The sequence below is a fragment of the Pelobates fuscus genome, chromosome 6 (assembly GCF_036172605.1).
Source record: "Pelobates fuscus isolate aPelFus1 chromosome 6, aPelFus1.pri, whole genome shotgun sequence".
Lineage (NCBI taxonomy): Eukaryota > Metazoa > Chordata > Amphibia > Anura > Pelobatidae > Pelobates > Pelobates fuscus.
Window position 1 is genome coordinate 266,119,948 of NC_086322.1, and position 144,179 is coordinate 266,264,126.

At 42.0% G+C, this 144,179-nt stretch overlaps 2 protein-coding genes across 6 annotated transcripts; one reads left to right on the forward strand and one right to left on the reverse strand.

Moving 5' to 3' along the window:
* Positions 1-3,040: 3,040 nt before the first annotated feature.
* ERBB2 (erb-b2 receptor tyrosine kinase 2) lies at positions 3,041-95,456 on the reverse strand. The gene is made up of 28 exons (XM_063459083.1): positions 95,239-95,456; positions 53,950-54,101; positions 38,690-38,876; positions 33,618-33,752; positions 32,599-32,685; positions 32,334-32,449; positions 31,473-31,614; positions 30,642-30,758; positions 30,290-30,416; positions 25,125-25,198; positions 24,407-24,497; positions 23,475-23,674; positions 23,054-23,186; positions 22,858-22,948; positions 22,598-22,755; positions 21,713-21,760; positions 21,459-21,597; positions 21,232-21,354; positions 20,364-20,462; positions 19,108-19,293; positions 18,393-18,548; positions 17,681-17,756; positions 17,436-17,582; positions 17,080-17,177; positions 16,750-16,926; positions 7,055-7,328; positions 4,172-5,867; positions 3,041-4,121 (listed from the first exon to the last, which is right to left on the reverse strand). The coding sequence occupies exons 1-27, from the start codon at positions 95,303-95,305 to the stop codon at positions 5,500-5,502; spliced, it is 3,768 nt and encodes a 1,255-aa protein (XP_063315153.1). The 5' UTR covers positions 95,306-95,456; the 3' UTR covers positions 3,041-4,121; positions 4,172-5,499.
* Positions 95,457-124,569: 29,113 nt separating this feature from the next.
* PGAP3 (post-GPI attachment to proteins phospholipase 3) lies at positions 124,570-142,317 on the forward strand. Of its 5 annotated transcripts, none has more exons than XM_063425455.1 (8): positions 124,570-124,784; positions 127,650-127,747; positions 129,597-129,749; positions 129,833-129,895; positions 130,001-130,062; positions 130,310-130,446; positions 136,432-136,555; positions 136,814-136,898. In XM_063425455.1, exons 1-7 carry the CDS (start codon positions 124,619-124,621, stop codon positions 136,533-136,535), a joined length of 783 nt encoding a protein of 260 aa, XP_063281525.1. In that variant the 5' UTR covers positions 124,570-124,618; the 3' UTR covers positions 136,536-136,555; positions 136,814-136,898. The 5 variants fall into 5 exon arrangements, 3 of the variants coding, with proteins under 3 accessions (XP_063281525.1, XP_063281526.1, XP_063281524.1); XM_063425454.1 differs by lacking the exon at positions 136,432-136,555 and adding an exon at positions 141,576-142,317 and having other exon boundaries at positions 124,571-124,784; positions 136,814-137,018; XR_010083972.1 differs by lacking the exon at positions 136,432-136,555 and having other exon boundaries at positions 130,245-130,446; positions 136,814-136,899.
* The last annotated feature ends 1,862 nt before the right edge of the window (positions 142,318-144,179 follow it).

The window sequence follows — 144,179 nt, forward strand, 5'->3', positions numbered from 1 at the left end:
GCTCTCTTCTGTTTCCGAAGGTTCTCTCTCCAGCTATTGTGAGCCTGGTATGCCGTGTGGAGCATTGTGGCAGTAACGCATGGCAATGCTTTTAAGGACCAGGGCTCATTAGAGTTGGTAAGAGGACCTGCCGGAAATGGGAGTGGCACCCAGTCAACCTATTATTCAGCCTCAATACATACCTGCTTCACCAGCTGATTCCTCAGTAACAACTCAAAATGGCTTCCAACTGTCACACTGAGACCTAGACATTCCAGGTGGCTTGTCCTGCTGTTCTTAAAGGTGCAATCATCTCAACACCCCTCTCCTATCCACAAATAAATGAACAAGTAAATAACTAAAATTACAATTATGAAATACTTTATATAAGAATATAATTTTTAACATAAATCACTAATCTTGGGCACGGTTCAGATTCACATGGGCTTCTGCAGGGTGGCCATCTTTGCCTTGAGGGTTGTAGAGAATTTGGCCAATGAAATGTTGTCTCTGGAGGAGTTACCAAGAGTTGTAGATCACCAGTAAGACTTTGTTGCTGAACAGGAGCATTCTGATTATTTTTAGGCACACTAGTCCTCCTCAGGACACCCAGGTGGACACCACACTCAATGTCAGATAACATTTGTTTGTATAGTGGAGATCTATATCCCACCTCGCTGTATGACAGAAAACTGTTCCGCTTGTAGTTGAACTTTGAACAATCTCTTGCTAAGGCCTTGTATTATGATGACTGGAATCCATTTATCCTGCCAATGGTAGCCTCTAATCCATACTCTATCATGAATATCAAACTCTGGAACATTAGAAATCCTCAACTCCTGAGTAGAATGTTCTTGCCAAACTTGATCAAGAAGATTTCTCAGGCGTCTTCCAATCATTACCATAACAGGTGACAGGCCAACTGTGGAATGCAGTGTGTTCCAATAGTTAAATAAGAAAATTAGAAAGTTTTTTCTGATTACATTTTGTTATGTATGAGACCACTAAATGACTTTTCAAAGTTTGTACAAATTGTTCAGCCTGTCCATTAGAGGCTGGAAAATATTAAATGGTCATACAGTGCTGGATATTATTTGAAGCCAGGAAAGTCTCAAAGTTCAGTGATACGAACTGTGGATCATTGACTAAGACAAATGTTTTATGCAGTCCAAATCTTGCAAACAAACTGCAAAGTACGACAATGGTTTGTTCTGCTGTAGTACTTGAAATTAGAACCCTTTCTGGCCACTTAGAATAAACATTCACAGTTACTAAATACATTCTTCCATCCACTAGTCCTGCAAAATCAATATGGGTTCTTGTCCAAGGTTCAGTCGGCCATGGCCATGTCTTGGAGGAATCCTGGTAGTCTGTGCACATGTACTGCCAGCAGCTACATAAGAGGAGTTATCTGTATCCTATTTAGGCCACCTCATATATTATTGTGCTCTTTGCTTAATTTTTACTACACCCTGATGTGCACTGTGCTAATGTTTGCTGCAAAATTACTTGTGAACCCCAGAAAAGAGAGTATGAGTCTTGAAAAATCTAATTTACCCATGTAAAATATGGTTGAAGGCCACCAACCATCAAAACAAAATACTTAATGTCCTGTAACCTAGAATCCGAGCATGTATAAGTAGCAATCACCTTGAAAGTTTAGGTTCAAGGGCTGAGGAGGAGTTTCTATTATTTGAGAAGATGGTGACAAATCTAGAAAATATATCCACATTAGTGTGATCACTGTGGTTTCTATATTTCATTAAGTAGTTGTATGCTGTAAGCTGGAGTGCATAACAAAGAGGTGTTAGAGATACCTTTCTGAGGGTGTAAAAAGGACAATAGTGGTTTATGATCCTTAGTCAGAATAAAAGTTCTGCCTGAATATAAATGTGGAATTTCTTCATGGACCAAATTATTTCTTGACCTCCCCGAACAATCTGGGAACACATTTTCTCAGCTAGAGTTAGATATCTGGATGCAAAAGACACAGGACATTCAGAACCATCAAGCATATTGTGTGAGAGTACTGTGCCCAAACCATATACCAAGGCATCACAGGCTAGTACCAAAGGCTTCTTATGGTCACAGTGGACAAGAAGCCTCGATTTCAGATGACATTGCTTGGAGCATTCAAATGCCTTTGCACACCACTCAATCCAGGCCTACTGGTTTACACTATACAAAATATGGTTTATTGGATATAGTAAATGAGTCAAATGCAGTAAGAATCTATGATAATTGAGCAAACCCAAATAAGAACATAGCTGGGATACATTGACATGATTCGGAGCATGAACTTGCGATGTCACGTTTTCCTCAGGCGCATGGAGACCAGTCCTGTCCTCTATTTGTGGACAATACTCCAAACTATCACGTAAGAACTCACACTTTGGTATGTTTACTTTCAGTCCCAGTTCCTGTAGGCTTTGTAAAACAGATCCAACATTCGCTTTATGAGCAGCAGCATTTTCACCAGTGATAAGATGTCATCTAACAGGCAATAGGTGTGTGGATTACCTGCCAGGATCTCATGGATTATCCATTGCCACACGGCAGGAACTAAAGCCATTTCAAACTCCATCCGTGTATCCCAGAAAAAGCCTTTGTGAGCGTTGATGGTTAATTTGTGCCTGAAGCCTGCATGTACCTCCAACTGTAAATATGCTTGATGTGTATACTTTTTGACCACCCACAAGGGAAATAAAAAGGTTTGTCTATCCGTGGTAAAGGTTATTGATCATCAACTAATTTGGAAATAATTGCCCCTGGGAAATCTTCACAAATGCAAATTTGCATAAATGGTGGTTTTAGAACTATAGTGTCAAGAATACACGTTTGTGTTCCTGACACTGTAGTGCCTCTTTAACTCCCTAACCATTCAAGCTCTATGCTATGTGAATTCTGTGTATACACACATATATATATATATATATATATATATATATTTATTTTTTATATTTGTATTCAGTTCCCAAAGATTGGAGTAAACGATAAATAGAAGAAAATGTGTAATTCACTTAATAATTTGAACCTGACAAGAAATCCCATGCTACGTATAAAATTATACATATATCTTAAAGGTTTTTAATGACGTTAAAAGTAAAGTAAAAACAATTCGATCATTTCAAAGCCACCCAATGTGATATTTGGATTAGAAAGTGCAGTCACAATAAAAAATAAAGTTTTCCGGGCAAGAAAAAAAATATATAAAAACACACAAAATATTCTAAGTACAAAACCAAAAATATACATATGTCATAAAAAAAGGAAACTTACAATGCAAACTGTCAGAGCCACAGAAAGCACGGTGCCGATTTAACTATTTTTTTTAGCCGTATGTGCACTTTAATCTCATTTGTTTGTTCATTTAGATGGTTTGATGTAACTGTTTATTGCAGAGAAACAGATACCAAACCAGTGTGAAATCCCAGATACGGGATACAGGAAAATGTCCTGATTGTATTCAGTATGTGCCTTTGGCGGAAAAAAAATTTCATTGCATTTGCATTTAACAAAGGTTATGGCTGTACAGTTGTAGCAGGGGCAGGCTTTGTAGTGGTTCAACCAATAATAAAAGGCAACAGAGAAAACTTTTTTGATCAAGTGTGAAATTGACAGAGGGTTTCCTCAACACAAAGCGGGGATTTATCAAGGCAAACCGGTGCTACTCTGGGTGCAAAGTGCTAAATGTTTAGACACATTCTGTTGGTTTCTGTGGCAACTGCTCATTATGTAGCACTTTGCCCCAATTATCATCTGTTTATTATCATCCCTTTCTCCCCATAGTCTATGTGAGTGGTGGCAAACCAGCCCTCACGGCCGAGAAACAGTTCCGGTTTTGCCAGTATTTCCTTTGAAATAAAAATAGGAAGTACACAAGTACTGGACAGTTTCTGGGCCATAAGGACTGGATTGGGAACCAATAGTCCATATACTACAGGCAGTGTCTTACATTTTACCTATTTTAGGAATTAAATAGGGGTTTATATTGTAGTGAGCATATCCTGGGGGAAATGGTTGTGAAACCCTTGTGTCTTTGTTTGTTCAATACATTTTCTGTTTTTGAAAAAATTGAAGTAGCATTCTACTGACTGAACAATGATAAAAGTCGGTTCTCTGTTTCTGTTGAAGTCCTCTGACTGTGGTGGAGGCTGATACCTAGAGTTTAATGGAATAGTCCTTACTCAACTTGTGGTACTGGGAAAAAGGCTGTTGCCAGTACTTTGAATATGATGTTGAATTGTGATGATACCGTTTTTACATGGTTAAAGATGACCACCCAGCTATGTATTATATTATTATTATATTACCACTCCTTTTATCCCAACCAGTAAGTGATAAACCTAGAACAGGGGTAGGAAACCTTCGGCACTCCAGATGTTGTGGACTACATCTCCCATAAGGCTCTTACAGCCATGATGCTGGCAAAGCATAAGGCAAGATATAGACCACTACGTATGGAGTGCCAAAGGTTGCCCATATCTGACCTAGAATAGTGACAGATGTAGCCAAGGAACTCCTTTCTAGGGCCATGTCTTGGTTGTTCTCAATAATCTTCTGAAGAATCAGTGTGATATTGTAAAGACACACATGAGTGTATACACTTTTAAAACTGAAAACTAAATGGCAGAATGTAGAAAAAATAGCTTCCTTGGAAAAAAAAATCTCCAACTCACTAACCAGTGATTTGCCAAATAATTACACATTTAAGGCTAACATAACTATGGTTAGAACATAGTCCACTGGGTGAATTATTCCAGTTTGTCTATTTTGCAATTTCATAATTATTTACCAGCAATGTACGGATTAGAGAATAATCCTGCCTCTAGCTCAGGTGTAGGCAATCTTCAGCAATCCAGATGTTTTGCACTACATCTCCCCTGATGCTGTGCCAGCATTACGGCTGCAAAAGCATTGCATTATGGGAAATGTAGTACATCTGGAGTGCCAAAGGTTGCCTACCCCTGCTCTAGCTGATGATGCACTGCAATGTCCCACCAGCAGGGTACATGTAAAAAGCGATCTACAGTTTTACTTTTAGTTTTTCGTTGCCTAACTAGTGTGATGCTGTTTTCAGGTTCATGAGATAAGTCATTGCCGAAACTACAATTGCAGACAGAATACCCACATCGCACAGTTTGGCCTCAAAATATGAGGCCAGATTGAGGATTTAAGTAAATAGTCATTATGAGATTGTACGATCCACATGAGTTTTGACCATCATGTTTAATCCAATAGTGGTGCTATGTAATAACAGGAGATTATTACATGAGGCTTTAATTCATGATGACCACAAAATGCTGAGTCTAATTACACAACACCCAACCTTAGTTGGGTAGTCTTTGTACCAGTCCAAGTATTAACAATAAGAACCATTTAGTCTCAACCAGGAAGTTAACTAGCAGCCATGCTTGTAGAGACCACAACAGGTGGAAAATCTGTATTGCCTTCCTTCATGAATTAATCTGAACAGCTGCCAATATCTTCTTTTTAGCCTGCATACTGTCGTTACCCCCTTTAAGCAGTAACATCCCGAGGCCTGCTAGTTGCCTCCTCTAGCCCCAAGTATTCTGGATTCTCCGCAGTTGGAGTAGTAAACCCATTGGGTCCATTTGGAATCTGTCCTTCATCCCTTGCTGTGTTGAGTTCATGATTCCAGTAATAAGGGTTGTCAAAAGCTTGAGGGTAACAGTCTGGTAGGTGAAGCCCAGGAGGGGGTAGGTAATCAGGATTGTCCAGAGCCGACAATGCTACAGGGCTCCTTGGTTCTCTGATCAAACCGTTTCTGTAAAGCTGACCTTTCTGTCGTTCCAAGGTGGACACCGACGTTCTAGGGGTCTTGATTGGTGAGCGGCTTCTCTCTGCATCTCTTTGGTTCACATATTCTAAAAAAAAAAAAAAATTTCAATCAGTAAGATTTTCTATCATTTGTATAGGAGATATTCCAAGGATTGCCAAGCCCCATTAAATTTGTGTACATTTGGCCAAAATACTAAGTTCGTAACTGGATTTTCTAAATGGCATAGACATAACATGTAAAAATATAATCCCAAATAGTCTTCCATTAAGGTTTGTTTTATAATACTTAATGTGGAAAACATTTATAATGTGGGTTAAAATAAAGCGTACACAGTAACTTTTGGTGTAGAGAAGAATAAGATGATCTAATTCTAATTTACCACTAAAGATATAAGAGATATAAGAGATAACATTTTCTGGTGTCTATAGCCTGTAGATGTGTGCTTTTTGTACAGTAAACACTGCCTTTTCAGAGAACATAAATTAAAGTGAGTTTTCTACCTATTTAAGGGGGGTGGGGGAGCTAAACAGTATTTTTAACACTATAGGTTAAAAAACACACTGTTGTATTTTTGACCGTATATTGTCCCTTTACGCTGTGAGTCAATCCATGTCCATAGCATTTTTATTCAGAACCTTGATTGTGGAAGAATAACACCAAGGTGGATGGTAACCTGCCTGGCTAGAGTCATTGGGTTCTCATTTATTTTTGATTCACAAGGAATCAAAGTAAGAACAAGCACAGGTCCCTTGCTATAGCATTTGCCATGATCATAGTGACCAGCCCTGCGTTCGTGCTTCAAAATGGACAATCACATAATTGGTATCATCTCATGACTGCTACGTATGAGAAACACACAAGGACAGTGTGGCAGTAGATTCTTAAATAGGAAATCCTTAATGAGGAGTAAAAAACAACAAAAAAACTCACATTCATTATTAAGCATTCTATAATCTATGCAATATAAAATGTTATTTTTTTTGTGTGTCTAGTTTTATATATTTTAGGCAGGCAGATTTTCATGTATGGATTTCCTGTTTAAATTGTAATGCACGTCCAGCTATCGACTGCTGGTGAAGCATTATTGGAGATGAAATTTAGCAGCTGGCGTTCTGTCTACAGATCACCTTGATCTATATATTTTGTGGCAAACACACTTTTTTTTTTTTTTTACAGATGTAGAAATTAACATAATTAACAATAGGACAGATCCACACATTCTAGCTAGAGAGGCGACATTTGCGCATAAATCACAATGTTGTACGTCTTTACCTGGTGCTTGTATGAAGGGTCCGGGAGACATACAGCCACCTGTCTCCAGTCCTCCTCCATCTACCTCATCCTCTTCTATGTTTGTGGGGTCCTCGCTATATCGTTGTAGAAGGCTGTTCTCTCTCGGGAGGGCAGGCTCAAAAACATAATCCCCCTCACTCAGCGCATCGGTGATGCTACCCCCTGATCCTTGTGACAAGGTGCGGGCCGACATGGGTCCTGTGTTGGCTGCGTCTTCTAGCAATGCCTGGTTTATCTGTGTCTCAGCGGTACTCTATGGAAAATAAAAAAGGAGAATACAGGAAATGGTCATCTTTACCCCGGAGGATGCTAGGTCGGCACTAGCAAAGATAGCAATGGAATGATTGTTTAGTTAAAAATTTGAAAATAAGTACAATAAAAACTTTAATGAAAACGTAAGTCGCTATATTTAATATTACCATGAACATGGGTGCATGCAAAAAAAGGGTATTGGAGCCCCTTAAAGACAAGCTTATTTCCATCATTGGGAAATCTAGCCAAACTGAGTTGAGATTCAGGATCTCTCGAGTATTTTGAGATTAATACCTTTCTATTTTTGCAACATTCTATTATCAATTTTTTTTTTCTCTATTCTGCCGGACACTGTAACACCAGGACTCCTTGGATCTTATACCACTTGTGTACACAACCTCAGCAGGACCGAAAGAGTGATTGATAGAGATCCGTGGGCTGCTTTTGTGAATTGTATTTTTTTTTTTAAATGCCCCTCTGTACTAGTGCCAGGGTGAAGACACTACATCATTGAGTACCATTCTTTCAGGGGGGGGAGTTTGCCTATTGATGTTAAAGGGACACTATAGTCACCTGAACAACTTTAGCTTAATGAAGCAGTTTTGGTGTATAGAACATGTCCCTGCAGCCTCATTGCTCAATCCTCTGCCATTTAGGAGTAAAATCCCTTTGTTTATAAACCCTAGTCACACCTCTCTGCATGTGACTTGCACAGCCTTCCATAAACACTTCCTGTAAAGAGAGCCCTATTTAGGCTTTCTTTATTGCAAGTTCTGTTTAATTAAGATTTTCTTATCCCCTGCTATGTTAATAGCTTGCTAGTCCCTGCAAGAGCCTCCTGTATGTGATTAAAGTTCAAATTAGAGATTGAGATACAATTATTTAAGGTAAATTACATCTGTTTGAAAGTGAGACCAGTTGTTTTTTTTATGCAGGCTCTGTCAATCATAGCCAGGGGAGGTGTGGCTAGGGCTGCATTAACAGAAACAAAGTGATTTAACTCCTAAATGACAGTGAATTGAGCAGTGAAATTGCAGGGGAATGATCTATACACTAAAACTGCTTTATTTAGCTAAAGTAATTTAGGTGACTATAGTGTTCCTTTAAACGCTGTACAATAAATACTGCACTATAAAGGTTCTGTATTGTGCTTTATTCCAGATTTTCCAATTGTGTTTTTTTTTTATATTGGAGTGAGAAGGATATTCCACTACAAAATAAGCTGCATAGACCCTGCAGAACAAAGAATTTAACATTTTTTTTTTTTGTGAATTAAATTTTATTCAGATTTTCAAGAATAAATTTGCAAATAACAATAAAGGTAAACGTCTCAAGTGTGGTTCAGTGAAACACGCAGGTTTCCAACAACTGACAGATACAGGTAATAAGGCACATTGTTAGCGATTCTGAGGTGTCGGTAAAGTAATGCAGAGAAACGCGCAGGTTTCCAGGTCGGAACATGTGTAGTCGAGCATTTAATGGCATACCTGTGGTCTGCTGTATCCTGGTCCGGCTGCGCGGCCCGCAAGTCCACCCGGGAAGGGGGGGGGGGGGGGAGGGGGGGAGAGGGGGGGGGGGGATAAAAAATGGGGGGGGGGGGATCCCTCAGCGTTTAAGAAAGCGTCCTCCCTTCCCTTTAGGTTTATGTGGTCCTTCGTCTCCGTCAGGGTCAGAATTGTCGAGTTAACGTCTGTCAGTGGTAGCTTTATGTATGACGTGCGCTGTCTTGTCGGTCCTTCCTTGTCACCCCTACCTATCGTCTCGGGTCATGTCCCTTCTGATGTCTACTCAGTCTGTGATAAGCGTCTGGAAGTCAGGTTTCGTCGTGGTCAGTATCCAGTGTGTCCAGGTCGTCATATACGACTGTTCCCTCCCCTCTGCGTGTGAGGTGAGTTCCTCTAGTGCCCTTAGCTCTTCCATGCGCTTAAACCAGGTCGACACAGGTGGTGGGGTCTTCTGTTTCCAGTATAAGGGAATGAGACTCTTGGCTGTATTTAAGATCCTGATCGTTAGGGATTTTTTGTAAGCTGAGCTACGGGTGGAGGTGTGGTGCAGGAGAAAGGCTGCTGGGTCTAAGTGGGGGGGAGTATCAGAAAATTTGGTGATGATCGTGTGGATCGCTGCCCAGTAGGGTCGTATCAGGGGGCACGTCCACCAGATATGGAAGAGAGTGCCTAGGGCTTTCTCACATCTCCAACAGTTGTTGGTGGCGGTTGGGTCGTAGGAATGGGTGGCCAGTGGCGTGCGGTACCAGCGAGACAGTACCTTATAGGCCGTTTCTTGTATGCCGCTTGATGTTGAACAGTGAAGGGACAGGGTACAGACCTTTTCCCATTGGGCTGGCGAGAGTGTAATTCCCAGGTCGGTTTCCCATTTACTCATGAAGCTCGGTGGAGGAAGTCTCTTTGCGTCCATGAGGAGGCTGTAGAGTGTGGACAGTCCCCTGGCCAGTGGGTTTGGGTCATGGCAGAGCCTTTCAAAGTCTGTGAGCGGCCTGTGGGCATGGATGTCTTTGGTGACTATTGTTAGGTAAGCGGATAGTTGTTTGTATCTAAACTGCAGCATGAACGTTGGTCTCCCCTCGGGCAGCAGGGACTCAAGAGTCCGTATCGTGCCATTGGTGGTGGCGTGGCAGAGTCTGGGTAGTGAGTTTCCTAACAGTTGTTGGAACGGGCCTGCGTCTAGTCCAGGTGGGAAGGCGTCATTATGTGTCAGGGGTAAGAGTGGTGAAATGGGCGTGGTGAAGGAGGAGGGTGTCCCCACTTTGTGCCAGACCATTAAGGTTGCTCTAATTAGCGGGTGTGGGTTAGCCAGCTGTCTGCCCTGGTGGTGATCTAGCCACGGTAGGAGCCCTATTGGTCTGGATATTTGGTCTGACTCTATTTCCTTCCATAGCTTGTGGACCTCCGATTTGGACCATTCCATCACCCTCTGGAGATGGGTTGCCTTGTAATAAACCTGGAAGTCTGGGAGGGCCAGGCCGCCCTTCCGTTTTGGTAATGTGAGAGTGTCGTGTTTGACCCTTGCCTGCAGGTTGTGCCATGTGAATCTGAGTGCCATGGAGCGCAGTGTTGAGAAGTACGCCTCAGGTATGTGAATTGGCAGTGTCTGGAACAAGTAGAGCAGCCTGGGCAGGATGTTCATTTTCAACACTCCAATGCGTCCAAACCAGGAAAGGCGAACTTTAGTCCATTCCTCCAGGTCTCTACGTATTGTGGTTAGGAGGGGTTGGAAATTAGTGGTGTATATTTGTGACAGGTCTCTTGGTATGGAGGTGCCTAAGTATCTTATAGTAGTGTCAGACCATTGGAATGGGAGCGTGTGCTTCAGGGCTGCAACTCTATTGGGTGGGATCGAGACATTCAGAACCGAAGATTTGGCGAGGTTAACTTTGAAATTCGATAATTGGCCGTAGAGCTGGAACTCTGCCATAATTGCTGGCATTGATGTTTCAGGCTGAGTGACATAAAACAGCAGATCATCTGCAAAGGCAGCCACTACGTGTCTCGTCCGCCCTATCTGTATCCCTTTTATGGCTTGGTTGTCCCGGACAGAGTTAAGAAAGGGCTCTAGTGCCAGTACAAACAGCAGTGGGGACAAGGGGCATCCCTGTCTTGTGCCGTTCCGGATGGGGAACGGGTTCGTGAACAGTCCGTTCACGCATACCCTTGCTGTGGGTTTGGAGTATAGTGCTCGTATCCAGCTCATCATGTGCGGGCCCAGACCTATCTCTTCCAATACCGCCAGCATGTAGCCCCAATCTATGCGGTCGAAGGCCTTCTCCGCGTCTGTGGAGAGCAAGAGGAGGCCCTCCCGACTGTCTTGTGCCTTGTGGATGAGATCTAGTGTCCTGATGGTGTTGTCTCTTGCTTCTCTCTGGGGCGTGAACCCTGCCTGGTCTCTATGTATGAGATCAGGGAGGTAGGTTTGTAGTCTGCGGGCTAGTATTTTTGTGAAGAGTTTAAGGTCACAATTTAGTAGGGAGATAGGTCTGTAGCTCGCACAGAGTTCCGGGTTCTTACCTTCCTTTGGGATTAGGGAGATGTTGGCCTCTAGAGTCTGTGTGGGTAGGCTGGCTCCGTCACGTAAGGTGTTAAGGGCAGTCAAGAGATGTGGGGATAACACGTCAGCAAATTTTTTATAGTATCTAGTGGGGAGACCGTCAGGGCCCGGGCATTTGCCCAATTTCGACTCTTTTATGGCCCAGGCTAACTCGCGAGGCGTGATCGGTTCGTCAAGGGCATTCGTAGCTTCCCTGGGAAGTCGGTTATGTATGCGTGTGCGTAGGTATTGTCTGGTTTCTGGTAAGGCGTCACCTTGGCGTGGTGGCTCCCTGTCGGGGTGTATGGCATAAAGCTCCGCATAATATTCCCGTATTGCCGCCGCCATGTCTCCCGGGAGATGTTTCAGTCGCCCTTCTTTATCACGAATTTTAGGTATGTAGGATTCTGCTCTCTTTTTAGCGATCATACGGGCCAGCAAGGTCCCGCATTTGTTGGCGTGTGTGTGAAAGAAGGCTTTGGTGCGCAGGTGCGCCCTTTGGTGGTAGGCATTCATGATGGATGCCAGTTCCCTGCGTAGTGTCAGTAGCTTGGCACCATCGCTCTGGAGCCGTGTAAGTTTGTGCCTGGCTTCCACCACCTGTATCTCCGTGATTATGGTCGCCAGTCTGGCAGCCTTTGCTTTTTTCAGGGCTGCGCTTTTGGCTATGAAGTAGCCTCGTATCACGCATTTGTGGGCCTCCCACACACAGAGGGGTGTCACATCTGGGGTAACATTGTCAGTGAAGTATTGAGTAAGTGTGGTTCGGGATTCCGTGGCTACTGTTAGGTCGTTAAGTAGGGCTTCGTTCAGTCGCCAGTTGCGGCACGTCGGCTTATAGAGGGGAGACGTTAGCGTCATGGTGAGTGGTGCGTGGTCGGACCATGTCGCTGTCCCAATCGTCACAGACTTAACATCAGTCAGGTAGTAGTGTTGTAGGAAAAAGTAGTCAAGTCTGGAGTACGTCTTGTTTGGATTGGAGTAGAAGGTGAAGTCTCTGTCATCAGGGTGTGTCGCTCTCCAACAGTCGGTCAGGCGTTGGTCCCTAAGGGTTTTGTTGATAGTGGTCAACACATGTCTGGGTATCGTCGAGGTGCCCGTAGAGGTGTCTAGGCTCGGTTGTAGGGCCACATTCAGGTCTCCTCCCATGATCAGACAACCCTCCGTGAAGGCCATGATGGCTTTCAGTGATTTAGTCAGAAAACGGTGTTGCGCAGTGTTAGGAGCATACAGGTTGGCTAGCGTGTACGTACGGTCAGCTATCGTTCCCTTAACACATATATACCTTCCCCAGTCATCTTTCATGGTTGCTGTGGGTGTGAAATGTAGGGATTTATGAAGGAGGATGGCCGTGCCTTTGGATTTTCCTAAGGGGTTGTTGCTGAGATAGCATTGGGCGAACCGTTTGTCAGTTATTCTAGGTGTCAGACCCTCCTTGAAATGTGTCTCCTGTATGAATACTATGTGGGCTCTTTGGCTGTGAAAGTGGCGGAGCGCCTGTGATCGTTTCTCAGGTTGGTTAAGGCCCTTGGCATTAATAGAGACAATGTTGATGTCTGCTCTGGTTACCGGTTTCGGGTTCTGCATGACGGAGTACCTATGGGCTATTCTGGGAGGGGTAGTGCGGGCAGATAAATGGTGGGCCTACGGTGTGCAGTACCACTCAGGTGGTGGGTGGGTTCAGGGGGGGAGCGTGTCAGAGGTACAGGGAAAGGGTGTTACCTGGACGGGTGGTCCTTGATGAGGCCCCTTCCCGAGTCCCCACGCGGACACCGCAGCCGGACTTTGAGCGCCTAGGATTAGATACAGAGACGACACAAAAAAGAAAAGAAAAATAAAATGAACACTATGTAAACAATAAGTAAACAATGAACAATAAAACAACACTATACAAAATAATGGCTCGGGTGTAGGCCGAGGTGGAGTCGTCCCGTCCGTACTAGCGGTTCGGTCGAGTCCCCTTGCCTTTCTACCTGACACCCCGACCAGGTGGGAACGTGGCCTACTGGTTACTGAATGCCTCTCGGATATACCCGGTCTCTCTCCGGGGTCCCGGTTCAGAGAGGGGAGAGGAAAGGATAAAAAAGGAGAAAAACAACGAGGTGTTTCCCCGTGGGGTCACCTACAGCGGTGACAACAAAAAGAAAGAAAAACTCCCACGTGGAAGGCCCCTCTGGCTACCCCCTAACCGCCCCGCCCAAAAAATACTCTAGCCCCTAGGTTGTCTGTGATCTTGTGAGTGGGGTATCGTAAAGATTATGCATGTCGTGTGGACCAGGCTTCTAGCCTTGTGAGTCGTGTGTGCGAGCATCATGGCGTGTCTAGTTGGATAGCGTGTCGTGTTGTGGCCCTGAGCTCTGGCGTCAGGCGTGTGTGTGGTGGTTGTGTTTCCCTCCTGCCTATCCTTCCCCATGGTGTATACCCATCCACTTCAATAGAGGGGGAGGATGGGCCCTCCGACAAAGACCCTATATCACCATTATTAGTAGTCACAAAATGTGCCGGTGGCACCGAGTCTCCCCGTCTCTGCGGCTCGTGGTTGGTGGTGTGGCAATGTCAGTCCCTCTATGGCAACGCAGCCGGTTAAGAGAATGTTCCCTTTCTGAGTGGCGGTCGAGGCACAGCGTGAGCCGCAGAGTTATCAAATCCCCCGTTTCAGCCCCCCACCCAAAAGTGAAACAAGAGAGGGAGATCGGCAGTTCAGTGTGGTTTGTGAGATACCTTATGGGAGGCTCCCCAGCGGGTTGTTGTTCGTAGGCAGGTACCTCAAACTGTGGGTCTCAAAGTCTCTTAGGAGCCGTAGAACTCAGCGGGTGTTGCCGACTGGCCGCGCCGTCTCCTGTCTAGATCTAGTTCTTCTTTGTGGCAGTGGGTCGTCTCGTGTCGGCCTCGGTGGGCCTACATAGAAGTCTAACGGGTCCGGCCAAGGCATGTTGAAAGGTGGTAGCTGGAGCTCAATGGTGAGATCTTGCAGGTCCTGTTGGTTGCGTACCGGCATGGGACCATTAGGGGTGTGAGCAATTAGGCCGGTCGGGAAAGTCCATCGGTATCTCACCTTCTGAGCCGTCAGGGCTCGAGTGAGGGGTTTCAGGGCCCTGCGGTAGCCCAATGTGGCCGGGCAGAGATCGGGAAATATCTGGATCGGGTGGTCTTCGTGGGTAATGGATCCCGCATTACGGGCCGCCTGTAGTATGTCTTCCTTGAGGGAGAAGATAGTTAAGCAGCATATAACATCTCTTGGCGGCGCTCCTTCAGGGCCTCTGGGTCTTAATGCCCTGTGTGCACGGACAAAGTCAATCAGGGTGTCCTTAGGACGGCCTAGAAGGTCGTTGAACAGGGAGGTAAGTGTGTCTGTGAGCCGGGTTGAGGGTTCTTCGCCTTCAGGTAGGCCTCGGATCCGCAGGTTGTTTCTGCGGCCCCTGTTGTCGAGGTCTTCTACATGGCGCGCCATGGCTTGTAAGTGGGCAGTGTGGCCGAGAAGCGTGGACTCTGTGGTTGTGTGGGCCACAGTGAGGTTGTCTTGTTCCTCTTCCAGCCGCGCCATGCGGTCCGCCATACCCTGCATGTCCGCTCTCATCAGTTGGAGGTCGGCCCGGATCGAGGCATGGAGGGCCGATGTGGCTTGGGTCAGATCCGCTCTGGTAGGCAGTGCTCTCAGCAGGGCCATCCAATCTGCCGGCGGGTGTTCAGTGGGTTCTCCGCTCGCGTCGCCGACCTGGGAGTTCGGGCTCATGGATGAGGCCTCCGAGTACAGGAAGGCCTCAGCGGAGGCCTGGGAAGATGGGTCCGGCTGTGTGGTCATGTATTGCCTGACCGATGCCTGGATTGCAGGTGGGCGGGTGGCCGCTGGTTTGGGGGTACCCCCAGCCTTAGTGTGTTTCCCCATATTTGCGTTTGGGGCAGCTTTCTAGCGATTTGCAGGGCGAGTACGGAGGAGCTCAGAGATTAGGCAGCCATTCCGCTCCGCTGCTAGGCCACGCCCCCAAGAATTTAACATTTTAAGTTATCTGGTGAAGAAGGAATGTTAGCATGGCGTACATTCAGCTGATTAGCGGTGGACGTTTAGTGCACGTATCCTTTTGTATAGAAAAGCATAATGTTTTCATGATGAGATTATTGTAATATGGGGGGGGGGAAATATTTGAAAATGAAATTACACTGTTTGGCAGTTTATTGCAATTCGAGGGGATCTGTTTACTATAGGACAAGTGGTGGAGACTTTAGAACCAAAATGCTAAGTTAAAATAGCACAACTCATTTCATAATGAATATGCTCTATAATATTTTTGAATTTTCCATTGTGCTTATTATATTCAAACCGCAATCGGCAAAGAGTAATCGATCATTTTATTAAAATGCAGTGATTTGGTGTACACCACAATGTATACGGCAATCTAACACCAAAGATCTTCCAAATCTAACTCAGGTCCATCTGGGGCCTTTTTTAAAATACAATGTGCAAGATAAGTGACCTGCATTTTCTTCTAATAAAATGGTTTTAATTTACATTGAAACTGAATGACTTTCCATTAATGATGATGTTAGTTAAACAACAAATCAAAATGTAATGAAATAGTTTGTGAACAGTAATGTTTTAACTTAGGTTGGGAACCTGCATAACTGTTGTCCAGGAAAGTGTGCAAGGTCAAACATTTAAATGTCTCTTTCTTCCAATTTGTCATGTAAATATGAACCTTAAACTATTTTACACTTGGAGTCAATATTTAGCATCTCCAAAGTGGTTCTGTGTACACACCTTGCAGAACTAAAAACCCGAAATGTGGTCTTCCTCTTATTTGTTAGAGTCTTTCCTTATTAATCTGTGACAGATTAATAAGGACAGTGGTGACAGTATAGCCATATATATATATATATATATATATATATTAACAAGGCTAAACATTTGCATTCGTCACTAGCCATTGGTGAGTGAAAGTTTAATTTTGGTGAGTAGAAATGATGAGTAACTTTTGAGACCTGACTAGCAATCTAAGACTTGACATTTTAAAGTGTGTGTGTGTGTGTGTATCTGGGTGTTAGTGTGTGTACGTATCTAGGTGTATGCATGTGTGTATCAGTGTGTTTCTATGTGTTAATGTGTATGAATATCTTTGTAAGTATGTATGTGCATACATACCAGCAATCAACATGCAAACACAAACACTACATACCAACATACCCCTGAATTCCAACTCCAAAATATTATGTGTGTGTGTGTGTGTGTATCTACCGGTATATTTTCTCAAATTGTGATGAAACATTAGCCAAACCTAGATATTTGTACCGGGTAATAAAAAGGTAGGTGGTTAAATGTTTACTTTGATAATACATTTCTAAATAATTCTGTGATCAAGTAAAAGCTGGTAAAGTTGCTTTCATACCCTTGTGGATGATATACGGCTCCGGGTTCCTGCTGTTGTCTCCCCAGATCCAAAAAATCCTTGGTGGGGTACCAGATATTCCTCTGCATCCACCAGGTCATCCATACCAACTTCTTGCAAGAGAGCACTGTAAAACTGACTGGTCATTGGGCTTGCTTGAGCCATAAGTTCCTCGTCCTACAGAAGACAAGAAATTCAAATGTTAAAATGAGAGACTGCATGCATAATGAAGATTATCAGATAGTAACTAAGAGAAAAATAACATGTATAATATATTTATTGTTTATCATCCGGGTTCTTTATTTTTTTGTCCAATGCTTGTTTTCATACCTCTATGACCACAAAACGTGACGGATCACGAGCCATGCGGGAGAATTCACTGACCAACTCATGAAACTTGGGTCGGCACTCTGAATCAATCATCCAGCCTAAGAAAGGAAAAGTAATTAAATAAAACTGTGATTAATAATTGTGAGTGATGATGAGGTGCAGAGAATAATTTACGTATGGTTAAAGTTAGGGATGCTGAAAATCAGATTAATAAGGAAAGACTCTAACAGTGACAGGGAGAGGAAATTATGACTTACCCCACCCCACCAAAAAAAGATATAGATCTACAAAATGTAAAAACTTAAAAAATATATTTTCCCCAAAATCTCTTTCAACGTTATCTTCAGCCTACTTACATTTCACCATAATCATATAGACATCTATAGTACAGACTGGTGGCTGCGGGAGCCTTTCCCCTTTTTCAAGAAGGTCTGGAATGTCTCGGGCTGGGATGCCATCATAAGGTTTTGCGCCAAAGGTCATGAGCTCCCAAACTGTTACACCTGGTGGTTTAACAGCAGAGTTGGAAAAGTGTTCTAATAGAGTGAGAATTATTTTGAAAAGGTTTAAAAACCGCTTGATATTGCATGTATCTACTTACCATAGCTCCATACATCGCTCTGATGAGTGAACCTTCGATGGAGAATAGACTCTAAAGCCATCCATTTAATTGGAACCTGTCAGTGAGAACTGGGTTAGGCAGCTGGAACATAGAATTGCAAACTAGACTTCTGTTTCCCAAAATACTCATTCCAGATATCTATGCCATCATTTTCAAAAGATTCCTCAAAATGTATCTATTAACTAGTAATCATTACTAACTTATTACCACTCTCTAGTAAAAAAGTATTTTAGCATCACCTTCGGGTATTGGTTTTCTATAGCGTGCGTGAAGGACAGGTTTAACATCTACTTTTATTTGAATTTCCTTTTATAAAACTAAGGTACAACGATCAACAAAGATTACCATTATCTCGTAGGTAATGTCCCAACTGCAGTAATAGCCCAATAAATAGCCAATGGCCCTCAACCTCCATCAGCCTTATGCCTTGCATACCACATAATGCCATCCCCTTCAAGATATACATGGAAAAAAGGCAGAAATGTGTAACTTTAAGAACATAATCTTACATTTTGGGATTGACATGGGTCGTCCAGGCTTGGGTTATAATGGTAGATAAAATGACTATGTAGGATTGGATAAATGACGTGTGATTACCTCTCCTACATAATAAATATCGCTGGTATCTGTACATAAGCAATGATTTTGGGTGCATAGTGTTAGCCAAACGCAAAGTATGGAGTTCTCTTACTTTCCCCCCATCCGCATGGTATTCAGTTTCATCCACATCCAGCAACCGAGCAAGGCCAAAATCCGTGATCTTCACATGGGTTGGGTTCTTCACCAACACATTTCGCGCTGCCAGATCTCTGTGCACTAGTCGTACCTCTTCTAGGTATTTCATCCCCTGGGAAAAAACAAAGATTGACATAATTACTACAATACAATCAAGACCCTTTTTAACACAATGTTATGCTACAAGCCATAGTGCCGATTGCTCAGCAACCTGTTACACAAGGGCATTCTTATGCAGGCTAAGCCAACAAATCATTAGTCATTCTCTTATACAATCTGGTTCTTGGAGCACATCCCATCTGTAGATATCTACACACTTATACACAGTCCTTTCACATCTGCAATTGTCTCCATTCACCTCAATCATCTCTCACCGGTCTTGTCATATTTAGCCTCACATTACATTCAAGTTTTAGCATCAGAGCCATTACTGATTACTTTTCCTAACACGCACTGTCACCCACACACCAAACAAACTGCTACTGTCAGCCTGATCGTACACACTGTAAAGTACACTAAACATGCAAGGTCTATGCTATCAGCTCATTCTATACTCACTCTTAAAAGTTACTCATGGGTTTCAGTATATTCTAAATGTTCTATTTTGAAAGCATTTTAATTCTCGCACATTAAGCTTGTTTCGTTTGATATAGTGAAAGTCAGTACGGTACCTTGGCTATCTGCACACACCAGTTGAGCAGGTCTCTGGAAGCAATGCGGTCCTTGTTCTCGCGCACGTAATCCAGTAAGCATCCATATGGCATAAGCTGAGTGACCAGTTGAACAGTGGACGTTAGACAGATTCCCAAGAGACGGCAAACGTAAGGGCTGCCTACTCCTGCCATCACATACGCTTCCTACAGTAGAGACCAAGAAAAGAGCACTGAGTATCAGGAATTCAGGAAGTTTGAATAACGGAGGCATTAGTAAAAGCTCCACCGGGTTACATTGTAATCTTAGGTTGTAGAAAAGTTCAAGTCCTCAGTTTCACAGATCTGTTCATGCTGGCAATCAAAAAGAAGTCTAGCACCCTGACCTGTCATTTAAGTCATTGAATAATATATAAAATGAAATGAAGGGGGTCCAGGCACTCCTTGGTTCAATACAGGCACTTTATTGGAACCACAGCAACGTTTCGACCATAAGCTTGACAAAGACCTGATGGTCAAAGTGCTCCAAGTTCCTGGACCCACCTTCATTTCATTTTATTGATTTTGGGAATCTGGTGTTTGGTTCCGGTTCAGTAAACACCCTGGCTTTGAATGATGGGAGTGAGTGCAGTTCCTTACATTTTCAAAGGATTGAATAATATATGACACCTTCATTTTTTACTTTTTCCCATACTCCGTACGTTGATTTAAAAACTGAGAAGGTTGCAGCTATCAATCAAGCAGCCAGGAGGGTGCTCTTCCAGGTTGTTTTGTGCTGGGGCACAAATCAAGAGACTGTTTCTCGTAGAAAAGCACTAGATTTCCCTAAAAAAATTGATTTTCCCTAAAATAATCAGACTTGATAAACTCCCAGTGGGCATAGTGGAGCTGAAGTCAGGGATTGTCTCACCACTGAATATAATATAAGTTAACTCTTTATTTACAGTTTTATTTGGGGGAGGGGGAGAAGAGTAGTAATGTATTTATTTGTAGCACTGCATGTACTTATTTATAACACTGGTGTGCTCTCTTAATTCAGATTGGCACACATTAACCCCTTAAGGACACATGACGTGTGTGACATGTCATGATTCCCTTTTATTCCAGAAGTTTGGTCCTTAAGGGGTTAAACAACTTCATTTTAAACATAGATCAAATTTAAAGGTTGATCAATGACTCTGGGATTTTTAAATACACCTACTATTCTGCACAGATATCCTCCAAACCTGCACCCCATGTAACTAATACTGTGGCTACCAGTCCAAGTAGGGTCTTACATCCAGAATTTCCTTGTTGGCTTTTGGTGATGTGTTCTCTCGCAAAACTTTGATGGCGACTGAGATTTTAATGTTCTCCCCATCTGGGATCCAGATACCCTGAAAGTCATAAAGATAACAATATATTTACACGATGCTACAAAAAACTGTGTGTAAGCCTGATGACCTGAGTAGCTTTTAGGCTAAATCAGTTACCTGGAAAAGCCCATAATGATTCATATTGAACTGTAAGGATTCAACCTGTTTTGTCCTAGTTGAAAAGCAAGACTACATTGACACAAATTGTTTCTTCCCCACATCTTTAGTGGAGATTAGACAATGGTCACGACCATGTACCTTCTACTTGGAAAACAGAAGTAACTCAACATAGAATAAAAAATATAGATATATATTTAAAATGGTCTTGTATTTTGCTAGAATGTGTTTGATGAGACATGGACTCAATCAGACATGGACCTCCTGCTCACCATGCCTAGGGTTATCAACTGCACCTCACTGATGAGGCCTAATTAAGGTTAAACAGTCGTCTGTGCTTGCTATATTTCTTGTGCAGAGGGAATTTTAAATCTAGACTGACATTTGGAGTAGGATTAGTCTGAAGTGTTAATGGTGTTGGTTCTCTCTGCATATGTAAGCTAAAACCTGTTTAAAGGAGCAATCCAAGCACCATAACCTCTACAGCCTTCTCTAGAGGACATGGTGCCAGGGCACTCAGCGCAATTGGTCAAACTATTTTAGTACTGATTGACACTTACCTGGAACCGGAAAGTATCTGCTTCTATTTGCAATTAGCACCTGATTGTAAACCTGATCCTGCAAACATCTCCCCCAACTGTATCAAATGACCAGGTACCCTACTTTTTCTTACCTTGTACACTGTGCCAAATGCTCCTGATCCCAAGACCTTCATCTTCTTAAGTTCTGTCTCCTTGAGTATCCTCATCTGTGCCTGGTTGGGAAGTGCCCCGCTAGGGGTAAGTGGTTCAACCAACTGGAAAAAGAGCGGAAATTATGCTGAAAGCAGTTCCCAATATGCTATTCACCTTTCTGCTACCTATATCTTACATAACCTCATCCCTAAATATCTATATTCACCTCATTCTCCTGCAGTAGGCGCCGCATAGTGTGCTTCTTCTTCAGCTGTTTCCGACGTTTGACCACCATTACAATCACTATTGACATGGTAATAACGAGGAAAATGCTGCCCACGATTGCCACAATCATATAGGTATGACTACAGAGAGAGAGAGAGAGAGATGTGTTGTATAGCGTAAATATGGGCAACTAGTAAACTTCAACCTCAGAACCATCAATACCGCAATAAAAAAAATCCTCGCGGAGACACTTACCTGTTGTTTATATTTATGGGGCACCCTTTGTCATCCATTTGAGAGCACCTGCAGCAAAGGAAAAAAGTTATATTAAAGCTGCAGGTTGAGTAGACTACCATTAAATTGCTCAATAAGCTACTTAAAGAATATCCTTTACCAAATGCCTCGAAATAAAATACAGTCGTAGACTGAAGAGGAGATATCACTTTAAACTCCACCTAATAATACATAAGCAACACAGAAGTGCTTTTTTTATTTTGTTTTGTTATCTTTGCTGCATTATTCACCCCAGTAAACACCGCAATGGCATTTACTACATTAAAGTAAAATTACTTTAAACTAAAGAAAATGTCCCTTCTCTAGAATTGACAGCTCCTCCGTAAAGCAGCCTTTGTATTCCTGACTCCAAAATGGCAATGAGATCAGCAAGCTGTTACCTGACATATTAACTATCATATTCGTTAATAGTCTGTAACACAAATCACGTCCTGAATTAAAAGTTTAAGCCGCATTATTACATCGGAGGCATTTGCTTTTGAGTCACTAAAACAGGTAGTTTTGAAGAAGGGGGTGCGTTGATTTGAGTTCAAAGCACCCCTTTTTCGTATTTACCTGTTTTAGTTTGTTAAGTTAGGAAACACTAAAAAGTGTTCATTAGGTAAAACCTATGTCCACGTGTGCTTTCATCACACGGATAGAAACTCCATGTTGTAGTGGACATATGATCTGTATATGAACTGAAGATATCACCCTATTATCAAATCTGATCTACAGAGAAAATAATCTGTGTCTTCTAACTATAATTAAAAATCCGGTATACCAATTAAATAATGTACCTTTTACCATCATTAACTGCAGTACAAAGGAAAGATAGCATACGTGGTGCCAAGAAGGAACACTTACGAGTGGGAACAGTTAACAGGACACAACTGGCAGTCCTTATTCTTGTCTGGGTACTTCCAGATGGGTACAAATGAATCTCCCTTCACCCCATTTGGGCATTGATCCACACAGGTCTCACCGTCCTTGTAATTAGCACATTCTGTACACTGGTCTGCGTTCTGTAACCAAATAATTGCAAGAGTAAATATTAGCGCATAATCTGTAACAGTTTGATTTTTGGTAACCCTCCAAAAACTTTACAATTGTCAAGCTCTACCTACCGGGCCACTGCATGTTTCATTTCCGTTTAATGGGAGGCACTGGGGGTGACAGGATACACAACGATTCCCATTAATGTGTTCCCTTTGCTCCCTGTCGATACAAAACAGCAGTAACATAAATAAAAGGTCTGGGTAAAGGAGACAATGATGACATGTCTCCTATTCCGGGCTACAAACGAAAAGAGCACCGACTTACCCTTCCAGGACATTGCAAGATTCCACACAGTCATCTCCACGAAGATATCTTGTGCAGTTGACACACTGAGAGGGCTCAGGACCCCAGCACTGTCCATCGGCACAAAGATGGTAGCAGACTAACCCATCTTTGACTGTAGGGTATAGGAGAACAAAGTTAGATGCTGCCCAAGTGGACTACATCAAACTCACGTCAAAGCCAAGACCCTCACATATGTCTAAGATAGGCAACTGCTCAATATATGAAGATATAGGATGAATAGTTAAAACCGATGGACAAGCTTGTTAAGAAACGGCAGTTGTTTCTATCATAGCGGTTATATATTTCAACCAAACAGAACAAATAAACATAGTGGTTGAGAAGCCATCCATAATAGGTAGCATTTTATAAAAAATAATATTGTCAGGTGTTTATCCTTTACCGCAGAGGTCCTGTGGTTTGTTGGACATCTCCAGAAGAGCCTGACGTTGGTTCCTGAAGATGTTAGACCACGGGATACTGTCCAAGAAGCAGAGGTTGGAGTTCCCCTCGATAAGGACAAGACCACTGCTAATTTCCACCAGGGAGTGTAAGCCAAAAGATGAGATAGAAAGGTTGCGGAGAGCCAGGGAATATGCTCCACTATAAGATATAAAGGAAGCTACAGTCAATGCAAGGTTAATCTTCTAATAATCTTACATTTTATCTGCAATCACTATGAGTTTGGTAGCTAATTTCTAAACTTCACTGAAACCACTGTAAATCGTGGATTCCTTTGTAGAATCTGAAGCCTCATATCCTCTAATCTTTCATGGTGCCAACATAACTTGCTGTGAATTTTTTTTATTTTTTTAAAGGGGCACAACAAGTGGGGTTTACTTTTTTTTTAATGTAATGAACAATAAGGCTCTCAGGCAACTGTAGTTTAGTTGTAGCTTTCTACACCTCTCTCAGGACAGTACAAGCACATTTTTTGCCTGTGTTATATTTAATTGAGATGTGGATAGTTTTTAAAGTTTTTGCAAATTACTGCTACAGCTGTCCCAGAACACAAGTTGCATTCAATAACTTATCTAATAGGGCTACTCACTAAAATGAGAAGTCAAAGTCAATTCAAAATTAAGTTTAAATTTAAGGCCAAAACAGCCAGATTGGAACAGTTCTCCAAGTTCAGTATTCTTCAAATTTGCCGACTTTCACCTGAAATTTTAAATTCACTTTGCATACTCACTTTAGTGCTGTTCTAGTTTGTGGTGTGTCCCTTTAAAGTTAAATCTTCTTTGATATAACCTAATCGTATTTCTTCTTAAACTTAAAATAATATCCCAGATCCACCTATAAATGAAAGTTGAACGGGAGCAGAAATGTACTCACTTTTGAAGCACGCGTCCCCGAATCACACGCAGCTTCTCAAAGACGCCGAGGCTGCTTAATTCTTCCAGCCAGGACTCAATGTATATATATCCTAAAACACAAAAGAAGAGTCTTTTTTTTCTGCAGATACCAAACGTATGAAATTTTAACACAGAAACAATTCTCTGTACCTACTTAAAAAAATATATATATATATTCTAATGTATGGTAAAAACCAAAGAAAAACGTTATTTGCGCACTATCCTAAATCCCTATGTATATTTAATTAACTGGAGGTTTTTTAGTATCACTCCAATGGCCATTTAAGTGTAAGCTCACCTGCCAAGTCAAGGCAAAACCTCATAGGTGAGTCCTACATTGACAATTCCTCTTGCAGTCTTCAGCTTCAGTTAAAAAAAAATCTCTAACGAGACAGAGAGGGGTATTTTTCTAAACCCCTACACACTTATTAACCGTTAATAGTGGGTGGCAGCATTTTAACATAGCTGTGTAACACAAAAGTAAATACAAGCATACAAAATTAAGCCCTGGAAGTTTGAGCGCAGAGCTTACGTTTGTATACTAATGTATAGTATTAACTGCCAACACCCTGCTACAATGTGAAAAATGTAGGTAGAATTGTTGTCATAGTTATAACTTATAAATTGTTAATCGATGCGGAATATGTTAGCAATATATAAATGATGCTAATAATAATAACATGCCAAAAGAATAGTACCTGTTATTTCTTCTAGAGTCTTGAAGACTTGTAGATTCTCAAGGGTTAATGCCGAAATCCCGGAAGCTGGATCCCTGCAATAATACTAAATGCTTAATAGAGGAAAACATACGAGTCATAAAGAGCACAATGAAATGGTATGAAAATAGACAATGGTAGACAGAGTTTCGAATCTAAACAGAGGAATGCTGTGTCCACAGGAGGTGTGTAAGTGTGCATCTGCACTGTAATCAGAAACCTCTCTGAGCTGAGAGTAACGAGAGTTGTGTTCCAACAGTGATATCACCATTGTTTCATAAATAGAAACGAGCAGTAAGCATAGTGAGAGAATTTTTAATTTTAAAGGAAAAAAAATGTCACTTCACGTGATTTTTAAGATTTATGCTTTTGACCTATATTTAGCAAATATGTTTTTGTGATGTCTAAAAATTTTAATTGAATGTAGAAATCCACATGGCTGGATTTACCATTATGCTAGAACTGAGTGTCCCTACTTTGGCTCCCTGTCAATCATTATCAATGCGTTTCTTTTCTGCAATAGACCATAGTTAGTGGAACATGTGAAACCTGAAACAATGTTTCTGTACTCCTCCTCATTTGCATTGTGTGCCCTGGCTATGCCTGGGCTGGATTGGATGTGATGTTATTTGCTACATTTTTAATATACATAAAAAAAGAGAGTAAGGACGACATGAAAGAGGTTAACACAAATTATAGGCGATTTTCAATTTTTTATTCAATCCTGTCAGTTTCAGAAAAGTTGCAATTCTTGTTTAGTTTTAAATAAGGCCATTTGGGGGGGTATTTGGCATGTCAGAACCTGACTGGTTTTAAGGACTGTTCACCATATTCCAAAGTTGTAGAGAATTAGAATTCAAATGCCAACTTCAAAGCTTAAAGGGACACTATAGTCCCCAAAACAACTTTAGCTTAATGAAGCAGTTTTGGTGTATAGAACATGTCCCTGCAGCCTCACTGCTCAATCCTCTGCCATTTAGGAATTAAATCACTTTGTTTATGCACCCTAGTCACACATCCCTGCATGTCACTTGCACAGCCTTCCATAAACACTTCCTGTAAAGAGTGATCTAATGTTTATACTTCCTTTATTGCAAATTCTGTTTAATTAAAAGAATTGTATCTCCTGCACGGTTAATAACTTGCTAGACCTTGCAGGAGCATCCTGTGTGTGATTAAAGTTCAATTTACAGAGCAGAAGATAAAAACTTTAAAAGTAAGTTACATCTGATTAAAAATGAAACCATATTACCCCCCCCCCCCCCCCCCCTCCGCTTCCTTCAGGAAGCACAACAAACACTAATGAAATTTATATGGGACAAGAACAAACCACGGGTGGAAAAAAGTACATTATATCTGCCGCGGGAGATAGGAGGGATGGGTGTACCTAACCTAGATAGCTACTACCGTGCAGCCATCCTGGGCTCACTTTTAGCAGCATGCCACCGAACCCAGCCAACCCCATGGGAAGAGATAGAGACATACCATGCAAATAACATCCCCATAAACATATTGGCATGGCTCCCAAAATCCCACAGACCACCGACGGGCGTGATGCTTCCAGTCACAGCACTAACACTACACTTTTGGGACATGCCGCAAAATTGGTTGGATAGGTAAAACATCACGAGCCACGCCCCTAAAAACACTACAATACATAATCCCCAACTTCAACCACACAATGTGGCATCGATATGGTATCACACATCTACACCACCTCCTACAAGATCAGGAACTTAGAAGTTTCAGGGACCTACAAGGCTCCTACCACCTCAACTCCCTTTCTAAATGTGCCTCACACATGGAGCTCTCTCGTAAAATCCTATACAGGTGGTATTTAGTACCTACTCGCATTAAAGCGGCGCACCCCCAAACATACGACATATGCTGGAGATGCCAGCAGCATAAAGGCACGATGCTCCATATCTGGTGGACCTGTCCCATCCTAGCCCCATTCTGGGACGCAGTTTCCACCATAATTCAAGAGAGCATAAAGACAATATTACCCAGAACACCCGAAACATACCTCCTCCAACTATTTTCAAAAGGAATGAGGTGGAAGCAAAAATACCTAACATATCAGATACTCATGGCGGCCCTTACGGTAAATAGTAGACACTGGAAATCACCTCTACCAATGCCAATCACTGAATTTACACAAATATTAGAAACTACAAGACTATATGAAAAAGCTGCCAGGCGAACCCCCCTTCCAAAGAAGGACTGGCAAGAGGCATGTGACGATTGGCGCCAATACATGGAGCGCAGTAATCCCCCCCAAAAATGAACGGAGTTGGAGATGGCTAAAGCATATATCTGCTAAACGACAGCTGTGTTCCTCATGAGCCAATGTACAAACATGTAGAAAAATGGTACCGAATAAGGTCAATGTAAGTCACTTCACGCCTGGGAGTGACACTTACTTCCCCGTTCCCCCCCCCCCCTGTTACCCCACCAACCGTTCCCCCCTTCTCCCAGTGGTATCCTGGATAAGGAATATCTAAGTCACCAATGCCGTACCTGAAGCAGGCATGACCTAATTTGTTAAACTAAGTACACTCATGTAGCATAATACTCCAGATGGAAACTGTGTATTCAATCTGTATACTGCATAACGCACCTGTATTGCTAACAATGAGGCACCAACGGGGTGTGCCCATACCACTGTACTAAGTATGTGTACGCTTGCCACTGTTTTCTATGTTTTGTCCTTTTCCCCCACCCCTTCTTCTTTCTGTATCCCCCAAAAGATCAATAAAAATTGTCAAAGTAAAAAAAAAAAAAAAAAAAAAAATTAAACCATTTGTATTCATGCAGGCTGTGAGAATCACAGCCAGGGGTGGTGTGGCTAAGGCTGCATAAACAGAAACAAAAGTGATTTAACTCCTAAACGGAAGTGAATTGAGCAGTGAGACTTCAGATGCATAATCAATACTCCAAAACTGCTTCGTTAAGCTAAAGTTGCTTTGGTGAATAAAGTGTCCCTTTAAATAGCTGATTTATCCAACTCGATTACAAACACTACTTGGCTATTTTATCATCAGTTTTTTTCATTCAGATTTCAATTCCCTACAATTTGTTTGTGAATAATGAATGCTGTTTGTGGATGTTCATTGATAATACCTTATTTGTTATTTCATAATATTTTCTATGTAAATTAATTTAGATTGTTACATGCATGGCGAAATGAATGAATGATACTGCACCTCTTTGTCATGTAGCAGAAGCTCTCTCCCATTTCAGATTGATGCTCCTATTACCTTAACTTTTACGATATCAGCCCACTCCCTCATCATCTCACACATGCCGTGAAAATTTTAACGAGAAAGGCTTCTGTACAGATGATGGGATTTCAGACTCAGCCCAGACCAGGGCAGTCTGAACACTGTAATCTGACTGTTATGTGGTTGAGTGCCATGTTTTGATTGGCTACCTTGATGTAGTTATGTGCATAGTGTAGAAGAGATGTTCAAGCTACACGATTTGCATTTAATATATATTTGCATACCGCAGCCAACGCAGAACAAATGCTCTGGGTTTCTTAATTGTCTATTGCCTCGTTTCCACTGAGCGGAACGCTTCGGGTCGGTTCAGTACGCTATTTTGAGTGTTTCCATTATGAAAGTGGCCCATACATCCGAACCGCACCATTCCTGGTCCCCCTTCAGGTGAAGGGCCATTTGGAAATGGTACGGTAAGGGTGGAGCTACTAGCGTCACACTATACAATCCATTGATTGGCGGACAGGAAAACGTCAATGCTCACGACAAATGACACGCTAGGCATTTGATCTAAACCCCGCATTGCCCCTGGCGGTCCGACTTGCAGTGGAAACGCTCACCTGAATAGGCTGGACCATTCTAACCCTTCCAAACTGTGCCGACCCGAACCGTTCCGCTCAGTGGAAACCAGGCATATGTTCCCCTGACCACACACTGTTTGATGAAAAGACCTAACAATGAAGAATCGCTGTGGTGGTCCCTGGTACTCAAGGGTTTGACAAGATGTGTTTGTTCTCTTTTGCATTGAATTTGTTCAATTTAAATTATTGATACGGTTTTTATGGCTGGGAAATAACATTTTGGAGGGGTAGATAGGTAATGTTTAAATATAAGTATAAATAAGTATAATGTAGTGTAAAGTATAAACAATGTTTAAAGTTTGACTCCAACCACCATGACCACTTTTGCATTTTTAATGTGGCCATGGTAGTAGGAGTCTGGATGTCCAGTGTTTCTGCTTGAAACACTACATATAAAGAGTTATTGGCATTTGTGTTCAGTTCTGGGCTGCCTAATGTCAATTCTGTGCATAAAATACATATTTTGTCAGTGCGCACTGCACGCTGCCGACAAACGTAACTGCTTCTCCCTTTCAGGCAGAGCGCTAACACTGAGGAAAGCCCTCCCATTTCTATATCCCCAATCTGTATGCTCAAATTAAATAAAGATTTGTTTCAACCCAGGTACACCGGCTACAAAATATTATACTGTTACATGCAGTATATATAATATTTTTGTAGCTGGCGAGTCCAGAGTAAGGCAAATCTTTATTCAATTTGTTTTTGTTATTACACAGGGATTCGTCCCTGAAGCGTACCGATTACCTCAACAACCAATGTAACCAGGGCCAGATGGTGGCGGTCTTGTTGGAAATGAGGTTCGGGACACAAGCTACCCATGCCCTCGGTTTGATCACATCTCTAAATAGCACTGATGATGAGCTTTGGTGGGGTGAGTACTTTGCTTTATGGTTTGTGTGTATATAGATGTCCGTTTTTACTTTGTGGTTGTCCTGATGAAAGTTTATGATTTTAAACTGAAACGTTGATCTTAATAACATAAAAGTTTGAGTTGAGAAGCCCCAGGAGTGCTTTTGGAATCCTTTTGTGGAATCTGCTAGTTACCAGCACCGGCCACTGGAAATAATTGACTCCCATGAGTGCAAGTCTTTTGGAATTTGAATATATATGTGAAATTAATATTCATTGATATTGTCCATGTATCATTACATAAAGTAAACATGGCAAGATGGGTCCACATAAAAAAGTAACACCCCCTAACGTTTGAAGTATTAAGTAATAAACAGAACTGTTAATGGAATAATTTTAGGATGTAAGAATCTATAGGGGAGGGAGGACATCTCACCCATGGAAGGATTCCGGAAGGAAAACCAGGTTCCCAAAGATCTTGGTGCATCCTTGAAAGTGATGGATGTTTTGAGAAGTGACAGCCTGGGCAGTTTTCAAAAAGTCCATGCCTAGTCCATAGCACACTGTTGGAGACAGACAGTTAGTAAAACCCCTTCATCACTTCAGAGTGCACACCATCACTTCAGAACCTATATAACATCACACATACATAGAAGAGCAGATAGGAACACCATATCAGAAGATAAAACTGGTTCATCGTGTCCTCATTGTCCAATACCAACAAAACATTCTAAGTTTTAATACCCCTATGCAATTTACCCTATCATAGTCCAAAGACTAGCTTTTACCTTTATTGCACGGTTTGTTGCACTTTTCACATTTTTGTACATTTCCCACCATCACCTCCTGGCTATCTTGAGGGCACACAAGTGTGCAGGAACCAACCTCCGTAGCAAGATAGTTATCTGGTTAGAAGAATACAAAGATTAAGAGCGTTTATGCATTAACCACATGCCATCACAAAATGCGTAGGCACAGACATTTACAAACAAATCAGAATGCTGACATTTAATAAAAGATACTCGAAAAATAACTGCAGACCAGAAAATAAAAAGTATAATTTCTGTTTGTGCATATGTTTTCTCATATTTCAGTTCAATCTGCACATAGGAAAAACTAGAGCATAAGTCTTTTTTGATCTCTGATATCTCTTCTAATTACCAGAGATGATTTGATGGTTCTTGTGTGGTTGGTGTTAACACCACACAAGTCACCCATCACAAATCTTGTACTAGTTTAGGATCAAAATATCACTTGCATGTTGTGTTACAAATACCAAGTGGTAGTGCATTAAGGCACCTAATCCCTTCTTGTTCCCAAGGAGAGTTTGTGCCACCATGGATATGGACATCAACATATCCCACGAGACCAGTTGGGTCTTCTATGTCTCCCCACCACCAGAGAGTAAACACAGAAGGAGGAGATGAATTTAACACAATGTGTAGATGACATCTGTAGTGGACTTTTTTTTTTCATTTACTGTCTTGTCGACAAGAGTGCAATTATATGTGATAGGTCAAAATTCTGTAAAAAGACTTTCTTTCACGTAATTGCCAAAAGCGTCCATGGAAACTTACAGTAAAACAGTGTTTATGTGTGGAAAGTGTAAAATATCTTACATGGACATGTGGTGACACAGCTTGTCCCAAAAATATAACGCCCATCCTTGTTGGGGACAGCTTCGAAGGTCTCTGAATTGTATGAAATGAGAGAAGGACAGTGCAATTCACACACTCCCGTATGGTTAACGTTACGGCAGGCCTGTGAGAACAAAATGACTCAATGAAACAAACAATGGGATCTATACACAAAAATTGCTTTATTAAGCTAAATATGTTTTGGTGACTATAGTGTCCCTTTTACAAAGGAAAGTTACATAGATATGAACATCGTTACAGTTTTAATTTTCATCTTACTTCTTTCATAGATAAAATAAATGACTCTGTAAGTCTAAACTCATTGCAATAACAGAAGATGACTATGGGACATTAAGTTCTTCCCATAAGTGGACTCAATGGCCAACAGAAAATAATTACAAAATATCATGTTATTAAAAAAAGTTTGCTTTAAGTAAGTGTCTCTTGAACATATCATCCAAAGGTCCATAAGTCTTATTACTCTCTTAATCTTCCAAAACACCTTGTCCAACTATAATTTTCAAAACTTCTTGTTGGACTCTCCCAGCAATTAGAATTTCCAACCCAGCTTTTTATGGAGATGTATCCAAATTCCCTTTAAGCCACACATAAGTAAATTTATTTCCTAACTCCCACTGGAACGTATCAATCAGAGCTCTTGCTACCGTTTATCTTCATCAAATATCAAACTGTTTGTAACTTTATGGTATTGTACAAAGCTGAACAGCTTGCCATGGCTTTATAAATAAAAACAGCCTGAAATTTGTAAAGGGACAGACAAGAGTCATTCGGATCAGTGGCGCAGGTCAGATGGGGTAAAAGTCCACATCCACATGTTCTCACCAGACAGTCGGAGTTCTTAGGTCCAGTACAACCGGCTGCACATTGCTCGTGACAGCAATGGGTAGAGTGTTCTCCTTTGCACCTCTGGCATCCGCTGTCACATATAGTGCTGGTTACTGACAAAAAATAGAGATTAAACATTGGGATCACTTTTTAGAGATAGAACTTTTTTTCAAAATAGAAGATAATTAATCGTGCCTTTTCTCATCCCCACCGTACTCCACCTCAACCCATGGTCTCAAAAAAATATAACACAGATACTCACAGATCTGACAGTATTCCGGTCCCTCTCCCCAACAGGCCTCCGCATTCCCGGTTGATAATGAAGCACAAGCAGGAGAACAAGCAGGACCTTTTATGACACAAAAGACAGTAGCAGTCACCAGTCTATAGTTTTATTTTTATTTTATTTTTTTCTGCAGTGTTCACATAAAAAAATAAAATGGATCTGAACAAAATAAAACAAACTATTTCACACCATATGTGTTTGTAATATTTTTGTACCAAAAACAAAGATAAACACAGGGATATGATTGTGAGAGATAGCGCCACAGTGAACAATGTCTATACAAATATGCCCATAAGGTAGATCCACAGCTGTTGCAGAACTACAGGTCCCATGATGCTTTAGGGCTGGCAAAGCATTGTGGTAGTTCTGCTATATGTGCTTTTGAACAAATCGTACATACATAGTTTCTTGGCTCATCTGCCCCCTCTATCTGAACATAGGTTTTGTATAATCAATCACATGCCAAATTGTCCCGAAAATTGTCTATGTTGGTGTGTAGCTACGTAACCATATAATTGTGACAATGTTCTATTAAACTTGTCTAATCTTTCCTTGAGGCAAATAATAAACGTGCTGATGGCTGGCTATAGGCCTGTTTCAACAAACAGGTTCTGTACAAATGAAATTCATTGGACATCTCAGTGCAACCAGATTTATGGTTTCAAGTTTATTTACAACAACCTATGGAATGTGCGTTAGAAAGAAATGTCACATATGACAATTTATGTCTTTAGCGGAACTACTGGCAAAGTTCTCCAATTAAATCTCTCTCAAGGTATTTACTAAAATGAGAATTCAAAGTGAATTTCAAATTAAAGTTAAAATACCCAAACGACAAACATTCTGAAAACATCAGATATGATTCCAGCTTGGGTACTTTGGCTTTCAATTTAAAATTCACTTTAAATTCTCACTTAAGTAAATAACTTTGTCTGTCACCTCTATGTGAGGAGACCCAAATCTCACAGAACTAACTCCAGAAATGGCTTTCTTACATTGACGGCCCCCTGGTGTCAGGAAGATGTCTCCACGCATGGCGTTATTGAGGCTCAAGATGTCGTTCCATTTGATTGACTGTTGGAAGCACAGTTGGCTATTATTCGCGATCTTGACTCCTCCTTTCAGAATTTCTGCAGAGAAAAATTATATTACAAAAAAAAAAATACAATATTACAAAACGTCATAAATCGCACTCAGGACAAACTGTCGCCAGACACGGCAGGACCTTCACTCAAGGGAACCGTGAATCGCGGACAGACACTAAACTGTAGAAAAGCACAGCCAATAACGGCATTTATAAGAAGGTCATCGGTATCAATGATTTGCCGTAAGTCATTATTAGTTAGAATTGTTTCTCACTAAGTCAGAGTTATATCAATAAAGATAGTGGACCACAGATTCTTAAAAGCATATAGATGGTGGACCACACATACCGTACTTAAAGTATTTGTGATCTGCTATCTTTATTGAAAAATTCAGTTTTCTACATGTAGGATTACATATTAAAATTGCGTTGTCCCACTATGCTTTCCATGTTTGAGCGTGTCGATGTTTTTCCTATGAATTTCATTTTGCAACTAGGTTTGTGCTACACATGTTGTACATTGCATGTTGATTCACATATTGGTTTAACACCGCTGGATATGTTTGCCTTCTTATGTAATTATGTAAATTTAATAAAGTCACATAACTGCTTTGTAGTCATATAGCTCTGTAAGTATTTCTGTTTACAGTGACACTATAGGCACCCAGATCACTTCATCTCATGGAAATGGTTTGGCTGCACTGTCCCTGTTCCCTTAAAGGGAAACTATAGGCACCCAGACCACTTCAGCTCATTGAAGCACTTAGTCTGTCTACAGTGGCTGTCTACTAGACTAACCGATTTTTGGTCCAGTAACGGACGCTGGACGTCCTTAAAATCTGCATGAGGACATCTAGTGTCAGCTATTACCCCATAGGAAAGCACTGATTCACTGCTCTCCTATGGGGAGGACTAACGCACGGAGCACTCTCTGCACATGTGCATCAGCACCACCTCGTGGAGTGACGTCGGAGGAGGAGGAGCTGTGAACTAGCACCGAGGGAAACCGGTGGTGGGATCAGGTAAGTAAAGGGTTTTTAACTGCCAGTGGGGGGTGCAAGGGAGGTGGGATGGCCAAAGGAGCTATAGTTCCAGGAATGCAGCTTAGGCACTATAGTATCCCTTTAACCGTGCAATGTAAAACATTGCAGTTTCAGAGAATGCTTACCGTGCAGGGTAAAGACTGCCTCTAGTGGCTGTCTACTAGACAACTACTAGAGAATATATGAATAGAAACTCAAAAGTTTCTATTCCTATATTCTCTGTTAATTTTAGCCTGTTGTATGCTTTTTATTTATCTTATTTGGTTTTTAGTGGCACTACCTTGAGGGAGCCCTATTTTTAGGTGTGCTTCCTATGGGGAAGGCCTAATGCACGGAGCACTCTCTGCACATGTGCATTAGGTTCCCCCATCGGCTGACATAAGATGAGAAGAAGTACGAATCAGCGCCAAGGTACGTAAGTGTTTAAAGGGTTATTTAACCCTTTACATTGCCGGAGGGACTGTGTGGGCAGTGGGATACTATAGTATTAGGAATACAGCTTTTCCATTAAATGTAGGCATTTTGTAAAACATAATGACACAATTACATCACATGACCTCATATCTGAAATGCCACATTACTTGTAGTTGATGGCATTCTAATAAATTCCTTGCATGATATCAGATGTGTTTTTCTGTTGTTTTTTTTTTTACAGTTTACTACTGAACTTAACCCAGTGCCAAGTCTAAAAACAGAACAGCTAAGTAAGGCTGGCCAGAAATGGCTTCACGGAGGGACATATGACACATCTCTGCGTGGTATCTCTGCTTTATCCCAAAACTGAAACAGAATTCACAAACTTGTCTTGGGAGGATGTCTATATTGCAGGTCACGTTTCACGTAATTTCTGCAAAATGGTGGCCTAAAGGGTTTGTTTAATATATATCGACAAATATTAAAGGGACATTATAGTAACCCAGACCACTTCATCTTAATAAAGTTGTCTGGGGTACTGTAATGGTAATGGGTGAAGTGTTTTTTTTAACATTGCAGTTTTTCAGAAACCAATGTTTACATTGCCTGGCTAAATCCACCTCAGCATTTGATTGGAGTAGCACGGCATTTGGCCTTGCATGTGCGCATCCAATCATAGAGAAGCAATGGATTTGGAGGAAGATCGCAAAGATGTTACTAGGCATGTTGACATCTAAGAAAGCCGAGCGGGAGGCTGCAGCAGAGGAGTCCCGACGATGGCAACGATGTGTCTTTATTTTAGTTAGTTTTAACATAGAAACATAGAATGTGACGGCAGATAAGAACCATTCGGCCCATCTAGTCTACCCAACTAAAAAATTTTTTTTCAAATACTTTCATTAGTCCCTGGCCTTATCTTATAGTTAGGATAGCCTTATGCCTATCCCACGCATGCTTAAACTCCTTTACTGAGTTAACATCTACCACTTCAGCTGGAAGGCAGTTCCATGCATCCACTACCCTCTCAGTAAAGTAATACTTCCTGATATTATTTTTAAACCTTTGTCCCTCTAATTTAAGACTATGTCCTCTTGTTGTGGTAGTTTTTCTTCTTTTAAATATAGTCTCCTCCTTTACTGTGTTGATTCCCTTTATGTATTTAAGTGTTTCTATCATATCCCCCCTGTCTCGTCTTTCCTCCAAGCTATACATGTTAAGATCCTTTAACCTTTCCTGGTAAGTTTAATCCTGCAATCCATGAACCAGTTTAGTAGCCCTTCTCTGAAGCACAAAGGTTGGAGGTGGACAGAAGTGAACCTATAGTCCCAGAATAAAAAAAAATATTTTTGGAACTATGGGATCCCTTTAAAACTATTTTTCTCCATAAATAGAAAGTATAAAAGTAATGCCCTGGTAATGAAATTAGCCAACTGACTGTTTATCTCTCATAACAGTAATCAATAAAAGGTTATGCGTTCCATTTAAAGCTATGCCTCCCTCCTTATTATCTGGCTCCAGTGAACCTAGAAATAAAATATATATATATATTCATCCATATTTAACATCTGCTAAAATCTGATTCCACAATATAAAGCTCGCACCAGACAAAGTAAGTACATCTGTTATAAGCAATGTGACGTGACATTAAATTCCTTTATGTCAGCTGTTTTATACATAGAAATCTGACCTCACGCACACACTGTGGCCTTTAAAAACCATGTAATGTATGCCCGCAACTTCATATAAAACACGTATATGTTAATCTTCCAGCTCATGATATCCCAAATAGCACATACAACTATAAACCTCTCAATTAATGTACACATACCAACATACGTATACATACCAGCTAAGAAGTATACACTCATTCCTACCATCTAACACATTTACACACTCACCTCCCAACAAATGTATACATACTCTGACGTAACAACTAATATATACTGATGGACTTGCCAACTTCTTTAAACAAATATACACAATAAAACATACATTTGTGGTCAGTTAATTAGTGACTGTGAAATACCATATGGTTGGTTAAAGTCGGTGAGGTGTGCCGGAACCGATGTAGGGTGTAGGCCTGTAATTTTTGTAATTTTTTATTAAAAAATAATCTGGTACAGGAGGGGAATGTAGCTCCAAATCTGGCAAATGCTCCATGGAGCCAAATTCACGTCAAAAAGTGTAGGTCTTTTTAATATTGTTGGATAAGCTTTCCAAATGATTTAATATTTTTGGGATCATTTATTTTATTTCTTTTATTTTATATTATGAAAAATATTAAAATGTTGTAATATTTACATATTTTTCGATATATTGATATTTTTATGATATATTTTGTTGGGATTTTTTTTTTCTAATTTCATCCAAAAATATTAAATAATTTTGAAAATGAATCGAACAATATTAATTCAAGGCCTTATTTAGAAAATACTTTTGCACTGACGCTGAGAGCTTGGCACTATTTCTTGCAGTTTCAAAGTGCACATTATGCTAATTATGAGTCATTAGTTAAAGGAACACTTTAGTGTTAAAAATACAAAGAAGTCCATGTAGGACACTTCTCCTCCAGCGAAGTCAGACGATGGGGAGACCTAACATGCAGCAAGTGCCGCATGAGCAGTAGACCTTTCCCGCAAGAAATAATTGAATCCCATTTTTGTTATGGATTTTGCTTGAGATCAAGCTGTCTGGGTGCCTATAGTGTCCCATTAAGTATTCCTTTAAGAGTAACATATTGAAAACCAAATTTAAGTTTTATTAATTACATTGCTGCTGCCACAAACGATTGGCTATTTTTGATGGATCTCCGTAATGAAGGGGGGGCGGATATGATTTATAAAGAGAGCAGCAACTGGATTGGAGCAATAAAAAAAATCCCTTAATTATGGCAAGTCATTCACAGACAAATCCCTTTATTCTAATCTATAGCTTAATGGAGTGGTTTTGGTATATAGATCAGGCCAATGCAGTCTCACTGTTCAATTCTCTGTCATTTAGGAGTGAAATCACTTTGTTTATGCAGCCCTAGTCACACCTCTCTGTATGTGACTTGCACAGCCTTTGGAAAGACTTCCTGTAAAGAGAGATTTAATCTTTAAACTTTCTTTATTCACATTCTGTTTAATTTAGAATTTCGTATCTCTGTTAGTAGCCTCCTAGACCCTGCAGGAGCCTCCTGTGTGTGATTAAAGTTTATTTTACAGAGCAGGAGATAAAAAAACATCCAAAGCACGCTAACATCTGATTCAAAATGAAACCATTTTTTTTCATGCAAGCTGTGTCAGTCACAGCCAATGGAGGTGTGGCTAGGGCTCCATAAACAGAAACAAAAGATATTTAACTCCTAAATGCCAGAGAATTGAGCAGTGAACCTGCAGGGGCATAATCTATACACACGAACTTGTTAATCAAGCGAAAGTTGTTTTGATGCCTATAGTGTTCCTTTAAGAATGTCTAATGGTTTCCCCATCAGAGTGCCATTGCACACCATGCCCTCTCCCAGACAAACAAACAATATTCTCACCCGTCAGACTCCTGAAACGCAGTTCTTGTAATCCAGATTTCCCTTCATCGTCCGAGTTATAAATTACAACAAGTGAATAAAGGTCTTCATATAGCTGCGTGCCTCGAATAATACGCAGGTTTTCCAAAGGCAAGTAATTCAGCAAATTATAAGCTATTAAAACATAGCCTTGTACTTCTTTAATATCCTAATGAGAAAAAGAAATAAAGAAAACATTTTGAAAAGTGGATCTTTAAATACGGATCTGTAATAATTTACTAGTAAACAATATATGTGCATCTAAATATTCTGTCAATAAATAGCACCTCCAATATTCAATCACTAAACACCTTTACAATGATATTTATCATAACATATTGGACCTCAATCCTCAATATTGCTTGTTGCATTCTGTTTAATGTTGATATTGGTTTTGCGTGTATACTCCATTTTCTTAAAGGGATTCTCTAGTGTCCTGAATCCAGCGCCGATGTCCCTCACCTCTGGGTCAGGCTCTGCCCACGCTCCTCCCCTGCCGACTGGGGAGACCTAATGCGTGCAGACATTAGACCTCCCAGTAAAAAAAGCATTATTGGGGATAAGGGAAACGCTGGATGTCCAGCGTAGTTTAGATGACCAAAAGTCGTCTAAGAACCCGGATATCCCTCTGGTAGACAGCCACTAGAGGAGGACTTAACGCTGCAAGATAATTATTGCAGTTCATAAAAACTGCAATAATTACACTTGCAGGGTTAAGGGTGATGGGAGTTGGCAATGGGCAGAAGTGGTCTTGGTGCCTACGGTGTCCCTTTAAGTATATTATAGCTTCACCCTTAATCCTTGGTTCCTTTTCCATCTTCTCTGCAGTTTTCCAAAGTAACACGTCTTTCCAAGCGTGACTCCCCTCAATACCACAGATGGAGAGACCGTAGGGTAATATGTCAGAGAATGTTGTTTCAGACCTTGTAGTGTGTCGAGGTACAAAACTCAAAGAAGTATCCTTGATTAGTATGATATGGGTTAATGTGGAACCACTTTTATATCATTTGTTTAAAGGATTACTCCAAGCATCATAGCCACTATACCACATTGTAGTGGTAATGAAAGGAGAACCCTGGGCCGGTTTCTGGCAATTTGGCAAACCAGGTTCCAATGCTCTCCGGTGGTGTGGTGATCCGCTTCCAGCTTTTTTCACTCTAGTTCCGGGGCGAATGATGATACTCCAATAACTCTGCCAGGGGTGGAGTTACGAGAGGTGTTAAACACCATGTGTGCAGAGTTTTATGAACAGACTCCAGGCACCATGACCACGTCAAATCACTGGGGGTCATAATGCTGAGAGAACTGTCAATGCATTGGCTCCCAAAAAGATACGCAATCAGGGGTCTATTTACTTTTCCTCAGTATGTGAAGGATGGTGAACTGTTAAAGTGGGCCTTTACCATTTGCTCAATGTCATGGGACCCATTGTGTGGCACACTCCTCTAAATCAAGGCACTTATATAGACTTCCTAAACAATTACACTCCACGTGCAATTTGTCTGTACACCTGTACAATCAATAACATCTGTATACTGTAACATGTCATCTGTATACTTGTAACATTTTACCAATACATAATTTCTGTATCCGTTTGACGCAAAACATTTTTGTACACCTGTAGCATTCTATGAATAATTAATATTTTTACACCTGCTACAATCAAAGCACATGTACACCTGTACTCTTCTTCACTTCACTCTGTTTCACAGAGCCGCTTATACTCGATATACATCTCTCCTCGTCATTATGGGGAGGGACACTCTTAACCCCTTCAGGACGGAGTCAATAGTGCACGTTCTGATCAAAACAAAACGTAAACAAAAACTGGAATTTGCGCTATATGTCTGTTCAACCGTAATTCACCGCTGTCACGTTAAGTGCACCCACACTTATTATATATCATTTTGTTCAGGAGAAACAGGGCTTTAATTCATCATTAACTATTCATATATGGAACATAATTAATTATGAATAATTTTTTTTAAAAAATGTGAGAAAATAAGATTTATTTTTTTTTAATTTGTATTTCCGTCTGACATTTTAGCTGTTAATGTCATAATACTGCTAGGTTTTACTGCATACAAATGCACATATTTGTAATCAGCGATGTGTCACGAGTACAACAGTACCCCCCATTAACAGGTTTTATGGTGTTTTGGAAAGTTACAGGGTCAAATATAGAACATTCCATTTTCAAATTGAAATTTGCCAGATTAGTAATGTTGCCTTTGAGACGGTGTGGTAGCCCAGGAATGAGAATTACCCCCATAATGGCACACCATTTGAAAAAGTAGACAACCCAAGGTATTGAAAGTGGGGTATGTTTAGTCTTTTTTAGTAGCCACTTAGTCACAAACACTGGCCAAAGTTAGCGTTCATATTTGTTTTTGTGTGAAAAAAGCAAAAAAACTAATATTTGGCCAGTGTTTGTGACTAAGTGGCTACTAAGAAAGACTGGACATACCCCACTTGCAATACCTTGGGTTGTATACTTTTGCAAATGGTATGCCATCATGGGGGTAATTCTCATTCCTGGGCTACCATACGCTCTCAAAGGCAAAATAACCAATCTGGCAAATTTCAATGTCACAAAAATGAAATGCAAGCCTTATATGTGACTCTCTAACTTTCCAAAACACCATAAAACCTGTACATGGGGGGTACTGTTATTCTCGGGAGACTTCACTAAACACAAATATTAGTGTTTTAAAACAGTAAAACATATTACAACAATAATATAGTCCATAAAAGCTGTTCGTTTGTAAAAAAATGCAAAAACGTCACTTTTACTTAAAATATCATCGTTGTAATACAATTTACCAGTTTGAAACACTAATATTTGAGTTTAGCGAAGTCTCCCGAGTGAAACAGTACCCCCTATGTACAGGTTTTATGGTGTCTAGGAGAGTTACAGGGTCAAATATAGTGCTTGCAAATTAAATTCTCTGCACTTTCTCCCTGTGTTGTCAGGCATGTCAATCAAATTTGAATTAATCAAATCACATAATTATGTTAAAAGATTACTTAAATATAAGTTTAATATAAATATATGTTTAATAGAAGATTACTTAAATATATATGTATTTATTTATATATATATATATTTGCGGTTATTTGCATTTTATATATAGATATATATATATATATATATATATATATATATATATATAATGTCATTCTAAGTGTATTTTATTACCAATATATATATATATTAATAACAAAATACAGTTAGAATGAAATTACATATGAATATATACTTTATATAAAATTTTGTTTCAATATTTTATTTATTTATTATTGTAATTATACGTAATATATGTGTATATATCTATATTATATTATATATATGTAACGTCATTCTAAGTGTATTTTAATACTAATATATGCACTTATATTAATAATAAAATACACTTTGTATGACGTTACTTATATATAATATGTACATAAATATATTTATTTTATTTTTTAACATGTCTAACTCTTTTTGTTTTACTTACCCACCAGCAGGGGGACTTCTTTTGCCGTGGGAGGGCTGCCTGGGCTGTGAGGCAGTCCTCCCGAAGTGGAGCGCCGGTAAGGTAAGTATACCGTGCGCTCCAGGGCTCAAAGCCGTTACGGCGTTCTATGCCGCCGCAACAGCTTTAAAGCCCACTTAAAGCGGGACGGGTTAAGTCAAAAAGAAATATCCCAACTGGCAACTGCAGACCACACTTGCGTACGTGTGGGATGACGTAGTAGGTTTGCACTACCAAATGAATGGAAGAGTGAGAGTGACTCACAATATTAATCTTCCATGCGTTAGCATATTTCTTTGCTAGTTCTACCGCCCCACGCAGTGTTAGCGGTTCACCCCTGGTGCCCTTAGAGGTTTTGATATAGGAGTAGTAGCTCACGTACCAGAGCCGCAGTTATTCCCACAAGGGATATTCACTCCCATGGTTGGAATTGGTGTAACTTATAAACATTGTTTACTAATATGATACTGTTATTCTATGACTGAACGATACTGTAATGTTCGAGACCTGCGTGTCTCTTTATATTGATCTCTGATTCCTCTCTACATATTCTGAAAAATCAATAAACCGATTTTTTAAAAAAAATACGTACACCTGTACTACATTAAATAATATCACTACCTTGCAACATTCTACGAATAAATACTATCTCTACACCTGTTACAATCAAAACACATCTGTACACCTGTAATAGTCTAAAAAAAAAAAAATATAAAAAAAATATAACACCTGTTCAATCAACAAAAAAACATTGTTACCACTTTAACATTCTATCAATACATATTTTCGGTACACGGTAGCATTCCTTTTACAATCTGTAATTAAATCTATCAATAAATGATTGCGCACCTGTAGCGTTCTATTAATAAATAATAACTGTACACCTGAGTCATTGTTACAATAAATACCTGTGCTCCTGTAGCATTTTACGAAAAAATAATATCTGCACCCAATTAGGTAAATGAATAATAATTGTGCACCTGTATCATTGTGACAATAAATAAATGATGTTCTCCTGTAGTATTCTATGAATGAATAGTATCCTCGCCCTGGTACAATCGATGACTAATAATTGTACACCTGAATTATTCCTGGCTAACGCAAGGGTTGTTGGCACAGAATGCCATTTCTCTTCTGCCTCCCTGTGTGCTGATGACGTGTGTGTTACCACGTGGCACAGTCTGCAGTTGGCAAGAGATCTCCATCACGTTGCTCTACTATAGACTACATACTGTCATATAAAAATACATATACTGTATATGAGTCGCAGATGAGAGGAATTACTTAATCCAAGCACCTCTTGCAGATTGGCAGCTTAGGAAGCCTCTGTAGTGGTAAAAAATAATTCTGGGTCACTGGGATTACCAGTGTGGGCTTTGTGTAGGGGTCTTTATTATAAAGCAGAGGGCCTTCTTCCTGGTAAGGAGATTCTCAACTCTATAGTTGTATCTATAGAAAAGTGATGTCATCATCAGCAGATTCCGAAGAAGAACTTGTGAAATATGGTTATTTAAGGAAAGCAAACTCCATAAAGTTCCTCGCAGTAAGATCAACTTAGCAATTCTGGCGGAACTCCCATTTTAATGTAACCGTTTGTCTTAGGATTCTTTGGAATTCAATTTAAATTTCAAAGTTAAGACCAAACTAGTCAAGCTGGAAAAACGTGGACTATTTTTCGAGTTCAGCTTCTTTGGCTTAAAAGTAGTAAGTTTGGTAAGTTTTTATGTTCTTCAAATTCATCCTCCTTTACTTCAAATTTTGGAATCTTCGCCACAACATATCCTCATTCCCAGTGGCGTACATACAAGGGTCGCAGCTGTGACCGGGCCAGTCACTCCAGGGGGCTAAGCCGCCCTGCGGACCCCTGCGATCAGGTGCCATGTGTTGCGGCCCGGCTCATGCGGTGTAACCCCCGGGGGGGATCACGGATCAGTTTTCGCACAGGGGCCCCATGGATTGTGTGTACGCCACTGCTCCTTCTTAAGTTTTCTATTTACTGGCAGTGACATAATGTTGCTGCCGTCTCCTTCCCCGGGGATCTAATTCCCGCACATGGTCAATGGAGTCTAGCTGAAAAGAAATGCACGGTGATATCGCGAGACTACGGATGAAGGACTGGTGGAAATTAAAATGTAAAAAAAAACACAAGCAATGGAGGTAGGAGGGAGGGATTGCTCGGAGGAAGTAAGGAGGTAGGGAGGGAAACTTTCCAAACATCTGTCATAAGCGGTCACATAAGTAACATTAGACTGCGGCCTGGCTGCCTAAGTCGTGTGTGCCAGGGGTGCCAATTTATGTATTTTTATTGACTAAAAAAAAGATTGCTTATAAAATATAATAACAATAATGTCCTAGGTACACAACACAAGTATGTACTTTGTACAAACTAAGAATACAATTTTGAAAAAATAATTTCCAGGAGAGGTTAATCATTTAAGAATAATAAAAAAAAAAAAAAAAAACATTAACATAACTTCCCCACAACAAACGTTTCACAAACGGACTCTGAAAAACATGAGAGATATGCTCAAAAAATGTGCCCTTCCAGATAATGATTAGACAACCAAGTGGCTGTGCCATTATTGCTAAAGTACCTGTTATATCTGCATTGGTTTTCATCCGATTTGTCAAAACATATTATCCCATTATCCAAACACTAAAATGTTCTGTTTCAAATGGTGGCTAATTGTACGTATCAAGTGGATCTCACTTTGCCAATCTGATGAACTCGAAAATGTCAGTATATACCTCTAGCACTACAATTATAACAATCTAGGCAATAAACACTAAATGTGCATCTGCGCATTCAGCCAATACTATTCATCACAAACTTGGCATTTAGTGAATAGATATAGATGCATTAATCATAATTCTTCTGTTGTATTTGTACACCCTATACAATCTGTCTAAAGAGAATGAGTATGTGCACCTGTAACACGTGGTAGGGGAAGAAATGACACCTGTTACTAGAACGCCTTCAGGGCTTTGTTTTTTCACGAAAGTGAGAATTATTTGGAATTTAACATGAATTTAAAATTTAAGACCAAAATAGCTGAACTATTAGGGCGTTAAATTTGTAATTCGTGTTAAATTCTCCTTGAATTGATTTTGAATTTCCAAAACTTCTCACTTTAGTAAATAAACCCAAATATATTGACTTATCCTCGTCTGATTTACGAACATTAATTACTATATCAGCAAAGATCGCTATATGCATCTGCATAGAGACTGTAAATGGCATTCCTAATGTCAAACTACATGGCTGCACACAAGGACATTATTTTTACATTCTGGCGGCATCCCCAAAACTGCTATCAAGGTATTCAACCATTTTTATTTATCTAATTTTGTAAAACTACTGAATGAGACAAAATGTTATTTCTGCTGTTTGCCAGATAATTTACACCATATAAGATCTAAAATGCTTCATTCCCAGATGGCTCTGTTAAGAATGAACAAACACAAGATAAATTAACATTCTTTATATTTACATAATTAGATTTTTATGTACCATCTAATTGCAAGCTATACAAAAAATTGCTATATTGTCTAACATTCAGTGTTTGTCAAACATTTGTTGTTATTCACAAAATTCGGACTACAAAATTCAGATATTGTTAATGGAATTGTCCATATTGTGTAAACCAGACCAGAAGCTGGCCTGAATTAAGTCCAGATTTCAGCTGTAGCAAATGCAGCAGGACTGCTGAAACCCGAAACAAAGAACTTAAGTCTGGGGCCGGAGGCTTCAAGAATTGTCAGGGGGCAAATAGTACTTCAAAGTGTCATTCGCTTGCAAAAGGAAAGTGAATAATAATTTGCGAATGTGCATCTTACTGGATGCATTTAGCTTATCTTCGGCCGCCATGCGGTCATTGATAAATCTCCAATTCCTGTGCTTTATATTATTTAGAATGCAGTATTACTGATTTTCTGAATGCTTCTGAACGAATGTCACAGAATGGGTCGGACCGAACGAACCCTGACCACATTTGGCTTTAGTAAAACTCTGAATTGCCAATGCGGTCGGAAATAACCATGATTGTATCTGCATTGATACACCGGTAATGCCCTACCTTTGAAAATAACCTACAATGTATTACGTGAATCATTCTGTTCACCTGAAACAATCAATGACTAATAACTGTACAGTGGAATTCTGGAATCCTTCCTGGCTAACACAAGGGTTCTTGGCACAGCATGCCATTTTCTCTTCTCCCTCCCCGCAGATGACGTGTGTTACTGTGTGGCACAGTCTGCAGTTATTAAGAACGTTCAATCACGGTGTTCTATTACAGAATGAATACTCTCACATAAATATACATATATGAGTAGCAGCTGGCAAAACTGGCCTCAACCCAGAATCCCTTGCAGCTTGACAGACTAAGCCTACATGTTGATAAAATATTAAAATAGAATAAAGGAGTTCAGGTCACTGGGATGCACATAGTGTGTTTCATGTAGTGGCATTTATAAAAGGCAAATATTCAGAATCACACAACTGTAACTGTATTAATACAACATAATATTATTTCTGATCACCACAGCTGTAATATTTTACTTGTTTCCATATATCTGCAGTATTTTACCAGTATCAGTATGCCTTTCAGGGCCAGCCTTAGGAGTGTGCGAGCTGTGCGGCCGCACAGGGCGCTATGGCAGCAGGAGACGCCAACATAGCTCACGCATGGACGGAATTAAAATGTGTGCACCTGCTACCCAGGTGGAGGATTTCATTTTTCTCCACCCGGTACTATCCTAAAAACACATGGTAATGTGGGTGGGGCTTAGCAGGTGACAGGGAGAGGCTAAACAGCAGCAGGAGTAGGGCTAAATAGCAGCAGGGGCAGAGCTAAGTGCGCCCTTGAGCCGCTGCTGCATAGGAAAGGGGAAGTGGAAGGAGTCACTGCTTCCCCAACAACTCCAGGAGCTGCAAACGCCTCCTCTCCCCCCTTACAGCTCATTATGGAGAGAGGTAACTTTCCATTTCTGTGACTGTCTCCTCTGCGTGTAACTGCCTGCCTGTGTTTGTGACTGTAACTGTGTGTGTGTGTGTCTGACTGTCTGCCTGTGTGTGTGACTGCAACTGTGTGTGTGTGGCTGCCTGTCTGTGTGTGTGTGTGACTGCCTATCTGTTTGTGCGACTGCCTGTCTGTGTGTGTGTGTGTGTGTGTGTGTGTGTGACTGTCTGCATGTATGAATGTAACTGACTGACTGTAACTGTGTGTGTGACTGTAAATGTGTGTGTTGCTGTGTGTATGCCTGTGCCCTATACAAACACTAAACCCCTATTCACACACACAATATACATGAATGAAGGGGAGGGGGCACTGTCAAGATTTTTCACACAGGGTCGCCTAAAGACCTAAGGCCCTGATGCCTGTAATAATCTATCAGAATAAAATAATCTGCAATACTATCTCTGTAACAAAATTTGCAAACAGTCTCCAATTCATCTTCTTTTTGCTGTACTATTCTACCTGTAGTAATTTGCCTGTATATGTACATCTGTAGTATTCTAGGTATGCAAATAAATCTGAAATATAATATCTGTAACATAAATATACCGGCAATAGTTTACCAGCATCAATATATATTGAATTGTGTATATGGACCTCTATAGTGATGTCCCGAACTGTTCGTCGGCGACTAGTTCCTGGCGAACATCGCTTGTTCGCGTTCGCCACGGATGGCGAACACATGCGCTGTTCGGTCCGCCCCCTATTCGTCATCATTGAGTAAACTTTAACCCTGCCTGTACCTCACAGTCAGCAGACACATTCCAGCCAATCAGCAGCAGACCCTCCCTCCCAGACCCTCCCACCTCCTGGACAGCATCCATTTTACATTCATTGTGAAGCTGCATTTTTAGTGAGAGTAGGGACAGTGTAGCTGCTGCTGATTTGATAGGGAAATTGATAGCTAGGCTAGTGTATTCAGTGTCCACTACAGTCCTGAAGGACTCATCTGATCCCTGCTGTAAGGACAGCACCCCAAAAAGCCCTTCTTAGGGCTAGAACATCAGTCTGCTTTTTCTTTTTTTTTGTGTGTGTAATGTAATTGCAGTTGCCTGCCTGCCAGCCTGTGTGTCAGGCTCACAGCATATACTGTGCCCATTTGCCCAGTGCCACCACTCACTCACTGGTGTCACAATAGCTTGCATGTAAAAAAAAAAAAACTTTTTTGACTGTCATATAATAGCAGTCAGTTTCCTTCACTAGTGTGCGTTTCAGGGCCTGCCCAGTGCCACCACTCACTCACTGGTGTCACAATAGCTTGCATTTAACAAAAAAAAAAAACTTTTTGGACTGTAATATAATAGCAGTCAGTTTCCTTCACGAGTGTGCGTTTCAGGGTCTGCCAGGGCACAGTGTCACACCAGTGCAACTCATATCTGGTGTAACAGTAGTGTACATTTAAAAAAAAAAAAAATGTTTTGACTGTAATAGATTGAATAGCAGTTAGTTGTCTGCCAGCGTGTGTGTCAGGCTCACAGCGTATACTGTGCCCACTTGCCCAGTGCCACCACTCATATCTGGTGTCACAATAGCTTGCATTTAACAAAAAAAATAAACTTTTTGGACTGTAATATAATAGCAGTATGTTTCCTTCACGAGTGTGCGTTTCAGGGCCTGCCAGGGCACAGTGTCACACCAGTGCCACTCATATCTGTTGTCACAGTAGCTTGCACGCATAGTACCACTAATCGAAAAAAAAATGACAGGCAGAGGCAGGCCACGCCGCAGGGGCCGGCGTGGTCGTGGTGCTGTGATTCCCTTTGGCCCTAGAATAATGCCCAGTGTTCAGAGGCCACGTACCCTGAACTTGAAACGTTCTGAGGACATAGTTGACTGGCTAACACAGGACACCCAATCTTCTACAGCTTCCGCTCGGAACCTCGACGCACCATCCTCCTCCAGCTTAGCTTCGGGCACCTCTCAAGTTACCACTCGCCCGCCTGCCGCCACCACCAACACTAGCACCACAGCCGCTTCACTTGCTATGTCAGAGGAGTTATTTACACATCAGTTGGAAGAAATGAGTGATGTGCAACCATTATTGCCAGAGGATGTAGATAACAGGGATATGTCAGGCAGCATTACACACATACGGTGTGATGATGATGATGTTGTACAAACTGCTGCTTCCTTTGCTGAGTTGTTATATACAAGTGAAGCGGTTGATGATGACGATGCGTCCGTGGATGTCACGTGGGTGCCCACTAGAAGAGAAGAAGAACAGGGGGAAAGTTCAGATGGGGAGACAGAGAGGAGGAGGAGGAATCGAGTTGGAAGCAGGGGGAGGTCGTCGCAAGGAGCTAGTGGCACAGTCAGACAGCATGCATCGGCACCCGGGGTCAGCCAGACAGCACGCCAATCAACGCATGCTGTTGCCACCACCAGGATGCCGTCATTGCAGAGCTCAGCAGTGTGGCATTTTTTTTGTGTGTCTGCCTCTGACAACAGCGATGCCATTTGCAACCTGTGCTAAAAGAAACTGAGTCATGGGAAGTCCAACACCCACCTAGGTACAACTGCTTTGACCGCACATCACAAACGCCTATGGGATCAACACATGAGTACAAGCAGCACACAAACTCAAAGCCGCCATCCTCCTCCTGGTCCAGCATCTTCAGCCACGTTAACCACTGCTGTCCTCCTTGCCCCCTCTCAACCACCCGCCCCTCTGTCTCTCGCCTTGACCAGTTCCTGCTCATCTGCCCACAGTCAGGTGTCTGTCAAGGACATGTTTGAGCGAAAGAAGGCAATGTCACAAAGTCACCCCCTTGCCCAGCGTCTGACAGCTGGCTTGACTGAACTCTTAGCCCGACAGCTTTTACCATACAAGCTGGTGGAGTCTGAGGCGTTCAAAAAATTTGTAGCTATTGGGACACCGCAGTGGAAGGTACCCGGCCGAAATTTCTTTGCACAAAAGGCAATCCCCAACCTGTACTCGATTGTGCAAAAGGAAGTAATGGCATGTCTGGCACACAGTGTTGGGGCAAAGGTCCATCTGACCACTGATACCTGGTCTGCAAAGTCCTGCAAATACCTGCATGGTCAGGGCAGGTATATCACCTACACTGCGCATTGGGTAAACCTGCTGACGGCTGCCAAGCATGGAATGCGTGGCTCTGCAGAGGAGTTGGTGACACCGCCACGACTTGCAGGCAGGCCTGCTGCCACCTCCTCTACTCCTCCAACTCCATCCTATTCCATAACCTCCTCGGCTGAGTCCTCTTCTGCTGCTGCGTCTTGCTTCACATCAACGGCACCCCCCCAGCTCCCCAGGTACTGTTCCACATCCGGGATACGGCAGTGTCACGCCGTCTTGGGGTTGACTTGCCTGAAAGCATCACCGGACCAGAGTCTCACCGGACCAGCACTCCTGTCCGCCCTGAACGCACAGGTGGATCAGTGGCTGACTCCGCACCAACTGGAGATCGGCAAAGTGGTTTGTGACAACGGAAGAAATTTGTTGGCCGCATTGCATTTTGGCAAGTTGACACCTGTGCCGTGCATGGCACATGTGTGTAATATGATCGTACAACGCTTTGTGCATAAGTACACAGGCTTACAGGACGTCCTTAAGCAGGCCAGGAAGGTGTGTGGCCATTTCAGGCATTCCTACACGGCCATGGCGTACTTTTCCGATATCTAGCGGCGAAACAACATGCCAGTGAGGCGCTTGATTTGCGACAGCCCGACATGTTGGAATTCAACACTCCTAATGTTCGACCGCCTGCTCCAACAAGAAAAAGCCGTTAACGAGTATTTGTATGACCGGGGTGCTAGGACAGCCTCTGCGGAGCTGGGAATTTTTTTGCCACATTACTGGACGCTCATGCACAATGCCTGTAGGCTCATGCGTCCTTGTGAGGAGGTGACAAACCTAGTCAGTGGCACCGAAGGCACCATCAGCGACATCATACCATTTGTTTTCTTCCTGGAGCGTGCCCTGCGAAGAGTGCTGGATCAGGCCGTAGATGAGCGTGAAGAGGAAGAGTTGTGATCACCATCACCACCAGAAACAGCCTTATCAGCATCGCTTGCTGGACCTGCGGCAACGCTGGAAGAGGATTCTGAGGAAGAGGAGTCAGAGGAGGAATGTGGCTTTGAGGAGGAAGACCAACCACAACAGGCATCCCAGGGTGCTCGTTGTCACCTATCTGGTACCCGTGGTGCTGTACGTGGCTAGGGGGAAGAACATACCTTCAGAGAGATCACTGAGGACGAGGAACAGGACATGAGTAGCTCGGCATCCAACCTTGTGCAAATGGGGTCTTTCATTCTGTCGTGCCTGTTGAGGGACCCTCGTATAAAAAGGCTGAAGGAGAACGACCTGTACTGGGTGTCCACGCTACTAGACCCCCGGTATAAGCAGAAAGTGCCTGAAATGTTACCAAATTACGGCAAGTCGGAAAGGATGCAGCAGTTCCAAAATCAATTAAAAAGTATGCTTTACACAGCGTATAAGGGTCATGTGACAGCACAACGGGAATCTAACAGGGGAAGAGGTGAAAGTAATCCTCCTCCTCCCACGACCACGCCGGCAAGGACAGGACGCTTTACAGACGTGTTGTTGATGGAGGACATGCGGATCCTACGCATCGCCACAGCCCTTCGGGGTCCACCCTCAGAGAACGACTCGACCGACAGGTAGCAGACTACCTCGCCATAACTGCAGATATCGACACTCTGAGGAGCGATGAACCCTTTGACTACTGGGTGTGCAGGCTTGACCTGTGGCGTGAGCTATCCTAATTTGCGATAGAACTTCTGGCCTGCCCCGCTTCAAGTGTCCTGTCAGAAAGGACCTTCAGTGCAGCAGGAGGTATTGTCACTGAGAAGAGAAGTCGCCTAGGTCAAAAAAGTCTAGATTACCTCACCTTTATTAAGATGAATGAGGGATGATCCCGAAGGGACTGACAGTGGGCGATACATTCGACTAAAAAAGGCCTGATGAGGGGGACTACTTAACACACCACTCCTATCTGGTGGCACATTAGATTGCACGCGCAGTGCCCCAAATTTGAAGTAGGAGGACCGACCAAGCATCTTTTTCCATCTCCCGCTTCCTAAAATCGATGCCTTATATACACGTCCCCTGATAGGGGACGTAACAGGGATTAAACTGCTAGGAATAGTACTACTTAACACACCACTCCTATCTGGTGGCACATTAGATTGCACGCGCACTGCCCCAAATTTGAAGTAGGAGGACCGACCAAGCATCTTTTTCCATCTCCCGCTTCTTGGGTGGAGGAAGAGAGACCTTCAATGACATCAGTGAGGACAAGGAACGGGACATGGCTAGCTTGGTATCCAAACTTGTGCAAATAGGGAGTTTGCGGTTGTGCAAATTGACTGTTTGCGGTTGTTTGCGGGAAGTTTGGTCTGTCACTGTGAAGCGGGCATAACCCTTACACTACCTGATCGACACAACATCATACCTGATGTTTTAAAGCAAGTTATTCCAAACAATTTAGGAATGTTAGGTGATTTATGCCCTTTATGGATTAAAACCAGACTCTGCATCAACTATCTAATTTTCCATGGGAGTTTTGCCATGGATCCCCCTCCGGCATGCCACAGTCCAGGTGTTAGTCCTCTTGAAACAACTTTTCCATCACTATTGTGGCCAGAAAGAGTCCCTGTGGGTTTTAAAATTCGCCTGCCCATTGAAGTCTATGGCGGTTCGCCCGTTCGCGAACATTTGCGGAAGTTCGCGAACCGAAAATGTTATGTTCGTGACATCACTAGACCTCTAATGTTCTAGCTGTGTCATCAGATACCTAGAACTCTACTTGTATAAATACACAAGTAATGGTCTAGCTGTATCAACAGATACCTAGAACTCTACTTGTATAAATACACAAGTTATGGTCTAGCTGTATCAACAGATACCTAGGATTCTACCTGTATCAGCAGACGTGCAGCATTCTACTTGTATAGATACACATGTAACAGTCTGTTTTAAACAGGAACTCTATGCACCATAACTAGTTTACACTCACAGCCAATGATGCTCCCTGGGGGAAAGGCATGAGAGAACTCCTTGCACCATAACCACTACACAAGTGGTTATGAAGCATAGAGGGCTCCTTTAACAGCCATGCAGCATTATACTTGTATAAATACACTTGTAATATTCTACAATACCTGCGTTAACAAATATACCAGGGCTCTATTTTTTTTTAAAAAAACAGCTGTAATACACAGTCTGTATCAATCTACGTATCTTTCTTGTATGAAAATTATATTATTATAATATATATTTTAAAATATAAAATATATATATTATAAAATGTATTTTTATTTAAAATATAAATATATATATTTTTATATGAAATTTCCATTTCTTGCATTAATGAATTTTAAATATTCTACCTAAACAAATAAACCTATATAATTATATACCTGTATAACTAGACGTGCATTATTCTGCTTGTATAACTACACGTATATATTTTAAACTACACTGATTGGCTTGCATAACTGTACGTGTATAAAAATTCTGTAATTCTTTACATCAGAACATATACACTATTCCACTTTTATCTGTAAAACTGCAATAGTCTACCTGTATAAATACACTTGTATTGATCTATCTGCATCAAATAAGCTGAAACAGTTAAACTACATAATTATGTCTGTTATGTCTACTTATACAAGTATGCCTACATTATAATGTTATAAATATAATATATGTTAATCTACTCACCTTTAAAAAGGAGACATCATCGTCATTTTTCAAGTAGGTGATTTCTAAGTTCCCATGTATAACCTGGCAGTCGTTATAGAGGGTCCGTATTGTATCATAATGTATTTTCTGGCTGGAAGGACGAAACAATTTCATATCCGTCCCTGTGCACACTGTAAAAAAGAAAAATAAAGTTACTACACTAACAGAAATATATTTCCCCAATTTTCAAACTGGCAAAGAGGGATGCTTTTACATAGAAGGTAGGACTATTTTGGGACATGTTTTTAGCATTGGCGAATTTAATATCCAATGTCGAAAAGGATCACTGGAAAATAAATTAATTGCAGTGCTGCGTATTAAAAAAAAATAATCTAGAATGCACGTTACTGTCAGGGTTCTATGCTAACCCCACCACTCTAGGGAATTCCAATCTCAAATGCCAAATTAAAAAGGTTACTCCATGCATCATAACCAGTGTAGCCCGCTGAAGTGGTTATGGTGCCAGGAGTAGCCTGGCCTGGTTTCCTGGTAATGGGTCAACATTTAGTAATGGTTTGGGTCCATTATCTGGGTCCCTGCTGGGCTATTACACCTGCGGCAGACGAGGGGTTAAACTTGGTATGTGTAATGTTTCACTGTGAAACGCTGTATATACAGAGTGAGGCACCATGACCACTTCAAATCACTAATAGTGGGTGCTTAGAGTAACCATTTAAGGCAAATATAGCTGATTTAGAGAAATTCTCCAACTAAGCCATAGTCATACCTTGGATTTGCTAGTGTCAATTTGGAAATTTGGATTTGAATTCACAATTTCTTCGTGCGTTTAGTGAATAATTCTTGTGTGTGTGTGTTTTATCGTTATGATATTTTTATTTATTTGTTGTTAATATTATTGTATTATTCATTTTATGTGAATACATAACAGAGCTGCGCAGCAATAACATTCACAAAGTGCATCATGGCTATAGGGAAGTATTTGTGGAGAGTGCCAGTGTGTGATTGTAGGGTGTATTTGTGTCCAGTACTCGCGTGTGAATGAAGGAGTGCATTGGCACTGAATGTCATTGTGTATCCAGCTATCAAACCTTATATTAAAGGGACACTATAGGCACCCAGATCACTTCATCTCAATGAAGTGGTTTAGTTGCAGTGTACCTGTCCCCCTTAGCCCTGCTATGTAAATCATTGCTGTTTTAGAGAAATTGCAATGCTTACACTGCAGGGTTAAGTCTACCTGTCGTGGCTGTCTAATGCTGGACGTGCTCACGCTTTGCGAACACGTTAGTGTTAGGATTACATCTTCAATTCCTTAAACTAAACTGTTCCTTTAACTTCTGCTTCTCATCCATTGGAAGCTATGTATGAAAATGTATCTACCGTAAGAAGTTGAAATATAAACCAAAAAGGAGTTATTCGTGGACGAATGTTTTCGGTAAGTGCGACATTAGTACCAGGTACTTTAAGAATTTTGGGCACCCACGTTTTCACCTTTGTTTATGTAACTGACTAAGGGGGCAACAAGCTTTTGCTGCTGTATTAATGCATTTTGGATAACACATTATACATGTTTTTTTTTTCCTTTATTCTTTGTGCGTAGAGTTATATTGCTTGAGTATAATTGTTATAAATTGTTATAAATAAGAGTTTTTTTTCTTGTGAATGTTGCAGGTGTGTGTATTGTATTTGCATATACCCATTATTTCCTACTAGTTCACATCTCTGTATGTATGTGTGACTGTGCATGCATGTGTCTATGTGTATCATTGCGTGTCTATGGATGAATGTATGTGACTGTGTGTGTAGAGTGGCTAGTGGAATATTATATATGTGTGAGGTTGGTAAGGTAAAATAAGTATGGGCAGGATAGTTATTGCCTTGTCTGACCTAACTAGTCACAAGGTTGCTCATAGTGCCCCTTTAAATACTAGCGTTATGTCCCGATACAGCAAGTTCAGAGAATTGAAGTTATAGTCAAATCAAAAGATGGTCCTAATCCCTAGTAGGTTGTGAATACATTAAATAATAATAAAGCATGAATTTAATTATGCCAAACTGTCTCACATAAAATATAATTTTATGGTTAATGCAAATATTAAAACAACTTTTTAAACTGCAAACTTTGCAGATACTTTGCATTTTTTGTTTGCGTTATTGATATATATATATATATATATTTTTTGAGATCCTTTATTTTTGCAATGGCAGATCGCATGGTAAATTAACATTGTTAGGCTTCTGCAAAAGCCATATCATAGTACATATTGTACAGCGCTACGGAATGTGATGGCGCTATATAAATAATAAAATAATAATAATATGTCGACAATGTAATACAGAAAGGAAACGAAAATCGAGGGTTATTTTGTTAAGGCTTTTCTTCACGTTGTGGTGATCGACATGGTCGCAATCCGCCTGAGTTTCGTTTTTTTTTATAGTTAACGAAGAATAATAACAGAAAACAAATAACCTTAGAAAGTAATGTATTTAACATACTATGTAGGAGCGGGGCTGTCTTTGTAGCAGTGTTATTCAATGACTTTGGTAGTGTATTGTTGTCATAGGATGTGATATGCACGTCAGATGTGATCAGCATCCATTTGCATTGAGTAGGTAGAGAACCGTGTATAACAATGAAAGTAGAAACCATATAATCAGCGTTACATGTCATACGGAATGTCATGAGAATTTAACTACTTTACTACATTTGCCCTAGATATGCATTTCTAATAGTAGTATGGCCTTTATATCCACTTACTGATATTTTTCAACAGCGTACTCATTATAATAAGGACTTAGACACTGAATCTTATTATCAACGTCTTTACAGATAAATGTATCCTCTGTATAAACTACCGGTATGCGCTGGCCTTTTTAGAAGGGGTTAAACAAATCCCAGCTGCTCTATGATGTAGTCTCTCGCTCGTGTCTAACACACTCTCAGGAAGTAATGACTTTCCCCGGAAATGACCCGTTAGACATCTGTTTGACTCTGTTTGTCCCCAACTACTTCCAAATGACTTCCTGTATTACTGCCAAGTCACCAATGAAATGTTTCCCCAGAGGCCCATTAATAAATTTAAAAAAAAACTGTAGATTTGGTTTTAAGCAAAATTCTTAATGATGGAAAAACAATACTGGTTACTGCAGGCCTAATGTTTGAGAACATGAGATAAGTTGACTTCATAGCACTACAACTCCTGTAATTGTTCTCAGCCAGCCTATAGTGGTAGTATAAATCCACAGGAGGCAAAATGTCAGAAGCTATCTGGATACAAAAATGCCTGCCAACTTTGACATGTATAAAGCTGGGACTACACAGCTCCATTTAGAGAGTCAAAGGTGGGGCTCCCTCCAATGCCCACACTTTGATGGGGCCACTATTAAACTTGAATCTCTCTTTTTTTCAAATCAATTTGCAGGCAAATGTGTACACCATTTACTGCAGCTGGCAGACCATCAGGCTTCCCCCAAGTCAAAAGGTAGAAAACAGATGTAGACCTGTAAAATAGATAGGGAAGGGGCGGGTAGGTAACTGGCAGGTCCAGTAAATATTTGCTGCCCAGTGCCCGGCTAGTGCCGAAAATGGCCAGCGAACTGTGTAGACCTGCGGTGCCCAAAAGGTAGATCCTCAGATGTTTTAAAAGTATAATTTCCATGATGCTTTGTCATGCTAAAGACATGCAAAGCATTATGGGAATTGTAGTTCTACATCTGGAGATCTACCTTTTGGTAGCACCTGGTGTAGAGTATTGCCAGTGTCACAATTTCCATCATTGTAGAGGTACATGCGTGTGAATAGCGTCAGGATGATAGAGAGCATTTTAGGCCAGAAACCCAGGCTGCCTTTATGCATGAGTACTAGCAGCGATTTCACTGGCAGAAATGCCCTGGAATAGCCATGCACATCTTGAAGGACATTTACATGAAGGTCAAAGTGCATCTTGCCTGGCACAATTCTACTCATCAATTACACCCATCCTTGTATACCTTCGTTAGCTGTTGTTCTGTAAGCATCCCTTCAAATGATGGTCCAACAATGAACAATGGGGAAATTCCTCAAAAAAAGCCCCTTAAAAGGATACTGTATGTACCATAATCACTACATCTTATTATAGTGGTTATAGTGCAAGTAGGCTTTGGGTACAGTCCATCGGGTTTTTGTCAAAAGTAGCTGTAGTAATTGGGATGTAGTGGTTATGATGCCCCTCTAATGACACACTGAAGAAGTTTCAGGGCATTTCTGCCCACGAATGGCATTTTCGCAGTAATTTATGTAGGCATACCAAGATAACTGACTGGTCTTATCAGTGATATAATCTGTATTGCAGGCTCACCCACTCTCTGGCCATGAGTCACCCACAGCCTGTTTTTACATCATTATATCAGCACAAGTGTACAATAGTCCATCCAGGGTCCTGAAGACATAAATTATTAATAAGTGTTTATGTTGGGGTCCTGTTCAGTAGTTAGTAGCAAGGACTACAGATCATTCACAGGGATTTAGAGAAGATATTTCTATAATATCCATTTTCTGAACGGTCAAATTCTTGCTTTGGAATCTGGTGATATTCCATGTCAGGTGTGCTTTTCAATAATTGTATCTTTAGCTATAGAGTAAGTGGCTCCTTTATCAGAGAAGAGAGAGGAGAAAGCATTGGTAAGGCCAAAGCGCATGGGCTATTGAGACGCTATTATATATTATAAATAATCTCAGCCAAGGAACGGAGCAGAACTAGCCACGACGAGACCAGCGTGGTGCTGGAAAAAAGGTGAGTTTAAACACCTTTTTAATGGGGGTAAAAATCCTAAATAGCGGTATTAGAACTATAGTGTCAGGAATACGTTTGTAATCCTGAAAATATAGTGTCCTTTTAAAGTTAAAATTCACTTTGAATTCTTACTATGGTACATAAACCTGTGTGCGCAAGAAAAGACATTTACACTGTTGTGCAAATTCATACAAGGCCCAATTAAACCCGATTCAATTTCTACAGCTGAAACAGTTTTTTGGTTTGTTTTTTTTCACTGTGTTTAAAGAATGTCTTGACTGCATATTTCTTGGTGTCCTGAAATGTGATATTATAATATTTGTTTAGATTTAATCTCGTTAATGGTTAATAAACCATAGTCACATATTAAATGTCAAACGTATTTCTGCGTAAGAGAGGTACATTTAAGCAAATCAGGCAATGAAATGTTATGCGAGACATATTTGGCATGTGAAATATGTTTAAAGAGAATTACTTCCTCCTGTACGGAACATTGGCGACTGCATTGTACATGTGTACACGTTACAATAGGCACTGCAATGTAACTGTGAAAAACGGTGTAAAGAAGGCTGTCTGTAAGACTGGTTCAACTGGAAATGAACAAATATGGGAACTAACAAAAGAATATTCTTTCTTTAAGCTACTGATAACCAGGTGCCCTTAGGCTAGGACCGGGCACAGCTAGAGGGCAACACTTATTTGACTTAGGGACAGGCTTAAATTATTCATGAATACCTATACTATCCTCCAGGTATACTGCATTTTTTAATTTAGTGCAAGAATTCACCCCATCTTTGTGTGTACTAAGTGTATATAGGGATCCCATGGACTGTCAGGAAGGGGAAGCATGACTGCTGCCCTACAGTAAGGGTTAGGATAGAAAGAGATACAATGTTTCAGAGATGGGATGGTATAAGAAGGGGTGTAGAGGGGAGGGCACTCACCATTCGCAGAAGAAAGGCTGGAACAGGTTCCCCGCCCCCCCCCCCCCCCCCCTCCCTGCCTACCCTATGGTTATGAATGTTTGTGTTTTTCTGTGGTGTTTGTTTTTTGATCTCTTTTTGTCACAGCTAAGGTTGAGTTCCTGGCCAGCGCAAGTAATTCACGAGACAAGGCTTTGGGAAGTCGCAGCCTGCTAGGGCTGATGGCGGAAGGCAGGCTGTACGGACTCTGGAAATATACAGTTTTATCTGTCTGTTGGGTAGTCATCCCAACAGCCGACAGGTGGTGATAGTGCTGGCTGTGTTTAAAGTTAAATCAAATAAAGCTGTGGCCATTGCCCTTATCCAATACTCAGGCTTAATGTCTTTATTGGGGGAAACGGGAATGTAATCTAGTCAGCAGTCCTTCTGTGTCATCAGCATGTATATTAGTCATGCCTCTACTGTCTGTGTTTTGTTTTACATTACTCAGTAGTGTATTGTGTATGTAGCATATATGTAATATATTTGTAGCATGTATATGTGTTACTGTGTCTGTTTTGATTATCTTTGCCAAAGAACTCTGTGTATATTGTGTTTTTGTGTTACTACACAACACATACATTTTGTTACTGGGCCAGTAGCGTGTGTGTGTGTGTGTGTGTGTGTATATATATCCTGTTACTGAGACAGTATTAGTCGGTGTGCACTGTGTTACAATGACAGTAGTGTGTACATCAGGAGTGCCCAAAAGGTAGATCCCCAGATGTTTTAAAACTACAGCTCCCATGATGCTTTGTCATTCCAAAAGCATTCTAAAGGCATGCAAAGGTGTATGGAAGTTGTGTTCCAGCAATGGGTATGTACTGTGTTACCGTGACAGTAGTGTGTATATCATGTGTGCAAGTAGTGGGTATGTACTGTGTTACCGTGACAGTAGTGTGTATATCATGTGTGCAAGCAGTGGGTATGTACTGTGTTACCGTGACAGTAGTGTGTATATCATGTGTGCAAACAATGGGTATGTACTGTGTTACCGTGACAGTAGAGTGTATATCATGTGTGCAAACAGTGGGTATGTACTGTGTTACCGTGACAGTAGAGTGTATATCATGTGTGCAAGCAGTGGGTATGTACTGTGTTACAGTGACAGTAGAGTGTATATCATGTGTGCAAACAGTGGGTATGTACTGTGTTACCGTGACAGTTGTAGAGTGTATATCATGTGTGCCAGCAATGGATACGTACTGTGTTACCGTGACAGTAGAGTGTATATCATGTGTGCCAGCAATGGATACGTACTGTGTTACCGTGACAGTAGTGTGTATATCATGTGTGCAAGCAGTGGGTATGTACTGTGTTACCGTGACAGTAGTGTGTATATCATGTGTGCAAGCAGTGGGTATGTACTGTGTTACCGTGACAGTAGAGTGTATATCATGTGTGCAAGCAGTGGGTATGTACTGTGTTACAGTGACAGTAGTGTGTATATCATGTGTGCAAGCAGTGGTTATGTACTGTGTTACAGTGACAGTAGTGTGTATATCATGTGTGCAAGTAGTGGGTATGTACTGTGTTACAGTGACAGTAGTGTGTATATCATGTGTGCAAGCAGTGGGTATGTACTGTGTTACAGTGACAGTAGTGTGTATATCATGTTACTGTACCAGTAATTTGTGTGAATAATTTGTGTTTATATGATAGGAATAAGTGACTTTACTGTACCAGCAGCGTGCCTTATGTCAAACAGAAATTGTATCACTGTGTGTATAATGTGCAGACAGCCTGCAGTGTATGTATATTTTATTATCATTCCAGTTAGTATGTATATATCGTGTTACTGTGCCAATAGTGGCTGTGTTTACCGTGCCTCTGTGCCTGCTATTGTGTATACATTGTATTATTGTGTGTGAGTGTATGTGTGTATTATGTTCTCGTCACTGAATTCACTTTGCCTCGGGCTCATATTTAACCAAACTGCTTTTTCCACTTTCATCTGAGGAAGCAGAACATTCATCATTCACCCTGACTCACCCTCTACTGTGTGCGTCCTAATCTGCTAACCTTTCTCACCCTCTGTACTCAGTAGGAATTATTCACTAAACTGGGAGCTGTGCAGTATTGACAAGGGAATTGCAAATTTAAGGCCACAATAGACAAATCAGAAAAACTGCCGATTTAGAGAATATTTCCAGCCCGACTACTTTGGCCAAAAATTTGCAAATCTTTGTAATTTTTTTTTTCAGAATTCCCAATATGGAAAATTACCCTGTAAAACAGACTCTGAAACAGCATGAATTAAATTAAACTAATGAAAATTATTTTAAAGATACAGGCTAAAGGAAGCCGACAAATATATATGTATCAGCCATTCACATCACAATTTAAAGATACAATATATTTTTAGGATAGAGAATGATAGTTGGTCTTCTGACCTCCAATTTACTATCTCCCACCGTGTTCTACAACCCTAAATCTTCCAACCCCCTCATATGCTCTCTGGGGGTTTAAATCCCTAAAGGGACTAAGGGGATTTTAATGATGGAGGGGGGGGGGGAGAGGGGCTTAATGCAGCTGCTCCAGGCAGACATTTTCTGCATGTCTATAGATGGGTATCCTGGAAACGGTCTACAGGACTCAGGCCTACACACAGAGGCTGAAAAGCCAAAACCAGGCTTGGATGCAATCTGCAGACCTTGCCGATACACTTCATCTGGCTTTTGTGTTCCAGACATAAGTTTGAAAGAGGCCTTGGGGAGGAAGTAAGAACAGGGGAAATCAGTATGTGGATTGCAGCCTTCTCTGAAAGGAACTCTATTAGCAGCATTTGTTTAATCATATTTACGTTTACACAGAGCCTCAAGTAATGTAGCTTAATATCCATTAGAGAGCATACTCATAAGCACATTAAGAGGAGACTTTTGCGGCTGTATAATAAATATATATGTTTTACATATCACCCAAGTGTTCCTGATTTGGAGGGACAGTCCCTATTTTGGGGTCAAATCCCCCTGCTCCTCTTCTCTTTTCTAGAAGCTCCATACTGCTGTTGTGTCTGAGTGTGTAACAGAGGTCCACATGCAAACATGTATTCTTAACACTATAGTGTTGGAGTAAAATGGAATAAAAAATATATTTAAATGTACATTTTCTCCATCACCGTACATGTCTCACCATGGCTAATCCGGCCTTCATGGCTGAGATCAATCTTGACGATCTCAGCCAATCCAATGCTTTCCCATAGGAAGCATTGGGAGGCTATTGTGCATGCGTGGCAAAACGTTTAGCATCTCCATGCAGAGCGTGGGGATGCTGAATGCAGCAGTAAGATAGGCAGCATCTCTAGTGGCCGTCTGAGCAACTGCCACTAGAGGTGTTACTAGGCAGCAATTTAAACACTGCCGTTTCTCTGAAAAGGCAGTGTTTACACTGAAATGCCTGCAGGGATATGCTGTAGACACCAGAGCCACTGCATTAAGCTGTAGTGGTTCTGGTGACTATAGTGTTCCTTTAAACTACAATAATTGTGTTGAGGAAATCAGTCTGTGTAAATAAGATATACTGTTTGTTTGTTTTAGTTACATACATTTTTATTAGTAAGTCACCTAAATTATCTGAGAACAGCCCTGCTCCTGGCCACACTCCCACTCACACCCCTAAAATTAAAATGTCCCTCTTTGACTATTTGAAAAGTTGGGAGAAATGTTATTATAATACATTTGTTCTTGTGAGCAAGTATGCATAGTGCATCAAATATTTATATGCTTTATTAAAATTGTACCTATCTGGTGTTACTTTGCCGTGCAGCAAAACCATAGGTTTTACAAATCCAAGCAGGCAGTACCTGGGTATAGTGCCATTTTCTCAGCCCTAAATTTGTGCAAATCCAAGGTTTTGGGGCCTGGCAGTAGTTAGCCTACATGTCACATTATTAAATTCTCTTCAGTGGTTCATGACTTGAATTTCTAAATGAAGCATCTAATAAAATTCTTCACATTTAAAGGGACATGACTGCTGACCCTCTCCCTTTTTATCTTCCGTTACCCTTCCCCCCAATAAAACACAGACAACCAAATTGTGGGTAAGGGCAACGGCCACAGCTTTTATTATTAAGCCAGCATAATTTAAACCAACTGTCAGCTGCTGGGTTTTCCCAGCAGACAGCTAACACAACAAATCTTCCAGAGCCTCTTCAGCCTGAAGTCCGTCCTCAACCAGACCAGGCTGCGACTCCCCAAGCCCGTCCGGGCACTGCTCTCAGTTCCACTTGCTGGCGAAGGACAAACCGCAGCTGTGACAAAAGAAACAGAAAAGAAAACACACCAAACCCAACACATATAACCATAACATATCCCGTGTTCACACCAACCCAGGGAGGGTGGGCGGGAAACAGCACTGCTAGGTTCCCTCAGCGTGCTCTCCAGTGGTCTGGTAAGTATTTCCCAGTGACCCCGGTCCAAGTTCATCCCAAACATTGTATCAATTTTTGTCACCATGGCAACCTCTCCGGGCAGCAGTCATGCTCCCCCTCCTTATCCACTCCGGGGGTTGGCCTTGACTGCTGACCCTCTCCCTTTTTATCTTCCGTTACCCTTCCCCCCAATAAAACACAGACAACCAAATTGTGGGTAAGGGCAACGGCCACAGCTTTTATTATTAAGCCAGCATAATTTAAACCAACTGTCAGCTGCTGGGTTTTCCCAGCAGACAGCTAACACAACAAATCTTCCAGAGCCTCTTCAGCCTGAAGTCCGTCCTCAACCAGACCAGGCTGCGACTCCCCAAGCCCGTCCGGGCACTGCTCTCAGTTCCACTTGCTGGCGAAGGACAAACCGCCACCGCAGCCTCTCCCCTATCCCTGGAGAGGACTGCGTCCCCCCGAAGCCAGCGCCTGTTCAATGGCTGACTGTAACCCCAAATTAAATATATCCAGCCCAATTTCGTTTAGGTGGACCCCATCAGCCCTCATTATGTTTGCGTTGTTCCCTTCCAGCTCCACATGACGTGCCACAAAGCCACCCAGCCTACGCACAAAACGTGAAATCGTCATGTTGAAACGACGCCTGCCGCGCTCCACCGCCCTGGCGTGTGGCAGCGCCCCCCAAGCCGGTCGAGGAATAACTTCGGACCACACCAGTGTGACCTCGCTGAAAAGCGCCATACAGCGGGCCAAGTCGTGCTTGCACGCGTAAATTAAATCCACAGCTCGGCACCGTCCCAAGTCATTCCCCCCGGCATGAAGTACCAGAACCACTGACCCGGTCACGAAGCGCCGGAGCGCGACGCACTCCGGATACACTTGGTGCCACTCCAAACCCCGTATCCCCCGCCATCGAACCCTAACCTGCTCATGCGGGAGCCCTAGATTCCGGCCGTATGGTCTGTGCTCAGCGCGCCTAGCCGCCCAATAAATAAAGGAGTGACCGATGATCCAAACATACCGGGGGGAACCTGTGAAGAAAACAACACATCATAACTACCAACAGACTATAACAGATGAGGACGTATATACAGTTGAAACCTGCGAGAATCCCATCGACCCATGCGCTGAATTGCAGCATCGGACAACCCTACCTGTCGCGCCTGAGTTGCTGCACCAATCCGGAAGGAGTGGGGAGAATATCCCTTATCCTCTATGCCCAAAGCCCGCAAACTAGTCTTAAAAACACTGGAGAACTGAGACCGGGTTAAGACTGACCCATCTGCGTGAAGCAAAAAGGACTCTGCAGCCTCCGGCCGTAAGCGCGCGTATTGACCTACCAGCGCCACAGGACACCACCTACCCCCAGTAGCACCAATGCTAACCGACCTCCCCCGACCTAACTGATCTGTTTTGGACTTCCGAATGAAAACCTCCACTCCACTCTGCCCTATGCGAACGTCCCCCCTTCGAAGAGATGCCAGAGCCCTAGCCGACGCGGCCACCAACTCACCTATCCGCAGCGCAGCGTAAAAACACAGAGAAAAGGCCACCCTGAAGAGCAGCGCCTCGAAGGGGGAGAAGCACACCGCAGAGAGAACCCCACAGAGATCATCCAATAAGTGGACGGACACCGGCCGTCTACAATCAGGAACCCTTTCTCTCCTCCATCCCCGAAGAACCCTCTGGACCACGAACTCTTTTGAAAGGTCCTCCCACCCCATACAACGCATCAGGAAAGAAAGAGCCCCTAAACTGCGTTCCACCGATGACACCGAAGCTGCGCGCTCCCGTAAGGAGGACATGAAAGCCAAAGTAGACAGCAACCTACCCTCAGAGGAGTACAAACCGAACTCTCTCGCAAAGACCAGCCACCGATCCCACACTGCCCGATAGGCAGACCACGAAGCGGGAGCCAGCGATCTCCTGAACAGGTCTGCTAGGTTCCGAAATCGAGGGTCCATAAGCACGTGGGACATACCAGACCGGCTTCCTCGGCTCCTGGAGCGACCTCCCGAAAACGATCCCACTGAAAGCGAGAAAGAGAGTCGGCAATGACATTAGACACTCCGGGAACATGGATTGCTCGGAACCAAATGTTAAATTCCAAACAACGCAGAACCAACCGGCGTAACAAAGCCAATACTGGAACCGAGCCAGATGATAAACGATTCACCACATGGACCACGCTCATGTTGTCCGTGCGGAAAACCGCCTGCCTGTTCGCAAGCTCCTCCCCCCATAATTCCACTGCTACCACAATAGGGAAAAGCTCGAGAAAAGTCAAGTTACGTATCAGGTCCGCCTCGCGCCATGCAGCAGGCCAAGGCTCCGCACACCAACGTCCCCGAAAAAAATGCCCCGAAGCCCAGGGAGCCGGAGGCATCCGTAAACAACTCCAGGGCCATGTTAGATATCGCTTCTCGACGCCAAATTGTCCGACCATTGTACCCTGCGAGGAACTCACTCCAGACATTCAAATCGTCCTTGAGCCGCTTGGTGACCCGAATAAAATGATGGGGAAGGCTAATGCCGACAGTAGCCAGAGACAGCCGTCTACAAAACACCCGACCCATAGGCATGATCCGACATGCAAAGTTCAAGTGGCCCAACAGGGATTGCATCTGACGAAGCTGCACCTTCCGCGCACCCTTCACCCGATCAACCATGGTCGTAAGGGTCCCCAATTTATCACTGGGCAAACGAAAGACCAAACCGATGGAGTCAATCTCTATACCCAGGAAGGAAATAACCGCCTTCGGGCCCTCTGTCTTGTCCTCTGCCACTGGAACCCCTAAATCTCGCATAACTGCCTTAAACTGTCCCAACAAGAATTCACATTGCGAAGAGTGACCCGGACCGACGAACAGAAAATCGTCAAGATAATGCAAGAGGGAAGAAAAACCTGACACCTCCGATACGATCCATTCCAGCAATGAGCTAAAAACTTAAAAATAATAACAAGAAATCGAGCAACCCATGGGGAGGCACATATCGTAGAAAAATTCCCCCTGAAACTGACATCCCAACAAATGAAAACAGGAAGGGTGAACTGGGAGCAACCGAAAGGCCGATTGAATATCAGACTTAGCCATCAGGGCCATAGGCCCTGCTTCCCGAACGAGATCCAGAGCCCGATCAAAAGAAGCGTATCGGACCCGACTATCCTCCTTCGCAATCCCGTCATTAACCGAAGCCCCCGCTGGAAAAGACAGGTGATGAATCAGCCGAAACACCCCCGGATCCTTCTTAGGAACGAGGCCCAATGGGGACACCCGCAAATTATCAAACGGAGGAAAGGAAAACGGACCCGCCATCCGTCCCAAGTCCACTTCTTTTTGCAGCTTAGCCGCCAGAATCCCTTCCCTACCCCGAATCGATGACAAATTGTGCGCAAACGACGCCTCCCCAGACGGAGTAAATGGGATCCTAAAACCGTCGGTGAAACCTTCCCAAAGCACCCGCGCATCTCTATGCCTGGGGTACCGTGCGAGCCACGGAAGCATTTTTTCCGCCCGTACCGGGGTCCTCCCCCCGAGGAGCGTCATCCTTAGATGCCGTCCTGGGGAGGGGTTTTCCTCTTCTAAAACACCGAACCGCCGGGTGAGCCCCACCACAGTGGGAACACTCATGTTTAAATCGACAACTGTTGTACCACCTGCACTGACTCTCATTGAAGAGCCAGCAGATGCCCTTCTTGATCCCGGCCGACGCTCCACCAGGAGCGCCGGCGGCCGAAGGAAAGGACGATGAGGCTGGACGGCACGGGGTCATGAGAAGTAACCAAAGGTTACCATCTTGCATTCCAAAATGCATGTGCGGTCGAACCGCCATTTTTTGTCTAAATTGCTGGTCGTATTTAAACCAGCATTGACCCCCATAAACTTTATAAGCCCCCCAGATTAAATCCAAATAAGAAAACAAAGACGGGGCCCGCTCTGGAAACCTCGTCGACAAAATACTAGCGTAAGTTGCAAATCCTTGCAACCAATTACCGAAGGTACGGGGGAGCTCCTTACCTTTTCCAATCTCCGTCGCCTCACCACGTCGCGGTCTATCCGCAGATTCCCTATCAAAAGGGACTAACGATATGAGGTCCACATACTCACCCTTCAATATTTTCTCCTTCACCTCCAGCGACACATGCGTCCCCAGGGGGGCTATGTCACACACCGGCCCCCCTGCAGTACCCTCCATAGAACCCAACGGAGGGGGCCCCGTGGGAAGTGAAGCGTCCTGCGCAGTTAAGCCAACCTGCCCTAAGCTATCTAATACTAAGCGCAGCAATTTTATGACTTCCCCAGTATTCCCTTGTTCCAGCCCAGAGACCCCCTCTGTCCCTAACCAAGCGCGTGCGCACTCCAACTCACGGTTCTGGAGCAGGGGTCTCTCCATCAGCTCCACATCCGATCCATCCGTCAATACAGGTCCTGTGGCCAGCCTGCCAGCCTGCCCTCCAGGGGGCTGGCGGCTCACCCCCATGGTAGCTCCAGATCTTCTGGGGTGGGTGTGTGGAGGGGAATCCTGCGTCCCTCCCTCCTCTGTGGCTGCAGAAGCACGTTCAGGTCTCCTGGGGTGATGAAGAAGAGGGGAATCCTGCGTCCCTCTCCTCTCCCTGGTGGTCCCAAGATGCCCTGGCGAGTTCCTCCGCCGGCCTGCCTGCACCCGCTGGCCATCTCCACTTTCGGGGGGCCAGCGGTGCTCCGTTCCGGAATCCCCGGATCCATCTTCACCCGGACTTCCGGGTTCGGCAGTGGCCTGTGACGTCTGCGCTCCTTGACCCGCAGACGTCACGTACGCGCCACCGGCGTTCCGGCGTGCGGCGCCCCGCCTCTTCCGGCGTGCGGCCGCACGCCCTGACGTCACATCCGCTGCAGCCGGAAGAGAAGGGTGAGGACTGCGCGACCTCACCTCTCCCACAGCGCCATCTTGGGATCCGCCATCTTGATGGCCAGGCCCCGACCGGGCCATCCGACGCGTGGAACACCTCTCCCCGCTCCTTCTTCTTCCGGAAACCGGATTCCTCCGCAGGGGGCCAGCCTCACTCGGCCCTGGACTGGTAGTAGTTGGTGGCACAGCCCTGGCTCTCCTCACCGGACTGGGAGACAATCTGGATGGCGGCCTGGAACGGCGGGTACGACGTCCTCTGGTGGGCCCCGACCCCTCTTGAGACTCCTGGGTGTTTTGGACGCTGTGAAGCAGTGCGCCGTGTGTCCTCTGAAAGGCCTGCAAAATCGTGAGTAGAGCCTCTCTGGGCATGTCAGGGACATGAGCCATGATGTTAGGTTATTAACTGCAGTGGCAAAATTCTGGAACAGCAGTTTTAAAACAGTAACAGCAGTTTTTCTTTTTTTAAGGTGACCAGAAACAGCACTGCTAGGTTCCCTCAGCGTGCTCTCCAGTGGTCTGGTAAGTATTTCCCAGTGACCCCGGTCCAAGTTCATCCCAAACATTGTATCAATTTTTGTCACCATGGCAACCTCTCCGGGCAGCAGTCATGCTCCCCCTCCTTATCCACTCCGGGGGTTGGCCTCTATAGTCACCCAGACCACTTCAGCTCAATGAAGTGGTTTGGGTGCCAGGTCCCTCAGGTTTTAACCCTTCAGATGCAAACAAAGCAGTTTCAGAGAAACTGCTATGTTTACATTTGGGGTTAGGCTTCTGGACAGCCACTAGAGGCGCATCTGCGACGCTGGAGGCACATTTCGCCTCCATCACGCAGAGCGTCCATAGGAAAGCATTGAGAAATACTTTCCTATGGACACTTTGAATGCGCGAGCGGCACTTGCCGCGCATGCGCATTCGGCTCCGCTGACATTGGACGGGGGAGCAGATGTCGGAGGGGGAGGAGAGGGAGAGGGAGCCCGGCGCTGCAATAAGGTAAGCTGCTTTTTAACCCCATCAGCGCCACGGGAGGGGGAGCCTGAGGGTGGGGGCACCCTCCGTGCACTATAGTGTCAGGAAAATCGCTTTGTTTTCCTGACACTATAGTGATCTTTTAAATTATCATAACCGTCCATGTCCCCATTTTGTTTGAGAAATCCCTTTTTGCTGCCATCTGTTCTGGACCCCATGACTTCTTATTAATTTTGGAGTAATATTTAATTCCTGCTTCTATTTAGCAGCCATTTTCAGTATGTACGTTTTCTCCAAGTTCCAAGTTCTCTTTTGACTTCAGTTAGAACCTTGTTTTTTTACTATCACTTCCTCAATGAGTTTCTCTGCCTGGTGATTTCTGGGAAAAACTTTCTCTCTCCATTCTTCACATTTTTCTTGTGAGAACTAAATCCTAAAAATAATCTAGATAAACACAATTTAATCAATGTGTCCTTGAAATGTAAACTTACCACAATATATACATTTGTTATCAACTGAACACGCTGTAGTGGTTATGGTGCACAGAGTACTCCTGGCACCCCACCCAATGCAAATAGTCAAACTGTTTGCTAACCGTTTGGCAACTTACCTGGAGTCAGTTGCACTGACTGACTTAGCTCAATGCAGAGAGCTATAGCTGTTATGGAGGCTTAAATTGGCACCCAGGTAAGTTGTCAAACAGCAAATGGTGTGACTACTTACATTGAGGGGATTGCCAGGACACTCCTGGCACCATAACCACTACGGCGTGATGGAGTGTTCCTGTTATAGAAGCTGCAGACTAATCTGTCTGCCTTTGAATACATTAAAGCATTCTCACCATCTACCCTCTCATCTTCCTATTATCATCATAGTATCACTGTCAAAAGCATTACTTTTATGTGACTTATTGTAGTATATTGGAGTTTTTTAACCTACCAGGTTTACGTTTTTTCACAATCTTGCTACGTTGTTTCACTAACGTATTTACAGCCACACAGCAGGATTACTCGATGGTCAGTTGCTCAATACTAGGCCATGATTGTAAAGAAGAATCAATCACTGATACATATTATACTCATCTGTCAGCAGCATTATCAATCAGAAAGTAGACCGAATCACTGCAAATCGGTTACCCATTACTTGTTAAATGACTCTGTGCAGTCACAGTTGGGAAATCAAAGTCATGAGTCAATTACAATAAGCCAGGTTTTAAAGGGCGCAGTCCACTCGTGTAACCTCAGTGTCCATCCAACGTTTCACTTTTTATCATCCTATATAATGAACTAAGCCAACATTAAATGCCATCAGCTCTCTGACATTCTATTTAATCCACTGCCCAATAAACTACTCTATGCCCATCCAATAAAAACCTCACTATATCGCCATAAAATAATAAACCTATCGCATTCTATACAGTATAAACAAGCTCTGTCTCCAGTGAAGTATGAACCATTCTCTCCCCGTACAGTATAAACACTACTTTACATCCAGAAACTATAAACGCCAGTCTATCCCCGTAAAAGTATAATCCACTCTATCCTATGCCGTACAAACCCTTTATACACAGCGTCCAGTGCCATTTATACTCTATGCATCATGCAAAACACATTATTATTCATCACCCAGTATCCACTCTTCCCTAATCCAGCGTAAACACTTTCCTTCACACTGAATAATCTCCTATTTGTTCTCTGCAGTATAATATACCCACTTCCTAAAACATTATCCCCATACAGCATGGAGCAATCTCTCTCCAATCTGTTTCTTCTCCACCCTATATCACCCACTCCATCCCCAAGCCATATTATTATTTATAAAGCGCCAACAGATTCCGCAGCGCTGTACAATGTATTATCCAACCTCTCCCCATCTTCCATTGTCTCCTATCATGTATCACCTTGTCTCCCCAATTTATATTATCCATCCTCTCCGGTCCTGTATCGTCCACTCTTTCCCACCCTGTATCATTCTCTCTCTACCTTGTTCTATCCAACCTATGTCCATCATGTATCAACATCTCTCACATCATATCACTATCACATCTCTCTCTCTCCTTTATAGTACTCTCAGACCCTCTATTATGTATTCTATACCTTCTCCAGATTACTGAATTACCCACTCTCTTTCCATTCTGAGTCAAAATCCCTCTCCCCATGCTGTATTATAGCGACTCTCTATCTTGTGTCATTGACTCTTTCCACAATATGTCATTCACTGTCCTATATATTGTCCTATATTCTACTCTTCCCCATCATATACCCTCCACTGTCTCTCCATCATGTACCCTTAAAACATTCTGTATCCTCCACACTCCCCATATCATGTATCCTTCACTCTCTTCCCACCTTGTATCCATCCATACTGTGTGATCCACTTCCCATTCAGTATGTATACAACTTTCTTTGCTTTATTCGAAAGCATCCTTTTACTATTTATTTTGTCATTTTTAAACACCTACTCGTCCATCCTGTAACCTTGACTCTGTTTCCATCGTTAGTATTGTCTTTAATGGTTTTACAATACTTTTTAAGATGTTTAATAATCTGATTGGGCAGTTTCACCGCTACACATGCACGATACAAGTTCTCCCGTTCTCAATCCAACAACCATCTGGTCGTTTGTTCCCACAGACTGGCTGTATGTACCATCAATGTAGGAACCACTAAAAAACATCTGGGGGGGACACGTATGGAGCGTTCATTAAACAGAGTAATATAATATATATTACTATATATAATATTAAAGGGATCCTATAGTGCCAGGGAAACGGCTATAGATTTCTAAGGCCCCCCCCCCCCCCCTCCCTTGGGCCTACCTCCCACGGCGCTGAAGGTGTTAATACCTCTTCAGTCACTTACCTAAATCCAGCACCGATGTCCCTCGGCGCTGGGTCAGGCTACGCCCACACTCCTCCCCCGCCGATGTTAGCCAGCGGGGGAAACCAAATGCGCATGTGCGGCGATGGCCGCGCTCGCATTAGGATTTCCGTATAGGAAACCATTAATGAATGCTTTACTATGGAGAAAAATCTGACGCTGAAGGTTCTCATGCACAGCGTGAGGACGTTCCACTGTCCGATAAGGGACCAAAGGTCCGTTTTGATTCCGGAAGCCAGCCACTGAGGGCAGACTTAGAGCTGCAATATAAACATTGCAGTTCTCTGGAACTGCAATGTTTTACACTGCATCCAGACCACTTCATTTGCCTTTTAAGGAGTCTACTAGCAAAATGGTAGCTCTTTTTTTTCTTTTCTTATGTTTCTTAAATAGTGAAACATATCATCTTAAAAGCTACATGAGATTTTCAGACATTTGGATATTTCCCTTGGGGAGGTCCTCTCGTCTCCACTGTTTTTACATGAATGAAAAGAGAGATCACCCTTTCAATTTCAAACATCTATATGCATCTTTTTATTGCTGGAGTGTTTTGATCAGGATGCCATGTAGCATAAGTTAAGTTAGCAATACCATAGCTCTAGATTAGAACGTGGCTATGGGTTGGAGAAATGTAAATTAGCAATGCAATAACAGACAAATCACTGCATATAATTCCTTCACATTACTGCTATGAATTATGGTTGCCATGTAACTCTGTATCAGTATGTGGATATCATTAGCCTATAAATGTGATTTTGAAATTTGAAATAAAATTCATGTCCAGATATTTGCAAATATACTTTCAACATAAAATCCTGCTATGGTGTTATATAACACACTCGATGAGCCAATTAGCCTCGGTAAAAGTCCGATTTCATCATATATAACCTTTCCAAAGAACAATATTTATTTCTCTGTAAACCATCTCTTTTATAAACACTTCTTACTGATTCATAGAACACCTATAACTCTACTCCATGTAATCTCTCTTTATAACCTTTCCTACTACTCCATATAACTCCTCCTATTACGCCATATAACCTCCTATTACGCCATATAACCTCTCCCTATAACTCCTCCTATTACTCCAAATAACTCCTCCTATTACGCCATATAACATCTCCCTATAACTCCTCCTATTACTCCATATATCCTCTCGCTATAACTCCTCCTATTACTCCATATAACCTCTCGCTATAACTCCTCCTATTACTCCATATAACCTCTCTATAACTCCTCCTATTACTCCATATAACCTCTCCCTATAACTCCTCCTATTACTCCATGTAACCTCTCTCTATAACTCCTCCTATTATTCCATATAACCTCTCCCTATAACTCCTCCTATTACTCCATATAACCTCTCTCTATAACTCCTCCTATTACTCCATATATCCTCTCGCTATAACTCCTCCTATTACTCCATATAACCTCTCGCTATAACTCCTCCTATTACTCCATATAACCTCTCTCTATAACTCCTTCTATTACTCCATATAACCTCTCTCTATAACTCCTCCTATTACTCCATATAATCTCTCTCTATAACTCCTACTATTACTCCATATAATCTCTCCCTATAACTCCTTCTATTACTCCATATAACCTCTCTCTATAACTCCTCCTATTACTCCATATAACCTCTCTCTATAACTCCTCCTATTACTCCATATAACCTCTCCCTATAACTCATCCTATTACTCCATATAACCTCTCCCTATAACTCCTTCTATTACTCCATATAACCTCTCCCTATAACTCCTCCTATTACTCCATATAACCTCTCTCTATAACTCCTCCTATTACTCCATATAACCTCTCCCTATAACTCATCCTATTACTCCATATAACCTCTCTCTATAACTCCTCCTATTACTCCATATAACCTCTCCCTATAACTCATCCTATTACTCCATATAACCTCTCCCTATAACTCCTTCTATTACTCCATATAACCTCTCCCTATAACTCCTTCTATTACTCCATATAACCTCTCCCTATAACTCCTCCTATTACTCCATATAACCTCTCTCTATAACTCCTCCTATTACTCCATATAACCTCTCCCTATAACTCCTCCTATTACTCCATATAACCTCTTCCTATAACTCCTCCTATTACTCCATATAACCTCTCCCTATAACTCCTCCTATTATGCCATATAACATCTCCCTATAACTCCTCCTATTACTCCATATAACTCCTCCTATTACTCCATATAATCTCTCCCTATAGCTCCTCATATTACTCCATATAACCTCTCTCTATAACTCCTCCTATTACTCCATATAACCTCCCCCCATAACTCCTATTACTCCATATAACCTCTCCCTATAACTCCTCCTATTACTCCATATAGCCTCTCTCTATAACTCCTCCTATTACTCCATATAACCTCTCTCTATAACTCCTCCTATTACTCCATATAACCTCTCCCTATATCTCCTCCTATTACTCCATATGACCTCTCTCTATAACTCCTCCTATTACTCCACATAACCTCTTTCTATAACTCCTCCTATTGCTCCATATACCCTCTCCCTGTATGTCCTCCTGTTGTCTATGTTTTACATGACTGATACATTGTCTGGAGTATAATTGCATTTGAACCTTTGAATTTCTAATCTCATGAAATGCCTTTGAGAATCTCCAGCTCTGAGCTCAGATAACAGTGCAGACACCACAATGTTTACAGCTTCAATCATAACAGGGCACAGGGCAACACAGAACGTGTTCAAATGAATAATGTGCAACGGGGCCCCAATTTTAAATTCAATTTTTTTTACTATGTTCACTTACTCATGGAGAGCAGTGCGTAATCTTATATTTGACTGCTATAAAAGGCTTTGGTAACCTGCCACCACGGATTACAACTCCTATATGCTTAGGCAGCCATTATATGAAGAATACTGCTGAAGCGATGTTCAGTAAATTATGCCCAAGAATTTCTTTACATCAATTAAAAAGCAGATACCCTATATTCTAGAATAAACAGCATCTAGCGGCCTAGCAACTGCAGATTCTGCAATCCTATCAATGCCAGCCATCCTTTATTCTTGCTAAGCATGATGGGAGGTATTGTCTGCAGCAGACCTATCTATGGCTCAGTTGCCTAAGAGGTTTTAGACACGTCTACATACTGCTATATATCCATGCAGTAATAATAAAGTCCATGGTAAGGATGTGGGGGTGGTACAGAACTGTGACTTTAACAGCAGCCCCCATTCTAAATACAGAGGGGTGGGAGGGACTGATTCACACAATGAAGCCTTGTGCTAGCTCGCAAGGAAAAGGGGGTAAGGATCTGAGTTTTCTCATGTCTTCGCTGCCAAGATAATTGCAATGTTCTGCTTTTAAATACAAGCATGCAAAAGTCAGCACTATCTGCAAGACAATTCTATATTATAGCATGTTGTACTATACAAGAGCAATATTCTGCAGCAATTTAAAAATACTATTGGATAGAGAGAGCCCAGAAAAACCAGCCAGGTCACTGGTGATAATAAAAATAAATGATGCTCTGAACAACCCTGTAGTTTAGAGTGAACATTGAGTCTAATTTAAAGGGACTGTTCCCAGCATTAAGGTGTAGACACCTGCACTCTTGAAACAATGTATCCCTTTTAATCCACCTAGCCTAAAAAACAGATTATTCTGTTATATACTGTTTGAGGGGTTGCATAGCACTACCAGAATTAAATCATCAGGACAGACATGTTGATATAAATTGCTTGCGTGTCTGGGCAAAAAGGTAGATCGCAAGATGTAGAACAACAATAACCATGTTGCTTTGCCAGATTGTGAAATGTCAAACCATCACAGAAGAAGTTGCAATTCTACAACATCTGTGGATCTATTGTGTGCGGACCCCTGGTAGGGAATATATTGTGGCAATCATTTGGTCCTTAAAAAGTTAAAAAGACTATGCCAGAAAAATGTACAAGCCAAGGATTTTGTCATTTTGAATATTTTGGCCTGACATTTGCAATCTCTTTATCAACCCTCCGCTTTTGCCGGTTTAGCAAATAAGCGGAAAAACCCTAATTTACAAGCACTGCAGATCAACTAGAATGATCTGTTCACGTAAAGAATAAATCTATAAGGATTGGAATAATGCAGGTGAAGACGAGCACTGCAGTGATCTGTACGGATGAAGAAGGACCTGTGCGGGCTAGAATGGTCTGTAAGGGTGAAGTAAAGTCCTCTGAGGGCTAGAACGATCTGTACAGGTGAAGAAAAGTTTTGTGAGGACTAGAACGATCTGTACAGGTGAATAAGGACTTGTGATGATTAGAATGATCTGTACAGGTGAAGTAAAGTCCTATGCGGACTAGAACGAACTGTACAGGTGAATAAGGACTTTTGATGATTAGAATGATCTGTACAGGTGAAGTAAAGTCCTATGCGGACTAGAACGATCTGTACAGGTGAATAAGAACTTTTGATGATTAGAACGATCTGAACAGGTGAATAAGGACTTGTGATGATTAGAATGATCTGCACAGGTGAATAAGGACTTGTGATGATTAGAATGATGTGCACAGGTGAATAAGGACTTGTGATGATTAGAATGATCTGTAAGGGTGAAGTAAAGTCCTCTGAGGGCTAGAACGATCTGTACAGGTGAAGAAAAGTTTTGTGAGGACTAGAACGATCTGTACAGGTGAATAAGGACTTGTGATGATTATAATGATCTGTACAGGTGAAGTAAAGTCCTATGCGGACTAGAACGAACTGTACAGGTGAATAAGGACTTTTGATGATTAGAATGATCTGTACAGGTGAAGTAAAGTCCTATGCGGACTAGAACGATCTGTACAGGTGAATAAGGACTTTTGATGATTAGAATGATCTGTACAGGTGAATAAGGACTTGTGATGATTAGAACGATCTGCACAGGCTAATAAGGACTTGTGATGATTAGAACGATCTGCACAGGCTAATAAGGACTTGTGATGATTAGAATGATCTGCACAGGTGACTAGAATGACATGTACAGGTGAAAACCGACCTGTGAGGACTAAAATGATTTATCCAGGTGAGGAAAAGACGACTGAGGACTGCAATGATCTGTACAGGTGACGTAAAGTTCAGTGAGGACTATAATGGCATGCACAGGTGAACAAGGACCTTTTAGGGCTAGAATGATCTGTACAGGTGAAGAAAAGTCCTGTGAAGACTAGAATGATCCGTACAGGTGAAGAAAAGTCCTCTGAGGACTAGAACGAGCTGTACAGGTGAAGAAAAGTACTGTGAAGACTAGAATGATCTGTACAGGTGAAGAAAAGTCCTGTGAGGACTAGAATATTCTGTACATGTGAAGACAAATCCTATCTTGACCAGAATGTGTACAGGTGAATAACGACCTGTGAGGATTAAAATGTTTTATACAGGTGAGGAAGAGACCACTGAGGATTAAAATTATCTGTACAGGTGACGTAAAGTTCAGTGAGTACAATAATGGCCTGCACAGGTGAACAAGGACCTTTGAGGGCTAGAATGATCTGTATAGGTGAAGAAAAGTCCTGTGAAGACTAGAATGATTTGTACAGGTGACGTAAAATCCTGTGAAGCCTAGAACGATCTGTACAGGTGACGTAAAAATCCTGTGATGCCTAGAACGATCTGTACACGTGAAGAAAATTAAATTGAGGGCTAGAATGATATATAAAGGTAAAAAAGAGACATATAAGGACTTATCTACAGCTAAAGAAGACACATGTGAATATAGGAATGTTCAAACCATAAGTATGACAGACTACCAAGATTTGAAAAGGCTTTGACATTTAATGAGTGTAATTCTATTTACAACTAGGGTGCAACTGTGTGCAGACAGTGTGGCGTGTAATCCACTGCATTTTAGCAGCAGATTGCCTGATGCTTTACAATAAGTTGTTCCTGCCACTCAGTGACCTGTCACACCTCTGTGCACTGTGTGTTATTGTTGCTGAGGGACTCTGTGTTTCTGGTTAATGGATAACTCCAACCTGACCTTATGCCAGGAGACTAGTCCAACACAGGAAAACAGGAAGAGGGAAGACTGCTACAGCTAAACAGTTGCATAAGAGACTCTTCCAGCATGTGTATAATGCATGATGATCCATACATTGCTATTTAACGCCGATTCCAGTAAGGATAATATATGAACACGCCATTCGTGTTTGCCAACGTTGTTAATGAAGGAAAAATGACTTGTGATCGGGTTACCAGAACTATAAATTCAGTGCTATAAATACAGACACATTTGCACCATAAACACGTCACCTCACTGAAGTGGTTATGGTGCCCGAGGGCTCTTGGTGCCAAGTTCCTCTATTCAGTATTGAAGAAACTATCCAAACCTCTAGCAGCTCATTTGCTTCCGCCCTGGAAGATCAGCAACACTGATAAAATGTATTTATTTAAAATGCTGGGAGTGTTTCTTTAAGCCATTTAACACGCAGCCCACCCTGCTGCAGGTATTTCTAAGGCAAGACATCACACACCACTTTAGCCATACTAACCAATACCAGCAATGCGCCGCTGTAATAGGCGGAGAGCGGTTAGCTGACACTCCCAGCCAATCACTACCACGTATCTCTGTTCAGGCTAAAGCAAGGGAGGAATGCTTAGGGACCCTTCTTCATTGTCAAAAAGTTCACAAATAGTTTAACAATAAACTTCGAGCCACTGCCAGAAGACTTTAGTCACCATAACTACTTTAATAAGATGTGGTGGTAATGGTGTCTAGAGTGTCCCTTTAAGAATGTCTCTTTTTCAGATTACTAAAATCGACATATTGTGCTTTACTGCTGACAGTGATCAGTTCAGCTTGCAAACAGTGAAATGAAGAATGACCTAGTCCCGTACTAAAATGGGCCCCGATTTAATTTTGTTAGGTAAGCTTTTCAAATGATTTAATATTATGAAAATATATTTTTTATATATGATATCATTTTTGATATTGTAATATTTTGAAACAAAAAAAAAAGACCCCATCATTTTATGTTTGTCCAAAATTAATTAAATCGAGGCCCTAATTTTCGCTTTATAATTCAATTGAACTCTGAGTAATTTTATTACATCAGTCTGAGAAGGAAGTAGATACGTTTATATGTTTACACTCCTCACGGAAACCAGTATTTGCTAAGTTATATCAGTTTACAATCTCGGAGTGTGAGAAATGTACATTTTTTTCAACACAATTTTTCTACTACATTTTGCAAATTCTGTTTTGTAACATATGGTAAATTTAGCAAAAATGAAAAAGGACATACATTGGCAATTTTGTTTTCCATACATAATTCTACAGTTTAGCGAATAAGCCCCATATGTTTTGAAAGCAAAGTCTTCCTGTATATGCATCAATTATAAAAAATGCTCTGAGCTTTTACAAATGGATTGATTCTAAAATCAATCTATAAATGGGTTTTCCTCTATGGATTAAAACAATACTGTCACACTGCCACTTGAATGTTCTTTGGATTTTTGCCATGATGTTAGCTGACAGATCTGCTCACAAGTATCAAAGGGGAATGAGAAGCAGTGTTAATTTGGTCGACTAACTATTTCAGTCAAATATTAGTTGACTAAAATTTTAGATTTAGTCGACTAAAATTAACAATTCAGGTGACTAAAATATGACTAAAACTAAAACAATTCAGGTGACTAAAATACGACTAAAACTAAAATGGCTTTTTATTTAAAAGACTATGACTAAAACCAAATTGAAATTTGCCGGCAAAATTAACAATGTTGAGAAGAGAGATGCTTGTGTCAATCACACCAGCTGATGGGAATTGCCAGGATGTGGCACAAAGAAGGTGACTGAGTAGCTTCTATCGCCATTTTTTTACAAAAAATAAACGCTTTAATAAGACAAATTGGTCCATATTTAGTCTTGTGATTTGTTTGGAATTGCAATAAAACAATATGGGCTTTTTATTAAGATTCTACCTTTAAAAACTGAGAAGTGATAACAACACCTTCAGATTTTAGCTTTATCACATGTATTTGACGTGAAAATATGGTGACTAAGGACATTACATTGCCCAAAATAAAACAAAATACCAAAAAAAAAATTAAATCTTTCTGTGGCTGTCCAATCACAGACTTCGTAATGCAGCTCGATGAGAAGTAATTGCCATTCAGGCGCTCTAGGTAATTGCCTTAAGTTTGGTTCAACTGAGGTAAACAACCAGGAAGTAACAGGATCGGTTGTCTGATTGACAGACAGGAGGGAGTAACTAGGTTCACATCTAAAAGTGCCGGATTCTTTTGAAATCTGGACTTTCTGTAAAATGAACAGACACACTCTTCGAAGCTAAAGCGCTTTAGGTATCTGGAATGTCCCTTCAAGCAATACCTGCGTTGGCATTCTGGGAAACAATTTTTATGTATTATTTATTACTGGTATTTATAAAGTGCCAAACCTATTCTGCAGCGCTGTACAATTGCAATACAAGAAGAACAGACCGATACAACAGGTAGAGGGCCTTGCCCGTGAGCTTACAATGAAACTATGTGCAGCATTGTGGGAAAGTTGAAGATTATATTGTCATAAGCTCCTTTTGCATTGATGAATTTAACACATTTGGGACAGGAAGCAAATCCCTACATGGCAGCCATGACAATTCCTTTAATTTTCTTTCTTTTTTTTTGTGTCGCGGTAACACAGTCATTTTAAAGGGGACCTGTGACTACCGAGTATATTTAGCATTATGTTCACTTATCCTCACATTAAACAGTTGCTTTATTTGAGGAATGAAAAACAAAACTAAATGTACAATCACAACAGCTGATGGGAATTGCCAGGATGTGGCACAAAGAAGGTGACTGAGTCGCTTCTATTCGCCATTTTTTTACAAAAAAATTAACGCTTTAATAAGACAAAGTGGTCCATATTTAGTCTTATGATTTGTTTGGAATTGCAATAAAATAATATGGGATTTCTATGAAGATTCTACCTTTAAAAACTGAGAAGTGGGGGGGCGGAGCCTGACAGCTAAGGCAGCCAGACGTGCTCTACAAGAGCTCCTGCAACAGGGCCTAAAAAACTAGACTAATACCTGGGTTGCCCATAAACCAGACTGCAGGGCGCACTCACCTTATTGACGGGCCGACGGTGCACCGGTGGATACCCGCTGGGTGCCTGTCCGACCCCGGAACGTCCTGCTAGCGACTTGCGGCCTGCACAAGCCTGATCTTGGGGAGACGGCCGCTCCCCAGGCACCTTGGACAACTCGAGCAGACCCGGGAATAAAACTATCCCTCCCCCCCCCCTCTGGACCGGCGGGGGTCATCCCGGTATCCACTGGCTGACGCCTACACCAACCCTAAGCGATTACCGCCTCACAAAGCCTGCACGAGGCCGGATCACCTAAAATGGCGGCCATGCATAAGCCCCAACAAACATGCCTGCATCAGCCCATGGAGGCTAGAGGAGGGGCCGCCGAACATGTGCTGGAGCGCTTGGACGCGATCTTTGCCAGCTTCTGGGCCAAGTTGGAAGCTCGTCTTGCGGAGCCACCACATCGATCTCCTGAGGGAGAACAACCCAGAAAGCTACACTATAAGCCGGCGGGAAGCCCAGCAGCTACCGGGGGTCAGCCTGTAAAACAAAGCGGTAAGAAAAAACACCCCCCCCCCGCACGACCATCAACAGGAGAAAGTACAAGAAGCCACAACAGTGGGCAACGCATTACCGACCAGACCACCAGCGAGGACATCTCTACCCACCTCGACCGCAGAGCTCCAGACTTCCCCAGCGAGTACGGCACAAATCAGAGACAGTCCCCTTAAACCGCAGGGTGTGTAAGCCCAACAGCACTCGGAGATCACATCCCATTCTGCCCAGACACCGCACACGGAAAGAACAGGAGGGGGACGCAGAGACTGGTACCGGGCGACAACGCTTTACATGGCCTCTATGCGGCATAGGCTGAACACCACAAGCGGACTCACAAATGACCTAATGCAACCAGGGTATCAGCCAGATATATCCCTCACCAGCGTGATCGTAGATTGCATTTATTTTCTTTATTATTCTTTAGTATTATTATGTTTATTGCCTCTGCTAGTTGCTATGACTTGTTCTATTAATACCCAGTGTCAGGTCTTTACAAAAGCCCTATTAACTCTTGGATACCTCTCTACTATGACACAGCTAGCCTTAACTTGTTACAACTTTTCAAGCTATTTACTTCACTATGATTTAAGCCTGTTCAAAAATATAGAAAAAGTGCATTGTCCTACCATACCCTAATGATTTCCATGTTATACACTCTTTGCTTTGAAATGTGCATGCGGATTGCCTTTGGGGTACCACGTGCCTGTATGTTACCATCATATGCATTGCAAAAATAAAGAATTAAAAAAAAACAAAAAAAACTGAGAAGTGATAACAACACCTTCAGATTTTAGCTTTATCACATGTATTTGACGTGCAAATATGGTGACTACAGACATTACATTGCCCAAAATAAAACAAAATACCCAAAAAAATTGAAATCTTTCTGTGGCTGTCCAATCACAGACTTCGTAATGCAGCTCGATGAGAAGTAATTGCCATTCAGGCGCTCTAGGTAATTGCCTTAAGTTTGGTTCAACTGAGGTAAACAACCAGGAAGTAACAGGATCGGTTGTCTGATTGACAGACAGGAGGGAGTAACTAGGTTCACATCTAAAAGTGCCGGATTCTTTTGAAATCTGGACTTTCTGTAAAATGAACAGACACACTCTTCGAAGCTAAAGCGCTTTAGGTATCTGGAATGTCCCTTCAAGCAATACCTGCGTTGGCATTCTGGGAAGCAATTTTTATGTATTATTTATTACTGGTATTTATAAAGTGCCAAACATATTCTGCAGCGCTGTACAATTGGGAAAAAGACAATACAAGAAGAACAGACCGATACAACAGGTAGAGGGCCCTGCCCGTGAGCTTACAATGAAACTATGCGCAGCATTGTGGGAAAGTTGAAGATTATATTGTCATAAGCTCCTTTTGCATTGATGAATTTAACACATTTGGGACAGGAAGCAAATCCCTACATGGCAGCCATGACAATTCCTTTAATTTTCTTTCTTTTTTTTTCTGTCGCGGTAACACAGTAATTTTAAAGGGGACCTGTGACTACCGAGTATTTTTAGCATTATGTTCACTTATCCTCACATTAAACAGTTGCTTTATTTGAGGAATGAAAAACAAAACTAAATGTACAAATTTACTCCTCCGTTTGCCTCATCTAAAAAGGATTATGGTGTATTTTGCTAAACCTTTTAATGAAAACAAAAAAGGTTAACACAAGTTATATGTGATTTCAATGTCTTACTCAATGATGTCAAATCCAAAGAAGGGATAGTTCCTCTTTAAAGGAATCCTATAGTGCCAGGAAAACAAACCCGCTTTCCTGGCGCTGTAGGCTCTTGGAGTGCCCCCCTCCCTCGGTGCTGAAGGGGTTAAAACGTACCCTAATCCAGCGCCGGGCTCCCTCGGCATAGGTGACCTCTCCTCCCCCGTCGACGTCAGCTGCCGAGTGGAGCTGAATACGCATGCTCGGCCAGAGGCGCGTGCGCATTCAAACCTGCCTATAGGAAAGCATTACTAAATGCTTTCCTGTAGGGATCTTTTTTGGAGGATCTTTCCAGCGTCAAATAAGTGTGATTTACTCAGTGTAAATTGTGGAAGCGGCGTCTAGTGGCTGTCAGGGAGACTGGATTAACCCTGCAGTGTAAACATAGCAATTTCTCTGAAAACTGCTATGTTTTTTCTCTGCTATGTTTTCAGCTGTAGATTTAAAACTAGGGGAATCTAGCACCCAGACCACTTCATTGAGCTGAAGGAGTCAGGATGCCTATAGTGGTCCTTTAAGTTTCATTTTTAGCATAAAATCTACGTGAAAAGTTAATGGGGAGTAGGGAAATAAGAAAAACCAGAAAAGGAGGGAGGTGTATACAAGGATCTCTATCTTTGCTCTCTTGAATTTTTAAAGAAAGTTTCTGTACATATGCTCCAATTTAAATACATGCCATACTTGATCAACGCATTTCGCCCATGTTGCTGGGTTGCTAAGAGTGGTAACAGATAGTCCGACTCTGTGACTGTCCTATCTTTGTGAGAATTAGACATAAGTCTCACTACATGCTGTAAGGCAGGGGTGCCCAAAAGGTAGATCCCCAGATGTTGTGGAACTACAACTCCCATGATGCTTTGCATGCCTTTAGAATGTTTCTAGAATGACAAAGCATCAAGTTGCAGTTTTAAAACATATGGGGATCTACCTTTTTGTTGCTATTGGATAGTGCCCTCCTTAATGTTGATGTTAATTCTGTGCATATTGGGCATCTGTTGTCAGCACGCATTGCATGACAGACAACCAATAACAGCACAGACTTCCCCCTGAGTGCCGTCCCAAGTCATCCTGTTTCCCTGGCCCTGGACTTGCCTCTACCTGCAGTAAGGGGGAGTCATCAAAAAATTAGGCTGCAGGGAGAACTTGGTCGTGGCATCATTGGATTGCAGATAAGTTTTTCCTTTGTTTCTTCATTTAAAAAATAAATAAATATATATATATATATTAAGCACTTTATTTAGCAATGGTTTTGTCACCCAAAAGCAGTGTTTTATAAAAACAGTATTTTCAGTTGGAGTACCCCTTAGTTTGTTGAAAACAGTTTTGGCTGTTGTATTTGATGTGGGAAGAATCACTCCATTAATGTGTCCATTAAGAAATCCTATCTGGAGACATTGTAACTGCTAAATTGTTGATATAGGCCCTTCATTTGCTGAACAGAAAATGCCATAAGTATTGTTGAAAGACAATGAAAACGTGTAATTTTCCTTAGTACTAATACTTGGTATCAAACACCATAAAATATTTGACATTAAAGGGACACTCCAGGCACCAAAACATCTTACCTAAATGAATTTGTACTGGAGCCCAGAGGCCTCTGGAGGCACTTTTATCTCAAGGGGATAACGGTTCAACCCCAAAGTTGCCTCCAGCGGTGTTGTCCACTGCCCCCCGGCTTCTGAATGTTCAGATTCAGGAAGCGTTGAGTGCCACCAGTCAGTTGACACTCAGCCAATCAGTGACTCCCCACCCACTAAACTGGCTTGGAAAAAGTGTTGAAGTGCATATTAGCCATTTTATAAGTACCCAATGGGGTACACACTGCAGGTTGAATATATTGGGTATATGATAGGGATCTATGGAGTCTAATCATTAAGAGCACATTCTACAGTGGAGAATTGAGAACATGCTGATAAAATATAATCTATTCCCCAGCTGCTATCCACTAAGACAACCACACACCATGCAGTCAGGACACACTCCGCAGCTGAGATTGTATGTGGTTTGTACTATATATGAGACACGTTCTATTCTTCAAAATATGGCACCATGCCACGATATGTCCTCGAGTCTGCCTCTACCTCACCTTATCAGCACATAGCGCTCAAAGTTTAACACACTAATCAATGGCTCAATGTCTGTTCCTCGGAATTGTAAGCTGGGTACAAATTCCATCCAGCCAGTTTCTATATGGCTAGCATGCTGTAATGAGTTAGCACTGATTTATAATGCAGTCCTGCTATCCTGTTTTTTATCAAGGCATCCTCATGGTAAGTGTGGTGTCCCCTGCAGGATGTACATTTTATAAGCATCCCTATAAAAATTGTCACAATCGCTGCTGTTGACCCCTAGTCCTTTCAATTCATGCAATTTTGCATTCTGTGACTGATTAAAAGGTTTCACAGAAGAACTCAGAATTTGCAGATAACTAGTGTCTCTTTAATGTCTCTCTCTTTATTCGGGTTTGATACAATTCTCTATAGTTTAAAAAGTTAGGATTTTAAGTATAGCAGTCTGGTAAAATGTTGATGTTTTCCGTACCAGGGGTGTTCATATCTGTCACTCAAATAGTCAATAATTGACAGACACATACCCTTTTAGGCATGCTTTCAAAAATACAATAAACTCCATCTCAATGTCACACAACTAGCCAACTCATTTATCTTTTGCCACTGTACCCCAACAACACAAAACCAAGGAGATATTTTGAAAATTTACTTTATTAACACAGCATGGCTGTAATATGAGACTGAGTCTAGAGATCAATATTAAACCGAGTCTGAGTCTAGAGGCTGAGAGAAAGTATGGAGTGGCACCCTGTGAATATATATATATATATATATATATATATTATTATCGCCATTTATATAGCGCCAACAGATTCCGTAGCGCTTGTGCTTACGTTGTGATGCTAAAAGGGTTATTCACTAAAGTGAATATTCAATGTCAATTCCACGTGAATTTCACATTTAAATGAGAACTACAGGGTCAGGAAAACAAAGATGTATAGTGTTAAAACCACCATCTAAAGAATCAATGCATCTCTATGAGGAAAGTTCATTGTCTCTACGCAGAGGGTGGAGACACTGAATGTCAGTCACACTGTGCAGCACTGTCCCAGGAAGCACCTCTAACAGCCGTCTGAGGAGTGGCCACTGGAGGTATCCATAGGCTGTAATGTAAACACTTCATTTTCTCTGAAAAGACAGCAAAAAAGCCTGAAGGAACTGATTATTCTCACCAAAACAAATACAACAAGCTGTAGTTGTTCTGGTGACCATTTAAGTTCACAATGGCCGAACCGGAAATTTTAACAGTCAGCAATGCTTTCAGTTTAGCTGCTCTGACGGTAATTTTGAAATCTCACTTTAGTAAATAGCCTGCAAGTTTTAGAAGTACATTTCTGGCTTCCCAATTGAATTATTTAAACCCAGTATTCTTTGTGCCTAGTTTTAGGTGTGTGTGATCCCAGGATAGCAGAGTGATTAATAATTAATCCCAGCATGGACTGATAAGACGTTATTGTGTGGACAGACGAAAGCGTCTCATTTTTCGGTTATTTAGGGTGAACAGATTTTCCCTTTAATTGGATCCACATAAACAACAAATGCATCATGCAGCATAGCATTACAATTACAATATTTGCTCTCCATTGTCCTGCTGGTTACTAACAAACCACACACTTTCTGCCTGCTAAACAGTGGAGGGAAACCCATTGTGCCTACAGGAAATAGCCTGTACGATGACAAATTAATCCTTTAATGACTTATGACATTACGAAGGTTTATTCACTAAAGTGTGAATTATTAGGAAATTCAAAAACAGTTTTCAAATTGTCAGTCAAAATAACCAAGCTGTCTTGGTTTTTCTGATTCGACTAATTTGGGCCTAAAATTTGACATTTATTTATGATTTGTTGACTAATCACTCTATAGGCAATACCCTGTCACTCTGATTGATTGTGACAGCATCCCATGTCCGCATCAGTAGCACCTTTACAGAGAAAACAGCAGGTGGATCATTGGAAGACCACAACACTCACACTTAGTAAAGTAGCCGGTATCGTAGAAAATCAATATTGCTGCTAAATGACCATAGATCATAATATATACATTTGCAAACAGTTGCTTGTTCCACATATGTATCAAAAATATATATTCGGTTATATTTGCAAGAGAAAAGAATTTTCATGACGTAGATAGACTGTTAAAGACCATCATTCCCGCAAGGAGTCTGTGAATTCTGGATAAAAATTGGCCATGAGTTATGATATCATTATATTCTGGTATTATTGCACACTTTCACGTAATCATGGGTTATTTAATCTCCTTCAATGTGTGTGTGTACCACAGGGACGTACATAGAAATTAAACAACGATACAGAGTTCAAATCACAAAGATGGCATGAGAACTTCGCCCCACTGCTATGCCCTCTCCCGTTGGCATACCTCCCAATGTTGGGAGGTATAATAAGCCTTAACATGCTGCTAGTATACACTGTTCTGTGCTTTTTGCTCAATCTATTACACATGAGGAGGAAAGGGGTAAGGCGCAAGATGTTTTAGATTAATAAGATATTGATCGATATAGTTTACAATCTAATGCTATGCTGGTTCAGAAGGTAAATACGATCATGAGCTAAACCCTAGTTCCTTTCTAGTTCTCATTTTAACGGCTTTTTTTCCCCAGCTCCGGATCTCTTCTTCCCGTCTCTCAGTATTCTCACATCCTCCAATATCACAATTCAAATACTCCTAAAAGTTCTCCTCCGCAAAATCCTGTCCTTACAAATGTGGCGCAATGCCCATTACCACCCGCGCATACTCTGACCTCAGCTGGACCGTTTGCACAGGCTCATATTCTGTGCCAAAGCAACAATATGCTACACACTTTACAACAACATGCATGTGCATGTACAGCAGGGGTTTAATAATGTGGAAATGTAATTGTACAATGCAGGATCATTTAAACTGACAGCGTCACAGCAATGTTCTATAATGACATTTTTAAGTTTGATTACGTCTGATCCATTTTAGCATCTGTTTTTAAAAGGACTCCTTAGTCCCCTGAAACACTTTAGCTTACTGAACTACATTAAAGGGTAACTACATGTCCTTTCTGGCTTATTTTGTAAAAGTGATGATTTCTAAAGAAATAGAAACTTTTAGAAATCTCCTTAGTAAAACCTCCCGCTGTCGAGAAGACAAGAAGACGGCAGGGACAGTTTCCTTCCTCACTTGCTTTGAACTGTAGCTCATTGAGAAGCATGGGTTTCAATTCAATTGTTGGTGGCCGAAAAGCGAATGTTGCGCATGCACCACGTCTCCTAATACTTTTCTATAAGAAGCATCTGATCGAACGCATCATCGGTAAAACTGATTTCACAAGAGATGGATTAGAGCTGCAACGAGTAGGCTTTTTACAGTCCTGCAAAAAAAAAAGGTGAGCTTAATGGATTCTTAACCCTTTAAGTGCCAAAATGGGCGGTGCTCTAAACAGTTTATTATTTTTACATTGAAGTGTTCCTTTAAAAGAGTTACAAACAGTTAATTCTAAAAAAAAAAATTTCTTGCCCATAATGTGAAGTCAAACGATACTCTTTTCTGAATGTGTGCCTCTCACATCCTAGAATGAGACAGCCTTGTACAATTATACATTTAGTGCTAGGTGTCTCAGTGTGTCCTTTTGGACGAGGTACAAGAGGTGGAGCTATGACGCTAAATTAGTTTTTTGCATTTTATGCAAATAGCATCTGCTTGACAGCTTACCAAATAAAACCGATGCATTCTTGCGTTTTTGGTACCCAAAGTGGTTTTCATTGGAAGGAGTGAGTTTGCCAGTGACAAGTAACTCGTTTAGAAGTTTACAATTTCAGGAATCCATGACTAATTGTTCGCATTTCTCTGTTGTAACTATTTTTCGGGCAAACATAAAGAAATGCAATTTTGCCACTCGAGAGTTACAAATGGATACAATTTGCCTTTGCAAAGTAAAACCGAACATTTTCAGTAATTTTATCCAGTAAAACAAAGAATCCTTCTTTTTAAATAAAAATAAGCAAAAAAATGATTTGCACCAAGTGCAAAGAAAACCCTTGTGGCTATAAGAAGGGGAAAATAAAATCGATATAAATTACCCCGTAAAATAGGAAGTGCGAACACTCCTCAATGTCTTCTAAACCATAAATATAGAACGATAAAAAAATGCACAACCTAAAAATATAAAAACAAAGGGAGATCACAATAGTGTAGATAAAAAAACAAAAAAATGACATGAAAAAAACTAAAATGCACTCACAAACGTAAGGATAAAAAGGCGGGGTATACAAAATCTCTTCAGGTGCTTCTTTTCTTCTCCTATTCCAGAATGGAATTAAATAAGAGTAGTAAAAAGGCTCATCAGATCACTTGACGTCTTCCCAGTCAGGAAAAAGAATAACCATCAGGGTTTGAAGGCAAAGTAGATATTAGAGTCCACAATAAAACAGTCAGCAAATGTAGAAATCCTGCCACCCTACGCGTTTCGTCTTAATGACTTCGTCAGGGGCTTGTGGCAATAATACCTTAGATATTGCATACCCCACCTTTTTATCCTTACGTTTGTGCATTTTACTTTTTTTCATGTAATTTTTTTGTTTTTTATCTACACTATTGTGGTCTCCCCTTTGTTTTTATATTTTTAGGTTGTGCGTGTTTTTATTGTTCTAAATAAAAAATAAGGACACCAAACTATAGTGCAGCTTATTCAATGAGGTTTGAATTGTAAAGAATTGGAAATAGAATTGCAAAATGTGCACAAAACCATCTCCCACCCTATAGTCCCAGCTAGCCAACATTTTGCCACAGCTTCCTGAGCCGGCCGCCTCCATACCTCCCAGGGCGGCCGGCTACAACGCTCCCTTAGCAAGCGGGCAGCTAGCCGGCTCCATTGTTTACCCAGCCGGCCACTTTAGGTAAAAGGCTGACAAATCCCAGACGCCAGGGCAAAATTGCTAGTCGCCATGGCGACCTGGCACCCGGGATTTGTCGAGCCCTGTCCTAACACAAAAGTATCAAGCACATACCACTCACATCCTAATACACAGACAGGACATATCTTTCACATCAGCCTAATATATATAACAGACCACTTATCGTCCATCTACGTCTAATACACGTGTATCAGGGTAAATATGACTCTCGCCTCTTCCTATAACACAGGTGCCATTGAAACATACATAGAACATACATAGAATTTCAAATTTAAGGTCAAAATAGAAAAAATAATCTATGCTTTTGTTTGGCTACTCTAGCCTTTGAAATTAATTCAGAATTCTTACTCTAGTAAATAACCAGGACACAAGTATTGCACCTACTATACGCAAGGTAAGTTACCTCGATTTAACCTGCAATACCAGTATTTTACACCGTACCCCTAGGGTTCTGATCTTACTACCTGACTGTTTCTCAGAGTGCCTTTAAAACTATTTTCCATGTTAATGTTATTTGATGCTGTGTTCCGCACACAGATAATACCTTTCTGCAATGCTTGTGGCACTGCTCACAATATAGGACTATAGGGCACTTATCTCACCTTATAGGTCAGAGGTCATACTTAGCATGGTGATAGTGGGAGGTCACATCCATATGGACAATATTATTTGCAGGACAAAGAGACCTCTGTCTACCTGTACATTGTACGACATACCACCAATTCGACACCAGCATCCTGGTTAACCTAGAAATATCTAGGTGACATATCTTGATCTATGCACTTTAATAGCTGCCAAGTGCCCCGCATTTTGTAAATCAGTCCCTAGTTTTGATTCTAGTATTCGTCACCATTTTATATATAAAAATGCATCTCTCCGCTAGGGACCTAAAATTTGATTTCACGTTGAATTCCCAGCAACTCCCAACATAGTGAATAAAAGTTTGTGAGTGAATATGTTTAGGGGCTGTGCGAATTTTCTCTGTGCTATTCATGTTGATGACGATGATGGATGATGCTCTGTATGGGAATAATTTATACAATGTGTCTATACATTAAGAATAATGATGCTCAATTTTTAAAGTTGTCTATACACTGATACAAAATGATGCATGTTGCTCTATATTATGTTGCTGGCTGTCTGCACTGGCAATAATGATGCATGCTGTTCTACACACATAATGATGTATGCTGCACTATATTGTGCTACAGGAAATTAAAAACTAATGATATCGCATGTTGCTCTCTGTAGAGATACCGGGGTCTTTACACTGATAAAAATGCATGCTGCTCTGCATTGTGATACCGATACCATTCATAATGATGTGTGCAGCTTCGTACATATGTTTATGTACTTTTTGAAGTTGTGGTCACTTGAGAACACAATTCAAAAACATAATCCAAAAAAAGTTGGTGGGATAAGATCTAAAATTTATCAGAGTTGGAGATTTTTTCCATATCGGCTACTTTTGCAAAATTCTCAAATCAATAAAATCCCCTGTTGTGAGGAATGCAGACAGCCCTTTGATGTTCTGCACAATAAGGATAACGTGGGGGCTACACTGACAGTAAAGGAACACTAAAGGCACCCAGACCACTTCATCTCAATAAAGAGGTCTGGGTGCAGTGGGTCTTTAGTTGTAACCATGCAATATTAAACATTGACATTTAGTAGATTCAACAATGCTTTCATAGCAAGGTTGAAAACACCTATAGGGGTTGTCTTCTTGACAGCCATTAGAGGTGGCTCAACTGTGAGAATGGAGTCAAACTCTGTTTTCACAGCTAACTTCCATATCATTGGAGGAGTTAAGTAGTGGCCGCGCATGCGCTTTAAGTCCCCCGATGCTTCTCTATGAAAAGCATTGGATTGGACAAGAGAAAAAAATCAATGTGACGTTGTGGGAGGCAGATCAAGTGGCTGCAGGGACTGGATCTCGGTCCTTTTATTTAGATTTGGTGGGACATTAAACTAAATGCAAACACTATAGCATTAAGAATACAGGGTTTTCTTCCGAACACTATAGTGTTCCTTTAACATGGTCTGCAATACTCTGTTCCCTGGTGTAAATTTCATTTTGTATCAGGATGTTGAGTCTGACATAATGAACTCTTCAATATTTACCACTGTTATTTTTTATAACCACTGTTATATTTTTGCTACATAGGGCACCAACCTATTTTGTAGCGCTGTACAGTGACAAAAAAAAAAAGATGACAGGCAAATGAAGGACCATAAGTATAAACGGTGACAATGGTGTTGACCCACAGATTTTTAGTATGACAGCATACATCAATACAGTGATGGATCTACTCACAAATTCACTGGGGATTGTAGACAATTGCAAATTTTAGGCTTTAAAAAAAAATTCTCCAATTTAACTTTATTACCTGCTTGGCAAATTTTGCCGCAAATAAATATAGACGTAATAATAATAAAAGTATAATAGTAAAACGTTGTGACTATGCTGTGCATACACAGATAATACAATCAAAGATGTACATCTTTATAAATTAATACGGAATATATATATATACACACATATAAGCAGACATGCACTTGTAATGCTGTTGTGTACATTTTTAATAAATCCTAAGGTATGCGCCTGCGAGATTAACCCATTTAGACACTATTTGCAGATAAGAAGCCGTGGGATCTAGTCTTCCTTGAACTGCTTGTTCGAACTTTTATCCTTACACCTAGCATTGCCACTAAACCTGTATGCTGAGATTTACTCCCAACACTTACCTATCACTTACATTCTAAACAGGGTCATTATTTTACACTTCTACTGTTTGCATGTTGTGCCTTTTTGAATTGGCTGTAGACAAAAACATTTTGTATTGTGTTTTCACCCTTTTGTTGTTGGTAAGATTTTCCAGATTTCATTTTTATGTTTACCATCTCTGTTAAATGTAAGTGTTCGCAGGTAAACCAATAGACATACCTCCTCCTAATAAACAGGCATCAAAACATACCTCTCACCTCCTGATGTTAAATAGTCATCAGGACACACACCTCTCACCTCCTCCTAATACACAGATAGCAGGACACATACCTCTCATCTCCTAATACACAGATATCAGGACACATACCTCTCACCTCCTCATAATACACAGATAGCAGGACACATACCTCTCATCTTCTAATACACAGATATCAGGACACATACCTCTCAACTTCTCCTAATACACAGATAGCAGGACACATACCTCTCACCTCCTCCTAATACACAGACATCAGGACACATACCTCTCATCTCCTCCTAATACACAGACATCAGGACACATACCTCTCATCTCCTCCTAATACACAGATAGCAGGACACATACCTCTCATCTTCTAATACACAGACATCAGGACACATACCTCTCACCGTCTCCTAATACACAGATAGCAGGACACATACCTCTCATCTTCTAATACACAGATATCAGGACACATACCGCTCACCATCTCCTAATACACAGACATCAGGGCCCATACCTCTCAATTTCTGCTAATACACAGATAGCAGGAGGACACAAACCTCTCATCTTCTAACACACCGACAGTAGGACACATACCTCTCAACTTCTGCTAATACACCGATAGTAGGACACATACCCCCTCCTTTTCCTAATACATACATACATTAGAAAACCTCCTAATATATACAGTCAGAATACACACCTATCACCTACTTATACAAAGACATTATATCACATATCTATCACCTCCTCCTATTATAAAACATAAGAACATACACTCTAACCTCCTCATAATACACAAACAGACCACAAACTTCTAACCTCATGCTTGTTCACAGGCTAAATAAACACATTCTATTGCTATATTGTCCACACTGTCAGGTTAATATTTTGACATGAGGGAGGGCAAATCTTAATCCCCTCAATTTTCTAATGTCTGTGCATGCTCTTTCATTGTGAAAATAGGGCCACCCTGCCCCCTCACTCCCCCCCCCCCCCCCCCCCAAAAAAAAAACACTTCACCCCGGTGTTTACTGACACAAACCCAAAAATAAAGTCTGCATAAGCCATGCATTTAGTAGCACCCCTCAGTGATCTGATCCACAACTTAGCCAGAGTGCGTCAATTACGCAATGAATTCTATAACCTTCAACAAGACACATTGTATCTTCCTATAGCACACCCACCTACCTTCTGTGCAGAGAGCCCCCTGGATAAACAGGGCACAAAGACCCCAGATCCATGGCTGTAGACCCATCCTGTCAGTGCACCCTGAGTGCCATGTTTGCCAGCCTTCTCTCTGCCAGAACTAAATCACTTTTTTTCTTTTCTTGTTGTAGGCTGATTCTCTCTCCCTAGAAAGTTTTTTCAAGTCACTCCTAAGCTGTCCTGCTTCATTCCTACACAACACTTCCTGCAGGGAGGGGAGAGGGAGGGAGGGAGAGGCGGGGGCCAGCTGAGAGTTACAAATGCCCTACATAGGAGTGGCACTCACTTGCTTTGCATGCAAGCTGTGTGTGTGTCTTACTGCCCTTACTGCCCTGCAGGTTACACTGTGTACCCTAAATTCTTCTGGGTCACTAGATATTTGTTTTTCGAAGCAGTGAGATATTGCTGTTCTATATTGTTGTGTTCTTTAGAATGCTGCTTTACTGTAGATTGTAAATTCCTTCTAGAAAAAAAAAGCCTTTTGTTTGTTTTTTCAATTTCTTTTTAAAATTTAGTTCACAGTTCTTTGATTATGTGTTCAGCCAAGGATGTTTTCCACACTTTTAAAGGGTTACACCGAATACCATAACCACTTCAGGGATTTGAAGTGGTCATTGAGGTCTTATTGAAACGCTGCACAACCAGAGATATTCGCACTTGTGTGCCGGGGGATAGTTACACCCCCTGTACAAGTGACTTTGGCAGCCTGGGACTCTGCTCCAGACTGCCAAAAGTCAATTCTGTGCAAAATTTACATCTGTCGTCAGTACGCACTTAACGCTGGTAGCAGACGTAACGATCTTCTACCTTGTAGCATCACACCTGCAAGGTGAAGTTTACTCTCCCCTCTCTGTGTGGTACAGGGGTAGGCAAGCTTCGGCACTCCAGATGTTTTGGACTACATCCCCTATAATGCTCTTACAGCCGTAATGCTGGCAAAGCATCAAGGGAGTTGTAGTCTACAACATCTGGGGTGCCAAAGGTTGCCTATCCCTGGTGTGGTACCTCCCACCTCCTGGCACTATTGTAGCACTTTTTTTTTTCTTTTTTTAATGATAATCTTTCCCTGCCTCTCCCCAAACCCTCCCTTCGCCAGCTCAGTGCCCGCACATGCGCTCTGAGTTGGCGCAAAAGTCCAATCACTGGCTTCTCAATGAGGGGACTTTGACGGGATTGAGCGAAACCCTTGCTGATGTCAGAGGAGGGAGATCAACGCCAGGAGCTGCGCCCATCTGTGGATTACCGGAAAGTATAAGACTTTTTTTTTTTTTTTTACATTTTAAGGGGACGGGAACCTTTATTAGCAATGCCCACTAGAACATTGAAAGGTCAAAAAAGCAAACTGGCAAAAAGGGTTGGAATAACCCATTAATAATGTTAAAACCTGGAATTTAAATGGGTTTTATCATTTCATTTACAAAACATACCAAAAAAGCTAATCATTTATTTTTCTTTAATGTCACACTTGGTATAAGTATTATTACCTCTAATTACAGTTGTAAATGTTCTGGGTAAGACACAAGCAGCTGTGCATCTATTTAGATGATTACAGAAACACTCCAAGCACCACAACCACTACAGCCTTTTATAGTGGTTATGGTGCCAGGAGGGGTCTGGCACCGCTCTACTGTAATTTGTGAGTTGTTGAATGGTTTGCCAACTTAGCTGGGTACTGCCATGCGCCCGCTGCTGCATCCACTGCATTCAGATTTATCCTGCAGGAGAATGTCAACAGAGCGCTCTCAGCCAATGATCACGTTTCTACGTCAGATGCAGTATTCATTTTGTCGCCGAACAATTTTAGTCGACTAACATTTTTGAGATTTAGTCGACTATAACTAGACTAAAACTTAAACAATTCAGATGACTAAAATACGACTATAACTAAATTGACATTTACTGCATAAAAATTACCACTGGTCGGCTGCAGAGAGATATCTGTCTTCTCCTGTGGGTGCATTGGTGAGTAAATTGTCAAGCCATTCTAAAACAGTTAAACACATTTCACGGATACAATGCCGGGGCACTCACAGCACTATAATCACTGCATCGGGCTGTAGTAGTTATGGTGCACGTGAGTGTTTCTTGAAGACCCGCCAGGTTCCTAAGCAAATTACCCCCTTACAAAAAGGGATGGTGAATGGAAACAACTTCGACCAAGTAACTTCATGGTGCCTGTGTCCATGTCTCATCCCTGGGTTCTACGCAACTGCTTTATGTCACCATATAGTTCATCCTGCTGTGGGTTTCGCAATATTTGACAATTCTGCTAAGTTGCTAAAACTCTGAAGCTAGGATGGGGACCAATGATGAATAGCAAAATTCAAGTATGTCCATAGTTTCTCAACCATATCAATAGAATTGTAGAATGGACCATGTAAGAAATACATTTTCTTGGTTCCATTCCAGAGAAGCTTTGGCGGAGAGCTTAGGGTTATTAGCATGCTAGAAGCTAGGAGTCATGGAGCCTGGCATTTTTCCTCTAGTATTACATCTATTTGGATCAGTCAAGAATTTACATCTATTTGGATCAGTCCAGACTAGTTGCTCAGTTTCTGCCAATAAAAGGGATCCCGACAATAAGAAGCTACCAGAGCCTTGCTTCACCCATGATGATGAGAGCTATTTAGGTTACAAGCCACGACACTCCCACACACAGCACACAAACCCTCCCCTCTGCCTGGGAGATAATTGGATCAGTAACTGTACTAATTCTAATCCAATTATCTCCAAGCACAGAAAAAACATACTGTTTAAAAACACCCCAAAAGTACCCTAAAAATACATAAAACCCCACGAATGTTACCTGATAGCCCTGATCTGAGTGACCAACATATCCAAAAATCACTTAGATCAGTCCAGGGGTTCATGAATTTTCTGAAAGTCATTTATTTGACCGACCGCAGGCATGGTCTCATAGCCGAAAATAGTTCCAGGGCATTCGCGGCTAAGTCCCCCTAAAGTCTTTTCGCGGTTTTGGTACATGCAAACAAGATGTCCGCCGCCTTGTGGTGGTCCGTAAGGAACACTTAGACCACTGCGGTGGAAATTGCAACAATGTGTCAATTAAGCTTAACAAGCTCCAGGGTGGTCTCCGGTTCGTGCGGCTGTTCGGTAAACGAACCATATAATCCAATTTGCACGAACAGAGCCTGTTTAAAGTATTTTAGCCAGGTCTATTGCAGGGGCCATAGTCACAGGGTAGGAGGCTGGCAAAAAGGTCCCTCCAAAAACCAGTGGCGAAATTACTTTCATCACAATCGGTATTTGTTGTGATCTCTATTATTTGTACCAAAAGATTATATAAAGATTCACAGCAAATTAAAGGGAAACTCCAGTCCCAGGAAAACAAACAATCTGTTTTTGTGGCACTGCAGGTCCCCTCTCCCTCCCACCCCCCAATCCCCGGTTGCAGAAGGGGTGAAAACCCCTTTAGTAACTTACCAGAGGCAGCAACATGTCCCACGTCGCTGCTTCTTCCTCCGCGCCGCTCCTCCCTCTGATTGTGTCGGCCAGTGGGCGAGACTGATCCCGCCCACCGGCCGGGGAGACCTAATGCGCATGTGCGGCATTGCCGCGCATGCGCATTAGCGCTCCCCATAGGAAAGCATTGAAAATGCATTTCAATGCTTTCTTATGGGGAAATGAGCGACGCTGGAGGTCCTCACACAGCGTGAGGACGTCCAGCGACGCTCTAGCACAGGTATCCTGTGCTATAAATTAGGAAGTGCCCTCTAGTGGCTGTCTAGTAGACAGCCACTAGAGGTGGAGTTAACCCTGCAAGGTAATTATTGCAGTTTATAAAAAACTGCAATAATTACACTTGCAGGGTTAAGAGTAGTGGGAGTTGGCACCCAGACCACTCCAATGGGCAGAAGTGGTCTGGGTGCCTGGAGTGTCCCTTTAAATTAATACATGTAAGTTGCTAATGCACATTTTATATGTCACAAAAAAAGTATACAGGGAGTGCAGAATTATTAGGCAAGTTGTATTTTTGAGGATTCATTTTATTATTGAACAACAACCATGTTCTCAATGAACCCAAAAAACTTATTAAATAAATTAATATCAAAGCTGAATATTTTTGGAAGTAGTTTTTAGTTTGTTTTTAGTTTTAGCTATTTTAGGGGGATATCTGTGTGTGCAGGTGACTATTACTGTGGATAATTATTAGGCAACTTAACAAAAAACAAATATATACCCATTTCAATTATTTATTTTTACCAGTGAAACCAATATAACATCTCAACATTCACAAATATACATTTCTGACATTCAAAAACAAAACAAAAACAAATCAGTGACCAATATAGCCACCTTTCTTTGCAAGGACACTCGAAAGCCTGCCATCCATGGATTCTGTCAGTGTTTTGATCTGTTCACCATTAACATTGCGTGCAGAAGCAACCACAGCCTCCCAGACACTGTTCAGAGAGGTGTACTGTTTTCCCTCCTTGTAAATCTCACATTTGATGATGGACCACAGGTTCTCAATGGGGTTCAGATCAGGTGAACAAGGAGGCCATGTCATTAGATTTTCTTCTTTTATACCCTTTCTTGCCAGTCACGCTGTGGAGTACTTGGACGCGTGTGATGGAGCATTGTCCTGCATGAAAATCATGTTTTTCTTGAAGGATGCAGACTTCTTCCTGTACCACTGCTTGAAGAAGGTGTCTTCCAGAAACTGGCAGTAGGACTGGGAGTTGAGCTTGACTCCATCCTCAACCCGAAAAGGCCCCACAAGCTCATCTTTGATGATACCAGCCCAAACCAGTACTCCACCTCCACCTTGCTGGCGTCTGAGTCGGACTGGAGCTCTCTGCCCTTTACCAATCCAGCCACGGGCCCATCCATCTGGCCCATCAAGACTCACTCTCATTTCATCAGTCCATAAAACCTTAGAAAAATCAGTCTTGAGATATTTCTTGGCCCAGTCTTGACGTTTCAGCTTGTGTGTCTTGTTCAGTGGTGGTCGTCTTTCAGCCTTTCTTACCTTGGCCATGTCTCTGAGTATTGCACACCTTGTGCTTTTGGGCACTCCAGTGATGTTGCAGCTCTGAAATATGGCCAAACTGGTGGCAAGTGGCATCTTGGCAGCTGCACGCTTGACTTTTCTCAGTTCATGGGCAGTTATTTTGCGCCTTGGTTTTTCCACACGCTTCTTGCGACCCTGTTGACTATTTTGAATGAAACGCTTGATTGTTCGATGATCACGCTTCAGAAGCTTTGCAATTTTAAGAGTGCTGCATCCCTCTGCAAGATATCTCACTATTTTTGACTTTTCTGAGCCTGTCAAGTCCTTCTTTTGACCCATTTTGCCAAAGGAAAGGAAGTTGCCTAATAATTATGCACACCTGATATAGGGTGTTGATGTCATTAGACCACACCCCTTCTCATTACAGAGATGCACATCACCTAATATGCTTAATTGGTAGTAGGCTTTCGAGCCTATACAGCTTGGAGTAAGACAACATGCATAAAGAGGATGATGTGGTCAAAATACTCATTTGCCTAATAATTCTGCACTCCCTGTAAATCATATGGTAAAAAAATAAAAATGAAATCCATTTTAATTCTGGGTTGTAACATTTCAAACCATGAAAATATATAACGGGGATGAATACTAACTTAAGCAGGGTTCTGAATTTGTGTTATGTCCTCATTGTGAAATTGTAAAAAAATATGTTGGGGCTATGCCATAACTTACAACATTTAAAACGGAGGGACACTTACATTTTAGGGGCAGGGCTGTTCTGAAAAAAAATTAGGTGACTACACAATAACAGTTTATGCAACTGAAATTTAATTTAGAACAACAACAATGTTTCTTATTGACACAGACTGATTTCTCAACCCATTTATTGTAGTTTAAAGACACATTACTGTGATTATTATTGCTGTGGAGCTTTAGTATAAATTAAGACACACCAAGAACCCTAATTTCCCTCAAAAGAATGATATTAGGATAGAAAAGAGGGACAAAGATTTAGGGCCAAAATAGGGACTGTCCCTACTAATGAGGGACACTTGGGAGGTATGCTAAAGTTTCAAGTACTAAACTACTAGCCAGGATTTAATAGTTACCCGCCCCTACAAGCATTAAGAGTCCATGGCACGGGGGGCGGGGCCTAACTGCAGAGCCGAGCAGACGTGCCTGTCTGTGGCTCCGACAAAACCGAGCTTTCTAATCGTTTTATGTCCTAGTAAACCCGGAGAACCAACTCATCTTGCTGCCCAATCGAAGGAGGACCGGTAGACCTATCCATAGATACCACAATGAGGGGTTACTAACCGGCCTCACCGACTCGGCTCACGTGGCCTACCAGCATGGACGGCGTATGGGAGACGGCCGCTTCCCGACCGCTGAATCCTGCTGCACCCATCTATGTGGATCCCCGTTCCCCCCCTATGGACCGGTGGGGGTCATCCCGGTCCCCACCAACCCAAAGCATCTGGCTACTCTGCCTCGTACCACCCAAAAAGATGCTGGCCCGAAATGTACTAGGCCTGGCAGCGTGACAGAGGCACCCAAGCCACCCGAGCCCACACCATAGCCACTGAGAAGCAACTATGTGGACACTGCAATTAGACGGCTGGATAAGATATTCCAGCGTTTCTGGAAGACTCTACACCGGCGCCTGGCACAACCTCCACTACCACCCACCCACGAGCTGAAGGAGGGAGGACCAGGTGAACTGGCAGCCCTGAGCACCCCAAGCACTCCGGCAACCGTTGCTCTGGCGGACAGACCACCCTGGCCGGTGGTCACTCCCTCCAATGCATCGCCCACACCGCATGAAGACCGCACACCGCAGGCGGTGACATCACAACGCGGCCCTCCGCTGCGCCCGGAGAGGGAAAGACACGGTCTGGTGGAGCTCCCGAGTCTGTGGGGAGAAGATGCTGACCAACAACAAGGCCCGGATCTGGGACGAGGCCTCCACATGTCCGCGCGGCACAGCTGTACTGGCAGCCCTTAAAACGCTTACCGTCATATCGCCAAGCATGGGAAACATGGAAGATAGCTGCCCAAACGCCCATGCTCAACTTGTATACTTTTTTACTGAAATTCCAGCATTTTTTTTCCAAATCTCTGAGGTTTGCAGCTATCTGCAATGAGCTTTGTCTCGACTAGAAAGTAGCTGATAGTTGTTAGCAGTGGGGTACATACAGTATAGCAAGTGTGGCATGTGCCCTTGGCACTTGAAGGGGGCGCTACTGAGCAGTGACCGGGAAGACAGTTTGTTTTATTCTCTTAGCTCTGTTACTGGCAAGTGGCAGGGCTGCCTTGGTGGGGGTAATTAGAACTGGCAGAATTCACTGACTTCAGTTACGGCTCCCTTGCAGTCTGGCACTCTCTAGTGAGTCAAAGCATTCCTGGTTTGCCATACGATCTCAACGGCAACATAGGCCCAGCAAATCAATCTGGTAAAATTTTAATGTGTATAAAATAAAAAGTGGAAAACCCTATATTTGACCTTGTAATTTTCCAAAAGCTTATAAAATCTGTACATGGGAGGTACTGTTGTACTCGTGAGGTATTGCTGAACACAAATATGTGTGTTTTATTGCAGTAAAAGCTAACAGTATTATGGCATTCACAATTAAAATACCATGTAGAACTTGGAAAATAACATTTCTCAAACTTTTCTTTTTTTTTTTTTTTTGATATTATTCATATTTAATTGTGTTCCACAGGGCTTGACAAATTTGCTTGGAATCTAGGATCCAGCTAAAAATGTTATGAGCCAGGTTCTTCAACGTAAAAAAAAATATATTTTTTTTTTAACCCCTTAAGGACCAAACTTCTGGAATATAAGGGAATCATGACGTGTCAGACATGTCATGTGTCCTTAAGGGGTTAAAGTGACACTATAGTTGCCTGAACCACTGCAGCATAATGTAGTTGCTCTGGTGTCTATAGTATGTCCCTGCAGGCTTTTCAATGTAAACACTGCTGTTTCAGACAAAAAAACAGTAAATTTCTGCCTAGTAACAACTCTATTTACAGTCACTCAGATGGCCACTAGAGGTGCTTCCTGGGTCAGTGCTGCACAATGTGCACATATGTTCATGCTCTGCATGGATGCGCTTAATTCTCCCCATAGGGATGCATTAATTCAATGCATCTCTATCAAGGAGATGTTGATTAGTGCAGCGTGGCTTTTAGCCGTGCATGCGCAATAGTCTCCCAATGCTTACCTATAAGGAAAAAGCATTGGATTGGCTGTCTCAGCCATGGAGGTGTGGCCAGCCAGAGTGAGACCAGCACAGCGTGGGAAAAGATGAGTAAAAAACAAAGAAACAAAACACCTTTCCCATGTGATTTGAGGGATGCAGGTCACCTACCACACACACACTCACTCACTGACAGACACACTCACATTTTCACATACACTCTCAAATTATTATTTTTTTTACATTTTAATATGTCCACCAAGCCTCGCTACCTATGGGAGAGCTGTAGTGGATTAACTTTCTCTGGGGTCCATTGGGGCTGCTCTGATCTTCTCTCTGGTCTGCTCCATAGATCGCACTGTTTAGTGATGCGGTGGCCGGAGTGACGTCATCAATGCAGGGCACACGAGGGAGCATAGCAGGGAGATTATCAGCTACCTCGCGCTTCAGCACTCAGTCAACAGCCCACCTGCCTGAATCCTCCTTGAGCCTGTCGCCCGCGTATCTGCCTCAGCCCTCTCTAAAACGCCCCCCCCCCCCCCCGATCTCAGGAAGCCACTTGAGGGGCTTAACGGGCTTACATATCATGTACAGATGCCAGGACAAATTTTCTGGTCACCATGGCGACCTGGCTTCTGGGTTATGTTGAGCCCTGGATGAATTCAAGCCTAACGAATTGAAAGCTAAATGCCAAAATGAAGGCCAAAGTAGCTGATGTAGAAAAATTCTCCAACTCAGTTGTAGTCACAGGCTGACTTTAACCTAAATTTTGACCCTCTGATTCCAATTTATTCCTTATAGAAATATTTAATTGATTTGTAAAATGAAAGCCCTATTTCTCCTGAACAAAATGATATATAATAAGTGTGGGTGCACAGCACTTATTATGGAAGAGGTAAATTATGGTAACAGACATATTGCTCAAATTCCAGGTTTTGTTTTGGTTCAGTAAATGATTGCCTTCATCCTTAAAAGGAACACTATAGTCACCAGAACCACTATAGCTTAATGTAGTGGTTTTGGTGTTTTCAGAGAAAAGGCAGTGTTTACTGACTAGTAACCTCTAGTGGCAGTCACTCAGGCGGCCACTAGAGGTGCTTCTTGGCACAGTGCTGCACAGTTCAATGCTTTGCATAGAGGCGCTGAATGTTTCCCATAGTGATGCATTGATTCAAGTCATCTCTATGAGGAGATGCTGATTGGTGCAGCATGGTGTTTTGCTCTGCATGGGCAGCCTCCATTGGATTGGCTGGGATCATCAGCAGCGAGACAAGAGCTACGTGGGATAAAAGGAAAGTTTTAACCCTTTCATCTCCACCGAGAGAGGGGCCAGGTACCTAAACATCGATTCCAAAACGCAATAGTGTTCCTTTACTGGGTTATGGAAGTAAATTTGGGAAGTGCTATTTCAGTAGCTGGTGTGCGGTAAAACGTGTCAGGATCTATGAATGTCAGGGGAGTGTTTTAGAGCCTGCAAGTTCCACAGATAAGGAAGACACTGCTATTTATAACATCTGTTGAAGAGTTGTTACAGCAGCAGCAAACTGCGGCACTTAGTCATAGCCACCTGCAACCTGTTCGGAAGGTTATTTTGAAAATACTTTAACAATTTTTTTAATTAAAATCAAGGAGAAGGGGAAATTGTAAACACACATTTCCTAACAGACTTAGATTCATTCCTGAATTTGGGATTTCCTGCTGTAATGTTCCAAATCTGAGCTTTGGAGTAAAATATAAAAAATGCTCTCAAAAATCTCAGCGTACGTGTGTCTTTAAAGGGTTTCTTTAACCGTTTTTAAGGGGAGACCTTTACTGTGTAAAATGCCCTGATGGACACTGTGGGGGAGGTCTCTCCCTTGAGTTGCAATAAAAGCTGCAAAATAAAGCTCCCAGTGCTGATCGGAAAAAAGAGTTTTGGGCTTCTAATCTCTAACTAGCCCCCAGCACAAAATTAACAAGAACTCATGACAGGTGCATAGTCGTACCTTTGGGCATTAAGATTAAAACCCCCATACATAACCAATAATGCACGGAAACCAATAAAATTGGGTAAAATTCTGTCGACAGCTTTAAATAATATATATTTTAATACAAAAAGTCATTTTTAAACAAACCCTACGACACAGTATACAACTAAACCCCACAACATTGCAATAACAATGATCCAAAAATTAAAATACCACCATAACAATATGACAACATAAATAACACCATGAACCATAATATAGTGCAAACAAATTGCCCGAATGACCCAATGTAGTGGTATACCGCGATACCTCTACACCCCGGGTTCTGAGCCACAGGCCAACTCGAAACCTACCATACTAACTTGCCTGAATAACCCAATGTAGGAGTATACCGAGATACCCCTACATCCCAGGTTCTGAGCCACAGGCCAGCTCGAAACCTACCATACTAACCAGCCCGAATTACCCAATGTAGGAGTATACCGATATACCCCTACACCCCGGGTTCTGAGCCACAGGCCAGCTCGAAACCTACCATACTAACCAGCCCGAATGACCCAATGTAGGAGTATACCGATATGCCCCTAAACCCCAGGTTCTGAGCCACAGGCCAGCTCGAAACCTACAATACTAACTTGCCCAAATGACCCAATGTAGGAGTATACCGAGATACCCCTACACCACGGGTTCTGAGCCACAAGCCAGCTCGAAACCTACCATACTAACTTGCCAGAATGACCCAATGTAGGAGTATACCGAGATACCTCTACACCCCGGGTTCTGTGCCACAGGCCAGCTTGAAACCTACATACTAACTTGCCCGTATGACCCAATGTAGGAGTATACCGATATACCCCTACACCCCCAGGTTCTAAACCACAGGCCAGCTTGAAACCTACCATACCAACTTTTAAAAAACATAATTAATTAAATACCTAATAACAACCCATTCCACACCCTAATTTATCTATCCAGCCCTCCGCTGCTGTGACAAAATGTTGGATAACTCCAAGCCTAACACAAAATCAGGGAGGGACAACAACAAGGTCTGCGAGAAAACTTTAGAATGGGAAAATTTTAAGATGGCTGGCCTATATGTATCCGCCTGCCCATCCCATATAACTAGCCAATTCAAACACACTAACTGTGAATGCCCGCCTCCTAGCTCTGTCAATGCCCTATTTCACTAAGCTGTGCTTCTCCATCTGCTACAGTATGTGCAGGGTCTCAAGCTCAAACACTGCACATACAGACTCCTACCACTATGACCACTTCAAGTCACTGAGTGGTCATGGTGGTTGGAGTAACCCTTTAAAGTAACTTCTTAAAGCTTTATATAGGTATGGCACTGAAATGTATGCAAAAAAAGGAGCATAAACATTTATAAAACAAAAGTGACAACAAAAAAACAAGACAATGATCCCAAGCATTTCCTCAAGTTCCACCAAGACTTGGTTGCAAAAAAAAAAAAAAGAATTTGACTGTGGCCATCAGTCACCTGACTTGAACCTCATAGAAAATCTCTGGTGGGATTTGAAGAAGGAGACTGCAGAATGCACACCAAGGGATATATTACTCACCTGTCCTGGAGCAATGGGCTAAGGCTTCTCAGGAACGCTGCCATAAACTGGTGTCTGGCTATGCATCTCATTTGCAACAGGTCATAACAGCAAAAAGGGTGCTCTACTAAGTACTAAAGATGCTTGCTATGAAGGGGTTGAATATTTTTGAGACTGGAGTAGTCATTATAAGTTGTATTTTTAGTTGAATTTATGGAAACCACTTGAGGCATTCGTGTTGAGCTATTCTAATTGCTTTTGTTTGATTTGTTCATGGCAAACAGCTGCAAGTAACTACATTTTGACAATAAACCTGACTTTCAATAGGGGTTGAATCATTTTGATTACAACTTTATATACCTACCTAAATGAAAACATGTCCCAAACTTTTCATTCATAGTATTTGTGGAGGACAGACTTACTTAGACTACAATAAAATATATTTAGGAATATTTTGGAACTTTTCTATTTATCAGTAGGTTATCTAAACTGTTTCAGAACAATCCTGAGGTAAAAGTGTAGTTTAGCGCATTTTACTTGCTTCTAGTGAGTTTATATAAAATGGTCAGTCCTTTGTGCCCCTCCCTGCCCGGGCCCGGGGTGTAAAACCTGTACATTCGGGGTACTGTTTTACCCGTGAGACATCACTGAATCCAAATATGTGTACTTTATTGCAGTAACAGCTAACAGTATTGTGACATTCACAGTTAAAATGCAATGCAGAACTAAAAAAAATAACCGAATTTCTTATTTTCTCATATTTTTCTATATTTTATTCATATTAGATTATGTTTAATATACAAATATTGGATGTGACATGAAAGCCCTGTTTCTCCTGAACAAAATGATATATGATAAGTGTGGGTACACATAATATGAAAGAGGTGAGTTACGCCTGAACAGACATTTAGCCAAATTCAAAGTTTTGTTTACGTTTTGATAGGATCACAACTTGTACAATAGCTCAGTCCTTAACCCCTTAAGGACAGAGCTTCAGAAGCTTGTCTTTCACTTAATGACAACGGCATTTTTTTAATTTTTTGCTGTTTGCGTTCAACTGCAATTTGCTTTTTACTAATTTATTGCACCGACGCATATTATATACAGTTTTTTAAAGGACAGAAAGGGCTTTAATTTGATGTAACATATATATACTTAAATGCTTATTTATTATAAAAAAATACAGAAAAATGCAAAAAAAATGAAACATTTTGAGTTTTTTTTACAGTTTTTGCAATAATAATGTGTGCACAATTAGCGCAGGTTAAGGAAAGTAATTAAAAATAAATTAATTTAGTTGTTTAGTTGTAGAATATATAATGTGTCTGGGATTGTAAGTTTTTTTTGGTAGTTACAGGTCACAAAGCACAAGGAGTAAAATAAACTTTTAATATGGAGCGATTTTAGAATTTGGTATGTTTGTCTTGTAAGCTTAATAGCCATAAAAGAAAACAAAATTGCCACACAAAAGTATATATTTATATAAAGTAGACACCACAGGCTATTTACCTAAGGTTGTTTTGACACTTTCTACGTAGCCATTTCACCGCCAACCTCTTCTAAATATTGGAGTAAAATTGTGTTTTTTGGGGGGTTTTGGCACACAAACTTATAACAAAGAACTTCTCATGTGTATTTTGTAAAGTTGGTGTGTGCTATTCCTGTACAAAGTTTTGTTTTGTATTCAGTTACATCTGCTGAGTAAAATGACACCCCCATTGTATGTTTTTGGCACTAGTTCGTGAAGCTACAGTGCCATATAGGAGACCTGTCCTTTTCAGTATTCACAGTCGAATTTTGAGAGATGGATTTAATGAGCCTATGCTTCCATTTGGGGTATTATAGTAGTTTGTCTGTTCAAAAAAAACCCACAAAGGCCTACCATTTGTAAAAGTAGACACTCCAGGGTATCTCATAAGGTGCATATTGTGCCTTAAAGGACCACTCTAGGCACCCAGACCACTTCAGCTTAATGAAGTGGTCTGGGTGCCAGGTCCAGCTAAGGTTAACCCATTTTTTTTATAAACATAGCAGTTTCAGAGAAACTGCTATGTTTATAAATGGGTTAATCCAGCCCTCAAAGCCTTTAGTGGCTGTCTCATTGACAGCCGCTAGAGGCGCTTGCGTGATTCTCACTGTGAAAATCACAGTGAGAGCACGCAAGCGTCCATAGGAAAGCATTGTAAATGCTTTCCTATGAGACCGGCTGAATGCGTGCGCATTCAGCCGAATGAAGGGAGAGGAGGAGGATCGGAGGAGAAGAGCTCCCCGTCCGGCGCTGGAGAAAGGTAAGTTTTAACCCCTTTCCTCTCCCCAGAGCCCGGCGGGAGGGGTTCCCTGAGGGTGGGAACTATAGTGCTAGGAAAACGAGTGGCACTATAGTGGTCCTTTAACATGCCCCCATTTTTTTTACCAATATATGCCAAAGTATGTGGTAAAAAATAATTTTGTTCATTTTTTACATACGGATTGCATTTTTGCTGGGCATTTTGTATATTTCATATGTGCCACTAAGTTCAAACCCCCCAAATTATGCTCAGCTAAGTCTTCTGAGTAAAGGACACCCCAATTGTATGTCTTTGGCACTATTTCGTGAAGCTACAGTGCCATACAGGAGACCTGTCCTTTTCAGTATTCACAGTAGAATTTTGAGAGACGGATTTAATGAGCCTTTGCTTCCATTTGGGGTATTATAACAGTTTGACTGTTCAATAAAAACCCACAAAGGTCTACCATTTGTAAAAGTAGACACTCCAGGGTATATCATAGGGTGCATATCGTGCCTTAGCATGCCCCCATTTGTTCACCAATATATGCCAAAGTATGTGGTAAAAAATAATTTTGGGAATTTTTTTTACATACGGATTGCATTTTTGCTGGCCATTTTGTCTATTTCATATGTGCCACTAAGTTCAAAACCCCCAAATTATGCTCAGCTGAGTCTTCTGATTAAAAAGACATCCCCAATGAATGTCTTTTGCACTATTTTGTGAAGCTACAGTGCCATATAGGAGACCAAGCCATATCAGTTTTTACAGAACTTTGAATTTTGACGCTGGGCCTATGTGCAATTTCCAAGCATCTTTGCAGGTTTTAAATTCAAACTACCCCACAAAGGCCTACCATTTCTTAAAGTAGACACCCCAGGGTATTTCAAAAGGCATAGAGCTTGGTTGCTTCATCTAAGTGTTGCTTCTAAGTGTGTGTGTGGTTGGAGATATTCTGGAGATAAACTGGAGGTAATCCGAGGTATTCAGGAGGATAAATAAAAAGTTAAGGTTTGTTTGATTTAAATTATTCACCTAATTGGAATGGCAGACTTAGTTCAGTGTAATAGTTGCTTTGCATTTGTTTCACGTTCCACTTTTTGGATGTTTGGTTGTTGTCTAATCTGTAGACAGTTCTCTATTTTGCGGCAGGAGATTGTATTTTTGAAGTCTGAGATTTGTAAATTATCTGGTAAACAAACTCAGGCTGGAACTGCTGCAAAGCCACTGCCGCAGAGACATACTAGGAATGGCAGATGGATTACTGTAGGATCTGGTAGACTTGGAGTTGTGGATAAAAGGCATATTGCACAGTCTGTTGCTCTACATAATTCATTTTCTGCACTTTCAGAGTGTAATGGTGTCGTGGAGAGAGGCACTGAGGCTAGTGGTGTTGTGCAGAGAGGCACTGAGGCTAGTGGTGTTGTGCAGAGAGGCACTGAGGCTAGTGGTGTTGTGCAGAGAGGCACTGAGGCTAGTGGTGTTGTGCAGAGAGGCACTGAGGCTAGTGGTGTTGTGCAGAGAGGCACTGAGGCTAGTGGTGTTGTGCAGAGAGGCACTGAGGCTAGTGGTGTTGTGCAGAGAGGCTTGAAGACTATGGTGAGGCATAATAGAAAGCAGTTGTTGGTGGGGGATTCCATCATAAGAGGTGTGGAGATGGACAATGGTGGTCTTGTGAGGTGTCTTCCCGGAGCTACTGCTCACAGAGACAGGAGACGTATCTGTAATATTGTTAAGCAAGCAAAGCAGGAAGGGAAATTGGATGTACTTGTCCATTTAGGGACAAATGACTTGGCTTGCAATGAGGTTTCAGAGGTTAAGGAAGTTTTTAGTGTTTTTGCCAATGATATACGGCAGGTTGCTTCCACATTGTCATTCTCTGAAGTTCTGCCTGTGCATAACACTCAGAATGACAGGCGGATGCGTATTAGGGACTTTAACTTGTGGCTTGGTGAATGGTGTCGGGAGCAAGGATTTGGCTTTATTGCTCATGGTAGCTCTGTTTGGAATGGAAATAAACTGTACAAAAAAGATGGTTTGCATCTTTCTCAAAAGGGAACAAATGTTCTCAGTGAGCAGTTCAGAGGTTTTGCTAGGATGTATTTAAACTAGGAGGGGGGGGCAAAAGGGTGATAAAACATCAATCCAATTGTCCCCCAAAACAAGGACAGAAGGTGCCTGTAGCAAGTGTGTTAAAAAATGATAAGCTTAGAGTCATGTCTACAAATGCTCGCAGTTTAGGGAATAAGATCCATGAACTTGTGGCAATAATGGCAACTGATAGTGTAGATTTAGTCGCTGTTACTGAGACATGGTATAATGAGAAAAATGACTGGGACATAGCAATACCAGGGTACTCTTTATATAGAAAAGACAGGGAAGGCAAGAAAGGGGGAGGGGTGGCCCTGTATGTAAAGAATAGCATAAAATCTAGTCTAATAAAGGTTAGTGAGGCGAACATAGAGTCAGTTTGGGTTACGTTAGAATTTGGTAATCACACAGTAACTCGTGTAGGTGTGATTTATAGGCCCCCAGGACAAATTGAAGAGTTAGATAATCTACTAGTTGAAGAAATAGCTAAAATGACAATGAAGGGGGAAGTTATCATCATGGGTGACTTTAATCTTCCTGATGTAAATTGGAAAACAAAAATAGCTGCTTGTGCCAGGAGCACACATATTCTAAACTCCCTACTGGGATTGTCTCTAAAACAAGTCGTTGAGGAGCCAACTCGTAAAGAGGCCATACTAGATTTAGTGTTAACAAATGGAGATTTGGTATCAGATATTACTGTAGGTGAAAGTTTAGGATCCAGTGATCATCAGTCAGTGTGGTTTAATATAAGAACAGTGACTGAGTCACACCACACAAAAAAAAAAGTTTTAGACTTTAGAAAAACAGACTTTTCCAAAATTAGAATATGTGTAAAGGAGTCATTATCAGACTGGAGCAATTTAAATGGAGTCCAAAAGAAATGGGATTATTTAAAAGTTGCACTACTGAAGGCAACAGAAAATTGCATTAGGCTTGTCAGTAAAAGCAAAAAATTCAAGAAACCACTGTGGTACTCCACAGATGTAGCCAAAATAGTAACAAACAAAAAGTTAGCATTTAGTAATTATAAAAAACCCAGAGTGAGGAAGACAGAATGACCTATAAGATTAGGCAGAAAGAGGCTAAGCAAGTTATAAGAGCTTCCAAATCACACACAGAAGAGAAAATAGCACAGTCAGTAAAAAAGGGGGACAAAACCTTTTATAGATACATAAATGAGAAAAGAAAAGTAAAACAAGGATTAGTTAGATTAAAAACAAAAGAAGGAAGGTATGTAGATGAGGATAAAGGTCTAGCTGACTGCCTCAATGAATATTTTTGTTCGGTATTTACAGATGAAAATGAAGGAAAGGGACCTCAGTTAAGAAAAAGGATAAATGAGTCATTTATTACACGTGTGTTTACAGAGGAAGAGGTTCTATTTCAACTGTCAAAAGTAAAGACAAATAAGTCAATGGGACCTGATGGAATACACCCAAAGCTATTAAAAGAGCTTAGTGGTGTACTAGCAAAACCATTAACAGATTTATTTAACCAATCATTGATAACAGGAGTAGTCCCAGAAGATTGGAAGTTAGCGAATGTTGTGCCCATTCACAAGAAAGGTAATAGGGAGGAGTCGGGCAACTATAGGCCAGTAAGCCTAACTTCAGTAGTGGGGAAAGTGATGGAAACCATGTTAAAGGATAGGATTGTTGAACATCTAAAAACACATGGATTTCAAGATCAGAGACAACATGGGTTTACTTCAGGGAGATCATGCCAAACTAATCTTATTGATTTTTTTGATTGGGTAACTAAAATTATAGATCAGGGTGGTGCAGTAGACATTGCTTACCTCGATTTCAGTAAGGCTTTTGACACTGTTGCACATAGAAGGCTTATCAACAAACTACAATCTTTGAGTTTGGATTCCAATATTGTTGTATGGGTAAGGCAGTGGCTGAGTGACAGGCAACAGAGGGTTGTAGTCAATGGAGTATATTCGAAGCTTGGGCTTGTCACCAGTGGGGTACCTCAGGGATCTGTACTTGGACCCATTCTCTTTAATATTTTTATTAGTGATATTGCAGAAGGTCTTGATGGTAAGGTGTGTCTTTTTGCGGATGATACTAAGATATGTAACAGGGTTGATGTTCCAGGAGGGATAAGCCAAATGGAAAATGATTTAGGTAAACTAGAAAAATGGTCAGAGTTGTGGCAACTGACATTTAATGTGGATAAGTGCAAGATAATGCATCTTGGACGTAAAAACCCAAGGGCAGAGTACAGAATATTTGATAGAGTCCTAACCTCAACATCTGAGGAAAGGGATTTAGGGGTGATTATTTCTGATGACTTAAAGGTAGGCAGACAATGTAATAGAGCAGCAGGAAATGCTAGCAGAATGCTTGGTTGTATAGGGAGAGGTATTAGCAGTAGAAAGAGGGAAGTGCTCATGCCATTGTACAGAACACTGGTGAGACCTCACTTGGAGTACTGTACACAGTACTGGAGACCCTATCTTCAGAAGGATATTGATACCTTAGAGAGAGTTCAAAGAAGGGCTACTAAACTGGTTCATGGATTGCAGGATAAAACTTACCAGGAAAGGTTAAAGGATCTTAACATGTATAGCATGGAGGAAAGACGAGACAGGGGGGATATGATAGAAACATTTAAATACATAAAGGGAATCAACACAGTAAAGGAGGAGACTATATTTAAAAGAAGAAAAACTACCACAACAAGAGGACATAGTCTTAAATTAGAGGGACAAAGGTTTAAAAATAATATCAGGAAGTATTACTTTACTGAGAGGGTAGTGGATGCATGGAATAGCCTTCCAGCTGAAGTGGTAGAGGTTAACACAGTAAAGGAGTTTAAGCATGCGTGGGATAGGCATAAGGCTATCCTAACTATAAGATAAGGCCAGGGACTAATGAAAGTATTTAGAAAACTGGGCAGACTAGATGGGCCGAATGGTTCTTATCTGCCGTCACATTCTATGTTTCTATGTTTCTATATTTTGAACCTTAGCGTGGGATCATTTTTCCGCTAGCGTGTACCAGGTGTAGTGGTAATAAGCGTTTTTTCTGCCTTTTTGACACACAAAGTGAGTTTGCACAGTATATTTTGCAAACCTTATGTGTACTACCACTGTATAATACAGTGATGGCGAACCTATGGCACGCGTGCCACAGGTGGCACGCCGGGCCCTTTCTGTTGGCACGCGGCCATAGGTCCGCCATTAATGCAGAGTAGGCACCTGCCTGCCCGAAACGGCAGGCGCCTACTCTGCTACCGGGTCGGGAGGCAGGGGGAGGGATCTGTAATGCAGCTTCCCTGTCCTCCTGCGCGATGCAGTGTGGAGTGTTGCCGAGCGTTACCATGGCAACGCTCCACACAGCATCGCGCGGGACGACAGGGGAGCTGATTCACAGATCCCTCAGCCTGCATTGCTTTCCACCACCGGACCACCAGGGATGGCTGTGCCGCGCCCCCCTCCTCCTCCCTACTTAATTAAAGGTAAGAAGGAGGGAGGGAGGGAGGATACTGGCACCCGCACCCCTACCCCCCAAGCACCCCTATCCCCCCAGCAGTACCCCTACCACCCCTATGCCCCCAGCAGCACCCCCTACCACCCCTTCCCCCCAGCAGTACCCCTGCCCCCCACAACAGTACCCCTACCCCCCCAGCACCCCTATACCCCCAGCAGTATCCCTACCCCCCCAGAAGTACCCCTACCCCCCAGCAGTACTCCTACCACCTCCAGAAGTACCCCTACCACCCCACAACAGTACCCCTACCACCCCCACAACAGTACCCCTACCCCCCAGCACCCCTATCCCCCCAGCAGTGCCCCTACCACCCCCATTAAAGTTAAGAAGGAGGGGATTAGGAGGAGGGAGGGAGGGGGGGATACTGACACCCCCCCAGCAGTACCCCTATCCCCCAGCAGTACCCCTACCACCCCCAGCAGTACCCCTTCCCCCCCACAACATTACCCCTACCACCCCCACAACAGTACCCCTACCCCCCAGCACCCCTATCCCCCCCAGCTGTGCCCCTACCACCCCCCATTAAAATTAAGAAGGAGGGGGTTAGGAGGAGGGAGGGAGGGAGGGATACTGACACCCCTCCAGCAGTACCCCTATCCCCCCAAGCACCCCTATCCCCCCAGTAGTAACCCTACCACCCCCACAACAGTACCCCTACCCCAGTACCCCTACCCCCAGCACCCCTATCCCCCCAGAAGTACCCCTATCCCCCCAGAAGTACCCCTACTCACCCAGCAGTACCCCTACCCCCCCAGCAGTACCCCTACCCCCCCAGCAGTACCCCTACCCCCCACAGCACCCCTACCCCCGCCCAGCACCCTTACCCCCGCCCAGCACCCCTACCCCCCACACAGCACCCCTCTCACACACACATTACCCCTCATACACACACACATACAGCACCCCCCCACACACACACAGCACCCCCCCCACACACACAGTGCCCCTCATACACACACACAAACACCCCCACACACACACACCATCCCCCCCACACACACACAGAGCACCCCACACACACACACAGCACCCCCCCACACACACACACACAGCACCCCCCCACACACACAGCACCCCCCCACACACACAGCACCCCCCCCACACACACACACAGCACCCCCCTCCCCCCACACACAGCACCCCCCACACACTTACACAGCACCCCTCATAAACACACACACACAACACACACACACACACACACAGCACCCCCTACACACACACGCACCCCCCACACACACACGCAATTGCCGTGTTGGCACTTTAAGGAAAAAAAAGTTGGCATGTATTGCGGTTTGGGCACTCGGGCTCAAAAAGGTTCGCCATCACTGGTATAATACTTCATATGTTGCTCAGCTATGTCTTCTGAGTACAAAAATACCCCCGTATGTACCTTTGCCAGGTATATATGGACATCGGAGGAGCACATTTGGGACACAGCCATTCCATTTTTTTCAAACTTTAAATTTTTACGCTGTGCCCATGTCCCATTTTAGAGTATTTTACCAGGCTATATAATCCAAATACCCCATAAAGCCATACAATTTCTTAAAGAAGACATCCCAGGGTATTTCAAAAGGCATATTTTGAACCTTAGCGTTGGATCATTTTTCCGCTAGCTTGTACCAGGTTTTCTGCCTTTTTGACACACAAAGTGAGTTTGCACAGTATATTTTGCAAACCTTGTGTGTGCTACCACTGTATAATACTTAATATGTTGCCTTAGTATGTACCTTTGCCAGGTATATGTGGATGTTGAAGGGGCACATTTGAGACGCAGCCATTCAGTTTTTTTCTAACTTTGAAGTTTTATGCTGTGTCCATGTTCCATTTTGGAGTAGTTTTGATGGTTGGTTATTGAAACTTTCCCACAAACACATACTATTTATTAAAGAATACACCCTGGGGTAATTCAAAAGGCATATTTTGAACCTTGGCGTGGGATAATTTTTTCTCTAGTTTGTTCCAGGTGTAGTGGTAATGAGCATTTTTAAATGTATTTTTTTACTTTTTAAAACTTTTTAAAACTATTTTTTAAACTTTTGTTTTGCTTATTCATTTTTTTTTAAAGGATCCTAAACTTTCTTAAAACTTTTGTTTACAGATGTAACATTTTTCTAAGCTTTTTTTTTTACAGTTAACCCCTAACTAGCAGTAAGCAGCACTAACAGTAAATTCCCCATTTCCCCATAACTCCCACCCACCCCAGCTAGCAAAATATTTAATTATACAATATTTAAATTAGTTAATTAAATAAATTTAACCCCTGAGGGTTAAAAAATAAATAAAAGTTAATCGTCAGGGGTTAAAAAAAATTAGATCACAGTATAATACTGTGATGTGTATTTTGATCGCTGTAGGCAGTGATCGACTGGCAGGGAAGGGGTTAATTTTTATTTGGACTGGGTAAAGGGTTTTTATTTTTTTCTTAAACGTTACTAAAACTTTTTTTCTTAATTTTTTTACTTTTTAAAGCTTATTTTAAAACTTTTTTTAACGTTAACCCCTAGTTAGCCTAACACTAAATCCCCCAATTCCCCACTAACTTCCACCCTCCCCAGCTAGCTAAATTTATAATTTAAAAATATTTAAATTAATTAATAAAATAAATTTAACCCCTGAGGGGTTAAAAAAAAGAATTAACCCTCAGGGGTTAAAAAAAAAAAATCAGATCATAGTAAAATGTAATCCCTGCCAATTGATCACTGTAGTCAGTGATCAATTGGCAGGGAAGGGGTTAATTTTTTTATTAAAATGGGTGTGGGATTTTAATTGAACTTTATTTTTTTTTTGACAGGGGGCAGGATCACTGATGATCCGTCTCCCTGCACTTCACAGTGAACCCGGAAGTGCAGGGAGGCGGAAGGTAAGTATACACAGCACATGTGCTCGCTCTGACTTGCTGTCAGATCGGGCACATGTGCTGGGACAGCGCAAGTCGGTGCTCCCAGTCTGCCTCTAATACAGAGGCAGACCGGAGCACCATTAACCCCGCGATCGCCGCGATTGCGGCGATCTGGGGTTAATTTTAACGGGTGACGGACGAGGTCCGTCACTCGTCGTTATGGGGTTAAAGGAACACTATAGTGTTAGGAATGCTCACCTATCCGCCTCCAGTAACGTCCCGGAGAAGGAAGGGCTTTCTCCACAACAGTCCAATTCAATGCGCCTCATAAAGGAGCATTGGAGGCCTAAAGTAGCCCATGGAGCAGCGTAGCTAAGGGGAGTGGGCCTTGACATTGCCAGGAGACAGGCCATCTAGGGGTCAGTGGTTTGGGATGGGCCTAAGGATATGGAGTGGGGTGGAGTTATAAGGGGAGTATAAGTAGTGGCCATTTTAGATCTAAGGATCACTTTTAATCTAAAGTTACACTTACCTGTCGTTGTAGAAGGATTTGTGTGGCTTTGTTTCTTCTTTTGTCTCCTCTGCAGGTGTCAGCACAATGTAAGATTGGCTGGAAGGAGTCAGGGCTGCTGTGCAGGAGAGGGGTGTCGAGTGGCTGAGGGACCATCTTGGAGATGCTCTGCCATCCGGATCTGGAAGCTCCCAGGGTCAGAGGCCGGTTAGGAGGACGAGGCCCCCGCAGAGATTGAGCCCCAGCGTGGTTCCAGGTTCCCGGCGTCCGAGGAGCCCCTCTGGAGGTTGTCTGGGCGGCAGTGAGGCTGCTGGCGGGAAGGCCGCAAGTGGAGGAGGTCGCGGGCGCCGTCGCATTGTGGCCGCACGAACCCGCCGTCAGGCGAGGCTGGAGACACAGGCTGCGGTTTCGGGAACCGAATTGGAGACTACCGAACGTTCGGGGAGCGAACGTGGAGGTAGGAGTATCGTGATCGGACGGAAACTGCCGAACGTTCGGGAGAGGAACGTGGAGGTAGGAGATCTGGCGAATGGGCGGAAACTGCCGAACGTTCGGGAGACGAATGTGGAGGTACTCCTACTGCCGATCGTTCGTTTCCCGGACGGGGAGGTAAACATACTGCTGAACGTTCAGGAGTTGAACGGGGAGGTAGCTATACTGCCTGCCGTTCGGCTGCCGAACGTGGAGGCAGCAAAACTGCTTAACATTCGGTTCTTGTTTCCTCTTTTACAGGAAGGGAAGGAGAAGTGGCTGCTGTTGACAGGAGTTCGAGAAAGGGGCCATTGCAAGCGCGGGCCAGCGGAAGAAGGAGGAGCGGTACGGCAGGCTCGTCAGCAGGTTTAGGGACCACTGGAAGTGCTGTTGGTAGAACAGGAACAACGGCTGCGCATCGCCCGGGTGAGTCGCCCTCTGACGCTACTGCCCCTTCCGTTGCTAGCCCACGGGTTATCCCGGGGGTGGGTCCTGGTACTGGCATGGTTGGTGACAACAGGGTGGCAGGTGGCAGGCAGGGGACTGCTAGGGCATGGAGGGGACCGGAAGGGTTTAGCGCCACGAGACGACATAGAGTGTCCCCAATTCACCTTGAATTCTCACTTTGGTGAATAATCCTACTAGTGTGAAATACTTGAGAGCTCTCTTTCGTGGGAAATTTAGTGATAACATCAGCTTTAAAGTGAAGTTTAAACTTTGAAAAGAAGTATCAGTTACAACACTGTTTATACAACACTTTACAAGCAATATAGACTTTATAAAAAAAAATGCTTGTTTAAATTTTAACATGCAATACTATCTATCTGAAATGTTAAAGAAAAACAAGATACAACAAACCTGTTTTTCTGATTTCATTTGTAGAACTCTTGAAGCGCCAGCAAAACACTTTGAAAAGACTGGCGGCAAGAAATAGGTCAGTGTAGCCTCTTTTCATGTGTATATCAGGCCCTTAATATCCCCTTATGTAGGGCGACCGTCAGAAAATTTGGGGACCCTTGCTCACCTCAATGTCTGGTGTCTGGGCCCTTGGGGCCATCCCCTGAGTCCGTCCACAGGACGCACCACTGAGTCTGCCCACAAAGATGCAGTGCATGTATGTATAAGAGATGCAGCGTGTATGTGCAGTGCATGTGTAAATATAATGGATGTAGTGCTTGTGTAGTGTGTAGCAGATACAGTGTGTGTATATAGTGAACGTAGTGTGTGTGTGTATGTAGTGGTAACGCTCTGACAGCCATGGCTTATGAGAGGACCTACCGGAGGTCAGCTTGGGCAGCCAGGGCACCTTAGCTGTATTGGCTTTACCCCCTTGATGGCGGCCCTGCACTTATGCAACATCAACGATACATTTTCATCAGAGCAGTCTGCAATTTAAATGTAATTTCCCCACTCATTTACCATATCCAGGGCTGAACTGTCAATCGTAAAAAAAAAAAAAAAGCCAGGACAATCCATGCTTTTATTTACAGGCTCTTCAAGGATTGGATTATGATCATAACTTGAAATATTGTCGTCCTTAGGGAATTATATTTCAGAGAGGCCTACGTTATTTTATTATATGTGAACAGGTCGATCCCCTATTTGCATTATAAATAGCCAATATGTGAAGCATTGCAAAGACATTTGTATTCCATAATGCATAAGAATGCACTGTAGATATATATTTTAATTATTTAATTTATTTATTTTGGGATAATATATATTTTTTTAAAGTACAAACTTTGTTATCTCCATGGTTTTATTTGCTCGACATCAATGATGTAACTTTTTCATATGTTGCACATGCTGTAACACATAGCACGTGTAGACATTATTCAATTTTAAATATGGTTGCCCTGATTTCGAAGGACAGCAAGGTAAACCATGCAGAAACAAATATACGAGAAGGGGGAGGCAATGGTAAAAATAAACATTCCTAACACAGCTCCCTGACAGGTTAGGTCAGTTAGTACGCAGCAGCTCTCTCCTGTGTCCCCTCCCTGTGACTAAACTGTAAACAAGTCTGAGGAAAGGTACAAAACAATTAGCCACGCTACCTTTCACGTGTTCTAGAGAGCAGCAAACTTACAAATCTAGTTTTTTTTTTTTTCACAACCACCAAAATAGGAGAGCCAAACAGGGAGAGAGAGAGACGCAGGTATTTTTTTTTTTGAGGTCTGCAAATAGTGTGTGAGTTGTGATAGCAAGAACGTTTTTTTCAGAAACAAAGGACGTGCAATAGACATATTGTTATGAGAAGGCCCCTCCTAATAACAGATGTCACCTTACCCATTGTTTACTGGCTGCTTCAAAAATTGGGGATTTCCCAGCAACATGGGTAATTAAAGGAACAGTCCAAGGACCAGAAGCGCTAGAGGACAATGTAGTGGTTATGGTGCTTTGAATGTTCCTTTAATTAATAGATACTCTTATGCCTCCATATTATGTGCATTGTGCAGCAATTTCCATGTACCCTGTTAAACAGTTTTGTGAAATATGTGGGTTCATTTATAAATAATAATAATAATAATAATAATAATAATAATAATAATAATAATAATGTAGCTCCAGAATTTCTAGGATTTTGGTAAATGTGGATGATTTGGTAAGCGTGCGCAATCATACTTATTTTTTCTTTTTTAAACCAGCATTAAGCATCATTATCACCATAGCTTATTGTAAAGGTTATTGTAGTAAGAAGCTATGGGTGAGGTCCTACACTTTGTGTTGAAGAGATTTCAACTGGTTTGACAAAATCTGGGACACTAAAGCCCCCTCAATCAGCTGAAGATGTCATAATCAGAAAGTTCATGTCTTTATTGTAAACCAAATTAATTGTCCTGTGTTTTGCCACACTGGGTCACCATTTTGCATTGCCAAATTGATACAGACGCCCTGTAAATCTATATCAGTTTGCTAGTTGGGATTAAAACTGGGATCAATTATGTCAGTTTTATAACTGCTATTCTCAGACCTCCCAACAGTCCCAGATTTGTCAGGACAGTCACAAATGTTGGCTTTTGACCAGCTGTCCTGGATTTGTTCTCTGATGTACCAATTCTGTGAAAAGTGTTCACACTGTGCAAGCTGCTCTCAGAACATTGCACCCAGACAACAGCGTGTTAAAAGCACGTTGCGCACGTGCAGCCCTTAGAAGATCTAGCGAGAATATCCAGTAGGCACGCAGGTGTGCATGAACCCCTTTTCTGGATGGGCCTGCCTTTCATCACATTGTTGCCCTCTTTTCTCATATCCAGAGTTCCTACAAATATTTTGGAGAAATAATAAGGAAGAGATCTTATCATGTCCCAAGCTAAGGGGACACAAACACAGAGGAGCGGAGCTGCATCCTGAATCCACTTGTACCATAACCACTATAATAAGCTGCAATTGTTATGTTGGTTGCAGTGTCCTTTAAGCCCATGACATTGTATTATTATTTTGAGCAGGGCTGGATTTTCCATAAGGCCACTGGGACCTTGAGGTAGCACGTATGAGAGAGGTGGCATGACCGATGGAAAAATCAGAAATCTTCCTCACTAGCCATTCCATTCCCATGCCGAGGGAGCCGGCCACTGTAGCAGTGAGTGCAGCGGCCAGGCCATGAGAGAAGGTGACTACAAACCTGTTTCTTCTCCATTCCAGCTTGGGGCCACTACTACCCACCAACCTGCCCAACAAAGGACCTGCTAGGCCAGCAGTAGTCTGCCTTGCTTAGCCCAGAGGCCAGTCACCTGTGCCCACCAATGTTGGTGTCTGCATCGGTCGTTATGTGTGTGTTGCATGGGTCGTTATGTGTGTGTGTCAGCATGGGTCGTTATGTGTGTGTGTCAGCATGGGTCGTTATGTGTGTGTTTGCATGTGTCAGTGTGAGTGTATCTACATGGTTCAGTGTGTGTGTGTCTGCATTGGCCTGTGAGTGTCTGCATGGGTCATCATAAAGGCCAAAGTTTTAATAAAAAAACAAAAACAATACTTTTAAATTGTGGGAGAGTATCATGTAGGCATGTATATTATTATAGGTGTATTAGATTAATATTTACATGTCATAATATATATATATATATATTAAGCAAAATATAAAATTACTAAAACACACATGCATTTATATACATGTATATATGAAGGGACTGTGGGTATCGTATTGAGGAAACTGACCTTGTGGCAGCAATGAGGGATTTTATGAAATGTATAACCTAACTGAAAAGTGCCCATAATAACTCTATGGAAAATTCCAATCTCCGTAAATAAATACTTTGCTTTTATGCAACACACATTTGCAAGCGTCATTTCCCATGATGCTTAGCCAGCCTTATTTACTTGACAAAACTCTACAACTCCTTTGTGTTATTGTGTACTTCCAGCATCCAAATGCAAACACGAATATGCAGAATTTGGAGAAGTACAGACTATTTATTGGCAGTAGCTCTTGAATAAAGAGCACATAAACCTTTTTACCCACATCATAAAAGGCTAATTTATAACTAGTGGTGAAACTACAGAGCTTACAGTGTCTAACTACCCAGCTAAGGCTCTTAAATAGATCCCTCTTTCTTTGTATGTATAGCATGAGATTCCAGATAAGGAGTTAAAGCGTAACTGTCACGTAAACCCCCCTCACTCTCCCCCATGGGCTGTTTTTTTTTTAATGAAACAAAAAAAAGGTTTGAGGGAAACTCTGATACGTTCACCTTTTTGATAGCTATCTGCTCTGAGGAGTAGACTACTTTGTTGCACCTGGTCCCTAAAGCGACAGTTAAGACTAACAAAATAGAACATTCACTATAATTAGACCTATGCAGACATCACACTGCCAAATTTATAACAAGCTATCTTAAGTTTTTTTTGTGTTCCTTTAATTTTTGTACTTTTGATAAAGGATCAATAAAGTTATACATGTATATAGTTTTTGTTAACGGGCACATGTAAATATAATTTGAACAATTGGTTCCACTTTTCCCTCGCTCCATTACCTACCATAACCAATTTAGAGATATTTGTTTTATTATTCCAATCACGTTGTTCATTCATTAAATTACCAGCACCTTAGATCTCCCTAGTTGGAGATTACAATATTTATTTTTTTCTCTCAGTAAACATAAGGAGAGTAGGGTCTACTTTTCCAGATGTATTACCTGAACGTTGACAAAGTGTGGAGCTTTAATCAAGCTCCATGGTGTTTGGCAACTTTGTCATTGGCTTCTTTCTTCTATATTCACCTCCCTCACATGGTGCATCACTACCTCTGCACTACAGAGAAGAACGGGGCATGCACTGCGACACCCAACATCCTCAGCTAGCAGATCCAACTGGACCTCAGGGAAGCCACCCTCCTCCACCTGAAAGGTAGGAATGGGGAGGGTGGCTAAAAATATGTACCCTTTGATCAGCGTGTCTGTCTGTCTGATGTGTCATGGTGTGTATCTGTGTGTCAGTATGTGTATCTGTAGATGTGTCATGACGTGTCTGCGTGTGTGTATCTGTGTGTCAGTATGCGTGTCATTGTGTGTCTGCATGTGTGTATCTGTGTGTCAGTATGTGTATCTGTATGCGTGTCTATGTATCTGCATGTATGTTAGTGTGAGTATATGTGTATCTATAGCCAAGTCACAGTGGGTATTAGTGTGCCTTTCTATCTGCAGATGTGTCTGTGTATTTGCACGTGTGTCAGTGTGGATAAAAAGGTAATTTGCTCAGACAGAAATAAGATTGCCAACACCCCCCCTTTCTGAGATGTAATTAATTTGTCTTATTTTCATGCACTAATTTCCTTTAGGCATTGCTGAGTCACAGTCTTAACAACTTATTACCTTTCACTAAGACCTGGTTGTAATTGCAGGTAAAACCCACATTAACACCCATACAGTGAGATGAAAGGATATTTCTCCCGGAACCTTTGTGCGGTGTTCTGTGTTCCCCGGAAGGCACGCTTTATCGCCGTACCCAGTGCGGAAGTGCCTGTTTCCGGTGATGGCCCCGTTGCTGCTGTTGCTGTTGGTCGGGGCCGCGGCTGCTTCTCGGGGGGACCGGGAGCCCGTGTACCGGGAATGTGTGGCGGGATGTGAGCAGATGAACTGCACCGGGGCCCGGCTCCGGGATTTCCGGGCGGAACAGCCGCTCTACATGAGACTGACAGGTGAGAGCAACATTGTGTGCGGACAGTGACAGCTCTATCAGGCTATGGGTGACATATCAGGGTAACCATTGTATCCATGCAGTGACAGCTCTGTCAGGCTATGGTGACAGATCAGGGTAACCATTGTATCCATGTAATGACAGCTCTATCAGGCTATGGTGACAGATCAGGGTAACCATTGTATCCATGTAATGACAGCTCTATGAGGCTATGGGTGACAGATTAGGGTAACCATTGTATCCATGTAATGACAGCTCTATGAGGCTATGGGTGACAGATTAGGGTAACCATTGTATCCATGTAATGACAGCTCTATCAGGCTATGGTGACAGATCAGGGTAACCATTGTATCCATGTAATGACAGCTCTATCAGGCTATGGGTGACAGATTAGGGTAACCATTGTATCCATGCAATGACAGCTCTATGAGGCTATGGGTGACAGATTAGGGTAACCATTGTATCCATGTAATGACAGCTCTATGAGGCTACGGTTGACAGATCTGGGTAACCATTGTATCCATGTAGTGAGAGCTCTATGAGGCTACGAGTGACAGATCAGGGTAACCATTGCATCCATGTAATGACAGCTCTATGAGGCTACGGTTGACAGATCTGGATAACCATTGTATCCATGTAGTGAGAGCTCTATGAGGCTACGGGTGACAGATCAGGGTAACCATTGTATCCCTGCAGTGACAGCTCTATCAGGCTATGGGTGACAGATCAGGGTAACCATTGTGTCCGGGCAGTAACAGCTCTATGGATCTATGGGTGACAAATCAGGGTAACCACAGTATCCATGCAGTGACAGCTCTATGAGGCTACGGTTGACAGATCTGGATAACCATTGTATCCATGTAGTGAGAGCTCTATGAGGCTACGGGTGACAGATCAGGGTAACCATTGTATCCCTGCAGTGACCGCTGTATCAGGTTATGGGTGACAGATCAGGGTCACCATTGTATCCATCAGGGTAACCATTGTATCCATGGAGCTATGAGTGACAGATCAGGGTAACCATTGTATCCATCAGGGTAACCATTGTATCCATCAGGGTAACCATTGTATCCATGGAGCTATGAGTGACAGATCAGGGTAACCATTGTGTCCGGGCAGTGACAGCTCTCTGGATCTATGGGTGACAAATCAGGATAACCATTGTATCCATGTAGTCACAGCTCTATGAGCCTACGGTTGACAAATCTGGATAACCATTGTATCCATGTAGTGACAGCTCTATGAGGCTATGGGTGACAGATCAGGGTAACCATTGTATCCATGGAGCTATGAGTGACAGATTAGGGTAACCATTGTATCCGGGCAGTGACAGCTCTATGAGGCTATGGGTGACCAATCAGGGTAACCATTGTATCCGGGCAGTGACAGCTCTATGAGGCTATGGGTGACCAATCAGGGTAACCATTGTGTCTGGGCAGTGACCGCTCTATGGATCTATGGGTGACAGATCAGGGTAACCACTGTATCCATGCAGTGACAGCTCTATGAGGCTGTGGGTGACCGATCAGGGTCACCATTGAATCCATGTAATGACAGCGCAATGGGGGTACCTACTAAAAGGAATGAGAAAATGGAATGTCCATTGACAATTACAGAATGAGTAGGTCACTCTATAGAGCTAAGAGTGACAGATCAGGGTAACCATTGTATCCGGGTAATGACAGCGCTGTGAAGCTATGGAGATCAGGGTTCTCATTGTGTCTGGGCAGTGACAGCTCATTGAAGTTATGGGTGGCCGGTAGGTTTGTCAAATCAACCATTTGTGTTACTCACATTTAATTGATATATGCTGATTGGCAGTGCATGAAAAGTACTATCTTGTAGTATGCAGCATTATTATTGTATTTATAAAGCGCCAACAAATTCCACAGTGCTGCAAAATAGGAGGACTTTTAGACAAGTATTTGCAACAAGACGAGTTGGACCCACAGAAATAGAAGGTGTTGAGGACCCTGTTCAAACAAGCTTACATTCTACCATAAACTCATATGCTCCAGGATGGAAATCATTTGGCTATAGTTCATTTGAGATTATTTCTTGTCCATTGAACTGTTTCCATTCATTCACCATGTCAATTGTACGTCGTTGAGCAGGATTCTCCTCCGCAACCTATTGTTCTTGTAATATTTTAATTGTCTAATTTATTGTTAACTGTCCCCCTTTTATAATATTGTAAACGACTGCAGAATAGGCTATATAAATACCAGTAATAGTAACAATGCACTGCTCATAAACCTCATTCTTGATTAGAGATCTTGAAAACTCTGCTAATCACTGGTGCCCATTGCTGCTTATGCTATTGGCCAAGCTGGACAGAGGGGATGGGGCTGCTGAAGACTCTCATTTAGCATTAAAACGCCAAATGGAAGAACATTGCCAGGGAATTCCAGACACTATAACCAATTCATTGAAAGGAACACTCCAAACCCCATAACCACTACAGCCAGAAAAAAATATGACTATTTCATAAAGATAACATTCTTATGCAATGGCCATAAACTGTGCTGAAATTTCATTGAAATTCGAGTGCAGTTAAAAGATAAAATAGGGACTACTTTGTCTTATGGTGAATTCTCAAGTTGACAATAGGCAGAGGTAGCCATCTCTAGCAATGTAGATGTGACAACCTTATGGGATCACTCAAAGCACCATCACAACTTTGCATGAATGCATATTTGATGGTGCAGAGAGATCCTGGGCCAACACTCAATACTGAGGGTGGCTTAAAACTGTAACTGTAAGCCTGTCAATCAAGTAGCCCAAAACAGGAGTTCCTGGTTGCTTGTATTAATTTTGTCCAAGTTTTGTTTGTGAACTGCTACCTATGCTTTCATCAATATTTCAGGCTGGGCTTGTCTGGATGACTGTCAGTACCAATGCATGTGGCACACTGTATCCCTGTACATCAAGGAGGGGTATCCAGTCCCACAGTTCCATGGGAAGGTGAGTGCAGTTGGAAAAATGAATAGATTAACCAGTCATATCATACTTTTACATGCTATTTATCCAATTCACATTATTTTCTAGACCTTTTATTTTATTGTTTTTTAAATGTTTATTACAAATTTTTTTGCCTACGTTTTGCTTGTTCATGTTTCCTTTTCACAGTGTGTGTGTGTCTCTCTCTGTCTGTTTGTGTGTCTCTCTGACAGTGTGGGTGTGTATGTTTAAGTACCTGCACCCCTACAATCACAAGAGAGGTGTTTTTACTCACCTTCTTTCCCACGCCGTGCCAGTTTTCTGCGACTTGTCCTGCCTTTATGGCTGAAATAATCAATCTTTAAGATCTCCGCTAAATAGATATAATAGATAGAAGATATTGCGCATGTTGGTAAATTAAACTTCGCTAGTTTAAAAAACTAATCCTAAAAACTAAATTTAAAAAAAACTAAACTAAATCTCCTAACCTTTTCTAGCTGGCTCCTAGATTCCAAACAAATTTGTCAAGCCCTGGGGTAGGAAGATAGAGGGAGAGTTATTGTTTACATTGTGATGTGTGAATATTTTTAATTAGTTGTGCTAATATTCCTACAATAATAGCTTTTGGTATATCATGGGTATGATATATTCCGTAACAACTTCAACGGGTTTATATCCTTTTAATTTGATCAGAATATTAGCAATGAAAGACAAGTCCCAAAGTGTTCTTCCCCCTGTCCCATAGTGTTCCTCATCACCCACTCCCCTTTCCCACAGTTTTCCTCATCACCCACTCCCTTTTCCCGCAGTGTTAATTATCACCCACTCCGCCCCTCTCTCCCTGTCCCATAGTGTTCCTTCACCCACTCCCCCCCTCCCCGTCTCAGTGTTCTTTCATCCACTCCCTCCCCTGTCCCACAGTGTTCCTTCAATCACCCTTCACCCTGTCCCTTACCTCCCTTCACCCTGTCCCTTACCTCCCTTCACCCTGTCCCTTACCTCCCTTCACCCTGTCCCTTACCTCCCTTCACCCTGTCCCTTACCTCCCTTCACCCTGTCCCTTACCTCCCTTCACCCTGTCCCTTACCTCCCTTCACCCTGTCCCTTACCTCCCTTCACCCTGTCCCTTCACCCTGTCCCTTGCCTCCCTTCACCCTGTCCCTTAGTGTCCCTCTCTCTCCTCCCTTGGTCCCCGGTAGGTCTCCTACCTTTATGTAGCGTGGCCGAGTGAAGCAGTGCGCACAGGGAACCCGGCCAGACTGAAAGGAAGTGAGCACTCGGGTTTCGCTCGCCCACGCTACATAAAGGTAGGAGACCTACCGGTGACCAAGGGAGGGGGAGAGAGAGGGGCACATTCGCTCCATAAGACGCACAGACATTTCCCCTCACTTTTGAGGAGGAAACAAGTTCGTCTTATGGAGCGAAACATACGGTATATAAGAATAGAAAATATGGAACTGGTAAGATCTGCCTTGCACCTACTTGTATAAAACCCTTTTAGTTCTGTTTTTATTTTTTATGTTCCTCTGTTTCCCTTGTTATTGTTATTCATTTATACATTGTAACCATATCTCTCCTTTGGGTAAATTTCAACTTAAAAGCTAATCCGTTAAGCCAATACTGCTAAAATGCAACTCAACACTAATGTCATTGACTGCTGAAATGAAACTTGTTCTCAACGTAATTCCCAAATAGATGGATGACCACATTAAAGTATTGTTTGTAATTATCATTATGTTCCATTAGTATGAAATGTTTCATAGGGAATATTTATATGTATCTAAGTATTATCTCTCTCTCTTTTCTGGAACGGTTTAGAAAGATGAAGGCTACACATTTTTAATAATCTGCCCTTTCCTTCTCTCCCCGCCAGTGGCCATTCTCTCGATTCCTGTTCTTCCAAGAGCCAGCCTCTGCCTTGGCCTCTTTCCTCAACTGCATAGCCAATATCTTGATGCTGCGGCGCTATCGCTCCACCGTCCCTTCCTCTTGCCCTATGTATCACACATGCCTGGCTTTCTCCATGGTAGGTTCTACCCTTATGTTAGTGACAGAAGGACCTTGTTAAAAAGCTCATGTCCATAACTGTCTTCTTCTCCTGTGCTGCAGATCTCCATCAATGCATGGTTTTGGTCCACAATATTCCACACAAAAGACACAGCAATTACTGAAGTAAGAACTAGGATGAATAGTTTCTTCTAAATGACAATTGAGTTCACGTAATTACTGAAGTATGTTCCCATATCCTTATACTGTTGTCATTGTCTGATCCCACAGAAAATGGACTATTTTTGTGCCTCTTCAGTTATTCTTCACTCTATCTACCTGTGCTGCATGAGGTAAGCTCCTGGGGTAAAGTTCCTACTCACATATATCTTCATCTTTTCTTCTCCATTTATTTTACTTTCTTCTTTTTTTTGCTCTCCGTTGTTCCCATCCTCTCTCATATTGCTGGTTATAATTTTGGATCTCTTCTTCTCTTTAACCAGCTTGCATGAACTCATTATGCATTTTCCGGCAGTGCCCGGTTCCTGTGTTCCCTGGCAGTGTCTGCTTTCCACATGCTGATATCCTGTGTTCCCCCAGGACTCTGGGTCTGCGGTACCCTTCCCTTGCCAATGTGTTTGGTGCTGTCCTGGTGCTCCTGTTTGCATGCCATGTCTCCTACTTGACCCTTGGGAGCTTTGACTACAGCTACAATATGATGGCAAATGTCAGCCTTGGTGAGTTTGATGAAGTTTTTGACTCAAACTGTGTTACCGGACTTGATGTCACTTAGTTATGCATATTATTGACTCTTCCTGTATCCCCTACTGCAGAAATTGATTTAGAATCTTTCCTAGGTAAAATAAATGTATCACGAGTACAATGGCATACACACGACACTGTAAAACTCTATGGTATACAGCACCTAGAACACACATATCGTGCTGTATTGCTCGCCAACCATATCTGTTATGACTCCAGATGTTGTGGACTACATCTCCCTTGATGCTTTGCCGGCATTATGGCTGCAAGAGCATTGTGAGTGATGTAGTCTACAACATCTGGAGTTATGTTGATTGTCAGTCGGCAGATATGTGGGACGAGGTTGTGTAATTCAATATATCCTTTAGGAGTACATTTTTAGGATAATTGGTGCCCAGTGATTATCTAGTCCTCCATGATTTATGTAAGTTAGACAAAGGCATGCCAGTGTCATTTATAATGTAATCTTAATTGATTTGCTGGAAACTCAAAGTAATGGGAGTGATGTCGAGAAGTGGATATTAAGAGGAAATCCAAGCATTACAATGTACATTACTCAAACTCCGAGTCATTTTGTTTCCATCAGCTGTCATGTGATCTCACCGCCATTTTGTAAGAATGTAACAAGGCATATTTCCGATTCATAGCACAAGCCTACTACTGGTGCTTTATCTCCATTTCCTTTCCTCCTCCCTGTCTCTCGTTAGGCTGTAAGTGGTCATCAGCTAATTACCTTCTATTTTGTGTAAGATATCCTGAATTTTAGTTTCACTGTAATGTGATATTGTAAGGAGCTACAGAACATATTGTCTCTTTCTGAATAATAAAACAGATGAGGACATAAACAACATAGAACACTGATACTATGGGAAGACATTTGGAAAATTAGATATTAATGTATGTGGTTTTTTTTTTTTCTTGACTGTTATTGTAGTTCTACTTAAACAGAGAGCAAGATTAGATGTTCATTACACTATACCATATCACTTCTTTATTTTCTTAGAATTTCGAATATAGTAAATTGTGAGATATTTCTTGTTATTAGCAGGCAACATATGAGTCAAGTCAATTGTAATTAATATATATATATATATATATATATGTATCTATGTATCCAAGCAAAAAAGCAACAAATGTGCCTGCACTCACGGACTTGTAATAAAATCTTCTCTTCTTTATTATTTCATATTAAAATGATCGACGTTTCAGTCCCTCATGGGGACTTTCCTCAGGATCAAGACATGAATAATGGTCTATACACACTAGAATATATTATAGAATATATTATAATATAACATTAGTGAAATATGTGTGATGATCTAACTGAGTGCAAGGATATTGTCTGTTGTTTTTTTATAAATGTATGTATGTTCCTCTGTCTATTTTTATTTTTAACCTTTGGGAGGGAGGGGGGTGGGGGGTTTGACCCATTACTAGACTGTATAAAATACATTGGGTTATGATTATAATGATCGTGCCTGAGTCCTTTATTTTACCAAACCTTTCCTGGTGTCCACCCATACAGTGCAGGACGGGAAGGAATCAGATAACCAAAGGGCAGAGCAAGTTTATTATAGAAAGAGCTGGGATCAGCCAGAAAAGGGGATGCAATTGAGCCTCACTATGTGTAACTTTATTACTCTGAGATTACCACTATGCCTTATAGGGTGACCTGTAACCAGGGCCAGATTAAGAGCCCAGTGGGCCTGGTGCTGACAATTATGACGGGCCTAATTACAGGATCATATCGACCAAAAACAGTAAAACACTCCCAAGCGTCATGTATCTGATGGAGATGGTGCTGGAGAGAAAGAAAACAGCAGCTATAAGAAAACACATACCCTACGCTAATCTCTCACTAATTTATGTTTTCATCTTTCAAGCAAATCCATAACCCTTAACAGCAGTGTCCAGTCAAGCAGGAAGTCAATGGGTACGGTAAAAGGGTGTGCCACTGACACAAATCACGTAACCTGCCAAAAGGGGCGAACATGCCCAAAAAGAGGACATGTCTGCCCAAAGAATTAGGCCAGCCAGGCATGAATGCATGTCAGGCTGCCTGACAATCATGCAGCTGGCGAACTAAGGGCATACTATGCAGACAGCACCCGAGCTTGGCATAAATGCATCTAATGATGCGCTCGCTCAACGCTTTCTAGGGACTGTCCCCTAGCACTCGCTGGTCCACTTGTCTCCTTACCTTCTTACTAGCAGGTAGAAGTTCCTGGTATATAGTCTGGGACAGAGAAAAGCTGTATGTAGTGAAAGGGAACATGCCATAGTGTTAGAGAGACCAACATCTGCATTACCTTAACGGATCACTATAGGGTCAGGAACACAAACATGAATTCATGACCCTATAGTGTTAACACCACCACCTAGCCCCCCTGAGTCCCTCATGCCTCCATTAATATAGCAAAATCTTACTGTATTCAAGCCTGAAGCTGTAACTCTGCATGCTGTTAGACTCGGAAAAACAAGCAGTCTGCTGACATCATTAGAAGTGGTGGCCTCATCCAATCACAGTGCTTCACCATAGGATTGGCTGAGACTGACAAAGAGGCAGATCAGGGGCAGAGCCAGCATGATTCAAACACAGCCCTGGCCAATCAGCATCTTCTCATAGAGATTAATTGAATCAATGAATCTCTATGAGGAAAGTGCAGTGTCTGCATGCAGAGGGAGGAGATACTGAATGTTTGGATGCATTTTAGGCAGCCATGACCCAGTAAGGATCTCTAACAGCCATCTAAGGAGTGGCCAGTGAAGTTATCACTAGGCTGTAATGTAAACACTGCATTTTCTCTGAAAAGACAGTGTTTACAGCAAAAAGCCTGACGGTAATGATTCTACTCAACAGAACAAATTCAATAAATTGTAGTTGTTCTGGTGACTATAGTGTCCCTTTAACTATATTCATTGTCAGCCAGTCCACACAAGTTTTGTTCCCATGCATCCCTCTTAAGTTTCCATACTTAAGTAAGAGTATGTGAAAAGTAGTTAGGGTTGCCACCTTTCTTGGAAAAACATACCGGCCTTGCTAATTTGCATAATTAAATATGTATGGGTGACATCACATGATGTAAATCACAAGGAGTGACATAAGAGAAAATGCTGTAAAATCACCAAAAAAACTACTTAGTTTGATTCTGCTGTATAGATGGATACCTCCTAGTGCCCCTATGTCTCCCAGTGCCCCCATGTGTCGATTACTCCAGGTCTCAGTGTTCCTATGTATCAGTGTCTCAGTGCCCCATGTCTCCCAGTGTCCCCAGTGTCGTGCCCCCAGGTCTCCCAGTGATCCTATGTATCACAGTGTCTCAATGCCCCATGCCTCCCTGTGTCCCCATGTATCCCAGGGTCCCCATGTCACTAGGACACTAGCAAGACGGGGAGACCTGGGGACACGGGGGGACCTAGGGGCACGGAGACACCAGTGACACTGGGGGACTAGGGGACTCTGGCTGGGACACATGGGGACACTGGGAAAATAGGGGATACTTGAAGACATGGGGACACAGACACCAGGGACACAGACACTAGAGACACTGGCTGGGGGACATGGGGATATTGAGACATAAGGGCACTGGGAGACATGGGGACACTGAGACACCAGGTCCACAGACACTAGGGACACTAGCTTGGAGACATGGGGACATTTAGACACTTGAGGCACTGGGAGACATGGGGACAGTGAAACACTGGCAGACTGGGGGCACTGGGAGACTAGGGGTCACTGAGACGCCAGGGACACTGGCTGGGAGACATGGGGACACTGAGAGACATGGGGACTCTGTGTCCCCATGTGTCTCTGTGTCATAATGTCTCCCAATGTCCCTTAGTGTCTGTGTATGTCTCCTTACAGCCTTTCCCCCATCCCTTACTTCCCTGAGCTGTAGGCTGTCTCTGCAGGGTGGGAGCTGCTGTCTGGACTCTCTGTAGCTGCTCCCCTGTGGATCAGTGATTAGAGATAGGCAGGGAGGGATATGCTGGAACTTCCTATCCCTGCCTCTCTCCATACACAGTGACCCCTACTGGCCAGTGCTGGTATTGCATAGTAATATCTTGTTTATACTGAGAAAAATACCAGCATTTGTATTGCCAGTATCACTGTAATATTGGAACCAGCCAGGCAGCCTCAAATACTGGCTGTGCCAATAAAATAAAAGCCAGGTGGAATCCCTAAGAGTAGTGTGTAAAAAAAAAAAAAAAAAAATTGTAAACATTTTTATTTTTTTATTTTTTAATCAATGGGCCTATTCCATGGGCCTGGGCCTGGAGCTGCAGCTCCATCAGCCCCTATGTTAATCCGGCCCTGCCTGTAACCTTGCATGTCCCAGACAGATCCAGTGCTTTCTCTGTGCTAAAATGATTCTCTATATCTGCAGGTTAAATTAACGTTTATGTGCAGGGGCAGATTATTTGTGAAATGGATATCATGCAGATTCTTTGCGTTAATTACTATCCCGTATATCTCGTCAATGTAATCCTTTACTTCAAGCGGATGACAACCAGTGGAGTTACAATACATTGAGTGTAGTGACTAGTATTATAGAAAGGTTTATTAAATTACCACCAGTAGCCTTTGTTTCTGACTGTCCATGACGTGTACATATCACTCTGATACCAGGTAATGTTGACACACTGTACGTTTCTGTAATGCACTTTACATTCATACACCTCTTAAATACTTATGGAGCTTCGTAGTAGAATGAGACTTACTCTACATCACTGCGGGACTCTGTTATACACTAACACATACTTTACATTACTATGTAGTTATGTGCTACACTCACACATGCTATGCATTACCGTGGAACTCTGTAATAAACCCCTACATTAAACTGAAGCTCTGTATTTTGCTTACAAATACTTGGCATTATTGTGGAACTCTAATACACTCAAAGACTGCATTACTTCTGAGCTGTGTAACATAGTCAGCTATACGTTTAAGGGATTAAAGGAACACTTTTTAGGTTTTCGAAATACAAGAGGGTCAGGTAAAGTGCACCCAGACCACTTCATGAGATGACATGTTCCTGGTGTCTATAGTGTCTGTTTAATTATTGTAAAGCTCTGTAATACTCTCATGCACTCTTATTGGGGAACTCTGTAACACACGCACAGGTAAACAAACTCGTTTTCCTGGCACTATAGTGCCCTGAGGGTGCCCCCACCCTCAGTGTCCCACTCCCGTGGCGCTGAAGGGGGAGGAAGGGGTTAATCCTTTACCTTTTTTTCCAGCGCTGGGACTCTCCTCCCTCTTCTGATGTCATCCACTGAATGCGCATGCGCGGCAAGAGCTGCGCGCGCATTCAGCCAGTCCATAGGAAAGCATTCTCAGTGCTTTCCTATGGACGCTGGCGTCTTCTCACTGTGAAAATCACAGTGAGAAGCACGGAAGCGCCTCTAGCGGCTGTCAATGAGACAGCCACTAGAGGCTGGATTAACCCATAGGTAAACATAGCAGTTTCTCTGAAACTTCTATGTTCTCTGAAACTGCTATGTTTACAGCAGAAAGGGTTATCCTAGGTTGACCTGGCACCCAGACCACTTCATTAAGCTGAAGTGGTCTGGGTGCCTATAGTGGTCCTTTAAAGGATACCGTAGTCTGAAGTAGTAAACTTATCCGTGAGTTTTGCATCCTGGACCTTAAACTCTATTTCGGCCATAGAGGGAAATTTTGTGTATAAGCCTTTGTTTCCTATGATGTAACCCCATCCCAAGGCTTGGATAGCAAGAACATCCAAGGACACAGATCTACCTAATCCCTGAGCCCAACCCAGAACTCCAACGCCTTTGGGCAGAACCACCACTTATGTGAATATGTGCCCCGCTCTCCACGCAGGCGTTATTTTTATTTTCTAGTTTGTTTTAAAACAGTGTTGTAGTTATGCTGTTTAGTTTTCCGTGTTTGCTGCTTTGTTAAGCTTGTTTACTTAGTGTTTTGTTTTCTGCAGATGTACATCTTTTGTCTGTGTCCATTTCCATTCACTCTCACATACCATTAAATGCCGTGACACTGGCAGCTGCTGAGAATGATTGCGGGCAGTTTGTAATGTGAAGTAGTTCTATGAAGACAAGGTGCTTGTGCTTTTTGTTCATGTTTTCTGTCCTTTGGTTGCTCTGCCTGGATGTGCCTTATTGCATTTATTAATAATGTATATAGCAATATTTAAATAAGTGTTGGAAATACCCAAGTTAATATATATTTTTTTTCTCCAATAATGCATCTTTATTGGCTCATTATATCATTTGAATGTTGGTACATACAATGTGACGTTCATTGATTTCTAATATACTTGACACATTGTGTTTCTTTCTTCTGATGTATCTATTCAGGCATGGTGAACCTGGTCTGGTGGCTGGCATGGTGCATGAGGAGACGCTCTCACCAGCCTTACCTCTGGAAGTGCGTGCTGGTTGTGGTCCTATTACAGAGCCTGGCACTGTTGGAGTTGCTGGATTTCCCCCCTTTCCTATGGGTGCTGGATGCCCATGCACTCTGGCATTTCAGCACCATTCCACTGCCATTCCTCTTCTTCAGGTATGAAGTCCTAGGGAATCTTTGCAGATCTATCTCATAAGGCATTTACCTGCATGTGCTCCATTTAGGCAGCAATGAGATGGCCATCAGGAAGCCATCTTTCGCTGCTACCACAGAGAGATTATTCTTTTTATATGAGGACCAAAATAGTGTCCTTTCTATTGATTGCATATACCACAGATACCGATAAATCATTGTTGGCAGTTTGCGTGATGTGTTGAGTAAAGTAAAATGTATTATTAAAAGTACTTCCATTTCCTTCCTCAGATGTACTAAATTCTTTATAAATATTTGCTTCTAATAAGACTGCGAAGGTTACAACCCACCCTTCCATTTTAAACAACGTAAGTCCTTGATTGGTAGTGAAATTGAGTCTCCCAAAACCTGAATGAGAGCAAAGAAAGGTTTGTATATGGTGTGCAGTAATCACCACTTTTTAGAGGGAAGTTCCCTAGATAATGAGCAATTAAAGAGTATGTAGAGGCTTAAAGGGACCCTATAGTCACCAGAATAACTACAGATTAATGTAGTTGTTCTCGTGAGTATAATCATTCCCTTCAGGCATTTTCATGCAAACACTGTCTTTCTAGAGGAATAAAAGCAGTGTTTACATTGCCCTCTAGTGGCCATTGGAGGTGCTTCCTGGAGCAGTGCTGGACAGTAGGCAGCAATGCCGTTCAGCGTCTCCATGTTCTGCATGGAGACGCTGAAATTTTCTCATAGAGATGCATTGATTAAATGCATATCTATGAAGAGGTGCTGATTGGCCAAAACTGTGTTTGTCCCTGCCTCCTTACCAATTTCAGCCAATCCAATGCTTTCCCTACATTGCATTGGCCAAAAATGGTATATTCTGATGTCAGCAAGGAGGTGTACATGTTTGTGACCCTATAGTGTTCCTTTAAGCCATAATGTTAGTAGTGCAAAAACAATGCTGCAGAATGCAGGAACACGTACGTGAATGGTAAGTAAAGGCAGATCTGAGGAGGGAGGATAAAACCAGTAGGAAATATTGTGAGATTGTTTGTTTCATTCTGTGAGTAAGCAGTGAAGTAGGAGGCAGGGGAAAGTACCACACACAGTTGTTTGCTAATTCTGTTACAGGAAACTGGGAATGTAATACTACTGCAGATATTATGTGTAAGGTTGTTGTGAGCCATCGAGCAAAGAGGGATATCCGTGGCCAGATTAAGTGTGAGGAGGCAAGAGCATTAGTTAACATCAGATGCAGTGTGAAGAGATTTCAATGCAGGATGATATTCTAAGGATCTACACTACGGAAGGATGCGTAACGTATCAGGGTTTCTAAAATACTTCTCAGCGCTAATTTGGAATGACCTTGAACATAATGGAAAATTGTGTGAGAAAGAGACTCCGGTACCACATAGGAGCCATGTTTCTGTGATAGCAGAGACAGTCTCATTTTAAAGTGGGGCTGATGTGTACTGTAGTCATTGCAGCCACCCAGTAGTGATGGGAGTTGAGCGCAGGACTTTTCTTTCTGCATTTGTATCCAATTTTTGTATTACTCAGCCTTGTTACAATGCAGCCGCCCATCCCATGTGTTCCCTATTAAGGGTTAATAATGTATAGGGTTGTATATAAAAAATACCCCTTTCTGTCTCATTAGAGATTTTTGCCAGAGGCTCAAGGAAGCAAGGTGAATGGTTAGAGTTAGGACCCACCTAGGGGGGTCTGCCTTGATGTGGCAGGTGGGCTCAATCCTCTCATGGCCATTGGAGGTAACTAAAAGACCTCCATTTGTTTTAAAAATACATAGGGATAAAGGATAGAGCACAGGTAACTTGTTTTTCTTTGGTTTTTACTATGTATTGGGGCTGATGTGTACTGTAGTCATTGCAGCCGCCCAGTAGTGATGGGAGTTGAGCGCAGGACTTTTCTTTCTGCATTAAAGTGAGATCTGTTTAACTGTTTAGTTACTTAAGTGTCATGAATGGAGTTTTGTCCATGCAAGGTTACTCCAAGAACTATGACCACTTCAGTGATTTGAAGTGGTCATGGTGGTTGGAGTCTGTGTGTGCAGTGTTTCTCTATTAGCGTTTAAGCTCTCTGCTGCCGGAGCTGTAACTCCATCTCCGGCAGTGTCATTGGCGTGTCACCAGCCAACCCAGAACTAGTTCCGAGCTGGCTTGTGCCAATTCTGTGCAAGTTTCCTTGCACAGGATGCCAGTCATTGGTTCAGAGCAGACCGCTGACTTTGTCAGCCAGTGAATGGAGGCAGCATCAGCTTCTGCAGCTTGTCACCAGACTGATAGGGTTTTTCCAGATAGGTTTGAAAAACTGTGCTGCTGTGTCAAAAATGTCAACTCACCCCCTTAAGTGATCATTGAAGTCAGTAGTGTGATCAGTGCTGATTTGTTTTTGTTTTTTTACATTCGTTTTTATGGTTATTAGTTTTAGTTTTTTTTTTTTTCTCAATTTAATATTTAAGCCTGGGTTGGTTGGGTGCTTACAGTTTGATTCAGGTTAGGGTTTAGATAGTTAGTTATATTTAGTAGTGACCATTAATTAGATGATTAATAGCATTACAGGTTGAATTAAAGTTAGGATTATAATTCTGTTAGGTAGAGAGAAAAACCACGATAAAAATAATGTGTAGCAATATACATTTTCCAGTAAAAATTACAAATTTTTCTAATGCTTAGGAGGTTTACAAAATGCTAGCAGGGTCAGATAATGAAATTGCAACTGCATCTGATGAGATGCGTACAACCCTTTACAATGATGTGGATAACTTACAGGGTTGTTTCCTAAAGTGAGAGCTGCTATATTTGGACTCTTTGACTTATGGCACGAGGTGGGAAAAAAACAGAGGTTTTCCCTAAGAGCTAGTGCACCCCAAACAAAAATATTTAAAACCCATCTGATTTGTGGCAGGGTGCAATTTTAGCACTCGCACAATAGGGATGTTAATTTCCTATCCATGATGTACACCGAAGCTGCTCAGCCAGTAATGGAAAGAGGAGGACATTACGCCAATCAACCAACCCAAGTGTGTACTAGACCAGGGATTCGTCATTCCAAATGTTGTGGACTACATTTCCCCCAATGCTTTGCCAACATTATGGGTGAAAGGTCATTATAGGTGATGTGGTCCACAACATCTGGAGTGCTGAAGTTTGCCTAACACTGTTCTAGACTATAATGAATGTGTGGGGGAATCATCCTAGTTGACCAGTTTTTGAAGCCAAGTCTAGTGCATCACAAAACCACCTCATGATACAAATAGGTTGCCATATACCTGACACAAATTACATTGTTCAGCTCATATTTACTGTACACACAGTAAGGCAAAGACTTCAAAGTATTTTACCTTGAATAACTGATAAATAAAGTCACAAATATTTTGTCTGAGCAGCAGCCCCCAAACAATGAACGTTTTGTTGCCAAGAACATCACCAGGCGTCCTTGAAAGCATTTTCCAACTAGGATTCTTACTGTTGCACACTAACAACCCACAAGCACTGTAGAGTTTTCAACCGAAAGGTGTCTCAAATGATTCTACTACTGGCCATCCTGCACTTATTTGCTTCTTCTTTGTTTTAATAACTGTTTTGGAAAATGTGAGACACCTGTGGACTATTTGGAGCACTCGTTTGATTTTTATTGGAAAGCTCTAACGGTCCTTCAGAAACTGATACAGTATGTATGGGAGCATTAAATATGAAAGCAGGGAATCATGGTTAAACATGAAAATGCCAAAATAGCAAAAAAAAAGTTCTGATAGTTACATAGCTAAAAAGAGACATGCGTCCATCAAGTTGTCTTTCTCACATCCGTTTTTGCTGTTGATCCAAAAGAAAGTTAAGCAATATTAATTGTAAACATAGTATACAACGGAACCAGCGCTTATAAATTTGAATAACAATATACCACTTGGTAGATAAATCAAATTAGCTGCTAAACATTCAGGTGATTCCTTACAATATCACAAATACAGAATAAAAAACAAAATAAGAATGTTAAAGCTGTTTGGAGGAGGATTCTCCCTGACAAGCCCAACAAGTAGATGTCTATAAAAAATAATCAAACCTAGTATAGATCATACATTGTAAAACAATATATATTAATTTTAGTGTATATACAATAAAATTAATATATATTGTTTTATAATGTATGATCTATATTATGTTTGATTATTTTTTTATAGACATCTACTTGTTGGGCTTGTCAGGGAGAATCCTCCTCCAAACAGCTTTAAAAGGTGATTAATTCCTGTTTCACATAAGCGCTACATTCTTATTTTGTTTTTTAATTGTAAACATGTTGTTCCTTGTCTTGTCTTTTGACATAAGATTGTCAGATTCCCCAAGACCTACTGTCTCAAAGTATTGTTATGGGCAAATGGGCTAAGATATCGGTATGGTTAGCCCTACTAAGTTCTATGCTTTAAGAAATTATAGTGGTAAATAAGGGAACCGCCCACGGTTACAGTATGAGCACTGCAGAACGTGTACCAGTGATGTTAATAATTGTATTAAATGGCTGTTTACACTTCAATAATAATTCTCTGTATTTCACTTCTTCTGCTTACAGTTTTCTGGAGGATGACAGTCTATACTTACTGAAGATGAACTCCGTTGTACTAAAACTGGACTAGAATGAAGTGAGGGTGGAGTTCATCTGCTCCATTCCCAGGCTGGTCCCCACTGTGTGCCCCCTATACGGAGAATCTGTCCACCATATAGGAGACCTCTGGTTGGGTGCCACCTACTGACTCCGCAAGGAAGAAAGGGAGTCCCAGAAGTGCCTTATGGTCATATTGGAAGTGATTTTCCCAAAGGAGGGAAAACAAACACATTATGTACCTATTAGTTAGGACATTGCTCTTGTGTGAAGACTTTTAACTTCTACAGCCATTCCTAAATGTGGACTTGTGGTGATAGTGAGTGGACATTATTTCCTGATTGAGCCATTGATATGATTATTTGTGAAAAAGAAGTGTTTTCACTAAATGTATAATGTGAAGCTTTGATCTACCAGATATTACCACTAGTGTTGTGTTCTAGTTGCTGGGGTTCTGGTAGAGAAATGTGGAAAATGCTTGTGAATCTTTGGTACTGTGGTGGGTTCTGTTGCCATACCATTCGTGCTTTTCATGCGTTGCTGCTCTCTTTAATTTCATTCCTATCCCCGGGGGGAGGGGTGCATGCGGTGCCTTAATGTCTGTGGCAAAAGTACTTGTTTCTGTGCAATATATGTCAGCCTTTTCTGTTTGACACATCTTTTTCTTATAACAAGAAACTGAAAATATATATAAAAAATGGTTGAAAATTTATTCAAAGTCTGTACCTTTTTTTTTTGTGTATGGAGGGATAAGCAGGGGTGTCAAGTCAACTGTTAGACCACAGAGGGCTAGATTTAAGTAAAGGAATCTAAAGAAGAATGGGTATGGTGAAGAGATTAGATTAATCTTCTGGATGGTCATTAATGACATACCTACTCTGTTCAATATCGTGCCAGGAAAACATACTCGTTTTCCTGGCTTTATAGGGTCCTTGGGTCCCCCTCACCCTAAGGGCCCCCCTCCTGCCGGGCTCCAGGGTGTGGAAGGGGTTAATCCCTTACCTTTTTTTCCCAGCGCCGTGCTCCCTCTGCGCTGGTGACGCTCCTCCTTTCCCCGTCATCGGCTGCATGCGCGGCACGCGCATTCAGCCAGCCCATAGGAAAGCATTGTCAATGCTTTCCTATGGACGCTGACATCTTCTCACTGTGAAAATCACAGTGAGAAGCGCGGAAGCTGTCAATGAGACAGCCACTAGAGGCTGGATTAACCCTAATGTAAACATAGCAGTTTACAGTAGAAAGGGTTACTCCTAGATGGACCTGGCCCCCAGACCACTTCATTAAGCTGAAGTGGTCTGGGTGCCTATAGTGGTCCTTTAATGCTGGTTTCTTCAGAGCACACAATATATGTAGTTTGCAAATCTTACATGAAGACTTAATCACGTGTCTTAAGCAAAATGTATAGGGATATGGTTACACTAGAGGTGCACAAGATTAAGGGGGGGCAATGACGGACTTACTGGGGCCACTGCCATGTGATGTCAATGAGATTGTGTTCTGGAATGCCATACCCAGTCTCACTTCTTCAATCATTGCATAACTGTGTCTCTTTTGGTGCCTATGGGCGGAAGGCATGGTAGCCCTATCATCCCCTGATGAATTGTGTGGACTGGCTTTCCTGCTTCTTCTAGAAAGAATCTCTCACTGATACCTTCTGATTGTCCTAGGCAGCAGCAGTTAGGCCGACGCATGGATATTACTATATGCCCGTTCTCCCCAATGATGTGGCTTGCACTACATGTCCACATGTGAAGAGCCTTTTCTGTGTACCCCCAAGTTACACCGTGTGGCTATATCATTCACTGTGTAGAAGTCTGCTTCAATTGTAACATGACACGTAAACATGCGAACGGCAAAAATTTGTTTAAAAAAAAAAAAAAGAAAACTCACATTATTATTTGTATAGCGACAATAAGTTCCGTAGCGCTGTACAATGGGTGGACTAACAGACACGTATTTGTAACCAGACGATTTGGACACATAGGAACAGAGGGGTTGAGGGCACTGCTCAATGAGTTTACATGATAGAGGGAGTGGGATAAAGTGACACAATAGGTAAGGGTAGGGTAGAAAAGTAGGTTGCTAGAATAGTAGTCATTGAGGGCTTAGTGTTTTGATGTCAGTTTCAGGATAGGAATTGGGGTGCGGGGAGGGAAAACTGTTCAGTTTAATTGATATGCTTTCCTCAAGATGTACGTTTTCAAAGATTTTTTTGAAGGAGTGGAGACTGGGTGAAAGCCTAACAGAGAGGGGAAGGGCATTTCATAGGAATGTTGCAGCCCTAGAGAAGTATTTAAGGTGAGCATCAGAGGTAGGAGTACGAACAGAGGTTAGACGTAGGTCTCCAGCAGAGCGTAGGGGCCTAGATGGGACATATGTGTATTAGTGAGGATAGGTAGGTCGGAGCAGTATTGTGTAGAGATTTTTAAGCAAGTCTCAGGATCTTAAATTGAGTCATATCTTACGGGAAGCCAATGTAGGGACTGACAAAGGGGGGAGACATGGGAGGTGCGGGCAGACAGGAAGATGAGCCTCGCCGCCGTATTCTTTATAGACTGCAATGGGGCAAGTTAG

Excerpts from the sequence above, each read along its gene's own strand:
- PGAP3 (XM_063425454.1), top strand. The coding sequence starts at position 124,619 with ATGGCCCCGTTGCTGCTGTTGCTGTTGGTCGGGGCCGCGGCTGCTTCT. Across the intron at positions 129,750-129,832 it reads CATGCCTGGCTTTCTCCATG|ATCTCCATCAATGCATGGTT; the intron begins GTAGGTTCTACC and ends CCTGTGCTGCAG. Across the intron at positions 130,447-136,813 it reads GATGGCAAATGTCAGCCTTG|GCATGGTGAACCTGGTCTGG; the intron begins GTGAGTTTGATG and ends GTATCTATTCAG.
- ERBB2 (XM_063459083.1), bottom strand. The coding sequence starts at position 95,305 with ATGGGTCTACAGCCATGGATCTGGGGTCTTTGTGCCCTGTTTATCCAG. Across the intron at positions 21,761-22,597 it reads CCTGTTAACTGTTCCCACTC|GTGCTCTCAAATGGATGACA; the intron begins GTAAGTGTTCCT and ends CCTTTGCTGCAG. Across the intron at positions 17,757-18,392 it reads ACCATGCGGATGGGGGGAAA|GTTCCAATTAAATGGATGGC; the intron begins GTAAGAGAACTC and ends TCTCACTGACAG.